The following is a 144,179-nucleotide window of genomic DNA, read 5'->3' as shown; positions in this document are numbered from 1 at the left end:
GGGAGGGTGTCCCCAGTCAAAAAGGGGCTTCTGATGGAGGCACCCCTCACCTTCCTGCCTGAGATCGAACTTACTTTTGCGTTTGCTCCCACTGAGCTGTCAACCGCCCTGCAGCCTAAACATTGAGTCTGGGCAGGAAAAGGCCCATAAGTAGCCATTTAAGGGCCTTAATTGAGGCAAGAGTGGGATTCCCACCCGAGGCCCTGCCCACCCCAGCATGAAATCGCTACCAGATTGGGGTGGGCAAGAACCTGGAGTGAATCCCACCCACACAATTTCATGATCTCCCCCATACCCCAGCCTTAAAATCCAATGTGGGTTGGGGGGTGGGGAGGGGGGTGTAAAATTATGGCCAAGGTGTTTCACAGGAACATTGTAAAGCAAATTTAAATACCAAGCCACATAAGGTCACTGAAAGCTAGCATGCAGGTGCAGCAAACAATTAGGAAGGCAAATTGCATGTTGGTTTTTATCGCAAGAGGATTTGAGTACTGGAGTAAAGCTGTCTTGCTGCAATTATATAGAGCCTTGGTGAGACCATACCTGGAGTATTGTATACAGTTTTGGTCTCCTTACCTAAGGAAAGATAAACTTGCCATAGAGGAAGTGAAATGGAAGTTCACCAGACTGATTCCTGGGACAGTCAGATTGTCCAATGACAAGAGATTGAGGAGACGGGGCCAGTATTCTCTACAGTTTAGAAGAATGAGAGGTGGTCTCATTGAAGTGTAAAAAATTCTTACAGGGCTTAACAAGGTAGATGCAGGAAGGATGTTTCACCTGGCTGGGGAGCCTAGAATCAGGGGACACTGTCTCGGAATAAAAGGTGGACCATTTAGAAATGAGAGTGGTGAATCTTTGGAACTCTCTACCCCAGAAGGCTGTGGAGGCTCAGTCACTGAGTATGCTCAAGACAGAGATGGACAGGTTTCTAGATATTAAGAACACCAAGGGATATGGGATAGTGCAGGAAAATGGCATTGAGGTAGAAGATTGGCCATGATTTAGTTGAATGGCGGGGCAGGCTCGAGGAGCTGAATGGTCTACTGTTCCTTTTTCCTATGTTCCTATATATCAGGGCAAATAGTCAAGGGCTTGATCAAAGAGATAAGTTTCAGGAGCATTGTAGAGGGAAGCAGAGAGATATAAGGACAGAATTCCACATGGGGGGGAATTCGAGAGCTTTGAGCTCAGGCAGTTGAAGAGTAATGTAGGAATTAAAATCAGAGATGATCAAGAGGCCAGAATTAGATGAGCACTAATTTCTCAGAGGAATGTAGAGACAGAGGAGATGACAGAGATAGGGACAGGTAAGGCCATGGAGGAACTGAAAAGAAACAAAGACAAGGCGTTGCTTGACTGAGAGCTAACATAGGTCTGAGGAAAAGAATAATAAGTGAAAGGAACTTGGTGAAAGTAAGGACACTTGCAGCAAAATTTTGGATCACCTCAAGTTTATGGAGGATAGAATGTCACATCTAGCAATAAAGGCATTGATGAGGGTTTCAGCAGCAGATGAGATGAGGCAAAGTTATTGTTATGGAGGTCGAAATAGTCAGTCTTAGCATGGATATTTGTTCATAAGTTTATCTCAGGGTCAAATATAGAATCACAGAATGGTTACAGAATAGAAGGAAGCCATTTGGCCCATCATGTTCATGCCAGCCCTCTGTGAGAGCAATTCAGCTAGTCCCACTACCCTGTCTTTTTCCCATAGCCCTGCAAATCTTTTCTCTTCAAATAATCATCCAATGCCCTTTTGAAAGTTAAAAATGGATCCGTCTCCACAGGCAGTGCATTGCAGATCCTAACCTCAAGTAAAAAAGTTTTCCTCATGTCATCACTGTTTCTTTTGCCAATCACTTTAAATCTCTGTCCTCTGGTTCTTGATCTTTCCACCAATGAGAACAGTTTCTCCCTATCTACTCTGCCCAGACCACTCAATTTTGAACACCTCTATCAAATCTCTTCTCAATGTTCTCTTCAGAGAACAACCCCAGTTTCTCCAATCGATCGACATAGCTGAAGTCCCTCATCCCTGGAACCATTACAGTTAAAAGCTAACCTATGTTTAACTTACAAGGTCAGAGGGAGGTGTAAACACTTGAACACTGGATGATGTATCACTAAGCCTGTGGTAGAGCCTTAAGGTCTCCTCTTACTTCAATAAAAGATTTAAATTATGTGTGTAATTTCCAGATGAAAAAAAGCTGGAAGCAGCTTTGTAAACATGAGGGTTTTTTGGAGACCCAGGGAGTCTGGAGAGAGGGCAATCACACCCATTAGCAATATAAATAATTCATATGGGTTACAGAATCAAACAGTAGCATAGAAGGTAAAATAATTAATTTACATTTCTGTTTGACGTCATCCCAAAGTATTCCACATTGTCATAGAGATGGGCTGTGGGAGTTAGAACATTTAATTTAGCTGGGTTTTGCTTAAAGAAGGCTGTTACAGTTTTGGTCTGATGCAGACTACCTATTACTGAGAGCAAAGAGCCAAGAGGAGATGCTTGTTACTCAGGCCTGCACTTAAGCAGAGAAAGTACTAACTTTATAATTCACTGTGTGGCAGGTGGATTGGAGCTCAATCTCAGTTTGAAATTCGAGAGGAGGAAAGAAGCTAGAAGATTTGCCAAGCTTGAAACTAGAGGAAGAAAACTACAGTGGTCCTCACAGAGCCTTGCGATAGAAAGCAGTCAGCAGAATTAGCTTGAAACACTGTGAGAAGACAGTCGGGTATCTGCTGGCAAACAGAACAAAGGGCTAAGGCATACATAGTCATGAGAAATTAAAGAATAGCTGAAGGGGCGCTTAACCAGAAAGCTGGTGGAAGGATCCCAATAAAAGTCTCACTTTGGAGAGTAGCAGGACCACTGAAGAAAATTAAGGTGAATTCCAGAAAGCCGTGGCATATTTTTGGGTTGATCCCTATGGAAGTGAATGAACCTCTAAGGTTGTTGTAATATGTAAGGGAGATGTAAGAGATAGAACTGAGTTCACAGTACACATAGGGCAGAATTTTGAGTTCGGCAGGCAGGCGCGGTTGGCTGGCTCACGATTGGCCGGGGAATGGGCCGCAGCCCGCGATCAGCCCCCAACCACGATTTCATGCTGGCGGAAAAAGTAAGGCCCGCCCAGCATGAAACGCAGCTCCCCACTGATCAAGAAGGGCAGAGTGGGAGCATGGGCTTGTTGGCCGCTAGGTCCAATGGTGACATGGCGGCTGGTTTAAAAGCAGCACAGACAGCCCCTGGAACATTGCCATGGAAGAATGTCTATTCTGCATAAGCAAACTCAAGTGATGGAGTTGAGTGCGGCTGGGGTTGCCAAGTGGGAGGACAGGTTGGGTGGGCACTCGGCCGCCTGTGCATTTTGGATCAGTGCCACGCGGTCCTCCTGGAGGAGGTGGCCGCCAAGAGAGACACCCGTGTCCCCAGAAATGGGAGGAGGAGGCCACTGCACCTCACAAAGAGGGCGTGAGAGGAGGTTGCAGTGCTGGTTAGCAGCCATGTCTTGGTGCAGCACACGTGGGTGTAGTGCTGGAAAAGGTTCAATGACCTTCTGCATTCAGGAAGGTCGAGTACCGTGTTGGCATGGATCAGTGTGCAGAAGTGCTAAGGTGTGGCCATGCCCACCCTGGACTTCAGGGGTGCTAGAGCCTGAATGCCAACCTTCAATGACGCTGGAGCTGGCCAAGGGGGTGAGCCCTGGCAGTTTGGACTGAGCCCTGAAGAAGGGTCATATGGACTTGAAATGTTTACTTTGTTTTTCTTTCTCTACAGATGCTGTCAGACCTGCTGAGTTTTTACAGCATTTTATGTTTTTGTTTCAGATTCCCAGCATCCGCAGTATTTTGCTTTTAGCTTGGACTAAGTGCCTTGTGGCTTGAGGGCCATGACTCGGATGTGCCCTGCGAGGTGTTCTTCAGCTGGCATTAGCCAGGCTACAATGGCGCTGGTAGAGAGTGAACTAGTCAATGCTCCTCTGTCCTTTCAGGGGAAGAGGAGCCATAACCAGTCAGAGAGTACATATACAGGTGGAGGCCCACCCAACCAGCTGCTGCTCACTAGGTTCGAGCAGGATGCTCTTGAGCTGCAGAGCCGGCACCTTTCACGTGCAAACGGGTGTGGAGAGGCAAGGGTGCCAGACAAAGGTAAGAGCGCAGTACACAGAGGTGAGAGTTTTGGATTGTGCAAACATTCGTGTGTGGTCTCTTCATTGATGGAAGTCTCAAACCTGGAGTCCACATTGATCGTTGAAAGATGATGGCACCATGATGCAGATCTCCATTGTCTCAGCAGGGTGCCTGGCACGCACAGTGACAGCATGATGACTTTAACTAATGACATATCTTTGTTCTCCCTTTTAGATTCGCCAGCACACACTGGCTCTCTGGACCCTGAAGGGCCATCCCTGATGCCGGAGGATCACTGGACTTCATTTGTACCTGTGTCACACCTGCTCTTTGAACCAGTCACCAGTGCAGATACCAGCACCTCAGTGGGCACATTGATGAGGGCACTTCACACTTGCTTGAGGTGCAGGCGGAGGCAGCGAGTGCCCAGGGCTCCAGCAGTCGGAGGACTGCTGGGGAACGCGACAATGCTCAGTTGAAGGCAGATGATGAGACTCTGGAGTCACCTATTAGGCAGCAGATGCTGGATGTCTAGCAAGATGTGTGCGAGGATCTGGTGGAGATCCATGAGATTCTGCGTGCCATAGTCTCCACTGTGGAGGAGTCCTTGTGGAGCATGAGCACTGCATTGACCCTCATGGCCGAGCGCTCTGCCTCCTCCATTGAGAGAGTGGCGACTCCAGTGGAGAGGCAGCTTCAAGGACAGAATCAGGGGTTCCTGGGGTTGTGCTTGGACCTGCAAGCCCTCACACAGGCAATGACCTCTGGTGCTCAGTGCAGCCTGGGAGATGGATGAGGCACCCAGTATCGCAGCTAGGTGCCCATCCATCATTGGTAAGCAGGGAGGTCCAGAGTGACCTTAATTGGCGCACAAGCTGCTTGTCATCTCTGCAGGCTCCTCTCAGTGTGCTCTGGATGATGACAGCAGCTCCTCCACCCCTCTGCCAGTGACCATCGCACCTAATGAGGCTGCGACGACTGGGGTGATGCCATCCATGGCCCTGGCTGTTACCTCCCAGGCGGGGCCAGCACAGGCTCCACTGGCCAGAGGATGACTGCCAAGGTCATTAAGGCCAACAAGACAGCAGGGTCTCCAATGCTGGCGCCAGCAGGGGCGGTGGAGAGAGTGAGGGGGTGTGGGGGCATAAACAGCACTCAGAAACATATGTTAAAGGCACCATGAGCACCAGAGGGACAGTTCACAGGTGATTTTCTGTTAATTTATGTTTGGCTTATATGTCTGCTGGTGTGGACATCAATACCAGTAATGGTAATGTCATTATGCATTCCATGGGACAATAACATTAAATTTGCTTTGGTTCTGATGGCCTGAGTATGCTTCACCATTTTTCTTTCTGGTGCAGGGTACACCAGTATTTACTGCTGGATGTGAGTAGCTGTGTACTTTATTGCACAGGCATTGAGTGGACTTTGGGTGCAAATGAAAGGGTCATTCCAGACATCCAGGATGGAGGTGGCAGCCCTGGCTTGAGGTGGAAGCAGATCTTTGGTAGCCTAGCTGAAGCAGCGTTGGATCAAGGCGTCCCTGCCTCCCTGACGGTTACCAAGATCTGCCTCTACGCCCTCAGCATTCTCCTCACTGTGCTCCTCTTCTGACTCACTACTGGATTCATCATCTGTGGCCTGTGCAGCTGCATCAAGATGCTCTTCCTCCAGTGGGTATCCCCTTGCCAGTGCCAGATTTTGGAGAGCGCAGCATGCAACCACTATCAATGACATCTGCTCTGGGACATATTGTAGCGCACCCTGTGAACAGTCCAGGCATCGGGAGTGCATCTTGAGAGGACCAATGGTCGTCGCTACCACTGCCCTTGTGGCGGCATGATTCCTATTGTAAAGCTGCTCTGCCTTTGTTCTTGGGTGGCAGAGAGGTGTCATAAGCCACCTTTTCAACGGATAGCCCTTGTCACCCAGCAGCCATCCATCCAGTCAGACTGGAGCACTGAAGAGCCCCGGCACCTGGGAGTGTCTCAGGATGGAAATGTCATTGGAGCTGCCAGAGTACCTTGCACAGACTTGCAGAATATGCATCCTGTGGTCACACATTTTCTGCACGTTCGTGGAGGGGAATCCCTTCCTGTTGACGAAGACACCCAGCTGATCCACTGGTGCCTTGATAGCCACACGTTGCAGTCAATGGCATCCTGGACGCGGGGGATCCCAGCAATCGCTGCAAAGCCAGGCTGGCCTCGTCTGTACGGTAAAGAATAAAGGTCAGCACTCACCTAAATAGAGCTGCTGTCACCAGCTTCATGCAACTGTAGACAGCTGATTGGGAGACACCACAAAGATTGACCCCTGGAAAGAGCCGGAGGCGTAGCAGTTGAGGGCCACTGTGACCTTCAGAGCCACTGGCATTGGCTGCCCACCCACACAGTCGGAGCTGATCTCAGGCCCAATCATCTGACAAATGGAGGTTGCGATCTCCCTTGAGAGGCAGACATATTGAGGTAGCGCATCGTTATCTGTAAACGCCGGCAGCAGGATAGTGGTGTCTTCTGCGACCTTCTGCCTTGGACGTTCTGCTGGCCCTGCACCCCTTGCGCCTGCACCTCTCCTCCCATGGGTCCCTCCCCTGGAAGCTGCATTGAGACACCTGGCCTCCTCTTCCCTTCTGCCCCTCTCTTCCTCCTCGGAGACCACAATCCCCATTAGCTGGGTGATAGAAGGCTGTCTGATACCTGGAATGGTCCACATGGTCTGAATCCTCTGAGGGCCTTGGAGACACCAAAAAGTCCTGAAGTGAAGCCTGGAAATGCTAACAATTAAGTCCCGAACATTGATGAAGCTGCCAAGTACCAATAAGCAACCAGCAACAAACAATATCCAAAATGCTTCATTACTCATACTGGCAATGCTGCTGACTTTTTTTATCCCACCCTCGGATGAGGCTTCTGAAATTTCCAGCTGCCCGCCTGCCCATTTTGCCCATGCGACGAGTGCAAAATCACACAGGCAGCATAAAATCCAGCTTAAGTGCCTTTATAATGGACTTAACTGGCCTTGTAATTGATGGTGGGCATGGCTTGACTCCCGCCTGTGCCTGCTGACCAAAATATTGCATGATTGTGCGATGACATCGGGACGCTCACCCGGCGTCATCATGCACTATTTTACACTCAAGCGGGTCAGGCGTATGCCTGCCCGCTCAGCAAAAAATTCTGCCCATAGTGTTAAATTAATAGTGCTTGCTTTGTTTAATTCTTTTATAGACAATAAATGTTTTTGTTTAGAAATGTGAAATTTTGTCTTCTTTCGATTAATCACAGAGTAGTTAGGTTTCTCTTTAAATGTTACTAGTCCCAAACAGAATTGAAACAACTCATTTTCTTTTTCTTCTTTTCGTCCTTTATTTTCTTCTATTTTGGGATTACCACAATGCTGGAAGATCATCCTGGTCCATCTCCTGCAGTCAGTCACCCATTCCTTTTGCAATTCTGCTGTATTTAAGTCTCTCACCACCGCATCTTTCCATCTAATCTTAGGCCTCCCTCATCACCTTCTTCCTTGCAGTCCCATCTCAATCATTCGCACATTTCCTCTCTCTCCACAACAGATGACCATACCATTTCAACCTCTTCTAGTTAATTTCTTCAATGCTGCCACAATCTTCACTGATGCTCTGATGTGCTGGTTCCTGATTTTGTCCTTTCTCGTTACTCCACATATCGATCTCAGCATCCACATCTAATTAGCATTCAGTTGCTGTTCCTCTCTTCTTGATATTGCCCAAGTTTCTTCACTGCGATACTTTTCTATCACATGACACTCCTATGCACTTCTGCCAGAACTAATCCATTGCTCAGTTTCCATTCCCATACTTCCACCTTCTGCCTCCATTGACCCCAGGTACTTGACACTACCCACTTTCTCCAAGTCTTCACCCAGAATCCTTACACCTTCACTCCGATCCTCTTTCCGAGGCTCAATTAGACAGTCCATAAATTGGGTCTTTGGTCTATTGATCTTCATACCCTTGTCTTCTAGTGCTTTTCCCCAGTCCACCATGTACTCGGTCATGTTCTCATCATCCCCACCACATAACTCAATCACATCTGCAAACATCATTGGCCATGGCACTGTTGTCTCACTCATTCAGGTGGAATATCCATGACAATCAGGAAGTGGAAGGAGTTCAGTTTCAATCCTTGGTGCAATCCAACTTTGGCTTTGAAACTCCCACTCTCCCCAACCGCGCACCCCCCTTACACCTATCTATGTCCTCATGAAGACTACCCCTATTCTGCTCACAGTTCACAATGCTTCCAAATTTTGTGGCACCTGCAAATTTTGTCCTGCACACCTGACTTTAGGTCATTAACAGAGGTCAAGTAAAGAAGTGTTCCTAATATCAACCCCTGGGGAACCCCACTATATACCATCCTCTGGTCCAAAAATCAACCATTCACCACTACTCTCTGTTTGTCACTCAGTTAACGTCATATTCATGGTGCAACTGATCCTTTTATTCTGTGGCCTTCAAGACTGTTAAGCATTTGATCAAACACATTTTGGAAGTCCACATACACAAGATCAACCCTCATCAACCATCTCTGTTACTTCATCAAAAAACTCAATCAAATTAATTACACATAACAAATGTGGGTTGCCTTTCCATAATTAATCTACATTTGTCCAAGTGACTGTTAAATTTGTCCCAGATCATCGTTTTTAAAAGTTTCCCCACTACCAAGGTTAAACTGACAATACAAAAACAGAATTACCTGGAAAAACTCAGCAGGTCGGTGGAGAAGAAAAGAGTTGACGTTTTGAGTCCTCATGACCCTTCGACAGAACTTGAGTGAATCCAAGAAAGGGGTGAAATATAAGCTGGTTTAAGGTGTGTAGGGGGGGTGGTGTTTGGGTGGGGGGAGAGAAGTGGAGGGGGTTGGTGTGGTTGTAGGGACAAACAAGCAGTAATAGAAGCAGATCATCAAAAGATGTCACAGACAACAGAACAAAAGAACACATAGGTGTTAAAGTTGGTGATATTATCTAAACGAATGTGCTAATTAAGAATGGATGGTAAGGCACTCAAGGTACAGCTCTAGTGGGGGTGGGGGGAGCATAAAAGATTTAAAAAATTTAAAAATAATGGAAATAGGTGGGAAAGGAAAAGTCTATATAATTTATTGGACAAAACAAAAGGAAGGGGGAAGAAACAGAAAGGGGGTGGGGATGGAGGAGGGAGGTCAAGACCTAAAGTTGTTGAATTCAATATTCAGTGCAGAAGGCTGTAAAGTGCTTAGTCGGAAGATGAGGTGTTGTTCCTCCAGTTTGCATTGGGCTTCACTGGAACAATGCAGCAAGCCAAGGACAGACATATGGGCAAGAGAGCAGGGTGGAGTAAATTGACAATATGTAGTTGCTAGGCATTTTCTTAGACCCTCTTCTGAACAAGGGTGTGGCGCTTGCAATTTGACAGTCCTCTGGCACCAACCAGCTCTGTGTATAAGGGGGGTTGGAAGATTATGGCCAGTGCCTCTTCAATTTACACCCTTACTTCCTTCAGTATCCTCAGATACATCTCCTCTGTTCCTGGTGACTTACCAATTTTTAAATATAGCCAATCATTCTCGTATCTCCTCTTTATCAATTTTTAGCTCGGTTAATATTCTTTCTATCTCCACTTTCACTACAACTTTGGTAGCATCCTCTTCCTTGATAAATAAGGATGCAAACCATTCATTTAATACTTCAGCCGTGTCCTCTGCTCCATGTATAAATCCCTTTTCTGATTCCTAATTAGCCCTGCACCTCTTTTTACCGCCCTTTTACTGTTTATATGTCTATAGAAGACTTTTGGATTTCTTTCTATGTTGATTGTCAGTCTCTCCTCATACTCTCTCTTTGTTGTTCCTGTTTCTTTTTTCACTTCTTTGAGCTTTCTATGTTGAGTCTGGTTTTCACTTATATTATCCACCTAGCGTCCATTGTAGACTCCCTTTTTCTGCTTTATCTCATTCCCTATCTCTATCATCATCTAGGGAGCTCCAACTTATTTTGTCCTACCTTTCACACATGTGAGAATGTACCTTGACTGTACTTGAACTGTCTTCCCTTCAAAGGCAGTTTTGCCTGACAATCTTTGATTCCAATTTATCTGGGTCAGATCCATTCTCATCCAAATGAAATTGGCCCACCCCCAATTCATTATTTTTACTCTGGATTACTCATTGTTGTTTTTGGTGGCTAGGGAATGTTGATGAGAAGTAGGAGGGGGGACAAGGATAGATCCTTGGTGGAGATGGGTTAGAGGGCGGGGGGTGGGGGGTGGGTGGCAGGGACCAGAGATAATGGGTGGAACCTAAATTTAATGATACTATGATCATTGTGCTTTAAATGTTTCACTACTGACACTTGATCCACTTATCCCATCTCATTCCCCAGAACCAGATCCAGCAGTGCCTTCTTCATTGTTGAACCTGAAATCTAAAGTTCTAGAAAATTCTTCGCACACTTCAGAAACTTTCCCCCTTCTCTGTCCTTTCTAGTGTTACTATCCCAGTTTATATTACAATAATTAAAGTCCTTCCTCATTGTAACTACTCTTTAATTTTTGCATTTTTTCTGTAACTTCCTTAAAATTTGTTTCTCTATATATTTCCTAATGATTGGTGCTTCATAGTGTCATGATACCTCTATCATTTCTTAACTCTAACCAAATAGATTCTGTCCTGGACGCCTCTAGAAAATCCTCTCTCTCTCCAGCACTGTGATATTAACCTTAATCAACACTGCCACCCCTCTTCCTTTCTTTCCTTTCCTATCTTTCTTGAACACCTTGTATTCAGGAATATTTAGGACCCAGTCATGCCCTTTTATGAGCCAGATTTCTGTTATTGCCACAAAACCAGAAAATGCTGGAAAAACTCAGCAAGTCTAACAGCATCTGTGGAGAGAAAGGCAGAGTTAATGTTTTGAGTCCATATGACTTCTTCAGAGCGAAAGAGAAGTAAAAATGTGATGAAATTTATACTGTTTAAGGGGGGTGTAACAGGTGAAGCTGGATAGAAGGCCAATGATAGATGGAGGCAAAGGAGAGATTGTCAAAGATCTCATGAACAAAAGGACAAAGGAGTGTTAATAGCAGTGGTACTGGCTAAAGGAGGTGCTGATAGTGGCGTTAAGGTCAGAAAGCAGAGTTTGGTAATAGCAGGACAAGGGTAAGCACTCTGGAAAGAACAACATGAACAAGTGACAGATGGCCCTAGTGGGGGCAGGGTGGGGGGAGAGGACAGTGGTGGGACAAAACATGAAAAATTGATAAAAGGTGGAGATAAAATAATGAATAAAAATGAGAATAAATAAAAATTAAAATAGGTGGATAAAAAATAAAAATTTTAAAATAAAAATTAATATTGAAAAAAGGGGATAAAAAAGGGATGAGGATGGAGGAGAGAGTTCATGGTCTGAAGCTGTTGAGCTCAATGTTAAGTCCGGAAGGCTGTAAAGTGCCTAATCAGAAGACGAAGTGCTGTTCCTCCAGCCTGCTTCTATCTCCTCCCCAAAATCCACAAACAAGACTGTCCTGGTAGACCGATCGTGTCAGTCTGTTCCTGCCCCACGGAAATCATTTCTTCCTATCTTGACTCCGTTCTGTCTCCCCTTGTCCAGTCTCTTCCTACCTACACCCACGATTCCTCTGGTGCCCTACATCATATCAACAATTTCCAGTTTCCTGGCCCTAAATGCCTCCTCTTCACCATGGACATCCAATCCTTCTACACTTCCATCCCCCACCAGGACGGTCTGAGGGCTCTCCGCTTCTTCCTTGAACAGAGGCCCAAACAATCTCCGTCCACCACCACTCTCCTCCGTCTGGCTGAACTTGCTCTCTCACTGAACAATTTCTCCTTAAACTTGTCTCACTTCTTCCAAATAAAAGGTGTAGCTATGGGTATCTGCATGGGCCCCAGTTATGCCTGTCTCTTCATGGGGTATGTGGAACATTCCTTGTTCCAGTCCCACTCAGGCCCCCTCCCACAACTCTTTTTTCGGTACATCAATGACTGTTTCAGTGCCACTTCGTGCTCTCATCTGGATCTGGAAAAAATTATCAACTTTGCTTCCAATTTCCACCTTCACATGGTCCATCTCCAACACTTTCCTTATTTCCTTGACCTTTCTGTCTCAATTTCTGGTGATAGACTGTCCACCAATATTCATTACAAGCCCACTGACTCCCACAGCTACCTCGACTAGAGCTCCTCAAACCCTGCTTCCTGTAAGGACTCCATCCCATTCTCTCAGTTCCTTCGCCTCCGTCGCATCTGTTCCGATGATGCCACTTTCCGAAACGGCACTTCTGACATATTTTCCTTCTTCCTTAACCAAGGTTTCCCACCCACTGTGGTTGACAGGGCCCTCAACTGTGTCAGACCCATCTTCCATGCCTCTGCCCTCACACCTTCCTTTCCCTCCCAGAACCATGATAGGATCATCCTCTGCCATTTCCGTCAACTCCAGCATGGTGCCATCACCAAACACATCTTTGCTCAACCCCCTATCGGCATTCCATAGGGACCGTTCCCTCCGGAACACCCTGGTCCACTCCTCCATCATCCCCAACACCTCATCCCCCTCCCACGACACCTTCCCATGCAATCCCTGCCCCTTTACCTCCTCCCTCCTCATTGTCCAAGGGCTCAAACACTCCTTTCAGGTGAAGCAGTGCATCACTTGCACCTCCTTCAATTTGGTCTACTGCATTTGCTGCTCCCAATGCCGTTTCCTCTACATTGGAGAGACCAAACGCAGACTGGGTGACCGCTTTGCGGAACACCTTCAGTCTGTCTGCAAGCATGACCCAGAACTTCCTGTTGCTAGCCATTTCAACACACCATCCTGCTCTCATGCCCACATGTATGACCTTGGCCTGCTGCAATGTTACAGTGAAGCACAATGCAAACTGGAGGAACAGCACCTCATCTTCCGACTAGGCACTTTACAGCCTTCGGACTTAACATTGAGTTCAACAACTTCAGACCATGAACTCTCTCCTTTTTATCTCCTTTTTTCAATATTCATTTTTTTTTAAATCTTTATTTTTTGATTACTTGTTTCTATTTTTATTTATTCTCATTTTAATTTTTTTTAAAAATTCATTGTTTTATCCCCACATTTTATCCTACTTTCGATCTTTTTACCCCCCACCATCCCCTTCCCCCACTCCACCCCTGCTAGGGTCATCTGTCACTTGTTCATGTTATTCTTTCTAGAGTGTTTACCCTTGACCTGCTATTACCACATTCTGCTTTCTGATCTTAATTACCATCAGCAACTCCTTTAGCCAGTACCACTACCATTAACACCTCTTTGTCCTTTTATTCATGAGATCTTTGACAATCTCTCCTTTGCCTCCATCTATCACTGGCCTTCTATCCAGCTTCACCTGTTCCAGCCCCCCTTAAACAGTACAAATTTCATCACATTTTTACTTCTCTTTAGCTCTGAAGAACAGTCATAAGGACTCGAAACCTTAACTCTGTCTTCCTTTTCACCGATGCTGTTGGATCTGCTGAGTTTTTCCAGCATTTTCTGTTTTTGTTTCAGATTTCCAGCATTCACTGTATTTTGCTTTTATATTTCTGTTATTGACAAATGGCTACCTGTGCCTTCAGCTCACCAAACATATTTACCTCAATTTGTGTGTTCATATATATGTACAGTGAACCTAACTTAGGCTTCATTGCATTTCCTCTTACCCTCACCCCACCTAATACTTTACTATTTATTGCGCTTGTTCTATCTGTCCCTCCCAATTCTTTGCGCACCTTGTTTTTCTTCTCTAATGCTACCTTCTGGTCTCCTTCCCCCTGCCAAGTTCATTTAAATCCCATTGCACCTGCCCACCCACCATAGCACTAGCAAACTGCCTTGCAAAAAAATTGGTCCCAGATCTATTCAGGTGAAACCCATCCAGCCTGTAAATGTCCCATCCCCAGAACTGATCCCAATGTCCATGGAATCTAAAGCTCCTGCACTATCTCTCCTTCCACACATTCAACTGCTTTATCCTCCTGTTTCTATACTCACCAGAAATAATCAGAGATACTACCATGGAGTTCCTGCCAGCTCATTTCTTTCCTAGGTCCCTTAAACTGCCTGCAGTTCTGTCGAAGGGTCATGAGGACTCGAAACGTCAACTCTTTTCTTCTCCGCCGATGCTGCCAGACCTGCTGAGTTTTTCCAGGTAATTCTGTTTTTGTTTTGGATTTCCAGCATCCGCAGTTTTTTTGTTTTTTTGCTGGTAAATGGAATTAGGTAGGTAGGTCAGATGTTTCTCACATGTCGGTGCAGACTCAATGGGCCGAAGGGCCTCTTCTGCACTGTGTGATTCTGTAATTCTGGTGTTCAAGCCCAATTGTAACTGCATGAGTACATAGGCCAGAGTACAAAGGAAGAGAAAATGGGAGCTTCTCGGAAAGGTATGGCAATAATCATGGGGGTTTTAAATCTACATATAGACTGGAAAAAAACAGAAGGGAAAAGGTAGCCTAGATAGGAATTCATTGAATGTTTTTTTTATTATTCATTCATAGGATGTGGGCTTCGCTGGCTGGGCCAATATTTATTGCTCATCACTAGTTGCCCTTGAGAAGGTGGTGGTGAGCTGCCTTCTTGAACTGCTGCAGTCTATGTGGTGTAGTTACACCCACAGTGCTGTTAGGAAGGGAGTTCAGGATTTTGACACAGTAACAGTGAAGGAATGGTAATATATTTCCAAGTCAGGATGGTGAGTGGCTTGGAGGGGAACCTCCAGGTGGTGATGTTCCCATGTGTCTGCTGCCCTTGTCCTTCCAGGTGATAGTGGTCATGGGTTTGGAAGGTGCTGTCAAAGGAGCCTTGGTGAATTCCTGCAGTACTCACTGTAGATGGTACTGTGTGTCGGTGGTGGAGGGAGTGAATGTTTGTGGATGTGGTGCCAATCAAGCGGGCTGTTCTGTCCTGGACGTTATCAAGCTTCTTCACTGTTGTAGTATCTGCACTCATCCGGGCAAGTGGGGAGTATGCCATCACACTCCTGACTTGTGCCTTGTAGATGATGGACAGGCTTTGGGGAGTCAGGAGGTGAGTTATTCATCACACAATTCCTAGCCTCTGTTCTGCTCTTGTAGCCACAGTATTCATATGGCTAGTCCAGTTCAGTTTCTGGTCAATGGTAAGCCCCAGGATGTTGATAGTGGGGGATTCAGTGATGGTAATGCCATTGAACATCAAAGGGTTAGATTCTCTCTTGTTGGAGTTCATCATTGTGTGTTGCAAATGTTACTTGCCACTTGTCAGCCCAAGCCTGGATATTGTCCAGATCTTGCTGCATTTGGACGTGGACTGCTTCAGTATCTGAGAAGTCACAAGTGGTGCTGAACATTGTGCAATCATCATTGAACATCATTGAAATTCTGACCTTATGATGGAAGGAAGGTCATCGATGAAGCAGCTGAAGATGGTTGGGCTGAAGAAACTGCCCTGAGGAACTCCTGGAGGTGAGATGACTGACCTCCAACAACCAGAACCATCTTAGAACAGCACATTCTGGTACCAACCAGAGTGCAGGCTATTATAGACCTGGTATTGTGCAACAAGATCGGATTAATTAATGACCTCATAGTGAAGGTGTCCCTCAGTAGCAGTGATCATATTTGAATTTTATGTTCTGTTTGCGGGAGAAAAGAGTGGCACCAAACTAGCATTTTCAATTTAAATAAGGGTAGTTGTGAGACCACAAAAGCGGAGCTAGCTGAAGTGAACTGGCAAATGAGGTTAAGGGATAGGCCAATAGAAATGCAATGGCAGACATTTAAAGGGCTATTTCAGAATACACAGAATAGATATATTACAATGAGAAAGAAAAATTCCAAGGGGAGGACCCATCATCTGTGGTTAACTTACACAGCTGAAGGCAGTATCAAACTTCAAGAGAAAGTATTTATTTGCGCAAAGACGAGTGGTAGGTTAGAAGGTTGGACAGAATATAAAGAACAGCAAAGAATGACTAAAAGATTAATAAGGAAGGAAAGATTGTAGTTAGGAGTATAAAGATAACTGTTTCTATAGACATTTAAATAAGAAGAGATTAAATAAAGTGATTCTGGGAAATTAACAGTGGGAAATAAGGAAATGGCAGATTAATTGAGCAGATGTTTTGCATCAGTTTTCACTGAAAAGAAAATCACGGGCAGAATTTTGCCCTCATTGTACAGGCTCGGCGGTCTGGAAGCTGACAATCGGGCCTGCGATTTCACGCTGGCGGGCCAATTAAGGTCCACCCAACTTGAAACATGTGCTGCAGCGCTAGCATTGCCTGTGTGGGTGGAGGTTGGGGAGGCGGAGGGCAAACGTGCAAGTTCGCGCAATGAAAACTCCCTGGGGCACAGAACTGCCTCAGGGAGCTGAAGATTTAAAATATGAAAAATAAAGAATTTTAAAATGTTAAAAAACATGTCCCCCTGTGTGGCTCTGTCATATGAGCAGGGACATGTCATGAATGAAATGTTAAAATTCTTATTTAATTTTTAATTGCCTAAAAAATGTAAAGGCCGCTTGGCCTTTTTGCCTGCCTGCTAACCATAAGGTTGGATGGGCAATGTTAAATTGATTTTAATTAGCTTGTTAATGGCCTTAATAGGCCTTTCAATTATCAACGGACACGCAGCCGATTCCGGCGTGCGCCCGCCGAACAAAATATCGTATGAGCGCCCGATGTCATTGCGCATCATATTACACTCGGGCGTGTCGAGTGCACACCCGCACGCCGAACATAAAATTCTGGCCTATGTTCCTAGTCCTAGGGATAGCCAGGCAGGAAGGCTTCATTTATGGGAAAGGTGTCATCAACCTTCAACCATGTTTCTGTTCAGACCATAATGTCATTGAGTCATCCACAATAAGTTCGTGGATAGCAAGGATCTTGTTCACAGTGAACAGACATTATCAAGGGAGATGCAGACAGTGGTAATGTGAGGTGATGCACTGGTGGAGTCTACAGGGTCAGAAGTGGAGAGAGAGGTTTGATGGGAAGGAGATTAGCCCCAGTGAATGCATTAGGTGGAAAGTTCGGTGACAAAGTAAGATAAGGAAATAAGGCTCACTGTTCAATGAGTCCTTCAGAAAATGCTAAGGTAGGCACAAAGGGAGGCTGTAGGCTTATATAAAAGGGCCTCAAGCCTGGAATAGCGGCAAAGAACAGAAAAGTCAAGGACTGTTGAAGGGTTGGGATAGGGAATTGGGAAAACAGAGCACCTGAAAGGTGAAATGTGGAAGGAGGCATGATGATAGCAGACAGGTCTCCTGGACGGGTAATGAGAGAAGTTAAAATTAAGAGAAAATTGTGGCAATAGAGTGATGGACTCAGGCCTGAAGCAGCAGGCAAGATGTACATGTAATTCGACACAGGGAAACTCAAGTTGTAAATGTCTAGTTACATAAAAATTAGGATACATAGAAACCTGATAGTAAATGGGAAATAGATAGGAGATAATTAGAAGGAGCTCAGAGCTAACAGTATGATAATGATGATGTAGATAGGCAAAGTCAGTATGGAGAATCGACGAACTGTTGTCTAAGTTTGGAAACAGGTGTAGTGAGTGAAGTTCAAAAGCTATTTGAGAGTAGAGGATTGGAGGTAGCATCGATTGAGTCATTTTCGTGGAAATGATTCAAGAGATAGTTTCAGGGCCAGAAAGCTAATGGAGGACACCACAAAATTCAGATGCAGCAGAGATTTGTACTTTGGCACAGGAAAATGAAAAACAGTGAAGCCAAAGCTGAAAGACAACCATAAGCAGTTGCCAGCCACAGGTTCAGCAGGGAGACTGAAGTCAGTCGCAGCAGTGGTGGGGGAAGGGTTGTAAACTGATCAAAGTTAGTTTCAAACATTATAAAAGAATAGCAGATCCGTCAGTATGGAGTGGCCATATAGTCCAGAGCTGAAGTGTGGCCCCAAAGTTTCATGGAGTTAGGCACACAGTGAAAGAAGAAGCAGCAAATCAGAGCAGAGTCTTACATTGCAGTGCAGTCCCTTGCAGAAAAATTGTCTTGATTCTAGAGAAGTCCATGAATTTGAAGTCAAGTTTCAGAGAAAATAAAGATAAAGGACTTTTCCAGATCCTTTCACATGATTACATAGGATATACAGCACAGAAACAGATCACTTGGCCCAACCAATCCATGCCAATATTTAGAGTCATAGGGGAGAATTTTATGCTTTTGGATGGGCTGTGGGAGGCCAACCCGGAACTGTGCAGTCCACCGACATCTGTCCCCACTCTTTATACATGCCGAATAAAGCATTTTGCAGCCACTTAGCAGCCACCCAGCAGGAAGCCAACTACTAGGTGAGGGAAAGTTGGGCAGCATACCCAATTGGGCTTTTAGGGAGGGTTGTCCAGTGGGAGGGGGTCAGGGTATGAACCAAATGCTGGTCACAGCTACCCATTAAAGGCACCATGACATGGGCTGGTGACAGCTGTAGGAGAAATACCCTTATGGAAGAAGAACTTCATAGACAGAAGACTGTTCAGAAGCCTGAATAGATTGAAGTATTGGAAAAGCAAGAGGTAGATTGTTTTTTCATTTTAGTGACTATTGTGCCAGCAGTGTTTCATTCAGGACCCTTGCCATGAAGAAAAGAACATCTGAGCACACTTGTCCCATTTCTCTTCTAAATAACAAGTGTTACAAAAAAAACTCAAAATCTATCCTGTAACTCTGTTTGTGTCTCCACAAAGGAGGAAATTCAACTGGTGCCTTATCCTTTCCAGGTTTGCCAAAAATAATGGAGGAAAGGCAGATAGATTGGCCCAGACCAAGGACGGCCCCACGGTTTGACGATGACACCCTGAGATTACTTCTCCTGGCTGTGAAGGATTGGTGGCAGGTTCTCATGTCAACTGATGTGAAGAGGAGACCTCCCCACCAGGCCAAAGAAGCCTGAATGGAGGTTGCAGAGGAGATCAGCTGCTATGGAGTCAATTGAAGGACGTAGTTATAATGTAAGGAGCTCAATGACCTTTTAGATCTGTAAGGGTGAGTATGCAACCATTTCACAGATGGACCTATATAGAAGGATATGAGGATGTCAAGTGTGAGATTGCCTAGTCTCTTGGCCAAGTGCACAAGGCAGCATGAAACAAAGATGGCACTGTGTATGCCATCGGGGAATTCTGGGAATGGAGGGCCAGGGTCTGAAGTGCAAGAACTGTTAGTTAGCGAGGATCCTTGAGAAGTTTTGTCCACTGACAATGGACATGTTGGGCAAACAAATGAAAGCATGAGAAGAATGCACATAGCACCCGCGAGAGGTCAAGGAAGGGAGGAAAGTGCCTAACCTTGCAATTTTCACTAATTTAGAAGAGGTGGTGATATTGGCATCAAACCAATGGAGTTGCACCACTGACCATGGCAAGGTCAAAGGATGGTCCCGGGGTGGTGAGATTTCAAGGACACAAAGCTCTCTTCCCAAAGATAGTGCCGAGGGTTTGGTGGGTCAGTGGGGGACATTGGGGAAAGTGACAGTGAGGAAGCATTAATGAGTTGTTTTTTATTCATTCACAGGATGTGGGTTCCACTGGCTGGGTCAGCATTTATTGCCCATCCCTAGTTGTTCTTGAGAAGGTGTGTTGGAGATAGGCCAAACTCACCATGAAGGGTGCTGGCAGGATAGTGCCTTTGCCTGCTGCTGCCGATACCTCTCCCCTGCAGGCCCTTGCTCAGCAGCAGGCTCCTTGCCTAGCTGGACCAGTGTGCACATTTCCCTAGCCAGCTGCCCTCTTCCTTCTCCTTCTCCTCCCAACTGGAGGTGCAGCCTCCTTCCGGGTCCAATTGCTGTCATCTACAAACTTCAGTTTGACCCTGTCTGCAGGCCTCCATCCCTGACAATGTCTCCTATTACAGGCTGAAAAAACAGCTGCTAAAGGAATTTAAAGCACTGAGAAACTCTCCCACCTCCTTGAGTAGACTCTTCTGCTGAATGCAGCCATAATCCCGCTTGCAGCCTTCCTATTCACCTTTAAAACACCTCCTCATACCTGGCATAAAACACTCCAAACATTTTTCATGTGCACCCACCGAAAAATGGTGTGGGCAACGTAAAATAGCAGTCTACTGGGTTGCTAACAAGTTTAATAGCTTGTTACAAAAGCAGAAAATGCAGGAAAAATGCAGCAGGTCTGACAGCATCTTCATGTGGACTTGAAACGTTTCAAGTCCACATGAAGATGCTGTCAGACCTGCTGAGTTTTTCCAGCATTTTCTGTTTTTATTTCAGTTTTCTAGCATCCGCAATATTTTGCTTTTATATTAATAGGTTGTTCAATAGTATTTTTTTCAAAATGGCAGAAGGGAGCAGAGATCAGCAGACCACCCGACTTCTGTATTATCACAGGCTGGCCTGATGATGTCAGGTTGCTGACTCAGTGTCAACATGCCGGATTTTACATAAGCGTGGAGCGGCAGCAGGCCTAATTTATGACTGCAAAATTCACCCCACAGAGTTATTTATGGCACAGAAGAAGGCTATTTAGCCCATCAAGTTCATGTCAGTTCTTCATGAAGCAAACCAGTCAATCCCAGCTCCATCCCCATAGCCCTGCTATTTCCTTCAAGTGCCCATACAATTTTCTTTTGAAATTATTGATTGTTTCCACTTCCATTCCCCTCATGGGTAATTCCAGGTCATTGCCACTCACTTGTAAAAAAGTTCTTCCTCATATGCCCCCTGCATCTCTTGTCCAAAAAACTTTAATTATGAACATATGAGTATATAAATTAGAAGCAGGAGCAGGCTAATCAGCCCTTTGAGCATGCTCTGCCCTTCAATAAGATCATGGCTGATTTGATTGTAGCCTCAACTCCACATTCTGGCCTACCCTTGATAACCTTTGACTCCCTCTTAGTCAAGAATCTATCTCCTTCTGCCTTAAAAATATTCAATGACTGTGCCTCTACCTCTCTCTGGGGAAGAGAGTTCCAAAGACTCACGACCTTCTGAGAGCAAGAAATTCTCCTCATCTCCACCTTAAATGGGAGGCAACTTATTTTTAAACTGTGACCCCTAGTTCTAGTGTCCCCCACAAGGGGAAACATCCTTTCAGTATCCGCCCTGTCAAATCCCCTCAGGATCTTACATGTTTCAATAAGATAATCTCTCATTCTTCTAAACTCCAGTGGATACAGGCCCAGCCTGTCCAACCTTGCCTCATAAAATAACTCCCTCATCCCAGGTATCAGTCAAGTGAACCGTTTCTGAACTGCTTCTAACACATTGACATCCTTTCTTAAATAAGGAGACAAAAACTATACACAGTACTTCAAATGTGGTTTCACTAACACCCTATACAACAAAGCAAAACATGCTTAATTAACATATCTATATCCCTTTTCAGGCTCCTTATGTCCTCTTCACAACTTACTTCCCCACCTATCTTTGTGTCATCAGCAATTTAAGTGACCATTCATTCAGCCCCTTCATTCAAGTAATTGATATAAGTTGCAAATAGTTGAAGTAGTACTCCACTAGCTACATCTTGCCAACCCAAAAATGACCCATTTATGCCTACTCTGTTTCCTATTAGATAACCAATCTGCTATCCATGCTAACTGTTACTTGATTGAAGTTTATAAGACTCTGAATGGTCTTGACAAGATGGACATGGAAATGATGTTTCCTCTTGTGGGTGAGTTCAGAACTAGAAGGCACTGTTTTAAAATTTGGGGGTGTAATTTTAGGACAAAGATTAGGAGAAATTATTTCTCTTTAAGGGCTTTGGAACTCTGCCTCAGAAGGCAGTGGAGGCGGGGGTCATTGAATCTTTTATTTATTTCTTTTTAATCCATTCATGTTATGTGGGCTTTGCTGGCTAGGCCAGCATTTATTGCTCATCCCTAGTTGCCCTTGAGAAGATAGTGATGCGCTGCCTTCTTGAACCGTTGCAGTATGTGTGGTGTAGGTACACCCGCAGTGCTGTTAGGAAGGGAGTTTTAGGATTTTGACCCAGCGACAGTGAAGGAACGGCAATATGTTTCCAAGTCAGGATGGTGAGTGACGTGGATGGGAACCTCCAGATGGTGGTGTTCCCATGTATCTGCTGCCTTTGTCCTTCTAGATGGTAGTGGTTGTGGGTTTGGAAGGTGCTGTCGAAGAAGCCTTGATGAGTTCCTGCAATGCATCTCATAGATGTTACACACTGCTGCCACTGTACTTCGGTGGTGGAGGGAGTGAATGTTTGTGGATGTGGTGCCAATCAAGTGGGCTGCTTTGTCCTGGACAGTGTTAAGCTTCTTGAGTGTTGTGCAAGCTGCACTCACCCAGGAAAGTGGGGAGTATTCCATCACACTCCTGACTTCTGCCTTGTAGATGGTGAACAGGCTTTGGGAGTCAGGAGGTGAGTTACTCGCCACAGGATTCCTATCCTCTGACCTGCTCTTGTAGCCACAGTATTTATATGGCTGGTTCAGTTCAGTTTCTGGTCAATGGTAACCCCCAGTATGTTGATCGTGGGGGATTCAGCAATGGCATTGAACGTCAAGGGACGATGATTAGATTCACCGTTGTTGGAGATGGTCATTGCCTGACACTGGTATGGTATGAATGTTACTTGCTACTTGTCAGCCGAAACCTGGATATTGTCCAGGTTTTGCTGCATTTGGACATGGACTGCTTCAGTATCTAAGGAGTCGTGAATGGTGCTGAACATAGTGCAATCATCAGCAAACATCCCCACTTCTGACCTTATGATGGAAGGAAGGTCATTGATGAAGCAGCTGAAGATGGCTGGGCTGAGGACACTACCCTGAGGAACTCCTGCAGTGATGTCCTGGAGCTGAGATGACTGACCTCCAACAACCACAACTATCTTCCTTTATGCTAAGCATGACTCTAACCAGTGGAGAGTTTTGCCCCTGATTCCCATTGACTCCAGTTTTGCTCGGGCTCCTTGCTGCCACACTCGGTCAAATGCGGCCTTGATGTCAAGAGCAGTTACTCTCACCTCAGCTCAGGGGTTCAGCTCTTTTGTCCATGTTTGAACCAAGGCTGTAATTAGGTCAGGAGCTGAGTGTCCCTGGTGGAACCCAAACTGGGCATCAGTGAGCAGGTCATTGCTAAGCAAGTCCCACTGGATAACAATGTTGATGACTCCTTCCATTACTCTATTGATGATCGCGAGTAGACTGATAGGGCAGTAATTGGAATACCTTTAAGATGGGGGTAGATAGATTCTTGTTAGGCAAGGGAATCAAAGGTTATTGGGAGTAGATGGGAATGTGGAATTAGTAATACAAACAGATCAGCCATGATCTTATTGAATGGTGGGGCAGACTCAACAGACCGACTGGTCTACTTCTGCTCCTATTTCATTTGTTCGTATGTTACTCCTTATACCATGAGCTCTTATTTTGCGTAGTAACCTTTGATGTATCACCTTCTCAAATGCCTTCTGGAAATGTTTTGTCCACATTGCTTGTTACTTCCTCAAAGAACTCCAATAAATTAGTGAAACATGATTTCCCTGTCACAAAACCACTTTGACTTTGCCTGATTGCATTGAAATTTTCTGAGTGCCCCACTATAACCTGCTTAATAATAGATTCCAGCATTTTCTCCATGACAGAAGTTAAGCTAACTGGTCTGTAGTTTTCTATTTTCTGTCTCCCTCCTTTCTTGAATAGAAGAGTCACATTTGCTATTTTCGAATATGATGGGACCATTCTAAAATCTAAGAAATTCTGGAAAATTAATACCAATGCATCCATTATTTCAGCAGTTGCTTCTTTTAAGACCCTAGGATGAAGTCCATCAGGACATGGGAACTTGTCAGATTTTAATTCTAATAATTTTCTCAGTACCCTTTCCCTGGTGACTGTCATTGTTTTAAATCCCTCCCTCTCTTTCACCTCCTGATTAACATTTTTTCTGGGTTTTTATTTTCGTATCCTCTATAGTGAAGACAGATGCAAAACATTTGTTCAATTCAGCCACCATTTCCTTATTTTCCATTATTAATTACCCATTCTCACTCTCTAGAAGAGCAATGCTCCCTTTACTTGTTTCTTTTTTAAATACTTGTAGGAACTCTGACTACCTGTTTTTATATTTCTGGTGAGTTTTCTCTCATACTCTAATTTCTTCCTCCTTATTAATCTTTTAATATTCTTTGCTGTTCTTTAATATTCTGTCCAATCTTACGACCTGCGACTCATCTTTGCAGAACTATATGCTTTTTTTTTTCAATTTGACACCATCTTTAACTTCCTTAGTTAGCCACAGATGGTGCATCCTTCCCTTAGAGTCATTCTTTCTCAGCGTAACGGCTGTCAGATCATACATATTTATTTCTATCTGCACTGTCAATTCATCTGTTTTGTAATAAATTCTATGTGCATTTAGTTCTGCCTTTTTACTATTTTTATAACCTCTGGCCTTTTGTGCCAGTGCACTCTTAGGTTTCTACAATCTGTCCCTTCCTGCCATGCTCTGATCATCCTTTCCCTTATTGCTAACTTGCTGTCTTGCCTTGTCTTCCTTATTTATCGCAGCTTCCCAAAATTGATCCCTCACCCCCACTATTTAGTTTAAAGCCCTCTATACTGCCTAATTATGTGACTCACCAGAGCACTGGTCCCAACATGATTCAGGTGAAGATCATCCAAATGGTATAGCTCCCACTTTCCCTAGTACTGGTGCCAGTGTCCCATGAATCAAAACCCATTTCTCCCACACCAATCTTTGAGCCATGCATTTAACTCCCTAATCTCTGTTACCCCACTCCAACTTGCTCAAGGCTGAGGGAGTAATCCAGAGATTATTACCTTTGAACTTCTGCTTTTTAATTTAGCCCCTAGCTGCTCATACTCCCTCAGCAGAACCTCTTTCCTAGTTCTACCTATGTCATTGGTACCTACATGGACCACAACTCTGGATCCTCCCTTTCCAACTGCAAGTGTCTCTCTAGCCCGGAAAAAATGTCCCAAACCCTGACACCAGACAAGTAACACAGCCATCTGGACTTTCGCTCTTGTCTGCAGAGAACTGTGTCTATCCCCCTGACTCTTCTGTCTCCTACTACAGTACATTCCTAATTAATGCCACTACATGCCTATTATCTCCCCTGCTTTAATAGCTTCCTGTACCATGGTACCATGGTCAGTTTGCTCATCCACCCTGCAGCTGCCGCTTTCATCCAAAGAGGATGCAAGAACCTCAAACCTGCTGGACAATTGCGAAGTCTCAGGCTCTTCTACTTCTACCTTCTTGATCCCCTAACCTGCCTCACTCACAGTCATACCCTCCTGAGCCTGACTATGGACCAAATCAGGAGACCCTATCCTAAGGAGTGTGACTGCCTCCTGAAAAAATGTGTCCAGGTAACTTTTACCCTCCCTGATGGATTGCAGTGCCTGCAACTCAGCCTCCAGTTCAATTACTCTGAGCTGAAGCTGCTCAAGCCGCAGACACTTACTGCAAACATGTTTGCCTTGGATCACACTGGTGTCCAGGAGCTGCCACATTCTGCAATCGCAACACATCACCTGCCCTGTCATCTTTAATATGTGTTAATTAATTTAATTTTCTTAATTAATTTATAATCAATAAACTCTTCTCCCCACAATAAGTTTTATTAATGCTGGCAAACTTTATTAATACTTATAAACCCATACAGTTACTGATAAATTCACAAGTTTCGAAAGATAAATGAGCAAAATAGTCACCAACCAATCTCTTACCTGTTTCCCTATGATGTCATTCTTTTTATCTTTCTCTGAATGCAGTCAATCCACAAACTGAACTGAATAACTCTTTTAGCCTCTCACTGGGTCTTTGGGTTTCTCCCTCTTATGCCGTCTTAGCCTCTCATTGGGCCTCTCCCTCTCACTACTTTGCATTCTTTTAGTCTCTCTGTGCCCCTTAGTCCTTGTACAATCAGCTAATGGAAGCAGTTTTCCTCACTTACATTATCCATATACCTATAATCTCGTATACCTATATCAAATCCCCCCCAATCTCCTTTGCTCCAAGGAGAATATCCCCAGCTTCTCCAACCTAGCCTTGTAACTAAAATCCCCCATCTTAGGAACCATTCTGGTAAATCTCTTCTGCACCATCTCAAGGACCATCACATCCTTCCTAATTCTGCAGGGAGAATTCTGCAGAGGAGTACCAAAGTGCACAAAATACTGGGAGAGATACATAGCACCCGATTAGAAAATAGTAAGTTATTGGGAGTGTTTATAGTATGGGAGAAAGTAATAAAGTGCAATTACATTGCTCGATGTAATCTAGAGGCTACCAATTATTGGGAAAGATGGAGAAAAACAAATTGCAAGGAAATTACAGAGAGGTGTAAGAATTATAGACTAGGGTAGTTATTATGAGGGACTTTAACTGTCCAAATATAAACTGGGGTAGTAGTGTAAAAGGCAAACAAATCCATAGTTCCCTGATAAGAAAAGAGATAGAGGTGAAGATGAAAAAGAAAAAGTGTGCTTATGACAGATGTCAGGTGGATAATACAACAGAGAACCTAGCTGAATTTAGAAAGTTAAGAGGGGAAGCAAAGAGAGAATACGAAGAGAGACTGACAAGCAACATAAAAGGGAATCCCAAAGCCTTCTAAAAACATAAAAGTATAAGGATGGTAAAAGGAGAAGCAGGGCCAACTGGGGACCAAAAAGGGGATTTACGCATGGAGGTAGAGGGCATAACTGAGGTATTAAATGAATACTTTGCATCTGTTTTACCAAGGAAGAAGGTGCTACCCAGGCCATGGAGAAAGCAAAAGTAATTCAGACACTAGAAGGTTTAACATTGATAAGGAGGAAGTATTGGATAGGCTATCAGTGCTGTGACGACTGAAATGGAAGGAGTACACTGTCTCTAGTTTTACTACTCCACGGGCCACAACATATACTTATATGATTTTTTCAGCTAGCTATATAGCCAAATATGTGCTTTACCTATTAATCTCAGAATGACCATTCATAGAAACTGGGAGCAGGAGTAGGCCATTTGGCCCTTCAAGCCTGCTCCGTCATTCATTATGATTATGGCTGATCGTCCAACTCAACAGCCTGCTCTCGCTTTCTCCCCATATCCTTTGATCCCTTTTGCCCCAAGAGTTATATCCAATGCCCAGGTTTCTTCAATAAATAATAAAATGATTAGTTTATTATAAAACCTGTCCTGTCAAATAGAAAGGCAAAGCTTATTAACATACAGTCTGAAATATGAAAGTATAATAATTATTCTTTCCAAATGCCCTAATGTACTCACTCACATGCACACACCAAAAAAATAATAAAATAAAACAGAGGAATTCTGCCATGGTTAAAAATCAATTGGTTCAGGCAAGAGGATAGATGGTGGAGTCCTTGAAATGCATCCAGATTATATGGTTGGTTTCTCAGCACTGGCCTGTGAAACAATTGATGACTCTTGCACTACTTCGCAGGCAGACTCAAGGAAAACTTGTAGACACTCAATTTAAGAATGTAGAGCAACTTAAGAGCAGCTTCTATTCATAGAAACATAAGAGTAGGCCATTTGGCCCTTTGAGCCTGCTCCACCATTCAATATGATCATGGCTGATCCTCTATCTCAATGCCATATTCCTGCTTTCTCTCCATACCCCTTGATGCCTCTAATATCCAAAAATGTATCAATTTCTTTCTTGAATATACCCAATGACCCAGCCACCACAGCCTTATGTGGTAGAGAATTCCACAGGTTGACCTCATCTCAGTCCTAAATGGCCTGACCCATATCCTGAGACTGTGGCCCCTGGTTCTAGACTCCCCAACTAGGGGAAATGTCCGCCCTGCATCCAGTCTGTCATTTCAATCAGATCCTCCCTCATTCTTTGAAACTCTAGTAAATACAGGCACAGTCGAACCAATATCTCCTCATATGACAGTCTTGCCATCTCCAGTATCAGCCTAGTGAACCTTCACTGCACTCCCTCTATGGCAAGTATGTCCTTTCTTAGGTAGGGAGACCAAAACTACATGCAATACTCCAGGTGTGGTCTCACCAAGGTCCTGTACAACTGCAGTAAGACATGATAAAAACAAAAAACTGCGGATGCTGGAAATGCAAAATAAAAACAGAATTACCTGGAAAAACTCAGCAGGTCTGGCAGCATCGGCGGAGAAGAAAAGAGTTGACGTTTCGAGTCCTCATGACCCTTCGACAGAACTAAGTAGAAATAGGAAAGGAGTGAAATATAAGCTGGTTTAAGGTGTGTGTGTGTGTGTGTGTGTGTGTGGGGGGGGGGGGGGGGGGGGGGGGGGGGCGGGGGGGGGGTGCGGTGGTGGTGGTGGGTTGGGTAGGGGGAGAGAAGTGGAGGGGGGTTGTGGTTGTAGGGACAAGCAAGCAGAGATAGAAGCAGATCATCAAAAGATGTCACAGACAACAGAACAAAAGAACACATAGGTGTTGAAGTTGGTGATATTATCTAAATGAATGTGCTAATTAAGAATGGATGGTAGGGCACTCAAGGTATAGCTCTAGTGGGGGTGGGGGGAGCATAAAATATTTAAAAATAATGGAAATAGGTGGGAAAAAGAAAAATCTATATAATTTATTGGAAAAAACAAAAGGAAGGGGGAAGGAGCAGAAAGGGGGTGGGGATGGAGGAGGGAAGTCAAGACCTAAAGTTGTTGAATTCAATATTCAGTCCGGAAGGCTGTAAGGTGCCTAGTCGGAAGATGAGGTGTTGTTCCTCCAGTTTGCATTGGGCTTCACTGGAACAATGCGGTCTGTCTGCAAGAATGACCCAAACCTCCCTGTCGCTTGCCATTTTAACACTCCACCCTGCTCTCTTGCCCACATGTCTGTCCTTGGCTTGCTGCATTGTTCCAGTGAAGCCCAATGCAAACTGGAGGAACAACACGTCATCTTCCGACTAGGCACTTTACAGCCTTCCGGACTGAATATTGAATTCAACAACTTTAGGTCTTGACCCCCCTCCTCCATCCCCACCCCCTTTCTGTTTCTTCCCCCTTCTTTTTGTTTTTTTCCAATAAATTATGTAGATTTTTCTTTTTCCCACATATTTCCATTATTTTAAAATATTTTTATATATTTTATGCTCCCCCCACTAGAGCTATACCTTGAGTGCCCTACCATCCATTCTTAATTAGCACATTCATTTAGATATATATCACCAACTTCAACACCTATGTGTTCTTTTGTTCTGTTGTCTGTGACATCTTTTGATAGTCTGCTTCTATCACTGCTTGCTTGTCCCTACAACCATACCCGCCCTCCACTTCTCTCCCCCAACCCAACACCCCCCCGCCCCACCCCCCCCCCCCCCACACACACACACACACACACACCTTAAACCAGCTTATATTTCACTCCTTTCCTATTTCTACTTATTTCTGTTGAAGGGTCATGAGGACTCGAAACGTCAACTCTTTTCTTCTCCGCCGATGCTGCCAGACCTGCTGAGTTTTTCCAGGTAACTCTGTTTTTGTTTTGCAGTAAGACATCCTTACTTCTGAACTCAAGTCCTCTTGCAATGAAGGTCAACATACCATTTGCTTTCCTAATTGCTTGCTGCACCTGCCTGTTTACTTTCATTGACTGGTGTACAAGGACAACCAAGTCCCTTTGTACATCCATATTTCCCAATATATCACCATTTAAGTAATACTCTGCCTTTCTGTTTTTCACACCAAAGCGTATAACTTCACATTTATCCACATTATACTGCATCTGCCATGTGTTTGCCCCCACACACACAACTTGTCTAAATTGCCCTGAAGGGTCCTTGCACCCGCCTCACAACTCACAACTCTGCCCTGTTTTGTGTCATTAGCAAACTTGGAAATGTTGCATTTGGTTCTCTCATCCAAGTCATTTATATATATCGTGAATAGCTGGGGCCCAAGCACTGATCCCTGCGGTATATCACGAGTCACCGCCCAACACCCGAAAAGACCCATTTATTGCCACTCTCTGTCAACCAATTCTCAGTCCATGCCAATCCTGTGTGCTTTAATTTTGCCCACTAGCCTCTTATGTGGGACCTTATCAAAAGCCTTCTTGAAATTCAAATACACCACATCCACTGGTTCTTTTTTATCTATTCCACTGGGTACATCCTCGAAAAACTCCAGTAGGTTAGCTAAGCATGATTTCCCTTTCATAAATCCTTGCTGACTTTGTCTAATCCTGTTATTGTTTTCCAAGTGTTCTGTTAATATGTCTTTTATAATAGACTCTAGCATTTTCCCCAACACTGATGTTAGGCTTACAGGTCTGTAATTCTTTGTTTTTTCTCTCCTTTTTTAAATAGTGGGGTTACATTTGCCACCCTCCAATTTGTAGGAACTGCCCCAGAGTCTATAAAATTTGGAAGATGATCACCAATATTTCCAGGGCCTCTTCCTCTAATACTCTGGGATGTAGATTATCAGGCCCTAGGGATTTTTCAGCCTTTAACCCCATTAATTTCTCCAGCACCATTTTTTTGCTAATACTGATTTTCTTCAATTCCTCCCTCTCATTAGACCATTGGTTCCCTAACATTTCTGGGAAATTATTTGTGCCCTCTTTTGTGAAGACAGAACCAAAATATGTGTTCAATTCTTCTGCCATTTCTTCATTCCCTATTATAATTTCCCCCATTTCTGACTGTAAGGGACCTACGTTTGTCTTCGCTAACCTTTTTCTCTTCACATATTTATAGAAACTTTTACAGTCAGTTTTTATGCTCTTTGCAAGTTTACTCCCATGCCCCATTTCCCCCTTCGTGATCAATCTTTTTGTCCAATTTTTCTGTATTCTAAACTGTTCCCAATCCTCAGGCTTGCTGCTTATTCTGGCAATTTTATATGTCTCCTCTTTGGATCTAATACTATCCCTAATTTCTTTTGTAAACCTTGGCTGAGTCACCTTTCCTGTTTTTTTTGTGCCTGACTACCCTTTGTCCAGACCCCCATGATTTTGAATACTCTATCAAATTCCCTCTTAGACTTATTTTCTCTAAGGAAAACGGCCTTAACTTCTCCATTCTATCTTCTTAACTGAAGTTCCTGCCCTTTGGAACCATTCTCATGAATCTTTTCAGCATTCTCTCTAAAGCCTTCATATCCTTCCTAACGTGTGCCGCCCAGAACTGGATGCAATATTCTAGCTGAGGCCGAACTAGTCACTAATAAAAATTCAAAATAACCCCCATGCACTTGTTTTCTATGCTGCTTTTAAGAAAGCCCAGGATACTGTATGCTTTAATTAACCACTCCCTCAGGCTGCTCTGTCACCTTTAATGACTTATGTACATATACACCCAGGTTCCTCTGCTCCTGCACCCCCTTTAGAGTTGTGGCCTTTATTTTATATTGAGGAGCATATTCCCCCATTTGGCGGGGGGGGGGGGGTGGTTATGCAGGGGCGGGCAGGAAGGGGCGCAAACTCAATTGGCGCACCTGATTGGGTCCATGCCGCCATTTTACATGGGCGGGCCAATTAAAGCCTGCCCAGCGTGACACGTGCCTGGAAGCGCTTAGTGCTCCCTGTGCAGGTGGGGCCGGGGTGGGGGGGTGGGGGGGGAGTTCCCTAAGTTGGGGCCTGCGCTCTTTCGCACATGCACGTGAAAGAGTACAGAAATCTTCCTGAGGCAGATTAGTTTAAGTTTTAAAAAGCTAAAAAAAAAGAAAATTTTTTAAGACATGTCCCCTCATGTGACACTGTCACATGAGTTGGGATATGTCAATGAATTTTTTTTAAATTTTTTTATTCGATTTATAAACACTTTATGAAACTTCATCCCGCCCATGGATGAAGTTGCATGATAAATGCGAAGGCCATCTGTGCTCTTCGCCTGCTTGCCAACCTTAAGGTTGGATGGGCACTCGAACTCAAGTTCTGTCGAAGGGTCATGAGGACTCGAAACGTCAACTCTTTTCTTCTCCGCCGATGCTGCCAGACCTGCTGAGTTTTTCCAGGTAATTTGTTTTTGTTTTGGATTTCCAGCATCCGCAGTTTTTTTGTTTTTAGCTCAGTTATTGGTTTAATTTGTTTTTAAACGGCCAGTCGGCTGCGCACCCGCCGAACTGAAAATCTAAATGACGCGCAGTGACGTTGGGACGCACACCTGACATCACCCTGCATCATTTTGCGCCTTGGTGAGTGGGCCCCACTCCTGCTCATCGAGCCGAAAATTCCGGCCATTGTCTCTCTGTGTCCTTTCTATCAAAATCTATCACTTCATATTTCTTTCCATTGAACTTCATCTGCCACCTATCCACCCATTTCACCAACTTGTCAATGTCCCTTTGAAATTCTACACTCTCCTTCTCACAGTTCATAATGCTTGCAAGTTGTATATCATTCACAAAGTTTTAAATTGTATCCTGTACACCAAAGCCTAGTTCACTAATACATATCAGGTAAAGCAAGGGTCCCAACACTGTCTACTGGGGAACTCCAGTACAACTCATCCGGAGCATGAAAAACATCCATTAGCTACTTTTCTTTGTTTCCTGTCATTCAGCAATTCTGTATCCATGGGCAGAATTTCGCCCATGTTGGTTGGGCTCGGCGGGGGCAGGCAGGGCCACCGGTAAACCAATTGGGGCTGGAAGGTGATTTCACACTGGTGGGCCAATTAAGGCCTGCCCAGCGTGAAACATGAGTGGCAGCACTGCCAATGTGGGCAGGAGGAGGATGGTGAGCGCGACCTTTGGGCATGCATATGAAAATGCGCTTCATTTTTCATGGAACCTCATGCATGGGCGGGATGAGGTTTCATGAAGGGTTTATAAATTAAATAAAGTTTTTCATTAAAGTCCATTGACATGTCCCAGCTCATGTGACACTGTCACATGAGTGGACATATCTTAAAATTTTTTCTTTTCTTTATTACAATTTTTCAAACTTAAAACTAATCTCCCTGAGGCACAGATTTTTCCACTCTTTCACGCGCATGTGTGAAAAAGCGCACTCCCGACTCAGGGAACCCTCCCACTCTAACCCCCCCACCCACCACCCACACAGGGAGTGCACAGAGCTTCTGGGTGCGTGTCATGCTGGACAGGCCTTAATTGGCCCCCCACGTAAAATGGCGGTGCGGACCCGATCGGGAGCGCTGATTGGGTCTGTGACCGCCTGCGCCTGCCCCCACACAATTCCCCCCCCAACAGGGGGAATATTCTCCCCATAATCTCCCTGAGGCACAGAGCTGCTTCAGGAAGATAAAGAGTAATAAAGAAAATAAAAATGTAATGAAACAAGACCCCTCATGACTTTGTCACATGAGCAGGGACATGTTATTAATTAAGTTTTAAAATTTCTATTTTATTTTTATTTGCTTTAGGAAACCTCAACCCGCCCGTGGATCAGATTTCCTAAAAAGTGCAAAGGCCACTTGGCCTTTACGTCTGCCCACCAGCCGTAATGTTGAACAAGCACCAAAAAATTCAACTTAATCGATAATTTAACAGCCTTAACAGGCCTTTTAATTGTTGGCGGGTGTGCTGCCGACTCCAGCGCATGCCCATTGAACGTAATATTGCGTGACTGCGTGTTGACATCAGGACGCTTGCCTGATGTCAACGCGTGTCATTTTATGCTCGAGCAGGTTGGGCGAATGCCTGCTGAGCTAAAATTTTTGCCCCATGTTGCTACTGTCTCTTTTATTCCATGAGCTATAACTTTGCTCACAAGTCTGTTGTGTGGCACTATATCAAACACTTTTTGGAAGTCCATGTATACCACATCAACTCTCTCTGTTACTTCTCCAAAATACTCCAGCAAGTTAGTTAAACACGATTTTCCCTTAACAAATCTATGCTGGCTTTCCTTAATTAACCCACTTTTGTCCATCTATTAATTTTGTCCCAAATTATTGTTTCTAGAAGTTTCCCCAACACCACAGTTAAACTGATTGGTCTGTAGTTGCTGGGATTATCCTTACACCCTTTTTTGAACAAGGGTATAATGTTTGCAATTCTCCAATCTTCCAGGATTATCCCTGAGTCTAAGTAAGACTGAAAAATTATGGCCCTTGCACCTGCAATTTCCACTCTTGCTTCCCTCAGTATCCTTGGCTGCATCTCATTTGGTCCCAGTACCTTATCAACTTTTAGTACAGATAACCTATCCAATACTTCCTCCTTCTCAATTTTAAACCCATCTAGTGTCTGAATTACCTTCTCTTTTACCCTAGCCTCATTAGCATCTTCTTTCTTGGTAAAGACAGGTACAAAGTATCCATTTAATACCTCAGCTATACCCCTCTGCCTTCATGTGTAAATCCCTTTTTGGTCCCTAATTGGCTCTATTCTTCCTTTTTCCACCCCTTTACTATTTATATGTTTATAGAAGACTTTGAAGTTCCCTTTTCTGTTCGCTACCAGACTGTTTTCATGCCCCCTCTTTGCTTCGCTTATTTGCTTCTTCACCTCTCCTCTGATCCTTCAATATACAACTTGGTTTTCAATTGTATTTTCTAGCTGACACCTGTTATAAGCATAATTTTTCTTCTTTATCTTAATTTTTATCTCTTTTATCACCAAGGAGCTCTGTATTTGTTTGTCCTATCTTTCCATTTCGAGGAAATGTACCTTGACTGTGCCCGAATTACCTTTTCTTTGAAGGTAGCCCATTGATCAACTACCATTTTTCCTGCCAACCTTTCCCCCAGTTAATTATTCTTACTCTGAATTGTTCTTTGTCCTTTTCTATAGTCAGACTAAACCTTATGATACAACAGTCACTGTCCCCTAAATTTTCTCCTGACACTTGCTCCACTTGGCCCACCTAATTTCCAAGAACAAGGTCTAGCAGTGCCTCCTTCCCCATTGGACTGGGAACATACTGTTGAAGCTGAGCCACTTGTGACCCCATGGACTTAGCTCTGGCTGCATTCCCCAGACGAACCATCACCCTCATCAGTATTCAAAACTGAATACTTGTTGCAGAGTGAGATGTTCTCAGGGGTCTCCTGCTCTACCTACCTGTACCTTTTTGATTGATGGTATTCCCAAAGGGTCAGTGCTGGGACCACTGCTTAGTTTGCTATAGATTAATGACTTGCATCTTGGAATACAAAATAAAATTTCAAAATTGGCTGATGATACCAAATTTGTAGGAGTGTCAAACAGTAAGGGGATGATACAAATCACCTGCAACAGGACATAGATAGGATTTCAGAATGGGCAGGCAAGTGGCAGATGGAATTTAATACAGAGAAGTGTGAGGTGATGCATTTTGGCAGAAGGGATAGAGAAATGCAACATAGAATTAATGGCACAATTCTGAAGAGTCTACAGGGACAAGTGATCTGGGGTGGATTTGCATCAATCTATGAAAGTGGCGGAGAATGTTTAGTGAAGCCTATGGGAAAGAAACTTACGGTGAGATCTTCTGGTCCCGCCCTTCGGCGAGATTTACTGGTGTCGCCAAAGTCAATGAACTTTTGGCTGGCTCACCATTTCCGCGGCGACAGGACCAGAAAATCCCAGCCACAGGAACATAAAAAATAGAAGCAAGAGAAGGGCATTTAGCCCCATTAGCTTGCTCCACAATTCAACTAGATCATAGCTGATCTTCTATCTCAACCCCATTTCCCCACATCCCTTGATGTCCTTACTATCTAAAAATCCATCAGTCTCTGTCTTGAACATACTCAATGATTGAGCCTCCATAGCCCTCTCACATACAGAATTCCAAAGATTTATCACCCTCTGAGTGAAGAAATCCCTCCTCCTCTCAATCCTAAATAGCCTACCCCTTATCCTGAGACCCTGTCCCCTAGATCTAGACCCGCCCAGCCAGCGGTAACATGCTTCTTGCATCTACCTTGTTGAGCCCTGTCAGAATTTTGTAAATTTCAGTGCGATCACCTCTCATTCTTCTAAACTCTACAGAATACAGGCCTAGTTTCCTCAATCGGCCCTCCTAAGACAATCCCACCATCCCAGGAATCAGTCTGGTGAACCTTCGATGCACTCCCTCCATAGTAAGTATATCCTTCTTTAGGTAATGTTATGAGCTGGATGGGAGGAATGTGCGAATTCTCAAGCCCCATTATTCCACAAGCTGTACCATTCATTTAAATGTTTAATTTTCTCACCGAAATGGTGAATTGTTTACCTCTACTTCTGGTACCCAGAAGAAAAAAGACTCTGACCAGGCTTCTTTCAAAAAAACTCAGAATGATTAATTTATTTTAAAATAAAACGTCTTTTAACAATTTGCAAGTGCTGGTTAACACACAATTGTATTAGGGAGGTATAACTATCTATCTCTTCCTAAAGAATTCTCCCAACCATGCACACAGACACACACGCACACACACACACACAGAAAGACAATCAGATAGAGCCTGTCTGCAGAGATGGGCTTTGAAGGATGAGTGTCATAAAATAAAGGATAAAGTCCGCAGAGTCCTGATGCTATCGACCTGGAGTTCTCTTGTGTGAAGATGGGCCACTGGTCTCGATGAATGTCTGGAAGTTCTCACCAACTGGTCTCAGTTTTGCAAGTCCAAATACAGACTAGTTACACTCAGATGAGAGTTATCCGGCTACAGGTTGATAGCCACACACAATTTTAGGCAAGACAGAGAGAGGGAGCCAGTTAGAATAACCTTCCTTCCTCAGCTTGTTCCTCAACAAGACGGCCTTCAAAACAGCAGGTTCACAACTTAAGTATTTTTTTCCTCTCTCCCAAGTGATCTCCAGCAAGTTACCAACCTTCCTTTCAATTTTTTCTCTGTCAATTAAAGTGATTGCAATTCAAAACAAACAGTCAGATCTTCCTCAAGCATCACAAAGATGAGGTTATTTCTTGGAAGGCGCCTGCTTGCTGACAGTTCCAAGGTGAACTTATGACCTTCTTTAAAAGAAATCCTAGGTTAGCATCCAAATGGCCAGATCATGCCATGTTCTTCCATTTTATAAAAGAAAAATTCAGTCTTGAGAGATATGATTCTAACAGTAAGGAGACCAAAACTGTACAACATATTCCAGGTGTGGCCTCACCAAGGCTCTGTACAGTTGCAACAAAATGTCTTTACTCCTATCCTCAAATCCTTTTGCAATAAAGGCTGTATGAACAGGCGAATTAGAAACACGAGTAGGCCCCTTGGCCCCTCGAGTCTGCTCTGCTAAGCAATAAGATCATGGCTGATCTGATTGTAACCTCAACTCCACATCCCTGCCTACCCCTGATAACCTTTCACCCCCTTGCTTATCAAGAATCTATCTACCTCTGCCTTAGAAATATTCAAAGACTCTGCTTCCATTGCCTTTTGAGGAAGAGAGTTCCAAACACTCGTGACCCTCTGAAAGAAAATAATTTTTCACATCTGTGTCTTAAATGAGCGACCCTTATTTTCAAAGTGACCCCCACATCTAGATTCCCCCACAAGAAGTGACATCCTTTCCACGTACACCCTGTCAAGACGCCTCAGGATCTGATACATCTCAATCAAGTCACCTCTCGCTGTTCTAAACTCCAGCAAATACAAACCGAGTCTGTCCAACCTTTCCTCATACAACAACCCACTCATTCCAGGTATTAGGCTAGTAAGCCTTCCCTGAACTGCTTCCAATGCATTTACACCCTTAAGTAAGGAGACAACTACTGTATACAGTACTGCAGGTGTGGTCTCACCAATGCCCATGTACCTGAAGCATAATCTCCCTACTTTTGTATTCAATTTCCCTTGCAATAAGTGATTCCATTAGCTTTCCTAATTCTTTGCTGTACCTGCATACTAACCTTTTGTGATTCATGCACTAGGACACCCAGATCTTTCTGCATCTCAGAACTCTGCAATCTCTCACCATTTAAATAATATGCTTCTTTTTTATTCTTCTTGTCAAAATGGACAATTTCACATTTTCAACATACTACTTATCTTCCTAATTGCATGCTGCACCTGCATGTAAGCTTTCAGTGACTCGTAAGCAAGGATACCCTGGTCCCTTTGGACATCAACACTTCCCAATCTCTCACCATTTAAGAAATACTCACTGTTTCTTTTTTTCCCGACCAAAGTGGATATCCCATCCCTTATATCTCATCTGCTATGTTCTTGCCCACTCAATCCCCTAAATCCCCTTGAAGCCTCTTTGTATCTTGCTCACAATTCACATTCCTATCTAGTTTTGTGTCATCAGCAAATTTGGAAATATTACATTTAGTTCCCACATTCAAATCATTGATATACATTGTGAACAGCTGAGCCCCAGGCATTGATCTTTGCAGTAGTTGCAGCTTGCCAACCTGAGAATGTCCCTTTTGTTCCTGCTTTCTATTTTCTGTCTGTTAACCAATTCTTAATCCATACCAATATATTACCCCCAATCCCATGTGCTCCAATTTTGTTTGCTAACCTCTTGTGTGGGACCTTATCGAAAATGTTCCGAAAATCCAAATACACCACATCCACTGGTTCCCCCTTTTCTAATCAGCTAGATACATCTGCAAAAATCACTAACAGGCTTGTCAAACATGATATGCCTTTCATAAATCCATGTTGACTCTGTCCAATCATATCATTGGTTTCTAAGTGTTCAGTTATCACATCCTTTATAATAGATTCTCACGTTTTCCCTACTACTGATGTCAGGCTAACAGACCTGTAGTTCTCGTGTTTTCTTTCTCCCCCTTTTCTTAAACAGTGCGGTTACATTTGCTACCTTCCAAACTGCAGGAACCATTCCAGAATCTATAGAATTTTGGAAGATGACCACCATCCACTATCTCTACAGCCAACTCTTTCAACACTCTGGAAATGTAGTTAATCAGGTCCAAGGAATTTAGCAACTTTCAGTCCCATTAATTTCTCCGGTACTACTTTTTTACTAATATTAATTTCTTTCAGTTCTTCATTCCCATTATTCCCCTGGCTCTCTAGTATTTCTGGGAGGTTTTTTGTTTCTTCCTCTGTGAAGACAGACACAAAGTATTTGATTACTTTCACTGCCATTTCCTTATCCCCCATTATAAATTCTCCTGTCTCTGCATATGATGGGCCCACATTTGTCTCTGCTTTTTTTTTTCCTTTTTACATACCTATAGAAGCTTTTATTGTCTATTTATATGTTCCTCACTTGTTTACTTCTTTTTCTATTTTCTCTTTCTTTACTAGTTTCTTGGTCCTCATTTGCTGAATTCTAAAAAGCTCCCAATCCTCAGGCTAACTACTTTTTGGCAACTTTATAAACCTCTTCCTTTGATCTAATACAATCTTTAACTTCTCTTGTTAGCCATGGTTGGATCACTTTTCCTGGTGGGTTTTTGTGCCTCAAAGAAATGTATATTTGTTGTAAACCTTGTATTAATTCATTAAATGCCAGCCATTGCCTGTCTACCTTCATACCTTTTAACCTAGTTTCCTAATCCACCATGGCCAACTTGCTCCTCATACCTTTGTAGTTTCTTTGTCACTTTCAAACTTAATGTAAAATTCTATCATATTATGGTCATCTTTCTTAATGGCTCCTTTAAAATATGACTGTTAATTAGCCCTTAACTCATTGCACAATACTAGATGTAAAATAACCCATTCCCTAGTTGGCTTCTCAACAAACTGTTCCAGAAGACCATCTTGTGTGCATTCAAAACTTCGTCCTCCACAGTATTAGTGCATTAATTTGGTTTACCCAGTCTATGTATATAGTGAAATCCTCTATGATTACTGTGTTATTCTTGTTACATGCACCTCTAACTTCCAGGTTTATACCATGCTCTACATTACTACTACTGTTTGGTGGCCTACAAATAACTCCCGCTAATATTTGCTGCCACTTGCTGTTTCTTAGCTCCACCCAAACTGATTCTCTGAGATACTCTCTCACTAATATATTGATTTCATCATTTATTAATAGTGCTACCCCACCTCCCTTTCCTTTTTCCCTATCCTTCCTAAATGTTGAATATCCTTGAACATTCAGTTCCCAGCCTTGGTCACCCTGCAGACATGACTCTGTAACGGGAATGAGATCGTACCGCTTTACTTCTATTTGTGCTGTCAATTCATCTACCTTGTTGCGATTGCTTCATGCATTCAGATACAGTGCCTTTAATTTTTTCATTTTTAACATTTTTCTGTAATTTGCCCCTGTTTGATGCTGGTCTTTGTTTCCACTGCCTTCCAGTTTCATTTATTACTGTTCTTCCTACCATTACCAGCTTTGTTTCTCTCCTATCTAAGTTTCCTTTCTGGTTCCCATCCCCCTGCCAAACTAGATTAATCCCTCCCCAACAGCACCAGCAACTCTCCCTGCAAGGACATTTATCCCCGTCCTGCTAGATGTAATCTGTCAGCCTTATACAGATCCCACCTGCCCCAGAAACAGTCCCAGTGCCTCATAAATCTAAAGCCCTCCCTCTTGCACCATCTCTCTGGCCATGCATTAATTTGTTCTTTTTTCCTATTGTTATGACCACAGCAGATGTTATTTGCTGAACAAGCCAGATCCCAGAGGAAAACCTGTCTTACTGATCATAAGCCCTTTTTTCGCATTTTGAAAATGAGGAAAAACTACTGATCCCAAAGCATAGAACTTCAGGAAGACCTTTAAGATTTTAAACATGAAAAGATTTATTAAAAATAAAAAATCTTAAACATATAAGATTAAAGTTACACAGTTAAAACAGTCTTACAGAACAAGCCCACCTCACCCAGCCACCCCACCACTCTCCATCCTGTGCCCCTACCCCACCCCAGACAAAAAAACACACATGGCCAAAACACACAAGTAAACTACCTTCTTGACAACAACTCCTTTATAGATTTTAACTATAAAAATCCAGTAATATTACCCAAGGCAAAGAGTTGTTGTCACTTTAATAAAGATATACAATGCTCTTCAAACACTTCCACGTAGATGTGGAAATCCAAAAGAAAGGTTCAGAAACAGACTGCTTTCTGAAAACAAAGATTTTTCTGGCTTGAAACTGGATGACTTTCTTCAATTCAAATCCTTCACATCTTTTCAGCACTTCAGCACACAGAAGCTGTCTTCAGTGGGCTTTCCCCCAATAGCCACCACACTCTAAACATCTTCCCTTAAATATCTCTTTCCCCTTTCATCTCAAATGCCATTTTCCTCAACACCTCTTTGAACTCAACTTCTCCAAATATAGAAATCTGTCATGCTCTCATATTTACTCTACTTTTAGGTCAATAAAATTTAATATACCTTCCCCTGAAATCTTTGTAAGTTGTAAAAGTTCCTTGTCATTTCTAAACTTCCCTTTGAAATTCAACAGCTGAAAACCCAAGTCTCCACTTACTACATAAAGAAATTTTAAATCCAACCTATTTACTTGTAAATCCAATCTCATAATAACCTCTCATCACTAATGCAAGAACCTACCACCTTTCCCCTTTTATCTCTCAGATCTCACAGACAAGCTGTCTTTATTAACATTCCTCAGTTTAATTAATCAAGGACAGACACACACACATACACACACACACAGCTTCTTTATAGAATACCACCATATTCCCAAAAATATTTTAAAAAATAACATCCATCATCACATTGTTTCTCCTTCGCACGTTGCACTGGGACTAACCCTGAGGTTATTGCCTTTCAAATCCTACTTTTTAAATTTTTTTTTAGCTCTCTAAAATCAAGAACTCACCCCTCTTTCTGACTATGATGTTGGTACCAATGTGGATCATGACTGTGGCTGTTCGCCCTCCTCCATATGAATAACCCACATCTGCTCAGTGCCATCCTTGACCCTGGCACCAGGGAGGCATATAACACTGAGTCACATTTATAGCCGCAGAGACAGTTGTCTGTTCCCCTACCAATTGAATCCTCTACCGCTATTGCTCTTCGATTCTTCTTCCTCCCGTTCTGCGCAGCTGAGCCACCCATCATGCCATGGACTTGGCTCTGGCTGCACTCCTCCAAGGAACCATCACCCACACCATTATCCAAACAGAAAACTGGTTAGTGAGAGAGCTGTACTCAGGGGACTCCTATATTACCTGCCTAGTCCTCCTACAGTGTCTGGCGGTCACCCATTCCCTCTCTGCATGTACTCCCTTAACCTGCAGCATGACTATCTCCCTAAACACACTATCCACATAGTTCTCAGCCTCATGGATGCGCCACAGTGACTCCAGCCATCGATGAAGTTCCAAGACCTTGAATTCAGGTTTCTACAGCTGGTGACACTTCATGCACATGTGCTCATCTAGGCCACAGGAAATGTCACGACTTTCCTCATGTTACAGGATAGGCCAAGCTTCCCTGTCATGGCTTAACTTTACTTTAAAGACTACTTATTAGAAACCGGAGACCAGAAACCTGGATCATATTGCTCATAATAAGCTTTGCTTCCGCTGGTAAACCTTACTACTACGAATGAAATCTTAAAATTACAACTAAATCACCCAAGCTTTGAAAGACAAATAAGCAATATACTCACCAACCAATCACTTACCTGTTTCTCTGTGATGTCACACTTTGAATTTTGATCAGAACATGGCCGGTCCACAGACTGAGCCCTCTAGCTCTTTCAAACTGATCTGCCACTTTCCATGCTCTTTTAAACTCAAAGGTATCTACTAATGTGAATAGAGCCTCCTCCCTCACTGCACTAAATTCCCTCACCCACCAAATTCCTAAGCTGACACTCTGTGACCAGTTGTACTCAGTGATCAGCTGCTCTCTCTGTGTTTGCTCACTTTGACTTCATAAATAGAAGCATTGAGGACAAAAGTAGGGAAATTATGTTGAACTTGTATAATGCATTAGGAAGGATGTAAAGGTCCTTGAGAGGGTGCAGAAGTGATTTACCAGAATGGTTCAAGGATGGAGGATTTTACATACAATGTTAGGTTAGAAAAGTAGGGGTTGTTCTCATTGGAAGAAAGGAAATGAAGGAAAGTTTTGATAGAGGTGTACAAGATTATGACAGATTTGGACAAGGTAGGCAAAGAAAAACTGTTTCCATTAATTGCTGGTACAAGGAAGAGAGGACACAGATTTAAGATTTTGGGCAAGAGATGCAGGGGGAATATGAGAAAAACGTTTTATGCAGTGAATGGTAATGACCTGGAACTCACTGCCCACAAGGTTGGTGGAATCAATGATTTCAAAAGGAAATTGGATGAGCATTTGAAGGAAATCAACTTACAGGGCTGTGGGGATCAGGCGGGGGAGTGAAGCTGACTGGATTACTCCACAGGGATCCGCCACATCCAGTCGACGAATAATAAGAGTCCTGCAGTTACTTCATTTTTTTTATCCCCTTTACCTTCCTCTTCTGTTCAATTAATATCAGGGTAGCCTTCTTCTGCCTGAGGCCAGCTGCCCGCCTGCCTTACCACTGGTCTGGTAGGTAAAGACTTGTCTGTGACAACTCCCTGAAAGTGATGTATTGCTGCCTGCAAAGCCTGATGCTGATTCCTGCGAATGCTACGCGATGCAAGATAGGCAAACTAACCTCGAAGTGACGAGCAAAGTGCAAGTCACCAGGTGCATGTTGTTTATATACCATTGTGAAACACACCATTCTAATCGCACACCAGTGTGCCTGGATGATCCAGCATGGGGGGATCATTCCAGTGATGAGTTCTTATAATGAGGTGGAAATATTTTGAAATGATGTTCCCAATGTGCTGCGGCTGGAGCACACAATCATGACCTGGTTTTATGATGACATAAAGCCAATTTTTGGCCTTCTCATGATATTTTGCACTCCTGCCCGCCATGACACCCTTTGTGAATGGGAGCGGAAAATCCCAGCCTTCATGTCCCTGTTTCCTGGTTATTCCCCATGTCCTATTTCCTCAATTCTGTTCATTATGACCATCTCTAGATTTCAATTTTGTGGTTACCATCTGTGTCCCTAACCCATGTGTGTATTTCTTGGTCAATCTTCAGGCATAATTCCTGGTAATGATCCAAACCTATTTGTTAATTACTCTGTTATATAATCTTTTCCTGATTAATCTATGTGACTATTTCTTCCTTTCTTTCTAGTCGACTTTCTAGTTGATTGCAATTCATGCCCTGCTTACTTGCCATATACTTTTTTGCTGGTTACTCTCTATGTCCTTATTTTCTGGTTACCCTCCTGTCAATATTTCCTGGTTACAATTCATGTAACTATTACATGGTTACTCTCCATGTTTCTATTTCAATATTGCTCTCCATGCAACTTTATTGTGGTTACTCTCACAGTGCCTACTTCCTGACTAGGCTCCACGTGCCTACTACCTGGTTACCCTCCATTTGCCTATTTACTGGTTTCTCGCCATATGCCTTTTTTAATGTTAATTCTTAATGTGAGTATATTCTGGTTACTCTCCAAGCATCTAAGTCATAGATGTTCTCCATGTGTTCTCAACCTGGTTACCTTTGTTTATCCACCTCCTCCCCTCCCCTAATATCATTATTTTCTGGTTACCCTCCATGTGACTCATTCCCAATTATTTGATAGTTTTTTGTGCTGTAAGCTTGAGATTAGGTGATGGACACCATCATTTATGTCAGTCAGACTGTGCCTTATTGTAGAGCTGCACTTTATTGTTTGATACGAAAATTTTCTTGAAGCCAAAATGTTTTTGCTGTACAATAGTAATCAACCGAAGCTGCACAAAATAAAAATCAAAAATGGTTGTTTTGTTACTGAAAAGTCCCAATATCTAATTAGGAAGCTGAGGCCTCTTCACTATCTGAGTTACAGGTTAGAGTACCTGAGACAGACATCAGGAAATTTTATCCACCTGCAGTTCCGATAAGCTGATGGTGTCTGGTTGTGCAGATGTCATTGGCTACTCCCATTCTACCTTACAACAGCTAATTACCAGTGATTAGCGCAGCAATTCAGGGACTGATAGCTGCTCTGCTTCCATCACAGAAGAGCCTAATGTGCTGAAAGACCTGCACAGTAGGCATTTCTTTTGTCCTGTGTGATCAATGCATGATACATCTTGGCACAGATATGCCAAAGATAGCATTGGTTATGATTGAAAGCTTGTGTTGAATGCTTGTGATGACACTATGACTAATGATGGGGGCTGACTGTGCATGACTGATGGCAAGTGATGTGGCAAGTCAATGTCTGATGGCAAGAGACATGGGAACTCAGTATTTGATGGCAGGAGACACGGGAAGTCCATGACTGATGGCAGGGATGTGGGAAGTCCATGACTGATAGCAGGAGATGTGGGGAGTCTATGAGTGATGGTAGGAGATGTGGGAAATCCATGACTGATAGCAGGAGATGTGGTGAGTCTATGAGTGATGGTAGGAGATGTGGGGAGTCCATGACTGATAGCAGGAGATGTGGGGAGTCCATGACTGATGGCAGGAGATGTGGGGAGTCCATGACTGATAGCAGGAGATGTGGGGAGTCTATGAGTGATGGTAAGAGATGTGGGGAGTCCATGACTGATAGCAGGAGATGTGGGGAGTCCATGACTGATGGCAGGAGATGTGGGGAGTCCATGACTGATAGCACGAGATGTGGGGAGTCCATGACTAATAGCACGAGATGTGGGGAGTCTATGAGTGATGGTATGAGATGTGGGGAGTCCATGAGTGATGGCAGGAAGTGTGGGGAGTTCATAACTGGTAGCAGAAGATGTAGGGAGTCGGTAAATGATGACAGGAGTTGTGGGGAGTCCATGAGTGATAGCGGGAATTGTGGGGAGTCCATGAGTGGTAGTAGGAGATGTGGGAGTTCGTGACTGATGGCGGTAGATATGAAAATCTGTGATTGGTGGCGGGAGATGTGGGGATTCCACGACTGATGATGGGAGATGTTGGGATTCCAGGCCTGATGGTGGGAGATGTAGGCCGTACGTGATTGATGACTGGAGATATAGGGAGTCCGTGACTGGTGTTGGGGAATGTGGAGAGTCCGTGCCTGATGATGAGAGATGTGGAGATTCCATGACTGATGATGGGAAAAGTAGGGAGTCCGTGACTGATGACGAGAGACTGGGGGAGTCCCAGAGAAATAGAGAGAGATGAGGCAAGTCAGTGTCTAATTGCTGTGGACTTTGATGGTCAGCTTCTGATGATAGTGAACTCTGAGTGTCAGTATCTGATTGCCATGGACTTTGAGAGTCAGTGTCTGATGATGGTGAACTCTGAGGGTCAATGTCTGGTGGCCATGAACTCTGAGAGTCAGTGTCTGATGATGGTGAACTCTGAGTGTCAATAGCTGGTGGCTGCGGCCTCTGAAGGTCAGTAACCGATGATGGTGAACTCTGGCGGTCAGTAGCTGGTGGCCATGGACTCTGAAAATCAGTATCCGATGATGGTAAACTCTGAGGGTCAGTGTCTAGTTGCTGAAGTTCAGTTTCTGATGGCAAGAGACATGGGGAGTCCATGATTAACGGCAAAGGATGTGGAGAGTCAGTGTCTTGTGGCTGTGAACGTTGACAGTATATTTCTGGTGGCTGTGCAATTAGGTTGTTGATCACTGACGACGACACATAGGGAATCTCCATGCCTGAGGTTTTTCCATGCAGATGGACCAAGTCATCTGTTAGTGAAGTCGTTCTCCTGGTCATAACTGGTACATTTTGAAAGCCTGCAAATGAAATGCTTTTCTGTAATTTACACAGTGGTTTGGTGATCAGATGCTGTGGAGGTTTATATTCCACATTTTCCTCGAGCTCCATAACGGGAACCTCTATCGAAAGCAGAGACACTGCCAATTCCTCCATACCCCCCTCAACAGAGCTGTCTGATGCTGTGATAGGCAGGAAATTTGCCTCGGATTTTGCCTCCTTGACACCACGTGGTAAACAGCAGTCTGTTGAACAGAAAAGATAAGCCAGCATTGTTTGTACCACTGAGAAACTGTGACTGACACCTGACAAGTTTATAAAGCAGTTAGTGTAACAACTGGTAGAAATGCAAAGTGCCGTATGGACCAAAGTATTCCAGGCTTATTCCAGATGTAAACACTAGAGACAAGAACAGGAGCCTGCTCCACCATTCAATACAATCGTGGTTGATCTTGACTTCATGCTACTTTCCTGCCCTTCCCCATTTCCTTGATTCCTTGAAAGAGTAAAAATCTGCCTATCCCAGTCTTAAATACAATCAGAGATGGATCATCCACAAACCTCTGGGATAGAGAATTCCAGAGATTCACAACCCTTTAAATGAAGATATTTTCCCTCATCTCAATCCCAAATGATCAGCCCCTTATCCTGACACTGTGTCTCCGTGTTCTAGATTCCCCAGTGAACGGAAACAATCTCTCAGTGTCTATCCTGTCAAGCTCCCTCAGAATCCTGTATGTTTCAATGAGATCACCTCTCAACCTTACAAACCCCCGAGAACACAGACCCAATTTGCTCAGCCTCTCATTATAAGTCAACCCCCTCATCCCTGGGGCCAACTTAGTGACCCTTCACTGCCTTCAATGCATTGTTAATATTTCCTTAGCAACAGGTACCAGCACTTTCCCGACAGCTGATGTCAGGCTAACTGGCCTGTAGTTTCCTGTTTTCTCTCTCCCTCCTTTCTTGAATAGTGGTGTTACATTTGCCAACTTCCAATCTGCTGGGACCATTCCAAAATCTAGGGAATTTTGGGAAATCATCTCCAGAGCATTCACTATCTCTGCAGACATTTCTTTTAGAACCCTAGGATGTAGGCCATCAGCTCCTGGGCATTTGTCAGATTTTATTCTCTTAGGTTTCTCCAGTATTTTTTCTCTGATCTTAACCTCCTTAATATGCTCTTTTTAACACCTAGATTGCTGTCTATTTCTGGTATGAAACATAGGTCTTCTACTGTGAAGACAGACACACAATATTTGTTCAATGACTTTGCCATTTCCTCATTCCCCATGATAATTTCTCCTGTCTCTGATTCTAACGGACCAATGTTATTTTAGCTACACTCTTCCTTTTTGTAGTTTTTTTTAATTCATTCATGGGACGTGGGCATCACTGCCTAGGCCAGTATTAATTGCTCATCCCTAATTGCCCTTGAGAAGGTGATGGTGAGCTGCCTTCTTGAACCGCTGAAGTCCAGGTGGTGTAGGTATATCACTGCGCTGTAAGGGATAGAGTTCCAGGATTTTGACCCAGTGGCAATGAAGGAATGGCGAAGTAATTCCAGGTCATGATGGTGTGTGGTTTGATGGGGAACTTCCAGGTGGTGGTGTTTCCATGCATCTGCTGCCCTTATCCTTCTAGATGGGGGAGGTCATAAGTTTGGAAGGTGCTGTCTAAGGAGCATTGGTGAGTTGCTGCAGTGCATCTTGTAGATGATGAACACTGCTGCCACAGTGCATCTGTGATGGAGGGAGTGGATGTTGGAAGTGGTGTATGGGGTGCCAATCAAGTGGCTGCTTTGTCCTGGATGGTTTGAACTTCTTGAGTGTTGTGGGAGCTACATTCATCCAGGCAAGTGGAGGGTATTCCATCACACTCCTGACTTGTGCCATATAGATGGTGGACAGGCTTTGGGGAGTCAGGAGGTGAGTTACTCTCTGCAGAATTCCCAGCCTCTGACCTACTCTTGTGGTTACAGTATTCATATGACTCGTCCAGGTCAGTTTCTGGTCACAGTGGTAAATCCCAGGATGTTGATGGTGCAGGATTCAGTGATGGTAATGCCATTGAATGTCAAGAGAAGATGGTTGGATTCTCACCTGTTGGAACTGATCATTACCTGGCACTTGTGTGACACAGATGTTACTTGCCACTTATCAGCCCAAGACTGAATGCTGTTTTATATACTGGGGAAGCGGTGGTGTAGTAGTATTGTCACTGGACTGGTAATCCAGGGTAACTCTGGAGACATGGGTACAAATGGTGAAATTTGAATTCAATAAAAATCTGGAATTAAAAGTCTGGTAATGACCGTGAAGCCATTGTTGATTGCTGTAAAAACCCATTCTTCTTCTTTACCCGTTCTGGCTTACATGTGACCCCAGGCCCACAGCAATGTGGTTGACTCTTAAATGACATGGCCAGTGAGTTGTATCAAACTGCTACAAAGCCAACAAGAATATACGGACCACCTGTATATTGACCTGGGCACTAGAAATGACAACGGCAAAGTATTGACCCTGTGAGTCTCACAGACTAGTCAAGCAGCAGCCTGATATAGTCACATTCATGGAATTACCTTACAGATAAGGTCCCAGACACCACCATCACCATCCCTGGGTATGTCCTGTCCACCCTGCAGAGGTGGTGGCACAGTGGTATACAGTCGGGAAGGAGTTGCCCTGGGAGTTCTCAACATCGACTCTGGACGCCATAGTCATCAGGACAAACATGAGCAAGGAAACCACCTGCTGATTACCATGTACTGTGCCCTTCAGCTGACAAAGCAATACTCCTCTATGTGGAACACCAGTTAGAGAAAGCACTGAGGGTGGCAAGGGTACAGAATATGCAGTTTGGTAACAGCATTACAGACTGAGCTGGCAGAGTCCAGATGGTAAGGGAACCATACTTGACATCATCCTCACCAATTTGCCTGCCGCAGATGCATTTGTCCATGACAGTACCGGTAGGAGTGACAGCCGTATGGCCCTTATGGAGATGAAGTCCCATCTTCCTGATGAGGATATCCTCCATGTTGTTGTGTGGCACTACCACCGTGCTAAATGGGGTAGATTTTGAACAGATCTAGCAGCTCAAGACTGGGTAACCATGAGGTGCTGTGGGCCACCAGCAGCAGCAGAATTGTGTTCAACCACAACCTGTAACCTCATGGCCCAGCATATCCCCCAATCTATCATTATTATCAAGCCAGGGGATCAGCTCTGGTTCAATGAAGAGTGTAGGAGGGCATGCCAGGAGCAGCACCAGGCATCCCTAAAAATGAGGTGTCAATCTGGTGAAGCTACAACACAGGACTACAGCATAAGCAAAAAATGATAGATAGGGCTAAGTGAATCCACAACCAACAGATCAGATCTAAGCTCTGCAGTCCTGCCACATCCAGTCCTAAATGTTGATGGATGATTAAACAACTCACTGGAGAGGGAGGCTCCACAAATATCCCCATCCCCAATGATGGAGGAGCCCAACACATCAGTGCAAAAGATAAGGCTGAAGCATTCGCAATAATTTCCAGCCAGAAATGCCGAGTGGATGTTTCGTCTCGGCCTCCTCCGGAGGCCCACAGCATCATAGATGCCAGTCTTCACCCAATTCGATTCACTCCATATGATATCAAGAAATAGCTGAAGAGACTGGAACAAAAACAAAAACATAGACAAAAGGACAAAGAGGTGTTGACAGTGGTGATATTTTGGCAATCACCACCATCAACATCTCTTTGTCCTTTTATCTATGACATCTTTTGGCAATCTCCACCTATCACTGGCCCTCTATCCAGCTCTATCTGTCCCACCCGCCCTTTAAACCAGCTTATATTTCACCTCTTTTCTATTTTTCCTTGGTTCTGATGAAGAGTCATTCCGACTCAAAATGTTAACTGTATCCCTCTCCGCAGATGCTGTCAGACCTGCTGAGTTTTTCCAGGAATTTTTGTTTTTGTTCTAGATCTCCAGCATCAGCAGTATTTTGCTTTTATCTGAAGATACTGGATACTGCAAAGGCTATGGGCTCTGACAATATTCTGCCAATAGTACTGAAAACTTGAGCTCCTGAATTTGTTGCACTCCTAGCCAAGCTGTTGCAGTACAGCTACAATACTGGCATCCACCCAGCAGTGTGGAAAATTGCACAGGTATGTCCTGTCAACAAAAAGCAGGACAAATCCAACCAGGCCAATTATCACCTTATCAATCTACTCTCGATCATCAGCAAAGTGATGGAAGGAGTCATCAACAGTGCTATCAAGCAGCACTTGCTTAATAATAGCCTGCTAATTGACACTCAGTTTGGATTCTGCCAGGGTCACTTAGCTTCTGACCTTATTACAGCCTTGGTTCAAACATGGACAAAAGAGCTGAACTCCAGCGGCGAGGTGAGAGTGACTGCCCTTGACATCAAGTCGGCATTTGACTGAGTGTGGCATCAAGAAGCCCTAGCAAAACAGGAGTCAAAAGGAATCAGGGGGAAAACTCTCCACTGGTTGGAGTCATACCTAACACAAAGGAGGATGGTTGTGGTTGTTGAAGCTCAGTCATCTCACCTCCAAGACATTACTGTAGGAGTTCCTCAGGGTAGCGTCCTCAGCCCAACCATCTTCAGGTGCTTCATCAATGACCTTCCTTCCATCATGAGGTCAGAAGTGGGATGTTCGTTGATGATTGCACAATGTTCAACACCATTCGCGGCTCCTCAGATACTGAAGCAATCCATGTCCAAATGCAGCAAGAGCTGGACAATATCCTGGCTTGGGCTGACAAGTGGCAAGTAACGTTCATACCACACAAGTGTCAGGCAACTCCAACAAGAGAAAATCCAACCATCGCCGCTTGATGTTCAATGACATTGCTATCAATGAATCCCCTACTATCAACATCCTGGGGATTACCATTGACCAGAAACTGAACTGGACTAGCTATAGAAATACTGTGACTACAAGAGCAGGTCAGGGGCTAGGAATCGTGTGATGTGCAACTCACTTCCTGACTTCCTAAAGCCTGTCCATCATCTACAAGGCACAAGTCAGGAGTGTGATGAAATACTTCCCATTTGCCTGGATGGGTGCAGCTCCCACAATACTCAAGAAGCTTGACATCATCAAGGACAAAGCAGCCCACTTGATTGGCACCCCATCTACAAACGTTCACATCTTTCACCACCGATGCACAGTGGCAGCAGTGTGTACCATCTACAAGATACATTGCAGGAATTCACCAAGGGTCTTTCGACAGCACCTTCTATACCCACAACCACTATCATCTAGAAGGACAATGGCAGCAGACACATGGGAACACCACTGCCTGCAAGTTCCCCTCCAAGTCGCTCACCATCCTGACTTGGAAATATGTTGCCATTCCTTCACTGTCACTGAGTCAAAACCCTGGAACTCTCTAACAGCACAGTGGGTGTACCTACGCCACATGGACTGCAGTGGTTCAAGAAGACAGATCACCTTGATTTTCTCAAAGGCAACTAGGGATGAGCAATAAATGCTGGCCCAGCCAGCGAAGTCCACATCCTGTGAATGAATTTTTTAAAACTGTCTTTTAAAATGTGTTTTTATATTCCTGGTTAGTTTGCTTTTGTATTTTTTATTTTATCTTTTCATCAACTTTTTAGTGGCCTTTTGCTTGTTTCTAAAACAATCCCATCTCAGCTTTACTCTTATTCTTTGCAACGTTTGTTGTAGAATGGCCTGTAGTATTAATGATGGAGTTGCTCTGCAGATACTTCTTGGGTGGAAACATTGAGTTTATTTAAAATGTACACAGCACGTGTGCTTTCAACTCCAACTCTATCTCTGCACTGACTCTGAGGTAGCCCATGCTACTCTCCTATTGGTTACTACAAATCATGTGATCTATCCTAACAAGTAATATTCTTAAAGGTACATTATATACGAAATAAAACCATAATTACTACCTTCCTACCCCTTTAACTCAGCTATACATATTATATTTACAATTACATATTTTTCAAGACAACATAATATTTACACTGGGTAAGGAATTTCCAAGTTCAGTCTTTCAGGTGGCTTCCTGGTACATGTGGAACTTCACAGCTCCAAAACTTCAGATTCTTTGTCAGGAACCTCCTTTTCTGGAGTTGCCTGAACATCAGTGCTTCGGCGGGAACTTGCAGTTCTGTATCCTCAACTCTTACAGGAACATCAGACATGTCAGTCCTGGGTTGAGTATCCTCAACAGGAAATGCAGACCTGGTCATGATCACTGGTGGAACCAAATAAGACCATAAGACATAGGAGCAGAAATTAGGCCATTCGGCCCATCGAGTCTGCTCCGCCATTCAATCATGGCTGATAAGTTTCTCAACCCCATTCTCCCGCCTTCTCCCCATAAACTTTGATCCCCTTACCGATCAGGAACCTATCTATCTCGGTCTTAAATACACTCAGATAAATCTGTGATTTATCTCTCTCTTCCTTAAATGGTCCACATGTTTAGAGATGATCCGGCCTTCCACCTCCATGTGGTCTAATAGAGGTCCAGTTATTTCACCCAGTAACCACTTTGGTCTTTCCCTGAAGTTCTTCATGTATATCGGTTCTCCTACGGTAAATTTCCTTTCGTGACTATCCAGTCATGCCTAGTTTTCTGGGCTCCCCTGACTCCTATTCACCTTCCCCTCTAAATTCGGCATTATTAAGCTCAAACTCATCCCGAAGTGGCGTTACAACAATAACTCCACAGGTGTGACACCTCATGTTGTGTGAGAGACAGTCCTGTAATGAAAAAGTATGCTAGCTTGGTTGCCAGTCAGCTTTTCATACCTGCCTTGAACGCTTGAACCACCCTTTCGGTCAGACCGTTTGAGGAAGGGTGGTACGGTGCAGTTTTCACATGAGTGATACCGTTAAGGCTGATAAACCCTTGAAACTCAGCACTTGTAAATTCTGTGCCGTTATCAGAAACAACTACTTCTGGTAGTCCATGAATGGTAAAACTCTGATGTCATTTCTCAACTGTAGCAGCCGACATTGGTGACTTCACCTCATATCTGTCCAACCATTTTGAATGGGCATTGACAATGAGCAGAAACAATGTTCCTAGGAAAGGTACAATGTGGTCAATGTGTAACCACACCCAGGGGCTACCTGGCCACTCCTGTGGGTGTAATAGAGCTGTCACAGGTAACTTTTGCAGTTGCTGACATTGCACACAGTGCTTTACTAGACTCTCTGGGCAGAATTTTAAGACAGCGGGATTTAATGTTCCCGCTGGCGTCAATGGGATTTATAATGGCCTGCCGCATTTTACGGCCCAGTCCCTGCCAAAACAGGGCCATAAAATTCTGCCCTCTATTTCACTATCCATTCCTGTCCACCATAGATAGCTGCGTGCTATGGTTTTCATTCAGGAAATTCCTGGATGGGCACTGTGTAATTCAACTAATAATGGCTCCTTTACCTTTGGAGGAACTATCGCTTGTGCTTCCCACAATAAGATGCCATCCTGACTGGTTGTTTCATGTCTTCCATTGAAGTATGGTTCATTTTGTCAGATACGAGCTCCCTGACCAACCGTGTAGCACTTGATCTCATACTTGAGGTAGGACTGGGTCCCGACTTGTCCAGTCTCTGATCTGTCGAGTACGTACCAGCGAGGAATCTAAGAAATGTAACAGTAACACAAGTTCCTGTGGAGCTGGGACGTGCTCGTCATTTTCTTGTAAACGCAAATAACTAAGGGCATCGGCACTTACAATTTGATTGCCAGGCCTATGTACAAGTGTATTTGTATGCTGCCAGAATTGTATTCTTGCTGAGGCTATGGGTGGTATAGCGTTTTCCTCATTAAGCAATCCTAGTAATGATTTGTGATTTGAAACAATTGTAAAATTGTGTACGTATTGGTGAAATTTCTTGACACCAAAGATGATGGACAGGCCTTCTTTTTCTATCTGTGAGCATTCCTTTTCTACTGTGGTGAGTGTTCTTGATATGTAACCTATTGGCCGTTCCGGGCCATTGTCCATCCGATGAGAGAGCGCTCCCACTCTGTAGGGAGATACATCACATGTCAGCACCAATTCTTTCGGCTGGTCATAACTGGTTATAATGTACTAACAGATTGGATAAAGCAACAATTGTTTCACCTTTATGAAAGCTTTTTTCTGGGGTGCCTCCCAAGACCAATGTTGGTTCTTTTTGAGTAGAGAATGCAAGGGGGCCAGCACTGTAGACAAATTGGGTAAGAACTGCCCATAATAGTTGATCATCCCTAAGAATAATTTGAGCTCTGAAGCGTTCTTTGGCACAGGTGCATCTCTTATGGCTCCCAGTATCTCCTCAATCGGGTGGAGGCCCTGTGAATCTGCCCGGTGACCCAAATAGATTACCTCCCTCGCTCGGAACGTGCACTTTTATTTTTTCTAGCACAGACTTTAATCTCTTCCTTCTTTTTGGCTTCACTATTGGCCAACTTCTCTCAGGTGCAAGCTCAACTTGTCTGAGCTAGTGGCTGTGTCTCCCAAAATTTCATTATCTGTCTGCTTCTTGGAAAATTCTACGACTTTAGCTTCCAAAGCCTCTTTGACTTCATTTAGCTGATTCTTCAGCTCTTTGCTAGGCAGCTAGCTTCATTGAGCTGACACTGCCTTGGAGTTTATCCGAACTCCTGTCTCCTGGCTGCATCCAGCTATACACGACTCATGGGCTTCTTGTGAGCGTTCTCTGATTACCAGGGCTTCCCCTGACCCCTCTCCAAATACCAGGGTTTCCCCTGAGCCCTCTTCGGTTTTCTTCTACTGTGCTTCCATTCTACAGTTTAAGACAGTCTTCATGTCTTCATGTTGCTGAACAGTGACACATTCCTTTTGCATTTGATCTTGAAGGACAATCTAATTTATTTCAACTCTTTAATTTCTTGTTGCCCTCCCTCTGGGGTCTCCTATTGCATTTGACGGAGTTGTCCTCTCTCTGGGGTCTCTTATTCCCTTCGTCAGAATTGCCCTCTCTCTGGGGTCTCTTGTTGCCTTCCGCAGAGTTGCCCTCACTCTGGGGTTTCTGGTAGCCATCCGTAGAGTTGTCCCCTCTCTGGGGTCTCTTCTAATTTTCTGCCCATAGCCATTTTTCTTGTATTTATCACTTTAAATGTATTGCCACTTTAAGAGAAGTCACTGTCTTTTTTACTCAGGCTGTCTGCAGCTGTCGGCTTTTCTGTGCTGTGTTTCCCGTGCTTTTTGGGTTTTGGTGGGATCCCTGTGATCGTGGGCCTTCTTCTCTTTTAACTTTATAAAACTTCATTCCTGTTCAGAAAAAACACAGCAGCGATTTCTTCACCCTTTTCTATGCAATTCTGCAGTGTTTTCCCCTTTTACTATGCAGATTCTTATGATGTTGGACATCCGGCACTTCGGGAGACCCAGTGGTCCAATTGGGCCTTTTCTAAAACAATTTAAAATGGAGTGCTGCTTTCTTCCCTGAGTGACCCCCTTTTCAACTTGCAAGCTGTGTGCCAGATTCTCTAACCTACTGAGCCTGCGGGGCTGCCACCCATCCTACAGTTAAGTGCAGATTCTCTTCCTTTTCCCAATTTGCTCAGCAGCCTTGTGGATTCTCACGCACGGGTCTTGCAGCTTTGTTTTTTTTTAATCTTGGGAGTGCTCCGGGAAGTTTCTCAGCCATTTGTAATGGGGCCCATTTCTTCTTTAAGTTAAAGCGACAGCATACCTGGTGAGTACATTTCCCTCCTTTTAACTTGATTTCTTCTGTTCAATCCTGTTTCATCCTCATTACCAGTTTGTAGTAGGGTGGCCAAGTTGTACAATTAATGATGGAGTAGATCTGCAGACACTTCTTGGGTGGAAACATCAAGTTTATTTACAATATGCTCAGCAGCAACTAAACACAAATTACTCTAAATAAACCATAATTACTAGAACATTATAATGCTCTTTTAATCTGATACTATCCTTAATTTCTTGATGGATGAATCTTTCTCACTGAAGTTTTGCTTTGCCATGGAACGTATTTTTGTTGAACATTTTGATTGTTTCTTTAAATGTTTCCCACTGTTTATTTACCTCCATACCTTAAATCTATTTACCCAATCAACCTTAGCCAATTCTCTCCTCATACCGATGTTTTTTTAATTCATTTCTGGGATGTGGTCATTGCTGGCAAGGTCAGTATTGCCCATCCTTAATTGCCCTTGAGGAGGTGATGGTCAGCTGCTTTCTTGAACCGCTGCAGTTCATGTGGTATGGGTACACCCACAATGCTGTTAGGGAGCGAGTCACAGGATTTTGACCCAGCAACAGTGAAGGAACGGCAATATATTTCCAAGTCAGGATGGTGAGTGACTTGGAGGGGAACTTCCAGATGGTGGTGTTCCCATCTATCTGCTGCCCTTGTCCTTCTAGATGGTAGTGGTCGTGGATTTGGAAGGTGCTGTCTAAGCAGCTTTGGTGAGTTCCTGCAGTGCATCCTGTTGATGGTACACACTGCTGCTACTGTGTGTCGGTGGTGGAGGGAATGAATGTTTATGGATGTGGTGCCAATAAGCAAGCTGCTTTGTCCTTGACAGTGTCAAGTTTCTTGAATGTTGTGGGAGCTTCACGCATCCAGGCAAGTGGGGAGTATTCCATCACAATCCTGATTTATGCCTTATAGATGGTGGACAGGCTTTGGGGAGTCAGGTGGTGAGTTACTCATTGCAAGATTCCTAGCCTCTGACCTGCTCTTGTAGTCACAGTATTTATATGGCTAGTCCTGTTCAGTTTCTGGTCAATGATAATCTCCAAGATGTTGACAGTGGGGGATTTAGTGATGGAATGCCATTGAACATCAAGGGGTTGGATTCTCTCTTGTTGGAGACGGTCATTGCCTGACACTTATGTGGTGTGAATGTACTTGCCACTTGTCTGCTCAATCTTGGATATTGTCCAGGCCTTGCTGCACTTGGACATGGGCTGCTTCAGTATCTGAGGAGTCGCAAATGGTGCTGAACATTGTGCAATCATCAGCGAACATCCCCACTTCTGACCTCATGATGGAAGGAAGGTCATTGATGAAGCAGCTGAAGATGGTTGGGCTGAGGACACTACCCTGAGGAACTCCTAAAGTAATGTCCTGGAGCTGAGATGACTGACCTCCAACAACCACAACCATCTTCCTTTGTGCTGGGTATGACTCCAACCAGCAGAGAGTTTTCCCCCTGATTCCCATTGACTCCAGTTTTGCTAGGGCTTCTTGATGTCAAGGGCAGTCACTCTCACCTCAAAGAGTTCAGCTCTTTTCTCCATGTTTGAATCAAGGCTGTATTGATGTCAGGAGCTGAGTGGCCCTGGCAGAATCCAAACTGGGTGTCAGTGAGCAGGTTATTGCAAAGCAAGTGCCACTTGATAGCACTGTTGATGACTCCTTCCTTTATATTACTGATGATTGACAGTATTCTGATGGGGTGGTAATTGACTGGGTTGGATTTGTCCTACTTTTTGTGTACAGGACATACCTGGGCAATTTTCCACGTAGCCGGGTGGATGCCAGTGTTGTAGCTGTACTGGAACAACTTGGCTCTGGGCGGGGGTGGAAAGTTCTGGAGCACAAGTCTTTAGCACTATTGCCGGAATATTGTCAGGACTGGTAGCCTTTGCAGTATCCAGTGCCTTCAGCCATTTCTTGATCTCATGTGGAGTGAATTGAATTGGGTGAAGACTGGCATCTGTGATGCTGGGAACCTCCGGAGGAGACCAAGATGGATCATCCACTCAGTACTTCTGGCTGAAGATTGTTGCAAATGATTCAGCCTTATCTTTTGCACTGATGTGCTGAGCACCTCCATCATTGTGGATGAGGATATTTGTGGAGACTTCTCCTCCAGTGAGTTGTTCAATTGTCATCACCATTCACGACTGGATATGGCAGGACTGCAGAGTTTAGACCTGGCCCATTGGTTGTGGGATCGCATAACCTTGTCTATCACTTGCTGCGTATGCTATTTGGCACAAAAGTAGTCCTGTGTTATAGCTTAACTGGGTTGGCACCTCATTTTTAGATATGCCTGATGCTACTCCTGGCATGCCCTACTGTGCTCTTCATTAAACCTTGATTGATCCCCTGGCTTGATGGTAATGGTAGTTTGGGGATATGCCATGAGGTTACTGATTGTGTTCGAGTACAATTCAGCTGCTGGTGATGGCCCACAGCACCTCATGGATGCCCAGTCTTGAGTTGCCAGATCTATTCGAAACCTATCCCATTTAGCACAGTGGCACTGCCACACAACACAGTGGAGGGTATCCTAAATGTGGAAGGCGGGTCATCACCACCACAACGATTGCGCAGTGGTCATACTCCTACTAACGTTGTCCTGGATAGATGCATCTGCGGCAGGCAGGTTGGTGAGGATGAGGTCAAGTATGTTTTTCCCTCTTGTTGGTACCCTCACCACCTGCCGCAGGCCCAGTATAGCAGCTATGTCCTTTAGGACTCAACCAGCTCGGTCAGTAGTGGTGCTGGACATTGAAGTCTCCCACTCCGAATACATCCTGCGTCCTTACCATCCTCAGTGCTTCCTCCAAATGGTGTTCAACATGGGGGTGCACTGATTCATCACTTGAGGGAGGGCGGTGCATGATAATCAGCAGGAATTTTCCTTGCCCATGTTTGACCTGATGCCATGAGACTTCTTGATGACATAGTCATAGCCTGGCACTTGTGTGGCGTGAACATTACTTGCCACATGTTAACCCAAGCCTTGGTATTGTCTAGGTTTTGCTGCATTTGGACATGAACTCCTTCAGTATCTGAGGAGTCATGAATGGTGCTGAACATTGTGCAATCATCAGTGAACATCCCACTTCTGAGCTTATGATGGAAGGAGGGTTTTTGATGAAGCAGCTGAAGATGGCTGGGCCGAGGACACTACCCTGAGGAACTCCTGCAGTGATGTCCTGGAGCTGAGATGACTGACCTCCAACAACCACAACCATCTTTCTTTGTGCTAGGTATGACTCCAACTAGCAAAACTCTTCAGTTTTTCCCCCGATTCCCATTGACTCCGGTTTTGCTAGGGCTCCTTGATGCCACACTCTGTCAAATGCTGCCTTGATACCAAGGGAAGTCACTATTATCTCACTTTGGGTTTGTTTAAGATTAATTTTTGTGATTGGAGTACGTTGCTAACAAACTTGACATAGGCAGAATATTTTGAATGGTCGGGTTTCCCACCCTGCCACCTTAAGATTCAGGGAATGCATACCTGCTGATCACAGCAGCTCCATGGGCATTTAAGACTCTGAAGGATATTAATTGGCTGGAGAACAGACTTCCGCCCCTCATTCTTGGGTAAGTCCCACCTCAGACACCTGCCAGTGAATCTGATTGGCTGACAGCTCTCTAGTCCCAGCAGAGCTAATGGCAGCAGAAACCAGGACTGGGACTATAACAGACCCCAGATTCTAAATCTTGGAGTCCAGGACCAGGTATGTGCGAAGGGGTCTCATGGTGGGATGGGGTGTCAAAGCCGGGCTAGGGGTAGTGGGGAAAGGGATGTTGTCTTTATGAAGAGGCCGGGCCGGTAGAGGGGGTGGAGTGCTGTCCGATATGGACAGTGGGCTTGTAAGGGAGGCAAATCCTCCATCCTGCCCAAGGCACAAGCAGGAAGACCCACTGTGCGTCCCCGCTGCCATCCCTGACCTCCTCCCGCCAGCCTCAAAATTAAGACAGTAGGAAGCAGCCCTTAAGTTGGGGCAAGTGAGGGGATGGCAGGAAGGCCACCTGGAGTATTTTACAAGCACCCCTGCCTGAAAACCCACTGGCAGAGGAACATAAAATTCTGCCCCTGGAATTATATTATGTTATGATCATAGTTCCCAGCGGATCTTTTACTATAAGATCACTAATTAACCCTGCCACACACACAGAATTAAAATGACTTTATCCCTAGTTTGTTCCACAAAATAGCGCTCCAGGAAACTGTCAGGAAAACATTCTACAAACTCATTTTCTGGACTAGCCTTGCTAATTTGATTGGTCCAGTCTTCTACATGAAGATTAAAGTCCCTCATAGTCATTACACTGCCTTTGTTACACAAGCCAATAATTTGTTTAATGCTCTGTCCAACAGTATAACTACTGTTAGGGGGCCTATAAACTTCCGCTAGTGTTTTCTGACTCTTGTTATTCCTAATCTCCACTCATACTGATACTACTTTTTGATTTTCTAAGCCAAAATCCTTCCTCTTGTCCTATGTCATCTTTTACTATCAGGGCTACCCCTCCTCCTTTGACATTCTGTTTGTCTTTTCGAAATATTGTGTATCCCGTAAGAGTTATTACCCAACTTTGGCCACCATGTCACAGTAATGTTGAGTAGATCTAAACCATTTATTTCTAATTGTGCCACTAGTTCATCTATCTTATTGCAGGTGTTTTGCTCATTCAAATAAAGAGCCTTTAATTTAATGTGCTTACTGCCATTCCCTGTATGGACATGAGTTAACTGTGTCTCAGCCCATTAGAGGGGAAGAAAATCTATTAGGGTTCCTATTCAACAATCATGTGTGTGTGTATGTAAGGTGTTTGTAGAGTCATGGAGAATCCACACTTATCCAGAATGATGCTGGGGAAGTCCTATCTCCATGTCTGACAGATCCTGGGATGGGATGGGATACATACATGGAGAAAACTAAAACCCAACACGACCATTTGAACTCAGTGCTGAGTTCAAACAGACACAAATTTCACTGGACCAAGGCCCATTTCCTGCAGTGTGTGATTTATGATTTTTAAGAATAGTCAGAAATGTTTGTAGAAGGTGAATAAGGTCTGTGGAACTGCCAAGCTGTCAAGTCATTTAAATCCCCTGCCCTTTAAATATTGAAAGAAATCAGCCTGCTGTTCTTCAGAGTTTAAAAAAAATGCTTGCAGTTTCAATAGTGTTGCCTGTTTCCATATCTATATCACAGTGGAGGGTGGGGGGGGGGGGGGGTGGGGTGGTGGCGGCTGCATGTCCACAGTTTGATTGACAGCTCCAAGAGGTTATTAAGGAATTAGCTTTCTTTGATATGGGGCTTTGAAAGCAAAAAAATGTTTTTATAAGGGATTAAGTAAATGAGTGAATTTAGATGTATTAAATGGGCTTCTATGAATGTGTTTCTTTTCTATAATGAAGTCTATAGTAGATACTTGGAACTTTATTTTATTTCATCTCAGCGTGGTTCCTGAGGTCTGCCCATGGTGAATAACTGGTGAGTTGACATGGAGGGTGCAACAAAGTGTGGTGGGTGGAGGCATGGGTTGGCACCAAATTGGCATCAGGTTATATGGGGCTATGGTAATGAGTGGGGGTCATGCATTAGAAAGAGCTGACACTAAATTTGTATAGAGCTATGAGGAGCCATGGGGATGCAGTGTGGGCATGTGTTGGCAAAGAGGCTATGAGGGTCTGTAGGGTTGGGTCAAGGAGCATGGGTTGTCTTGGAGGGTATAAGGGACCATTGGGAGTGAGGGGAGGGGCATGGGTTGGAATGGAGGGGATGAGGGGCCATTAGCGATGGGTGGAAGGGCATGGATTGGCATAAGTTGGCATGGGAAGTGGGTGGGGGCTGAGGAACTATGGGGCTTAATATTAAATGAAACAACTGGGACAAAGTCACAGGGCACCCAAGCTGGTCCTTTAAGCAGCCTGCCTCAGACCACCTCAAATGGCTGCATCCTAACTATTTCTGGGAATGACAGATCTTACTCCAGCATGCTCGCGCTCCCCTTGGAATGAAGGTCACATTATTTGGGGCAGTTTCTCCTGAGGTGGGTCCGGCAAGTTGGGAAATTTCTTGACTCTGCGCACCAGGTGTGAAAATCCAGGCCTGTGTGTACATTTGTGTGTGCAGATCAGATGAAACCTGAATTTTCTCTTTCTTAACACTGAGGGCACCCTGGGATCCTGAGAATAGACTTAAAATGCAGCCTGGCACCTCCTGTCAGAGAGTGATATATGTATCTAAGAAGTCTGAATTACAACTGCCAATTTGCATCCCAGTGTAAGTTTACATTTAACCTAATTTGCCAGCAGGAAAGCCACAGGATTGAGTGAAACATCTTTTTTGCATCCCACTGTTATTACTGCCCTCTGACTTCAATGGAAAATAAAATTGAATAGTGTGTAAAATCAGCTTTTCACCCGATCTCCTTAATTTCCCAATGTGTGGGCTGAAAATTGCCCAGCAGCAACATGGCAGAAGAGTTGCAAGTTAGCTAAGGTTTTATGCAAAACAAAGCCAGGTTGATTCCAGGTTGGATGTCCAGCAAATTTCCAACTCCTATTGAAAGCTAGGTGGGTAAATGCCAGTTCAGGTGCATTACTAAACAATGAAGCACGAAAAGAACTAATCAACTCCTGTTTGTATTGGGTTCTGCAAATTTCAGCCAGGGCAATGGCTAAAACATTCTAATTGTGCACAACAGCCAGAACCACTGATCCGTTTGCTACCCAATAACCCTAGCAAGAAAGTGCACATATTTGGATATTAAGCTCGGAAAGGTTTAGGCTTAGCTGTTGTTAGTCAGCATCTAGGCTCACACCTAAAGAATAACCACTTGGATGAAGTGCTGGGAAAAGTTGAAATAGATGGAAGGACACACCCTCGGGACGAGTCACTGCCTTCAGAAAAGAAGGACAGAAAGAAATTTGGAAAAGAGAATACAATGGAAATGAACCAAGGCTGCAATTACAGTTAAAAGACAGTGTAGAAAAACACTTATTGGTGTTACTTGCACACTCAGTAACACAGAACTCATATCTGCACATCTATAAAGTTTGCATGTAAGATCAATCACATGTTAGATGTCCCTCCATGAGGTGTCAAAAGCATTAAAGAGAAAGAGAGAGAAAGTCATTTTATCCTAGTTATTCCAATCTTGGTAACCCGGCCACTTGGAGAGCCATAGATTTACCAGTAACTATCAATCAGTTGAAACCTACCAATTCAACTACCTTCTTACTGACCCTCCATAAACTTGTACATCAACTGCTTCTGTACAGGGGGTACCTGAATGCCTGAAGTAAGCAAGCAAAATGACAGCAGCTTGTCATAGAGTGCAGCTTGGTACAGAATGTGAGTTTTGGAATTTGGTGAGTGAGAGAGTTCAGTGGGGGAGAGATGTTGTTCTGACATTTTACATAAAAGTTGCTGGATGACAGCAGGAGCAATCAGCGGGACGTGAGAGCTGAAGCCTGGAGGTGTTAATTATTTGAGCATATAGATGAGTAGTTGGTGAGTTTTAAGTTTCTTTTTTCTTTCTAAATGGGTGTTGGGGGGGGGGGGTGTGGTGGTGAGGGGAAGCTACTTGATATAGATACAGTTAATGGTTGTGTGATATTTCTAAACTTAGTTAAATAGACACAATAAAGTTGACAGGACAAGCATTGGGTTACATCTGTACCATGTGGATGCTGATGACCACTTGTGTGATGCACAGAAATCACATCTACAGTAAATGTCTGTAGCTTGAGAAACTTTGGCTCAGAGTTGATGAGCTGGTGAATAAGCTTTGTACACTGTGATGCATCAGGGATGGGGGAAGTTACTTGGACACTTTGTTCCAGGAGGCAGTCAGACCCCTTAGACTAGGGTTTTCTGATTTGGACTGTGGTCAAGGACAGGGAGTTGTGACCGTGAATGAAGCAAGTACGGGGATCAGGAAGGTAGAAGTGAAGGAGCCTCAGCCTTTGCACTTGTCCAACAGGTTCAAGATTCTTGAAGCTTGTATGGATGAGAGAGGGGGCTTCAGGGTGGATGAGTGAACTGACCGTGGCACCATGATGCAGGGGGTCATTCAAATGAGGGGAGTAAATAGAAATGTAGTGGCAGTGCGAACAGTATAATCAAGGGGATAGCCACAGTTCTCTGCAGCCCAGAGTGTGAGTCCAGAAGGCTGTGTTGTCTGCCCAGTGCCAGGCTTCAGTTCATCTGCTTGGTCCTGAAGAGAAACCTGCAATGGGAAGGGGTTGGAGAGGAACTTGCAGTGGGTGAAAGAGGATCCAATTTCATGGTCCACATAGATACCAATGACATAGATAAGTCTAAGAAAGAGGCTTTCCTTAGGGATTGTGATCAGCAAGGGGCTAAATTAAAAAGCAGAACCACAAAAGTAATAATCTATGGATTGCTCCTGAGCCACAAGCAAATTGGTGTAGGGTAAATAAGATTAGAGAGTTGAATGTGTGGCTCAAAGGTTGGTGTGGGAGAAATGGGTTTTGATTCATGGTCACCGGCACCAATGCTGGGGAAAGTGGGAGCTGTACTGTTGGGGCCAGTGTTCATGTGAATTGTATAACTGGAATGGTACTAAAAAGTGGTGTGGTGGGTGTGAGAGGATTGGCTGATGGTGGTGGAGGGATCACATGAGGGAACATGTGGTAAATTAAAGAGAAAGGACAAGATAATAGAGCCGGTTAGCAATATAGGTAATGATAAGCAGAGTGTGGCAAGATGGAACAAAGTATGCAAACTTAAGAGTGCACCAGCAGATAAGATCAGAGTTTGCAATAGTAAAAAGACAGAATTAAAAGCTCTGAATCTGAACTCATGCAGCATTCATAACAAAATGGATGAATTGATAGCACAAATAAAACTAAATATGTATGACTTGGTAGCCATTTCAGAGCCATGATTGCAAGATGACAAAGGATCTAAATATTCAAGGGTAGTTTACATTTAGGAGGGACAGAAAGCTAGGAAAAGGTGGTTGAGTAGCTTGTTAATTAAGGATGACATTAATATGGTAATGAGAGATGACCTTAGTTCAGAAGGTCAAGATATAGAATCTGGATAGAGAAAAGAACTGGCAAAGAAGTCACTTACCGTAGTAGTTTATAGGCCCCCTAACAGAAACCAGACTATAGGTTTTATGATCCCCTGCTGATGTTACCACTGGACAAGCCTGTAACCGTGCACATTGTTTCTATTTAGATAATCATCCAATACCTTCTTGAATGCCTCAATTGAACCTGCCTCCACCACGCTTCCAGGCAGTGCATTCCAAAGGCTAACTAATTGCTGTGTGAAAAAGTTTTTTCTCACCTTGCATTTGCTTCTTTTGCAAAACACCTTAAAACTGTGCCCTCTGGTTCTCGATCCATTTACGAGCAGGAACAGTTTCTCCCTATCTACTCTGTCCAGACCCCTCATGATTTTGAAAACTTCTATCAAGTCTCCTCTTAGCCTTCTCCCCTCCAAGGAAAACAGTCCCAACTTCTCCAATCTTTCCTCATAGCTGAAGTGTCTCATCCCTGGAACCATTCTCGTAAACATCTTCGGCACTCTATCCAATGCTTTCACATCCTTCCTATAGTGTGGTGCCCAGAACTGTACACAATACTCCAGCTGAGGTCTAACCATTGTCTTATATAAGTTAATCAGGCTTTGTTGTCACGATCTGAGGATATGGGGTGGACCATTTAGGACTGAGATGAGGAGAAATTTCTTCACCCAGGGAGTGGTGAGCCTGTGGAATTCGTTACCACAGAAAGTAGTTGAGACCAAAACATTGTATGTTTTCAAGAAGGAGCCAGATATAGCTCTTCGGGCGAAAGGGATCAAAGGATATGGGGAGAAAGCGGGAGCAGGCTATTGAGTTGGATGATCTGCCATGATCATAATGAATGGCGGAGCAGGCTTGAAGGGCCGAAAGGCCTACTCCTGCTCCTAGTTTCTATGTTTCTTTGTTTCTATTACTTCCCTGCTCTTGTACTCTATGCCCCTATTAATGAAGCCTAGAATGCTGAATGCTTTAGATACAGCTCTCTCTAGCTGTCCTACCACCTTTAAGGACTTATGTACATATGCACCCAGGTCTCTCTGCTCCTGCACTCCCTTTAGAATAGTATCCTTTCTTTTATACTGTCTCTCCATGTTCTTTGTACCGAAGTGTATCACCTCACACTTCTCCACATTAAACTTCATCTGCCACCTATCTGCCCACTCCACCAATGTGTCAATGTCCTTTTGAAGTCTACATTGTCCTCCTCACAATTCTCCCAAGTATTGTGTTATCCATAAACTTTGAAATTGTCCCCTGCACACCAAGATCTAGATCATTTATATATATATCAGGAAAAGCAATATACCGACCCCTGGGGAACTCCACTGCAAACCTTCTTCCGGCCCTGAAAAATACCCCTTAACCATTACTCTCTGTTTCCCATCCCTCAGCCAATTTTGTATCCACGTTGCTACTGTCTCTTTTGTTCCATGACCTATAACTTTCCTCATAAGTCTGTTGTGAGGCACTGCATCGAATGCCTTTTGGAAGTCCATATACACCACATCAATGGCTTGCCCTCATCAACCATCTCTGTAACTCTCCAAAAAACTCCAGCAAGTTAGCTAGACATGATTTTCCTTTAACAAATCCATGCTGACTCTTCCGAATCAATCCACATTTTTCCATGTGACCATTAATTCTATCCCGAATAATTGTTTCTCAAAGTTTCTCCACCATCAAAGTTAAACTGACTGGTCTATAATTGCAGGGCAGATCTTTACAACCTTCATTGACTAAGGGAGTAACTTTTGCAAATCTCCAGTCTTCCGGCACCTCCCCCAAATCCAGGGAACATTGAAAAGTTATTGCCAGTGCTTCTGCAAGTTCCACTCTTACTTCCTTCAAAATTCTTGGATGCATCTCATCCAGTCCCAGTGCCTTATCAACTTTAAGTACCAGCAGCTTATCCAATATCTCCTCCTTATTAATTTTAAATCCTTCTAGTGACTGAGTTTCTTCCACTGTCACCATGGCCTGGGCAGCATCTGCCTCGTAGGTAGGCAGATGCAAAGTATTCATTTAACACCTCCGCCATGCCTCTTGCCTCTGTGTATAAATCTCCTTTTGGTCCTTAATCAGACCTACTCCTCCTTTTATATGTGTTTATAGAATACTTTGGGATTTCCTTTTATGTTAGTTGCCACTCTTTTTTCATAATTCCTCTTTGCTTCTCTTTTTTGCTTTTTTACATCCCTCTGAACCTCTGTAATCGGATTGATTCTCGATTGTATTTGCTACCTGACATCTGTCATAAGCACAGTTTTCCTTCTTTAACCCAATTTCTATCTCCTTTGTCATCCAGGTAGCTGTGGATTTGTTTGACCTTGACTGTGCCCAAACCATCTCCTCTTTGAAGGTAGCCCATTGCTCAGCTACTGTTTTTCCTGCCAACATTTGGTTCCAGTCTATCTGGCCCAGCTCCGTTCTTGCCTCATTGAAGTCCGCTCTCTGCCAGTGGATTATTCTTACTCTAGATTGACCAATTTCATTTTCCATGGTCATCCTAAACCTTATGATACTGTCCCCTAAATGTTCCCCCAATGTCATTTGATCTACTTAGCCCACCTCATTCCCAAGAACCAGGTATAGCAGTGCCTTCTTTTTTGTTGGATTGGACACATACTGCTATAGAAAATGCTCCTGAACACAATCTAGGAACATATGTCCCTCACTGCCTCTTACACTACCACTGTCCCAGTCTATATATGGGAAATTCAAATCCCCCATTATAACTACTCTATGATGTTTACACCTCTCTGTAATTTCCTTGCAGATTTGTTCCTCTATATTCTTCCCACTAGCTGGTGGTCGATATATTACATCGAGCAATGTAATTGCACCCCTCTTATTCCTTAGCTCTAACCAAACTGATTCTGTCCTTGAATCCTCTGACACATCCTCCTTCTCCAGCACTGCACTGCTCTCTTTAACCAAAAACGCCACACTCCTTTTTTCCCTTTCTATATTTTCTGAACCCTTGTAACCAGGAATATTTAACACCCAGATCTGCCCTTTCTTGAGCCAGGTCTCCGTTATCGCCACAATATCATAATCCCACAAGGTAATCTGTGCCTGTAACTCCCAATTTTATTAACCATATTTTGTGCATTCACATACATGCACTATAACCCTGATTTAGACTTCATTACTTGCTCCCTTACTCCAACTCCATCTATTAACTTATTATTCTCTATTTTAGTGCTATCTGCCTCCCCCAGCATTCTGTGCACCCTGGTATTAATTTCTAATATTCTTTCCTGGTTCACACGCCCCTGCTGAGTTAGCAAAATGACCCACAAGGAACTCAGTACCGGTTCTGTTTAGATACAACCCGTCAGGCTTGTACAGGTGTCAACTCCCCTGAGAGTAATCCAGAGATTACTACTTCAGAGGTCCTGTTTGCTAATTTTCTACCTAGCTCCCTAAATTCTGATTGCAGGACCACATCCCCCTTCCTACCTATGTCATTAGTACCAATGTGGAACACAACCTTTGGCTGTTTTCCCTCCCCCACAAGAATGTCCTGCAGCCATTCTGTGACATCCTTGACCCTAGCATCTTTGACAACTATCCTGGAGCCACATTGATTGGCCACAGAAACGCCTGTCTGCTCCCCTAACTAAAGAATCCCCTATCAGTACTGCCCTTCCACTCTTCATCCTCCCCTCCTGTACAGCTGGGTCACTTATGCTGCAATGGATTTGGCTCTTGCTGCACTCCTCCAAGGATCCACCGATATCCAGAATGGAAAAACGGTTAGTGAGTGGGACTCCTGGGGACTCCTGCACTACCTGCCTGTTTCTCCTGGACTGCCTGGTGGTCACCCATTCCCTATCTGCCTGCTTGCCCCTAATTTGCAGTGTGACCACCTCTCTGAACACGCTATCCACATAGTTCTCTGCCTCTCGGATGCACCTCAGTGACTTCAGCCGCTGCTCAAGCTCTGAAACATGGAGCTCGAGCTTGTGCAGCCAGTGACACTTCCTGCACATGGGCTTGTCTGGGCCACGAGTAGTGTTCACGACTTCCCACATGCCACAGGATGGGCATTCGGCTTGGCTGAGCTATCCTGCCATGCCTTAACCTTAAACTTTTAAATAACTTTTTTACTTAAACATTAGTTACTTTTACTTAATTTAACTTACTTTAACCTTACTCTTGTACTATTAACTATAAACTGGAGATTAGTAGAAAGTAGAAATTCTTTGCCCTTACTCACAAATCAACTCCCTCTCCTGTGCCTTTAAATTCTTACTTTCCATGTGCTTGTTTAGAAACTTAATTTCTGTAATCACACTGTTTTCAACCTCCACTGTCTCTCCACTCACATTGTTTTATCTCCTTAACTCTTGCTGTTTTATTCCCTGAACTCTCGCTGTTTTATCCCCTGAACTCTCGCTGTTTTATCCTCTGAACTCTCGCTGTTTTATCTCCTGAACTCCCAAACGCTCGCTATTTTGTCTCCCAAACTCTCACTGGTTTACCTCCTGAACTCTCACTGCTTTATCCCCTGAACTCTCACTGCTTTATCCCCTGAACTCTCACTGCTTTATCCCCTGAACTCTCATTGTTTTATCCCTTGAACTCCCACCATATTATCTCCTGAACTCTTACTATTTTATCCCGTGAACCCTCACTGTTTTATCCCCTGAACTCTTGTTGTTTTATCCCTTGAATTCCCGCTGTTTTATCTCCTGAACTCTCGCTGTTTTATCTCCTGAACTCTTGCTGTTTTATCTCTCAAATTCTCACTGCTTTATCCCCTGAACTCTCACTGTTTTAGCTCCTGAACTCTCACTGTTTTATCCCCTGAACTCTCACTGTTTTACCTCTCAAACTCTCGCTGTTTTATCTCCCGAACTCTCACTGTTTTACCTCCTGAACTCTCGCTTTTTTTACTCCCGAACTCTCACTGTTTTACCTCCCGTACTCTCAGTGCTTTATCCCCTGAACTCTTGTTGTTTTATCCCATGAACTCCCGCTGTTTTATCTTCTGAACTCTCACTGTTTTATCTCCTGAACTCTTGCTGTTTTATTTCCCGAATTCTCACTGCTTTATTTCCTGAACTCTCGCTGTTTTACCTCCCAAACTCTCGCTGTTTTATCTCCTGAGCTCTCGCTGTTTTATCCCCTAAACTTTCTCTGTTTTACCTCCTGAACTCTCACTGCTTTATCCCCTGAACTCTTGTTGTTTTAACCCTTGAACTCCCACTGTTTTATCTCCTGAACTCTCGCTGTTTTATTTCCTGAGCTCTTGCTGTTTTATTTCCTGAACTCTCACTGTTTATCTCCTGAACTCTTGCTCTACAATTGATGTGGCTGGTGGTGGGGGGTGGGCAAGGACAGCCCTGCCATTGAATATAGCACACAAGCATTCGGGGTGGAGGGTAGGGTGGGTGAGGGAAGTGGCCACACATTCGGGACACCTGTATAAAGTGACCTCTGTAACTGAGACAGTTCAAGTGCAGCCACAATGATATGATTGGGGTCGAGCTCCTAGCTTAATCTGCCCACTCAAGTAGCCAGAGGCACCAAAATGCCACCACATGTTCCAGAACTTCCCCGCATCACCTCTCCACCCACTACCCCAGCACAGACTGCAAACTTATGAGCGTTTTGGCGGACTGCAGAACAGTTGGACAACTGCACACGTTGAACAATCTCCTCACTGAAGCTAGCCATGGAGCAGTCACTGCTGGAGGTGTTCACAGCCCCTTACAATGTCAACATCCCAGTTTGGTCCAGTGTCCCCCATGGTTCAAGCTAACAGGGCAGCCATGCAGTGCACTAATCTCTGGCCATTCAAGCGGTGGCCAGCACTTTCCAGGAGGCATTAAGGGGCTGTCACAATTAACTAGGACGGGTTCTTATTACATACATGCTAACCATGTGTCTCTCTCCCTTTCATCCTGCAGCAGGAGTACATCAGGATCATGGAGCCTGGTGAGCTAGCTGCACGCCTGATGGCCGACAGAGAGTGAAGACGACGGAGGAGAGATCAACTGAGGCTCCTAGCTGCACAGATGAAGGAGCAGCAAGCATAGGAAGGAGGGGCAGCTGGCGCTCCCACACATCCGCCCAAGAGCAACAGTGAACCATCGCAGGCTGGTGCCTAGCGACACCCAGGGTCTATAGAATCCACCTTTCATTCCTGTAGATGACTGAGAACCAGTGTCACCAAAGACTGCACATGTCTAGGTAACTGGTCAATCACATCTGCCAGCTTGGGATTTGGAGCCTTGAAGGCGTGGAGGGTATCCACTGCCAGTAGCCGTGAAAGTGACCACGGCACTCAATTTCTACGCCAGTGGCTCCTTCCAGGGCCCCACATGTGACCTCTGTGGGTTATCACAAGCCTCCACCCACAAATGCACCCATGAGGTCACAAATGCTACCTTCCTGAGGGCACACAACTTTGTGCATTTCGTCTAGGACCAGGACAGCCAGGATGCAAGACCAATTGGATCCGCTCAAATCTCGTGTCTTCCACAGGTGCAGGGTGCAATCGACTGCACTCATGTGGTGCTCAGATCTCCATCGTAACTTACGGAGGACTACACCAACTGCAAGGGGTTCCATTCACTGAATGTACCGCTGGTGTGCGACCACCAGAAATGCATCCTGCAGGTGTATGCATGGTTTCCAGGGAGTGTGCACAACGCCTACATCCTCAGTTGGACACAGGTCCCTGGAGTGTTCCAGGGTCTGCAGAAGCTGCAGGGATGGCTCTTCAGGGACAAGGGCTACCTGCAGAGGCCGTGGCTGATGACACCCATGTGGCAGCCTCAGTCTACAACAGAGTGATGGTATAATAAGGCTCATGCTGCAGCTTGCACCTTGGTGGAGGAGACCATCGGGATGCTGAAGGTGATGTTCTGGTGCCTTGACCGGTCTGGTGGAGCCCTGCAATACCGTCTGCAGAGGGTATCACGCATCATTGTTATCTGCTGCACCCTTTACAACCTGGCACTCCAATACGGAGATGAGCTGGCTGAGGAGGAGTTGGAGGAGCCTCACATCTCTTCCAATGAGGAGGACGCCGATGGGGATGAGGGTGTGGAGGTCCTCAGAGGCAATGCTGATGGGGATGAGGCCCTTGCTCTGGATGGATGAGGCAGGCGTGCTCAGGAGGCCCTCATAGCTGCTAGATTTGTGGAGCACGATGATGACATGCAGTGAGGTGGCCCCATGGATCCTCATAGTTTACCTGTGAACGTTTGATTCCAGTCTGGCTTATGGCAGCACGAATAGCCTCTGTGAGAATGCTCCTGTCAAGGAGACGCAGTGGAGATCCTAATAGTTGCTCGATTGCAGGAGGATGATGACGACATGAATGAGGACACTCCATAATTCTTCACACAGCCTCTGAGAATGTCTGACTCCTGTCTGGTCGAGGGCAGATCACTTGTACTCTGTGATCAGGGTCATATCATAGAGAAGCAGCATGAAACTTTAGAAGCAACTGATTCTTTGTCCGCCATCAGCACCTGAGCCCTTCAGGAGCACAGCATCAGTGGGCACAGATGCTGAAGAGATGGGGGTCAGCCCTTCCTTAAAAGTGTTGTGAGTACACCAAGAGAATGAGAGAACTCTGTGGCACTTGCCCACTACGATCTGGCAGCAATGACAAGCATCATCGATGTGCAGGCATCAATAGTGTTTTCAGGAAGTGTGAGGCCAGGCCATCATAGAGTCATGGAGTCCTGGAGTCATAGAGGTCTACCGCACAGAAAAAGGCCCTTCAGTCCATTGAATAGGCGCCAGTCAAACAAGTACCTAACTATTCTAATCCCATTTTCCAGCACTAGGCCCATAGCATTGTATGCCATGGCATCGCAAGTGCGCATCCAAATACTTCTTGAATGTTATGAGGGTTTCTGCCTCTACCACCCTTTCAGGCAGTGAGTTCCAGATTCCCACCACCCTTTGGGTGAAAAAATTCTTCCTCTATTCCTGTCTAAACCTCCTGCCCCTTACCTTAAATCTATGTCCCCTGGTTATTGATCCCTCCACCAAGGGGAAAAGTTCCTTCCTGTCTACCCTGTCTATGCCCCTCATAACTTTATACACCTCAATCATGTCCCCCCTCAATCTCCTCTGCTCCAGGGAAAATAACAGCAGTCTATCCAATCTCTCCTCATAACTAAAACTCTCCAGCCCAGGCAACATCCTGGTAAATCTCCTCTGCACTCTCTCTAGTGCAATCACATCCTTCCTAGAATGTGGATTCCAGAACTGCACGCAATACTCTAGCTGTGGCCTAACCAGCGTTTTATACAGTTCCAGCATAACCCCCCTGCCCTTATATTCTATGCCTTGACTAATAAAGCCAAGTATTCCGTATACCTTCTTAACCACCTTACTTACCTGTCCCACTACCTTAAGGGACTGATGGACATGTACACCAAGGTCCCTCTGATCCTCGGTACTTCCTAGGGTCCTACCCTCCATCGTGTATTCCCGGGCCTTATTTGTCCTGCCCAAGTGCATCACCTGACACTTTAGTTCACTGGTTGAGAACTTGCTTTGCAATGTCTCTAGCAGTGGTTTTCCCCTTTTCCTTTTTATAGGGGTTTCCTCAGAGAGACAGCAGGTTATAGAGATATGAGGAAGAGAAATTTGAGATGTATACATCATGTATTCCTATGCCTTGTTTGTCCTGCCCAAGTGCATCACTTTGGGCTGAAGGCTGCACAGAGCACAGGAAAGAAGCCCTGGACTGAGACACCTGCCTTTATCTTGTTGTAAGGAACATATCTTTTTATTTCTGCTGGAATATTGTAAAGAACATATCTTTTCATTTTCTGCTGGACTGTGGATTAGAACTACAATGGCTGCACGTTGAAAGACATGTCCACTGGAACAGGATGAGAGATATATACAATTTTGCAGTCCTGGAACAGAATATACCATGAAAGACAGGATGGTGCTGGAAAGGAATCCTGGACCAAGGGAGCTGCCTGACAACAGCATTTTAATTGGCTCTTGACCAGGTGACCAAGGTTTTGTGTGAAGAGAAGGGCAGCAGAAAGCTCCTGGCTTGCAAAGGGAAAACACCTAAAATCTCTCTTCCTGATATCTCTATAACTTGCTCTCTCTCTGAGGAAACCCCTGTAAAAAGGAAGAGGGAAAAACCACTGTTAGAGACATTGAAAAGCAAGTTCTCAACCAGTGAACCAAATTCTGAAAGTGCTGGAAGACCACCTTGTGTCATCAACAAGAATTGAAAGGAATTTGGAAGACATTGATCAAAATCAACCCATTGAATCCTGTATTTTGGATTGGTGCTATTGAACTGTTTTATCTCACCCTTAAAATCCATGTTTTGTTTGTCTTATGTGTCTTGCGTGTGTGTGTGTGTATAGGGATTTAAGAAGGGGGTAGAGTTTAAGTTATAGTGTTAAAAGTTAGCAGTTCATATTTATTTCTTTTGCCATTTATATAAATGACTTGGATGAAGAGACTGAAGGAATGGTGGCTAAATTTGTGGATGACACAAAGGTAGGTAGGAAAGTAAATTGTGAAGAGGATGTAAGGAGGCTACAAAGTGACATAGATAGGTTAAGTGAGTGGGCAAACATCTGGCAAATGGAGTATAATGTCAGCAAATGTTCATTTTGGCAGGAAAAATAATAAAGAAGTTTTTTATCTAAATGGTGAGAGATTACAGAGATCTGAGATTCAAAGGGATCTGGGTGTCCTAATCCATGAATCAAAAAGGGCTAGTATGCAGGTACAGTGGGTAATTAGGAAAGCTAATAGAATGTTATCATTTATTGTGAGGGGAATTGGTTACAAAAGTAGGGAGGTTATGCATCAGTTGTATAGGGCATTAGTGAGACCACATCTAGAGTATTATGTGCAGTACTGGTTTCCTTACTTAAAGAAGGATGTAAACATGCTAGAAGCAGTTCAGAGAGGGTTTACTAGACTAATACCAGAAATGGGCAGGTTTTCTTATGAGGAAAGGCTGGACAGGTTAGGCTTGTATCCTCTGGAATTTACAATTGTAAGAGGTGACTTAATTGAAACCTTTAAGATCCTGAGGGGCTTTGACAGGTGGATGTGGAGAGGATGTTTCCTTTTGTGGGAGAGTCTAGAGCCAAGGGTCACTGTTTAAAAATAAGGGGTCGCCCATTTAAGACCGAGGTGAGGAGAAAGTTTTCTCTCAGAGGGCTGTGAGTCTTTAAAACTCTCATCCTCAAAAGGCAATGAAAGAAGAGTCTTTGAATATTTTTAAGGCAGAGCTAGATATATTCTTGATCAACACGGGGGTGAAAGGTAGGCAGGAATGTGGGGTTGAGGTTACATTCAGATCAGCCATGATCTTATTGAATGGCGGAGCAGGCTTGAGGGGCCGAGTGGCTTACTCCTGTTCCTAATTCGTGTGTTTTTATGTTCATATGATTGGAAAATTGCAAATGCAACACCTCTATTCAAGAAAGGAGGGAGACAGAAAGCAGGAAACTATAGGCCAGTTAGCCTAACATCTGTCCCTAACATAGGGAAAATGCTATAATCCAATATTAGGAAGGTTATAGTTGGACATTTAAAAAATCATAATACAATCAAGCTGGGTCAACATGATCGTGTGAAGTGAAGTGAAGTGAAGTGAAATTATCTTTGACTAATTTCTTAGAGTTCTCTGAGGAACTAACAAGCAAAGTGGATTAGGTGAAACGGTAGATGTGGTGTACTTGGATTTCCAAAAGGCATTCCAAAAGGTCCCACATCAAAGGATATTTCACAAAATAAGAGCTCATTTTGTAGGAGGTAACCTATTAGCATGAGTAAAGGGTTAGTTAGCTAACAGGGAGGTGAGAGTAAGGAAAAATTGATCATTTTTGGGCTGGCAAGTTGTAACTAGTGGAGTGCCACAGGGATTAGTGCCATTTTTACCATCTACAAGCAGCAGTACAGAGAAGGGGCACTGTTCAGATTTGAATGCCTGGCCCATCTGCACTCTTTTGACTGGAACTTCTGTACTATTGCCTACAAGACTGATCTGTGTGCCTATCTCATCATGGAAGTCAACTCTGCTGCAAAAATGAATTATCCAGCATCAGTTCAGCCTGCGACCTCTGTGAAGGAATACATCATTGGACTTTGATTCTGGACTCTGGACACACCTAAAACAATAATTCTTTTCTCTATGGTCTTTGCCCTGTAAATCTTTCTTTCTCTATCTCTCTTTTACTGTATGAGTGCACAGGGGGCTATGTAACAAACTTGCTCCCGCATTTTGAGTGTGTGCAAAATAAACTAACCCTCTGAGTTCATCCTATCTCATGTTTGCAGTGGAGTTATTAATAGAAAATTGGACCTCCACTTATAAAGGGGGAAGCAAATCAAAACACCTTTCTGCTTACAGGCATGTGGTGAAAGAAGAAACCATGGCTGTTTAAATTAAACCCTCTCCTGTCCATAAAATTACTTAAGAAAGGATATAATTGAATTAGAAGCAGTTCAGAGAAGGTTGGCTCGACTGATTCCTGGGTTGAAGAAGTTGGCTTATGAGGAAAGGTTGAGCAGGTTGGACCTACGCCATTAGTTTATAAGAATGAGGGGTGATCTTATTGAAACAGATAAGATCATGAGGGAACTTGTCAGGATGAGATCATGAGGGAACTTGACAGGATGGATGCTGCAAGGATGTTTCCCCTTGTGGGAGGGCCTAGAACTAGGGCATGCAGTTTTAAAATTAGGGGGCTCCCATTTAAGTCTGAGATAAGGGGATTTTTTTTCTCTTAGAGGGTGGTTAGTCTGTGGAATTCTCTTCCCCAGAAAGCAGTGAAAGCTGGGTCATTGAATATATTCAAAACTAAGTTAGATAGATTTTTGATCAACAAGGGAACAAAACATTACAGGGCGCAGGCAGAAAAGTGGAGTTGAGGCCACAATCAGATCAGCCATGACGTTATTGAACGGCAGAGCAGGCTTGAAGGGCTGAACAGTCTCCTCCTGCTCCTAATTCATATGTTTGTAAGTTTGTATGTATCAATGACCTTCCCTCCAGCATAAGATCAGAAGTGGAGATATTCACTGATAATTGCACAATGTACAGCACCATTTGCGACTCCTCAGAAACTGAAGCAGTCCATGTGTAATGCAGCAAGGCTGAGGCAATATTCAGGTTTGGGCTAAGCGGTAAGTAACATTCATGTCATTCATGTGCCAGGAAATGACCATCACCAACAGCAGCAAATCTAACCAACTGTCCTTGATTTTCAACTTCATTACCATTGCTGAATTCTCCACTATCAACTTTCTGGGGGTTACCATTGACCAGAAACTGAGCTGGACCAGCCATATAAATACTGTGACTACAAGAGCAGGACAGAGGCTAGAAATTTGCAAACAATTTACCTTCTGACTCCCCAAAGCCTATCGACCATCTACAAGGCACAAATCAGGATTGTGATGGCTTTCCACTTGCCTGGATGAGCGCAACTCCAACAACAGTCAGGAAGTTCGACACCATCCAGGAAAAAACAGCCCGCTTCATCTACACCCCATCTAGCACCTTAAACATTCACTTCCTCAGAGCAATGTGTACAATCGAGAAAATGCACTTCAGCAACTTCCAAAGCTTCATCCACAGCACCTTCCAAATCCATAATCTCTACCACCTAGAAGGACGAGGGTAGCAGACATGTGGGAACACGACCACCTGAAAGTTCACCTCTAAGTCATACACCATCCTGACCTGGAACTACATCACTGTCCCTTCATTTTCTCTGGGTCAAAATTCTGCAACTACCAGCAGCTGCCCCCCACCCCCTGGCCCCATTGACAGCTCTATGGGTGTAACTTCACCTCACCAACTACAACCATTCAAAAAGGCAGCTCACCACCACCTTCCCAAGAGCAATTAGAGATTGGCAATAAATTCTGGTTTTGTCAATGGCATCTGCATCCCTTGAAAGAATAGATGTAAAAAAGATAAAGGCTAACATCCAGTTATTCTTTTTAATTTAGAGCTAGTTCTGTTGAAGGGTCATGAGGACTCGAAACGTCAACTCTTTTCTTCTCCGCTGATGCTGCCAGACCTGCTGAGTTTTTCCAGGTAATTCTGTTTTTGTTTTGGATTTCCAGCATCTGCAGTTTTTTGTTTCTATTCTTTTTGATTACTTTTTGTATTGCACACCAGCTTTAAGTCATTTGTGTATTTGTTTTGTTGGACTGGATACATTATATTACAATAGTTTGTGCTGCTTGAGCAGTCTTCAAAGTTTGGGAGGTCCTGCTAAGTGCCAACCTTCCATCTTGCCCATCTTCCGTGACAGCTGCAATTACGCCAAAGCAAAGGCAGGCTGAGGTACCAGTCATGTAACTTTGAGCTCTCACTTCAAGAAAGACTCCTGAAGCACAACCTCCAATGAAATAATTCAATGGATCATTTTCTGTTTCTCAGATTTGCACAATTAGACAAGTGGCCACTCCAAAGATTTCACCAAGAGCAACGAGACTGGCCCCAGCCCAAGTGGTCTCCCAGGTTTCGCTGAGACACTCCTCGCCATCTGCCGAGTGCCAGTAACCCATTATCGAATGGCTCAAGGACACGGACATACATTGCTCCTCCACAGCTACTAGTATCTCAGCATTAAGAAAATATTGTGATTTATCTTTCTCAGATGCAAAGTTGATAACTTTGTACTTTCCCACATTGAATTCCATCTAACTTGGTTTTGCCCAATCATCAAGCCTGTTGATAGCCCTTTGTAACTTCCTGCTGCCATCTACACAACTTACTGTGCCTTTTAATGTAGTGGCATCTGCAAACTTAGATAGCTAGCTTCTATTCCTTCATGTATTTTTGATATATGCTATGGAAAGTTGATCCCCCAGTATGGATGGATCCCCTGGGAACAATACTTGTCACATTTCACTATACAGAGAGCATTCCTTTTACGTGCCTCTATTCTCTCAAGTTTCAAAGGATGAGAAGATTTCGAAGGAAATGTCTAAAATACCGAGTCAGTTTGACAGGTAGATACTGAGAGGCTGTTTTCCCTAGCTGGAGAGTCCAAAACTAGAGTCATAGAGTCATACAGCACAGAAACAGGCCCTTCAGCCCAACATGTCCATGCTGGCCATCAAGCACCTATCTATTCTAATTCCATTTTCCAGCATTTGGCTTGCTGCCCTGTATGCTGTGAGGGTTCCTGCCTCTACCATCCCCCGCGCCCCCAAGGCAGTGTGTTCTAGATTCCAACTACCCTCTGGATGAAAAAAAGTTTCCTGAAATCCCCTCTAAACCTCCTGCCCCTTACTCTAGAGGTCATGGTCTAAGGATAAGAATAATTGGTTGACCAATTATTCCCAGAGGATAGCAGAGCTTTGGAATAGATACTGAGTCATTCAGTATAACCAAGGCTGAGATCACTATATTTTTGAACACCAAGTTAATCAAGGGAACTGGGGATAGGTGCCAACGTGTCTTTGACAACAGGGACCTTTGCAAGTCAACAAAGGTTTATAAGGCCATTGTGTTGACCACCCTCCTCTACTGTAACGAAACATGGACTGTCTACCAATGCCACATTAAGATCCTTGACAGCTTCCATCAGCGAAACTTGCAGTGAATCCTTGAGATCAAATGAGAGGGCCATTGGACTAACACGAGTATCCTCCATGAAACTGTGTCTGTCGGCATTGAAGCCTTGTTCCTGTGGAACCAACTCCGATTGACGGGCCATTGCGTCCAGATGCCTGAAAATCGCCTTTCAGCGGGTTCTCTTCTCACAGCCCTTCATTGGCCAATGCTCCAAGGGTAGCCAAAGGAAAAGGTATAAGGATACGCCCAAGGTCGTCCTAAAGCACGGAGGCATGAACACCGCTGACTGGGAGGAGAATGCTGCCGATCGCTCGGCATGGCACCACCTGGTCCATCAAAGCATAAGCCACTTTGAGGCTCAGTGGCTCGACAGCGAGGTGGAATGGTGGTGGCAGAGGAAGGAGAAGGAAGCCAACCTGGGGCTGCAATTTCCACTCCCCTGCACAACAACATGCCCCACTGTGGAAGAACATGTGGATCCAGAATTGGGCTTCTCAGTCATCTGAAGCTTCATCAGGCCTGTCAGATGTCATGTTCGATTCAGAGGGACCGCCAATGATGACAACAATGATTTTTGAACACCAGGTTAATCAAGGGGAATGGAAATAGGCTTGGGACAGTGAAGTTGAGGTAAAAACTCATCTTCTTCCTTGGTAAAGACAAATGCAAAATACTCACTTAGGATCTCAGCTATGCCCTCTGTCTCCATGTGTAAATTCCTATTTTGGTCTCTAATCAGCGCCACCCATGCTCTTACTACCCTTTTACTATTTATATCCCTATTGAAAACTTTTCGATTCCCTTTTATATGAGCTACATTTTGTTCTCATACTTTCCCTTTGCCTATCCTATTTCCTATTCTGTTCCCCTCTGAAATTTCTATAATCAGCTTGGTTCTCACTTGTATTATCAACTTGACATATGTAAAAAGCAACTTCTTCTTCTGTTTTATCTTACTCACTATCTCATTTGTCATCCAGGGCTTTGGTTACTCTTCCTTTCATCCCTCATGGCTTTGACTGTACCTGAATCATTTCCTCTTTAAAAGCAATCCATTGTTCCGTTATAGTTTTGGTAATTTTGATTCCCATTCATGCCATTGAGATTGACCCTCCTCCAATAAGTACTTTTACTCTGAATTGCTTCTTGCCCTTTTCCATAGCTAACCTAAACCTAAGATACTATGATGGCTGTACTCTAAATGTTCCACTCCTGACAATATACACTGGACAAATTAGATTAGCAAAGGTAGAATGGAAGATGAGTTCATAGAGTGTATTCAGGACAATTTCTTACAGAAACATGCTCTAGTGCCAACCAGGGAGTTGGCTATTTTAGACCTGGTAATTTGCAATGAAACAGGATTGATTAGTGATCTCATAGTAGAGGAACCTGCAGGCAACAGGGATCATAACATGATAGAATTTCACATTCAGTTTGAGGGTGAGAAGTGTAAGTGTAAGCCTAGTGCCTTAAATTTAAATAAGGGCAATTACAAGGGTATGGAGACAGAGCTGGCTAAAGTGAGCTAGGAAAAATAAGTTCAAAGGTAGGACATTAGAGGAACAGTGGCAGACATTTAGGGAGAAATTTCACAACTCTGAGCAGATATATGTTCCATTAAGGAAGAAAGCCTCTATAGAAGGATGCACCAACCATGGCTAACTAAGGAAGTTAAGGATTGTATCAAATGGAAAGAAAAATACTGCAAAGATTAGTGGTAGGTCAGAAGACTGGACAGATTTTAGAAACCAGCAAAGAACAACTAAAAAAAAATTAGGGAGAAATTAGAGTTTGAGAGAAAGCTAATAAGTAAAATAAAAACAGATAGTAAGAGTTTCTATAAGTTTTACATAGGAACGGAGCAACTAATGTGAATGTTGGTTCCTTAGAGGAGCCACCTCATTTCCCAAAACCAGATCCACCAGTTCCTCTGTTCCGTTATGAAGAAGAGTCATATTGGAGCCGAAACCTGAACTCTGTTTCTGTCTTTCTGTTTTTACTACAGAAGTTTCTCCTTCCTCATTAGGCCAAAAATATACTAATCAAGAAGATTCTCCTGAATGTACTTCAGGAACTCTTCCCCCCCTCTGCCTTTGAAAATATTACTATCCCAGTCTATATTAGGATAGTTAAAGTGTCCTAGTATCACTATTCTTTGGTTCCTGCAAATTTGATCCTCTATATTTTTCCACTATTTGATGGACCATTGAATATACCAGTAGTCAAATGGTATCTCTATTGTTCCTTAACTCTAACCAAATAGATTCTATCCTTGAGCTCTCCAGGATATCCTCTGGCACTATAATATTCTCCTTACTCAATGCTGTCATCACTCCCCCTTTTTTCCCTTTCCTATCTTTCCTGAACACCCTGTATCCAGGAATATTTAGTACCCAGTTCTGCCTTTTTTTCAGCCTGGTCTCCATTATCGCCACATCATGTTTTCATGTGGTGTTGCACCTGCAGCTCATCAATCTTATTTACTTTGCTTTGTGTGTTTACATACATACACCGTAAATGTAACCTAGACCTCATTGCATTCTCTCTTAGTCTGACATCATCTAAAAACTTTATTATTTCTTACTGTAGTGCTGTCAATCTCTCCCAATCATCTGCTCTATCCTACTTCTATACTCATAGCATGTGGTGCTTGGAGTAATGCGGAGGTTACTATCTTTGAGGTCTTGCTCTTTTCGAGCTTCCTAAAATCTCCCTGCAGGATCTCATTTCTCTTTCTACGTATGTCCTTAATACTAACATGGACCACAATGATATGATCCACAATGATACGAATCACTCCTCAGAATGCTCACAATCGCTCAGTGACATTCTTTACTCTGGCACCAGGAAGACAACATACTATCTTGGAGTCATGTCTTCAGCTGCTGAAACACCTGTCTGTTGCCCTACTAGAATTGCTTTCCCAATCTTCCCCCTGTACGGCTGAGCCACTCATAGTGCCATGGGCCTGGTTCTGTCTGCACTTTCAAGAGGAACCATCACCCTTACCAGAATTCAGAACTGAAGACCAGTTGGACAGCAAGATACACTCAGAGGATCCTTGCACTACCTGTCAATTCCTGCTTGACTATCTGATGGTCACCCATTCCTTCTCTGCTTGCACACCTTTATGCTGCGGGATGACCATCTCCAGAAAGGTGCTATCCGTAAAACTCTCAGCCTTGCATATGCGCCATAATGATTCCAGCTACCACTCAAGATACGAAATATGGAGCTTGAGCTTCTCCGGCTGACAACACTTCTTGCACATATGTTTGCCAGGATGTGGGAAGACTCTTGGAGTTCCCACACAGAACAGGATGTACATTCAACCAACTGAGAGGCCCTGCCATGCCTCTATATATTGGACTACTAGCTAAATTTATCAGAAATAAAACTTAGAACTGTAAAAACAAACTTAAGATGTAAAAACATGATTTAATTATTATAGTTCCTGGTCTTAGATCTTGGATCCTTATATCAAGTTTACCCTCCAATGAGTTGGTGGCATAGTGGTAATGTCATTGGGCTATTAATCCAGAAGCCCAGGCTACTGCTGTGGAGACATGGGTCAAATCCCACCATGGTAGCCAGTGGAATTGAAATTCAATTAATAAAGTCTGGAATTGAAAGCTAGTCTCAGTAACTGTTACTACGAAATTGTAATCAATTATCATAAAAACCCACCTGATTCACGAATTCCCTTTGGGGAAGGAAATCTGCCATCCTTACCTGGCCTGGCCTACATGTGACTCCAGATCGACAGCAGTGTGGTTGACTCTTAACTGCCCTCTGAAATGGCCTTATAAGCCACTCAATTCAAGGGCAATTAGGGATGGGCAACAAATGCTGGCCTAGACAGCGATGCCCACATCCCATGAAAGAATAAATATTTTAAAAACCCTGATCTTAGTTCCTGTAGGTTTTGCTGCTCTTTCCTATCTGCACTTTAAATACTTGATTTTTTTTTTTGCTCAATCATTTTAGTCTTATTAATTAATTTATCTTGTTTAAATTATAAGGACTTAAGAACATGGAGCAGGATTAGACCAAACCTAAGTTGCTCCACCATTCTATATGATCATGGCCAATCTTCTACCTTAATTCCTCACGTCCCTTGATTCTTTGAGACCAAAGATCTGTCTATTTCAGCTGCAAATATACTCAACAACTAAGCATTCACAGTCCTCTGGGGTAGACAATTCCCAAGAATCACAACCCACTGAGTGATGAAATTTGAACTCATCTCGGTCCTAAATGATTGACACTTTATCCTGAGGCTGTGCCTTAGTGTTCTAAATTTGCCAGCCAGGGAATATAACCTTTCAGTGCCTACCCTGTCAAGCCCATTCAGAATTTTGTACGTTTCAATGAGACCATGTCTTATATTTTAGACATGAGAGTGTATAGGCCTAGTTTACTCAGATTCTCATCATAGGACAACCCTCTCACCCCAGGAGCCAACCAACTGAACCTTGGTTCTACTGCTTCCAAAAGAAACATATCCTTTCTTAGATAAGGAGAGTGGCTTCACTCTATACAATTATAGCAATACTTCCTTTTTCTTGTACTCCAATCCCCTTGCGGTAAAACAAAAGAACATAAGAAATAGGAGCAGGAGTAGGCCATTCAATAAGATCATGGCTGACCAGCCCCAGGCCTCAATTCCTCTTTCGTGCCAGCTCCTCATAACCCTCAGCTCCCTGATGCTTCAAAACCCATTTACCTCCCCTTTAATACCTTCAGTGATCTAGCCTCCACAACTCTCTCGAGTAGAGAATTCCAGACATTCACTACCCTCTGAGAGAAGAAATTTCTTCACACCTCAGTTTTAAATGAATGCCCCCTTATTCTGTAGCTATGTCCCTTAGTTCGAGATTCCCCCACTAGTGGAAACATCTTCTCAACATCTACCCTGTCAAGCCCCCTTAGAATCTTTCAATAAGATCACCCCTCATTCTTCTAAACTCTAATGAATAAAGGCCTAACCTGTTTAGGCCAATATGCCATTTGCCTTCCTAATTGCTTGCTGTACCTTTATGCTAACATTCTGCATTTTGGATTCTGAAACACTCCTGGCAAATTGGAGGGTGGCAAACATAACCCCACTATTTAAAAAAGGAGGGAGGGAGGAAACTTGACATTACCAATTGGTCAGCCTAACATCAGTAGTATGGAAAATGCTAGAGGATATTATAGAGGATGTGATAACAGGACACTTAGAAAATATCAACAGCATTAGACAAAGTCAACATGAATTTATGAAAGGGAAATCATGTTTGACAAACCTATTGGAGTTTTTTAGGACATAACTAGCAGAATAGATAAGGAAGAACCAGTGGATGTGGTGCATTTGGATTTTCAAAAGCTTTTGATAAGTCCCACATAAGAGGTTAGTGTGCACAATTAAAGTGCATGGGATTAGGGGCAATATATTGGCATGGACTGACAATTGGTTAGCAGACAGGAAATGGAGAGTAGGAATAAATGGGTCCTTTTTTGGGGTGGCAGGCAATGATTAGTGGGGTACCGCAGGGATAAATGGTTTGCATGAGGGAACCAAATGTGATATTTCCAAGCTTGCTGAGGACACAAGGTGGGAATGTGAGTGGTGAGGAGAATGTTAAAAGGTTTCAAGGTGATATAGACAAGTTGAGTGAGTGGGCAAATACATGGCAGATGCAGAATTACGTGGTCTCACCAATGCTCTGTGCAGCTGAAGCATAACCTCCCTACTTTTGTAATCAATTCCCCTCACAATAAATGATAATTCTATTAGCTTTCTTAATTACCTGCTGTACCTGCATTCTAACCTTTTGTGACTCCTTTGATTTTGCCTTGTGTTCTTCTTTTTGGCCAATGACATATCAGGGGAGAAGAAGAGGTGAGCAGTCCTCTTATCGGCATGTGGCAGCACAACATACAGACCAATTTGTAGTCTAATGGCACCCAATGCCCCAGATTCCAAGAGCTTTGGTGAGTTGGTAAATCTTGTGAAAAGCTACTTTCAGCCAAAGCCCTCAATAACAATGCAGCGTTTTAAATTTAATTCGAGGTGTCGCATCGCTGGAGAGATAGTCGCTTGCTATGTAGCAGCCTTAAAACAACTGGCAGAGCACTGAGGGTTCGGGACCTTGAATAATGACATGTTAATAGACCAATTAGTATGTGGGATTAATGAAGACGCCATTCAAAAAAGGTTGTTGTCAGAAACGAGTTTAGACTTCAGCAAGGGGCTGAGGTTGGCGCTCACAATGGAGAGCACAGTCAGGGATTCAGAATTACAGAATTGTTACAGTGCAGAAGGAGGCCATTTGGCCTATTGGGTTTGCACTGGCTCTCTGAGCATTTTAACTTAATGCCATTCTCCTGCCATTTTCTTGTAACCCTGCACATTGTTTCTTTTTAAATAATCATCCAATGCACTCTTGAATGCCTCAGTTGAACTTTCTTTCATCACACTTCCAGGCAGCGCATACCAAAGGCTAACTACTGGCTTTGTGAAAAAGTTATTTCTCACCTCGCATTTGCTTCTTTTGCAAAACACTTTAAAACTGTGGCCTCTGGTTTTCAATCCATTTATGAGCAGGAAGTTTCTCCCTGTCTACTCTGTCCAGGCCCCTCATTATTTTGAAAACTTCTATCAAGTCTCCTCTTAGCCTTCTCCTCTCCAAGGAAAACAGTACCAACTTCACCAATCTTTCCTCATAGCTGAAGTGTTTCATCCCTGGAACCATTCTCATAAATCTCTTCTGCACTGTCTCTAATGCATTCGCATCTTTCCTATAGTGTGGCACCCAGAACTATACATAATACTCCAGCTGAGGTTTAACTAGTGCCTTATACAAGTTCATCATAGCCTCCCTGCTCTTGTACTCTATGACCCTATTAATGAAGCCTAGAATACTGAATGCTTTAGATACAGCTCTCTCTACCTGTCCTGCCACCTTTAATGACTCATGAGGCATAGACTAATTTCTAAATGGGGAGAGAATTCAGAAATCTGGAGTGCAAAGGGACTTGGGAGTCCTAGTCCAGGATTCTCTTAAGGTTAACTTGCAGGTTGAGTTGGTAGTTAGGAAGGCAAATGCAATGTTGGCATTTATTCCGAGAGGACTAGAATATAAAAGCAGGGATGTGCTGCTGAGGCTTTATAAGGCTCTGGTCAGACCACATTTAGAATATTGTGAGCAGTTTTGGACCCCTTACCTCAGGAAGGATGTGCTGGACCTGGAGAGGGTCCAGAGGAGGTTCACGAGAATGATCCCAGGAATGAAAGACTTAACATATGAGGAACCTTTGAGGATTCTGGGTCTATACTCAATGGAGTTTAGAAGGATGAGTGGGGATCTGATTGAAACTTACAGAATACTGAAAGGCCTGGTTAGAGTGGATGTGGGGAAGATGTTTCCATTAGTAGGAGAGACTAGGACCTGAAGGCACAGCCTCAGGGTAAAGGGATGACCTTTTAGAACAGAGATGAGGAGAACCTTCTTTAGCCAGAGAGTGGTGAATCTATGGAACTCATTGCCACAGAGTACTGTGGAGGCCAGGTCATTGAGTGTATTTAAGACCGAGATAGATAGGTTCTTGATTGGTAAGGGGATCAAAGGTTACAGGGAGAAGGAAGGAAAGTGGGGTTGAGAAACTTATCAGCCATGATTGAATGTCGGAGCAGACTCGATGGGCCAAATGGCCTAATTTCTGCTCCTAAGTCTAATGGTCTTATGGTCTTAAGTATATATACACCCTGGTCTCTCTACTCCTGCACACCCTTTGGAATAGTATCCTTTCATTTATACTGTCACTCCATGTTCTTTGTACCAAAGTGTATCACCTCACACTTCTCCACACTGAACTTCATCTGCCACCTATCTGCCCACTCCACCAATGTGTAAATGTCCTTTTGAAATTCTACACTGTCCTCCTCACAGTTTACAATTCTCCCAAGTTTTGTGTCATCTGCAAACTTTGAAATTGTCCCCTGCACACCAAGATCTAGATCATTTATATACATCAGGAAAAGCAAAGGGCCCAATACTGACCCATGGGGGACTCCAGTACAAACCTTCTTCCAGCCTGAAAAATGCCCATTAACCATTACTCTTGGATTCCTGTCCCTCAGCCAATTTTGTATCCACGTTACTACTGTCCCTTTTATTCCATTACCTATAACTTTCCTCACAAGTCTGTTGTGTGGCACTGTATTGAATGCCTTCTGGAAGTCCATATACACCACATCAACTGCCTTGCCCTCATCAACCATCTCTGCTACCTCTTCAAAAAACTCCAGCAAGATAGCTTGACATGATTTTCCTTTAACAAATCCATGCTGACTCTTCCAAATCAAGCCACATTTTTCCATGTGACTATTAACTCTATCCTGAATAATTGTTGCCAATGTTAATTGCTGTGCAAACCAAATCCTAGGGGGAAGCTTGGATTACGAGCATACATTTTTTTCTGAAAACAAGAAGAAAACGTACTGATTTCAGCAGCAAGAAGTCCAGTAACACTTTTGGGATTGTAAAAATTAAAAGTACAAGTTTTATTAACAAAAATAAAAGAGAACTGAAGCACACAAGATTACAATTGGACAGTTACAATTAGTCTTCCAAAAAATTCCCTCAAAAAAGACTTCCTACTTGGTCAGACCCACACATAAACACCTTTCAGGCAACTCTCCCTTATGAATATTTAACTATAAAAATCCAGTAATATTACCCAAGGCAGCTGCTGCCACTCTGCTGTGGAAATCCAAGAACAAGGCTGGTTTTTGCAGCACAAGAATTTTCTGGCTTGACTGGATGGCTGAATCAAACTGCATCTTCTCCCAGTCTGGAGCTGTTTCCAAGAGATCTTCCTCACACAGCCAATAGCCCACAGCTCCAGTTAACAGCTAACAGCTCCATCTAACAGCTGAACAGCTACCAGTACCTTAAGCTTTCCACAGTAACTTTAAAATACCTTTCCCCCTTTCATCTCATGTTCCATTGCTCTCACACTTCTTTGAAACTCCAATCCTTCCAAACAAAAAATCTTTCATTCTATCTCTGCTTTCAGGTCAATAAAATGTAATATACCCTCTTCTATTTATCAATATAACTCCTACAAGATGCAAACATGTTTCTTGCCACCTCTGACCTATACTTATCAAAAAATGCAACTATTAGATCCAACATATTCACTTGTAACTCAAACCTAATGCCTCTATTCTTTCATGTTTTAAACCTCCCAGACAACCTGTCTTCTAGTAACCTTTCCCCAGCTTAACTAAATCATTTAAATACACACACACACACACACACAGCCATCTTTTCAGAATAACACAATATTCCCCAAAAATATTTAAAAACATAACATCCATTCTCACAGTTGTTAAATTTGCTGATGGCACAAGGATAGTTAGGAAAGTAAGTTGTGAAGAGGGCATAAGGAGGCTACAAACGGACATAGCTAAGCTAAGTGACTGGGAAAAGATCTGAAAAATGGAATATAATGTGGGAAAATGTGAAATGGTCCCATTTTGGAAGAATAAAAAAGAAGCATATTATCTAAAAGGTGAGAGATTGCAGGGTTCTGATATGGAAAGAGCTCTGGGTATTATAGTGTATGAATCACAAAAGGTTAGTCTGCAGGTAATTTAGAAAGTTAATAGAAGGCTATCTTTTATTGCAAGGGGAATTGAATATAAAAGTAGTGAGGTAATGCTTCAGTTATACAGAGTATTGATGAGATCACATCTGGAGAACTATGTATAGTATTGGTTTCCTTATTTAAGTGCATTGGAAGCAGTTCATGGAAGGTTTACTAGAATAATACTGAGAATGGGAAGGTTGTCTTATGAGGTAAGGTTGGACAGACTAGGCTTATATCCATTACAGTTTAGAAAAGTAAGGGGTGACTTGATTGAAACATATAAGATCCTGAGGGGTCTTGACAGGGTGAATGTGGAAAGGATGTTTCCTCTTATGGGAGAATCTAAAACTAGAGGTCACTGTTTACAAATAAGGGGTCGCCCATTTACAATGAAGATGTGAAGAAAGTCTAACTCTCAGAGGGTCATGAGTCTTTGGAACTCTCTTCCTCAAGAGACAGTGGAAGCAGAGTTTTTGAATATTTTTTAAGGCAGAGCTAGATAGATTCTTGATTAACAAGGGGATGAAAGGTTATTGGGGATAGGCAGGAATGTGGAGTTGAGACCACAATCCGATCAGCTATGATCTTATTGAATGGTGGAGCAGGCTCAAAGGGCTGAGTGGCCTCCTCCTGCTCCTGACTCGTATGTTCGTGTGCCTGTTCCTTGTAAGTAGAACTAGTGTGGGCTACCTTGTGTCGCTGACAGTAATTAGCAGCCATTCAGTGATCCTGTGTAGCCCACATTTCAAAGATGTGCATCAAATCCACCAGAATGGCTGCTTGAAATAACGATCTGCCAATGACAAGAGCAAGTGGAGTAAGTCTGGCAGCCCTGGCAGCATGGGACACCTTGCTCGCTGTGCTGGAATAACGGAGCATACATTTTGTGAGTTTGGTGCTTCAGTCGCATCAACTCCAGAGAAGCTTGTCCTTCTTCTTCTTCTTTCAGCTTCTCCCATCTTGCTTGGAGTTACACGATACTAGTTGATCACCTTTCTCCATCACCACCTGTCAGTCACCTTCCAATCCCACTGTATTTAAATATTTTGTCACCACATCTTTCCATCTGGTCTTAGGTCTTCCTCTTTTCCTTCTTCCTGGCTGTCCCATCTCCATAGCTCAGCTCAGCACATTTCAACTCTCTTCACAACAGAAGACCATGCCATCATAATGGGGGGTGGGAAGATGGTGGCATAGTGGTAATGTCACTGAGCTAGATGCCCAGAGGTCCAAACCAATGCTCTGGAGCAATGGGTTCAAATCCCACCATGGCAGCTGGTGGAATTTGAATTCAGTTAATAAATCTGGAATATAAAGCTAGTCTCAGTAATGGTGACCAAGAAAACCTTCATTGATTGTTGTAAAAACCCACAGAATTACATAGTTATTACAGTGCAGAAAGAGGCCATTTGGCCCTTGGTGTCTGCACCAGCTCTCCAAAATGGGCAATTCGCTTTGCACTATTTTCGCACCTTTTCCCTGTAGTCCTGCGCATTCTTTCTTTTCAGGTAACAGACTAATGCCCTTTTGAAAGCTTCGATTGAACCAGCCTCCACCACACTCTCAGACAGTGCATTCCAGACCTTAACCACTCGCTGCATAAAAAAGTTTTTTCCCCCATGTTGCTTTTGCTTCTTTTGCCAATTATTTTAAATGTGCCCTCTCATCCTCAATGCTTTCACAAGTGGGAACAGGTTTCCTCTATCTGCTCTGCCCAGACCCATCATGATTTTGAACACCTTTATCACCTCTCAGCCTTCTCTTCTTCAAGGAAAAAGCAGTCCTAATTTCTCTGATCTATTTTCATAATTGAAGTTCGTCATCCCTGGAACCATTCTCGTGAACCTTTTCTACACAATCTCCAATGCCTTCACAAACCATCTGGTTCACCATTGTCCATTCCGGGAGGAAATCTGCCATCCTTACCTGGTCTGGCCTACATGTAACTTCAGACCTACAGCAATGTGGTTATCTGAAATGGCCTAACAAGCCACCCAGTTTAAAGGGCAATTAGCAGCCTTGCTGGTGACACCCACATCCCACACAGGAATTTTTTAAAAATCTCTTCTTGGCTACTTTTGTTATGATATGGCCCATGGCATTTCCAAAGTGAAACTTGGTCAGGCTATCACAGCAACTTTGGCAATTTATATTTACTACGAGAAGGTATGTGCACCACATGTGATTCCAGACCACAGCAGACTTTGAAATGCCTTCTGAACTAGGGCAACTAGGTATGGGTAATAAATGTTGGCTGGTTCAGACACGATGGACCGAATGGCATCTCTTTGTGCCGTTAAAATTCTGTGAGCAGGATTTTCTGCACCCGCCTGCCACCGGGATCTTCCAGTCCCACCGCAAGACTTCTGGCTGGGGCACAGCCTCTCCCACGGCAGGGCTGGAGAATCCTGGCCTGTGATTCTGTGATTCTGTGACCAAGCTCACATTTTATACAGTTCTAGTGTAAGCTAAAGTAAAAACAAAGCACTGCAGTTGTTGGAAATCTGAAATAAAAACAGAAAGTGCTGGAAATACTCAGCAAGTCTGAAAGCATCTGTGGAGAGAGAAATAGAGTTAATGTTTCAAGACAAATTTCTGCCCACCTGACCAGTCCATTGATATATTCCCCCTCACTATCAGCCACACTGCTGAGTTTCATACAATTAGCAAAACTTCTTAATCATTGCCCCTACAGTTAAGTCTAATCATTGACGTAAGGCACAAACCACAAGGGAACCATTATAAGCAGGACAACCCTGTGGAACCTCAGTGGAAACAACCTTCCAGTAACAACAGCACCCATCCACCATTACCCTTTGCTTCCTAGCTCTGAGCCAATTTTGGATCCAACTTGCCACTTTCCCTTGGATCCCATGAGTTTTTAATTTTTAGACCAGTCTGCCATATGGTACCTTATCAAAAGCTTTGCTAAATCCTTATAGACTACATCAAATGCACCACCGCATTGACCCTGTTACCTCCTCAAAAAATTCAATCAAGTTAGTCAGACACAGGCTGGGATTGAGTGGGCTTTGGGTGCAAATGAAAGGGTCATTTCAGACATCCGGCAGCCCTGGCATGAGGTTTAAGCTGATCTTAAGTAGCCTAGCTGAAGGAGCATTGGATCAAGGCATCCCTGGTGTCTCTGCCTCCCTGGAGGTTACGGAGATCTGCCTCCAAGCACTCAGTGTTCTCCACACCATGCTCCTCTTCTGACTCACTACTGGATCCATCCTCTGTGGCCTGTGGAGCTGCATCAGGACCCTCTCCCTCCAGTGGGTTCCCGCTTGCCAGTGCCAGATTGTGGAGAATGCAGCATGGAACCACTTTCAGTGACCCCAGTACCCACTCTGGGAGGGTATTGTAGTACTCCCCCTGAACGGCCCAGGCAACGGAAGCGCACGTTCAGAAGACCTATGGTTCTCGCTATCACTGCCCTCATGGAGGCATGGCTCCTATTATATCACTGCTCTGCCTCTGTTCTTGGGAGGAGTCATGAGCCACCTTTACGATGGATAGCTCTTATCACCCAGCATCCGTCCATCCAGTCGGGCTGGAGCACTGAAGAGTCTCAGCACCTGGGAGTGTCTCAGGATGTAAGCGCCACGGGAGCTGCCTGGATACCTTGCACAGACTTACAGAACCTGCACCCTGTGGTCACACACTATCTGCAGGTTCATGGAGTGGAATCCCTTCCTGTTGATGAAGACACCCGGCTGACTCACTGGCACCTTGATGGCCACATGTGTGCAGTCGATTGCACCCTGTACACTGGGGAACCCAGCAATCGCTGCAAAGTCTCTGGCTCACTCAGCCTGGCTGGTTTCATCCATACGGTAAAGAATAAAGGTCAGTACCTGCCTGAACAGAGCTTCTGTCACCAGCTGTGGACAGCTGATTGGGAGACTCCAAACAGATCCCCCACTGACCCCTGGAAAGAGCTGGAGGCTTAGAAGTTGAAGGCCACTGTGACCTTCAGAGCCACTGGCATAGAGTGTCCACCCACACAGTCAGAGCTGATCTCAGACCCAATCATCTGGCAAATGGAGGTCACTGTCTCCAGGGAGTCAGAGCCTCCTTCGGCATTGCACCTCAGACATATTGAGGTAGCTGCATTGCTGCCTGTAATCCCTGGCAGCAGGATAGTGGCATCTTCTGTGGACCCTTCTGCCCTGGGCTACCTGCTGGCCCTGCACCCCTTGTGCCTGAGCCTCTCCTCCCACAGGACCCTCCTCTAGAAGCTGCATTGGGACACCCGAGCTCCTCTCCCTTCTGCCCCTCTCTTCCTCCTCAGAGGAGGTGCCTACAGCAGAGACCACAATCCCCATTACCAGGGTAAGGGAAGGCTGCCTGATACCTGGAAGGATCCACATAGTCTGAATTCTCTGGGGGCCTTGCACGCACCAATGAGATCTGAAATGAAGCCTGGAAATGCTGAGAATGAAGCTCAGAGCAGAGACGAAGCTGCCAAGTACCAAAAGGTTACCAGCAGCAAACTATCTCCTAAGCTCCTCACTACTCACACTGGCAATGATGCTGACCATTTTTATTCTGCCCTTGGATGAGGTTTTTGAATTTGTCGCCTGCCCGCCTGCCCGTTTTGCCCGTGTGATGAGTGTGAAATTGCAGGGCAACATAAAATCCAGCTTAAGTGCCTTTTTAAAGGTTTTAACTGGCCTCGTAATTGATGGTGAGTGCAGCTCCGATTCCCACTCGTGCCCACCGAGCGAAATAACGCACAGTTGCACAATGACATCAGGACTCTCACCCAACATCATCGCAAGCTATTTTATACTCAAAAGTGTTGGGCGCACGCCTGCATGCCGAGCAAAAAATTCTGGCTGTAGAAACAGAAACTTGGAGCAGGAGTAGGTCATTCAGTCCTTCGAGCCTACTCCACCATTCAATATGATCATAGCTGATCCTCTTATCTCAACGCCATATTCACGCTTTCTCCCCATACCCCTTGATACCTTTAGAGTCCAGAAATCTATCCATTTCCTTCTTAAATACATTCAGTGACTTGGTCTCCACGGCCTCTGTGTAGAGAATTCCACAGGTTCACCACCCTCTGAGTGAAGAAGTTTCTCCTCATCTCAGTCCTAAATAGCCCACCCTGTATCCTGAGACTGTGACCCCTTGTTCTAGACACCCCCCCAGCCAGAGGAAACATAATCTGTGTCCAGTCTGTCCAGCCCTGTCAGAATTTTATACGTTTCAACGTGATCCCCTCTCATCTTCTAAATTCTAGTGAATACAGGCCTAGTCAGCCCAATCTCTCCTCATACGACAATCCTGCCATCACAGGAATCAGTCTGGTGAACCTGTACTGCATTCTCTCTATGGCAAGTATATTCTTTCTTGGATAAGGAGACCAAAATGCACACAATACTCCAGGTGTGGTCTCACCAAGGCCCTGTACAGCTGCAGTAAGACATCCTTGCTCCTGTTCTCAAGTCCTCTCACAATAAAGGCCAACATTGTATTTGCCTTCTTAACTGCTTGCTGCACCTGCACTTCAGTGATTGGTGTACAAGGACACCCAGGTCCTTTTGTACTTCAACATTTCCCAATCTATCACCATTTAAATAATAGTCTGCCATTCTGTTTTTCCTACCAAAGTGGATAACTTCACATTTATCCTCGTTATACTGCATCTGCCATGTATTTGCCCACTCACTCAACCTGTCAAAATAGCCTTGAAGCCTCTTAACATTCTCCTCACACTCACATTCCCACCAAGTTCCGTGTTGTCAACTTGGAAGTAGTAAATTTGGTTTCCTCGTCCAAATCATTATCACTGCAGTACCCCACTAATCACTGCCTGCCATTCCGAAAAAGACCCATTTATTCCTACTTTCTGTTTCCTGTCTGCTAACCAATTCACAATCCATGCCAATGCATTACCCTCAATCCCATGTGATTGAATTTTATGCACTAACCTCTCATTCAGGACTTTAACAAAAACTTTCTGAAAATCCAAATACACCACAGGACACTTGCCCGACATCATCACGCATCATTTGACATTTGTTCAGGTCAGGCACACGCCCACCTGACAAGCAGAAAATTCTGGCCCTGAGATTAGGCTAACCAGTCTGTAATTCCCTGTTTTTCTCCCTCCCTCCTTTTTTAAATAATGGGGTAACGTTTGCCTCCCTCCAATCTGCTGGGACTGAATCTACAGAATTTTGGAAGATGACAACCAATACATCCACTATTTCCACGGCCAACTCCTTTAGTACCCTGGGATGTAAATTATCGGGCCCTGGGGATTTATTGGCTTTCAGTCCCATTAATTTCTCCAGCACTATTTTTTTAATAATACTAATTTCCTTCGATTCCTCCTTCACACTAGACTCTTGGTTCCCGAATATTTCTGGGAAGTTATTTGTGTCTTCCTCCGTATGGAAAGCCTTTTAGAAACCCAGGTACACTATATCTGCTGGTTTCCCTGTATCTATCCAACTAGTGACATCCTCAAAATACTCTAATAAATTTGTTAAATAGGATTTCCCTCTAGTAAAACCATGTTGACTACTTCTAATTATACTGTGTTTTTTTAAGTGCATTGTTAATATTTCCTTAATAATAGATTCCAGCATTTTCCCAACAACTGATATTATGCTAACTTCCTGTAGTTTCCTGTTTTCTCTCTCCCTCCTTTCTTGAAAAGCAAAGTAACATTTGCCAACTTCCAATCTGATAGGGCCATTCCCCAATCCAATGAATTCGGGAAAATCACGGCCAGCACATCTACTATCTCTGCAGCTTTCTCCTATCTCCTAGGCCCCGGGGATTTATTGCATTTTAGTCCCTTAAGTTTCTCCAATACTTTTTCTCTGTTGATATTAATTTCTCTATCATAAAAACAAAAAAACTGCGGATGCTGGAAATCCAAAACAAAAACAAAAACAGAATTACCTGGAAAAACTCAGCAGGTCTGGCAGCATCGGTGGAGAAGAAAAGAGTTGACGTTTCGAGTCCTCATGACCCTTCGACAGAACTTGAGTTCGAGTCCAAGAAAGAGTTGAAATATAAGCTGGTTTAAGGTGTGTGTGTGGGGGGCGGAGAGAGAGAGAGAGAGAGGTGGAGTGGGGGTGTGCTTGTAGGGACAAACAAGCAGTGATAGAAGCAGATCATCAAAAGATGTCAACAACAATAGTACAAAAGAACACATAAGTGTTAAAGTTAAAGTTGGTGATATTATCTAAACGAATGTGCTGATTAAGAATGGATGGTAGGGCACTCAAGGTATAGGTATATATTTTTTTTACATCTTTTATGCTCTCCCCACCCCCACTAGAGCTATACCTTGAGTGCCCTACCATCCATTCTTAATTAGCACATTTGTTTAGATAATATCACCAACTTTAACTTTAACACCTATGTGTTCTTTTGTATTATTGTTGTTGACATCTTTTGATGATCTGCTTCTATCACTGCTTGTTTGTCCCTACAACCACACCCCCACTCCACCTCTCTCTCTCTCTCTCTCTCCACCCCCCACACACAAACCTTAAACCAGCTTATATTTCAACTCTTTCTTGGACTCGAACTCAAGTTCTGTCGAAGGGTCATGAGGACTCGAAACGTCAACTCTTTTCTTCTCCGCCAATGCTGCCAGACCTGCTGAGTTTTTCCAGGTAATTCTGCTTTTGTTTTTGTTTTTAATTTCTCTATTTCCTCACTCCTTTTAAACCCTAATTTACCATCTATTTCTGGAATGAAACTTGTGTCTTCTACTGTGAAGACAGACACAAAATATTTGTTCAATGACTCTGCCATTTCCTCATTCCCCACGATAATTTCTCTCATCTCTGCTTCTAACAGATGTGATGACATGTGTACATTTTTGTACTCTGCGTGTATGTATACATTCCGTGTAGGTAAGGGTGAGCTGTGTCTGTGTCTGTGTGTGTCGAAGGTTAATCAAGGTGAGATTGTTGGAGTCAAGAGTGTCTGTAGAATCTATGGGATGAAAGACTAAGGGCAGAATTTCACCCATATCGGGTGGGCTTGACAAGGGCGGGCGGAGAGGGTTGGGAACCCGACTATGGCTCGTGATCGGGGCCAGAGGTGACTTCATGCTGGTGAGCCAATTCAGTCCGGCCCAGCGTGAAATGTGAGTGGCAGTGCTCAGCATGTGTGGGGGTCAGATGGGGGTGGGAGTGCGAGCTGGGCGAGCATGTGTGCCAGTGCGTGCTTCATAATCTCACAGAGCTGCTGGAGTGTTATAAAAAAAATAAAGAAAATAAAAATGTAATGAAACATGTCCCCTCATGTGACTTTGTCGCATGAGCAGGGACATGTTATTAATTAAGTATTAAAATTTTTATTTTATCTTTATTTGTTTTAGGAAACCTCATCCCGCCCATGGATGAAATTTCCTAAAAAGTGCAAAGGCTGCTTGGTCTTTTCGCCAGCCGTAAGGTTGGACGGGCAGTGAAACATTCAACTTAATTGATCATTTAATGGCCTTAACAGGCCTTTCAATTGTCGGCGGGCGCACTGCCAATTCCAGTGTGCGCCTGCCGAACGAAATATCGTGTGACTGCGCGTTGGCGTTGGGACGATCGCCCATGTCAACGGGTCTCATTTTATGCTCAAGCAGGTCGGGCACACGACCGCCCGCCTACCGAGCTAAAAATTTTATCCTAAAGGTGTTATCTTCTTGAATTTTGTAATGAGGCCGTATGGTGGGTGTAAACTTACAAGGGCCAGAATTTTCCCATTGGCGTGCGGGGGCATGCCCTGCACACTGATATGTAAAATGACGCGCGGTAATGTCGGGTGAGCATCCCAACATCACCACGTGCCATCGCAATATTTAGGTGGGCAGAGGTGCGATGATATCTGATGCCCACCAGTAATTAATCTCCCAGTTAAGGCCCTTGAGGCAGCAATTGTCTGCAATTTTTTGGAGACCGTGTGATCTTCAAGATATCGCACGGGCGCAACAGGCAGGCAGGTAGGAGACATTTGTATAAACCTCATCCACGGGCAGGATAAGAAGGGTGAGTGGGGTCACAAATGTTACCTTTCAGATATTTAAGTGTGAAAGTTATTGTTTCTTGCCTGTGTGAGCAGGAATACTTCAAAACTCATACCAGCTGCTTGGACAGGAGTAAAAGCCTTTGCCAGGACTCTACAGTAAAGATAATTTCTGGGGCCTGCTGCTTTCAGGAAGCCTTCCATTAGCTTGGGAATGGGAGTTGTGCTCTCCACTGGAGGCACCTCCTCTGAGGAGGAAGGGAAAGCCAGAAGGGGCAGGAGGCCAGGAGCCCACATTCAGCCTCCATGGGAGCCACCTTTGGGAGGAGAGGTGCAAGCACAAGGGTTGTAGGGCCAACAGGAAGTCCAAGGCGGAAGGGGTCACAGAGGACACCACTATCCTGCTGCCAGGGTATACAGGTGGCAAAGCAGCTACCTCAATATGTCCGAGGTGCAGTGTCGAAGGAGGCTCTGTGTCTCGAGGGAGACAGTCACCTCCATTTGTCAGATGATAGGCCCTGAGATCTCTGCAAACTGTGTGGGTTGACACCCCATTCCAATGGCTATAAAGATCACAGCTGTCCTCAACTTCTATGCCTCCGGCTCATTCCAGGGTTCGGTGGGTGATCTTTGCGGATTCTCGGAATCAGCTGTCCACACTTGTGTCAAGCAGCTAACAGATGCTCTGTTCAGGAGTGCATTGACTTTCATCCACTTCCGTTGGGATGAGGCCAGCCAGACACAGGGAGCCAGAGGCTTTGCAGCTATTTCTGGCTTCCCCAGTGTCCAAGGTGCCATCGACTGCACACGTGTAGCCATCAAGTTGCCAGCAGGTGAGCTCGGTGCCTTCATCAACAGGAAGGGCTTCCACTCCATGAACGTGCAGATAGTGTGTGATCACAGGATGCTGATTGTACAAGTCTGTGCAAGGTACCCAGGCAGCTCCCACGACGCCTACATCCTCAGACACTCCCAGATGCCGAGGCTCTTCAGTGCTGCAGCCCGGCTGGATGGATGGCTGCTGGGTGACAAGGGCTATCCCCTCAGAAGAGGCTCATGACGCCTCTCCTCCATCCAAGAACAGAAGCTGAGCAGCGGTACAATAGGAGCCACGGCACCACAAGGTCTGTGGTGGAGAGAACCATTGGTCTTCTCAAGATGTGCTTCCAATGCCTGGACCGTTCAGGGGGCGCACTCCTGTACCCCCCAGATCATGTGTTGCTGAGAGTGGTTGCATGCTGCGCTCTCCACAATCTAGCACTGGAAAGAGGTGATGCAGTGGATGAAAAAGGCATAGATGCAGTTGTTCTGGCTGCACACGATGAGTTCAGCAGTGAGTCCGAGGATGAGCAGGCACAGGGAAATACTGAGCGGGTAGACACTGACCCAGGCATCCTCCAGGGAGGTAGGGACACCCGGGAGGCTTTAATCCAATGAACCTTCAGCTAGAACACCACATATGGACCTTCAACACAAGCCAGGACTGCAGGCTCCATTCTCGATACCTGAGAGCAACATTTGCCTGGCTAGGAACATTAACTAAGGCCCTTGTCAATAAAGCTCAATGTCAAACAATGCACTCATAACATCATGGGTTCCTGTCCACTTGCACCCTGTGGCTAGGCAACATATCAAAATATATTGAGAGAAAAAATGTAACTTCATAAACCAAAAAAAAAGTTTTACACATCACACCAAGTCTTCAATAAACTACTACGGGTCAACAGAAAAGCACCAGTGAGAAACCCATGGTGTGCCTAAGGTGCCTTAAATTTACGCTTGCGGGTGCTATGTCGAGGTGCTGTCCCCTCACTGGCACTGGCATTGGAGACAGTCTGCTCACTGTGCTGTCCTGTTGGCCTCAACGAACTAGGCAGACGTCCTCTGGCCTGATGGCCCCTCCATCAGACTAGAAGCAGCCAGTTCCACAGCTGGCTTCTCTCCAGTCGCTGCAGCCTCATCAGATGCCACGGTCACTGGCAGAGGGGCAGAGGACCTGCTGCCATCATCCGGAGTGCCCTGAGAGGAGCCTGCAGAGATGACAGGCAGCTGCTGCGCCAATGTGAGGTCGCTTTGGGCCTCCCTGCTCACTGTTAATGGATGGGCACCGAGCTGGGACACTTGGTGCCCAAACCATCTCCCACACTGGCACTGACCAGCTGAGGCCAATGCCGCTGTGAGGGGTTGCTGGTCTGAGCACATCCCAGGAGCCCCTGATTGGTGTCCTAGAGGAGCCTCTCCACGGGAGTCAACACTCTCCATGGAGGAAGCATGGCACTCAGCCATGAGGCTCATTGCATCGATGATGCTCCATGTGGATTCCTCCAGCATGGGCACCATGCCACGCATAGCCTCATGTATCTCCGCCTCATGTATTTCAGCCAGATCGTCCTGCATACCCCGGGACACTAGCCGGAGATCTAATTCCCACCAAGGTGCTAGTATCTGCGCTGATGCCTGCCTGGCAGAGATGGTGTGACGCTGGTGAGTGGATTTCCTCTGGGCCCTCAGGTATGAGAGGTGGGTCCTCTGCCTCCTCCTCCTGGCCCTGCTCTGGTGATGCTGAAAGGAAGAACAAGGACATTTGATTAGTTACAGTGCGGACAATGTCAATGTGCATCGCTGTCCCCCAGATCATTATGCACTCATCCTTCCATAATCAATGGTCAACCCATGTTGCAAACTTCAATCACTGAGCATTCAGCAGTGCCATGGCTTCTGTGACACACATGGTGACCTGAGTGCTCATCAAATATACCTTCCCATGGCACCCCAGCCTCACCGCTACTGGTACACCAATGGGCATGGCGCCTCTCCAGATTCATGGCCTGCTATTCGTAAGGCATTAGGATCGCCAACTGGACCTGGCCTCCTCCAGTCTGTATCCCCTCTGTGGAATTGTGCACATTCTCCTGGAAAGGAGAGAAGAGCATTGATTACTCCAGCCTGCAGCTGAATTACTATCGCATCCCTGCCAACCCAGCCAGAGTGGGACATTGCAGAACTCCAGTTCTTCATTAACCCGCAACTGCTGCACACTCACCCAAACAAGCCAGGGTTGAACCCCCCCTCCCCGCCCTTGCTCAAATGTTGCCTCCTTCACATGTGGCATCACAAGGTGTAACTTTGCTAAGCAAGGAGGCACAAGCAGGTGGAGCGCACAAGCCAGCAGATGGATTGGTGCCCCGCCACCTGGAAGCTCCCCTCCCAGAATGTTAACAACCTGACTTTGACATGTTTCCCAGTTCTAGCATTCTGCCTAGATGCAGATCCTTGACTTTCACCCCCATTCTATACTCTGGGCATCAGTGTCACACATACTGTGGATGCAGAACCCATTCTAGCTCAACCCTCTCAGGGTGAATTAAGCATGGACAAAATCTGCTGGCCCACCCAGCGAGGGATCCATGCCATGGAGGACTCAATGCCGTTACTGTACTCAGAGTTGGTGGGGGGTGCTGCTGGGGGCAAAGGGGGGCTGCATTAAGTGACCTGAGCCAACATGGTACTCACCCTTCCTGAGTGCAGGAGATCATTGAATCCTTTGTGGCACTGGACCCATGTGCGCCGCACCACATCATGGGAGCTCACACTCTCGGCCACCTCCTCCCTCGCACGTTTGGTCAGGTGGGGAGGCCTCTGCCTCTCGTCCCTCAGAAGCAGGACCTCCCGATGTGCTGGCACCTCCTCCAGAAGGCAGCTAAGCACTCATAGGAGAAACAAGGGTAACACTGCCCCGCTGCCCTACCCTCCGGACTTGCATGATGCACAGTAGCCATCTGCTGTGCTCTTCTTCCGACCATTGTGAGCAGCCTTGTAAAGGCTGCCAGGCCTTCATTTAGAACCATAGAGTCATAGTCATAAAGTCTACAGCATTGAAAAAGGCCCATCGAGTCTATGTCAGTCAAACAAGTACCTACCTATTCTAATCCCATTTTCCAGCACTTGGCCCATAGCCTTTATGCCATGGCATCGCAAGTGCACATCCAAATACTTCTTAAATGTTATGAGGGTTTCTGCATCTACCACCCTTTCAGGCAGTGAGTTCCAGATTCCCATCACCCTCTGCGTGAAAAAATTCTTCCTCACATCCCCTCTAAACCTCCTGCCCCTTACCTTAAATCTATGTACCCTGGTTATTGATCTCTCCACCAAGGGGAAAAATTCCTTCCTGTCTACCCTATCTATTCTCCTCATAATTTTATACAGTTCAATCATGTCCCGCCTCAATCTCCTCTGCTCCAAGGAAAATAACCCCAGTCTATCCAATCTCTCCAGTCCAGGCAACATCCTGGTAAATCTCCTCTGCACTCTCTCTAGTGCAATCACATCCTTCCTATAATGCGGATTCCAGAACTGTACGCAATACTCTAGCTGTGGCCTAACCAGCGTTTTATACAGTTCCAGCATAACCTCCCTGCTCTTATATTCTATGCCTCGGTTAATAAAAGCAAGTGTCCCATATGCCTTCTTAACCACCTTATCAACCTGTCCCACTACCTTAAGGGACCCGTGGACATGCACACCAAGGTCCTTCTGATCCTCGGTACTTCCCATGGTCCTAGCATTCATTGTGTATTCCTGTGCCTTGTTTGTCCTGCCCAAGTGCATCACCTCACACTTATCTGGATTATATTCCATTTGCCACTGATCAGCCCATCTGACCGGCCCATCTATATCCTCCTGTAATCTAAGGCTATCCTCCTCACTATATACCATCTCACCAATTTTCGTGTCATCCATGAACTTACTGATCAACCCTCCTACATTCAAATCTAAATCGTTTATATACACCACAAACAGCAAGGGACCCAACATCGATCCCTGTGGAACCCCACTGGACACAGGCATCCAGTCACAAAAACACCCCTCGACTATCACCCTCTGCTTCCTGCCACTCAGCCAATTCTGGATCCAATTTGCCAACTTGCCTTGGATCCCATGGGCTCTTACCTTTGTTATCAGTCTCCCAAGTGGGACCTTATCAAAAGCCTTGCTGAAGTCCAAGTAGACTATGTCAAATGCATTGCCCTCATCTACACACCTGGCCACCTCTTCGAAAAATTCAATCAAATTGGTCAGACATGACCTTCCCTTAACAAAACCATGCTGACTGTCCTTGATTAATCCCTGCCTCTCCAAGTGTGGATTAATTCTGTCCCTCAGAATTACTTCCAATAGTTTCCCCACCAGTGAGTTTAGACTGACTGGCCTGTAGTTCCCTGGTTTATTCCTTCCTCCCTTCTTGAATAACGGTACCACATTGGCTGTTCTATAGTCCTCTGGCACCTCTCCTGTGGCCAGGGAGGTATTGAAAATTATTGCCAGCGCCCCTGCTATCTCCTCCCTTGCCTCACTCAACAGCCTGGGATACATTTCATCCAGGCCTGGAGATTTATCTACTTTTAAGCCTGCCAGACCACTTGGAACCTCCTCCTTTTCTATGCTCATTCTTTTAATTATATCACAGTCCTTCTGCCTGATTTCCACACCCATGACGTCCCCTTCACTTGTGAACAACACAAAGTATTCATTTAGAACCCTACCAACGTCTTCTGGCTCCACACACAAATTACCACTATGGTCTTTAATGGGCCCTACTCTTTCCCTAGTTATCCTCTTACTCTTAATGTACTTGTAAAATAACTTTGGATTTTCCTTTATTTTACCTGCCAATGTTTTTCCCCCTTTTGCCCTCCTAATTTCCTTTTTAAGTTCCCCTCTGTACATTCTATCCTCCTCTAGGGCTTCTGCTGTTTTGAGCTCTTGGTATCTGCCATAAGCTTCCCTTTTTCTCTTTATCCAATCCTGTATATCCCTCGACATCCAGGGTTCCCTGGATATGTTGGTTCCACCCTTTGTCTTTACTGGAATATGTTGGCCCTGTACTCTCGCTATTCCATTCTTGAATGAGTCCCACTGCTCTGACGCAGTTTTACCTAAAAGTAGCTGCTCCTGGCCAAATCATATCTGATCTTATTAAAATTGACTTTCCCACAATTTAGAACTCTGATTTCTGGTCCATCCTTATCCTTTTCCATAACAACCTTGAATCTAACGAAGTTATGATCACTATCTGCAAAATGCTCCCCCACTGATACCTCTACCACTTGCCCGGCTTCGTTCCCTAAAATTAAGTCCAGGACCACCCCCTTTCTTGTAAGACCTTCTACATACTGGCTTAAAAAGCCCTCCTGGATACATTTTAAGGATTCCATTCCCTGTAAACCCATCATACTATGACTAACCCAGTTAATGTTGGGGAAGTTATTTAAACAGGCCGCTGGGTTCCCATTGGACCCGGCAGTCTGTGAACGCCCACTGCCGCCCGCCCACTCCCGCTATCTTCGGGAATTGAGAAATATGCTGGGCGGGCCTTAATTGGCCTGCCCATGTAAACTGTCGGCGCGGACCCGATCGCGGGTGTCGATCGGGTCTGTACCGGGCTGCGCCTGCTCCCACGCAGCCTGCCTGACATGACAAAAATTCTCCCCAAGGAAACAGTGTAGAGCTGAAATTAGCATTTTGAGGATAATTTTTTAAATTGATTTGTAGCTGTTGTATTTCAAAGGAGTCTCAAAGTAAAATAATATTTACATTTTACAGGTGTTATGACCGATGCAGTTGGCAAAGCTGAGTTATTTAAAATCCCAGAGAGAAACTTAAACAACTGTCATAAACTATAAGTTTAAGTGTTATGTTTGAGATGCGACTCTAAATTCAGGAATCAGACCATCAGTTCTTTAGGTTTCACATTAAACTAAATGAAACATTTTATTCATTTACACAGGTTAAAATATATATATACATGGCTACAAGTTACTGCTATCATAGCCTTTAACAAATTCCCAAACTAATCTCCATTAAGACAGCAGCAACACATAGACTTAACCAGACATTAGGCAAAGCATTTTCACCATACAAATTCAAAATGAGGTTCCTTTCACTGTGGAGCCAGCTGGAGGTTTGCAGCTGTCTTTTGATCTCACATTGCCTCTGCTCTGTACACCCGAAAACTACTGAAGTTATACCTACCACCACTGATTGAATTCCAATTCTCATTGTCTCATCAGCCTCTTTGAACTTTGCCTTTTAACAATGAAAACCCCTTTCACCGTACCAATTTTAATAGTAATATAAACATATTGCTTGGTGGCCGCTAGAAAGGCGTCAAGTTTTCTCCCCACTTCTTAAATCTCTATTCAAAAAATGTAAATGCAGCCAACTCTCTTACATATCAAACTAGTACGTATCAAAGCACCCAGACGAGCTGCCTTTAATCCAATTAAGACACACCCGCAGACTATACCTCTATTTTAAAAGAAAAATATTTTCCAAAATATTATATACATTAATAGCTTCATGACACAGGAGATTTGTGAGCAAACAGACAGGCATTTTGAAAACTTAGGCTCCCAAATATTAAAACATTTCAGGTGTTTCTGAGCTTACCTCTATTTCAGCTCAATAAAATTTAAAGAAATATTTAAAGACAATGAAGAACTGAGATGAAGAGGGTGAAAAAGTATTTGTGAAAACGGGTTTTCAGCTGTAGTGAGTTCCTGTTGGAGAGAAGTCCCACTGAAAGCCAACACTGCTGTTATGGAGTGTGCTGAAAAGCTGTGAACATCTTTTAATTGAAGAAAACTACTCAGTTTTGGGCCAGGAGAATATTTGTCCTGAGAAACAATTTGCTTTAAATCTCCCTGTGGCAAACCCACATCAGCATGGATTTGTTCTGGGAAGTCGTGGATTGTACTTCTGTTTAAAGTGAAAGCAATTCCCAGCTTGGGTAATATTTCCTGGATTATATAGTTCAGAATCTATCAGGGCTGTTGCCAAAAAGTTAGTTTTATTGTGTGAAACAAAAACAGAATTACCTGGAAAAACTCAGCAGGTCTGGCAGCATCGGCGGAAAAGAAAAGAGTTGACATTTCGAGTCCTCATGACCCTTCGACAGAACTCAAATGTCGAAGGGTCATGAGGACTCGAAACGTCAACTCTTTTCTTCTCCGCCGATGCTGCCAGACCTGCTGAGTTTTTCCAGGTAATTCTGTTTTTGTTTTGGATTTCCAGCATCCGCAGTTTTTTGTTTTTATCTCTCAGTTTTATTGTGTACCTTTGATAAAAGCATTTTGAGGGCTAGTTTGTAAGATTTTCTAACTGTGTACCTTTTATCTTGTATGTTTAAGATTTTTTTCCTTTTAGAACCATAGAAAAGTTACAGCACAGAAGGAGGCCATTTGGCCCATCTTGTCCATGCCAGCCCGAAGACACCCAGGTGCCCTTTCTAATCCCACCTTTCTGCACCCGGCCCATAGCCCTGCAGCTTACAGCATTTTAGGTGCAGATCCAGGTACTTTTTAAAAGAGTTTAATGTTTCTGTCTCTATCACCAACTTGGGCAGCAAATTCCAGATACCCACTACCCTCTGCGTAAAAAAGTTCTTCCTCATGTCCCCCCTACACCTTCTGCCATTTATCTTGAATCTATGTCCCCTGGTTCTAGAATTCTCCATCAAGGGAAACAATTTGATCCTGTCCACTCTATCGATTCCCCTCATAATTTTGTACAACTCAATCAAGTCACCTCTCAGCCTTCTTTGTTCTAAGGAAAATAACCCCAACCAATCCAATCTCTCCTCATAGCTACACTTTTCTAACCCTGGCAACATTCTTGTAAACCTCCTCTGCACTCTCTCCACAGCTATTATGTCCTTCCTGTAATGTGGTGACCAGAACTGCACACAATACTCCAGTTGTGGCCTCACAAGTGTTTTATACAATTCTAACATTATATCCTTACTTTTCTATTCTATACCTCTGCCAATGAAGGAGAGCATTCCATATGCCTTCTTTACAACCTTGTCTACATGAACTGCTGCCTTCAGGGATCTGTGTACTTGTACGCCAAGATCTCTCACTTCATCTACCCATCTTAGTATATTCCCATTTATTGTGTAATCCCTGTAACTGTTTGACCTCCCTAAATGTATGATCTCACACTTCTCTATGTTAAAATCCATCTGCCACTTTACCGCCCACTCCACCAACCCATCTATATTGTTTTGGAGATTATGGCTATCCTCTATACTATCCACTGTTCGGCCAATCTTTGTGTCATATGCAAATTTCCCAATCATGACCCCCACGTCCAAATCGTTAATATATAACACAAACCGCGAGGGTCCCAACTCTGAGCCATGTGGAACACCACTTGAGACAACTTTCTATTTGCAAGGGCATCCATCAACCATTACCCTTTGTTTTAAAGCCAACCTGTTATCCAGTTTGCCACATTACCCTGAATCCCATGGGCTTTTACTTTCCTGACCAATCTGCCATGTGGGACCTTGTCAAATGCCTTGCTAAAATCCATGTACACAACATCCACTGCACTACCTTCATCAACCCTTCTTGTCAATTCCTCAAAGAATTCAATCAAATTTGTGAGGCAAGACCTTCCTTTAACAAATCCATGCTGACCATCCCTGACTAGTCCATGCCTTTCCACATGACAGTTAATCCTCTCTCTCAGGATTGATTCTACTAATTTGCTCACCACCAATGTAAGACTAACTGGCCTATAAATTTTTGGCATTTCCTTTGATCCCTTTTTAAACAATGGAGCTATGTTTGCATTTCTCCAGTCCTCCAGTACCTCCCCTGTATCTAGTGAAGATTGGAAAATCATCCTCAGAGCATCTGCTATCTCCTCCCTGGCTTCCTTCAGCAGCCTCGCAAACAATCCATCTGGCCCCGGAGACTTATCAACTTTCAAGGATTTCAATCCTCCAAGTACTTCCTCTCTCTTTATAACTATCCCGTCCAATATCTCACAGTGTTCCTCCTGGACAACTATACCTACATCCTCCCTTTCTTTTGTAAACACGGAGACAAAATATTTATTCAAAATCCTTCCCACAGCCTTTGCATCTACACACAAGTTTTCATCTTCATCTTTGATAGGTCCCACTTTTTCCTGAACTAACCTTTTAGCATTAATGTATTGGTAAAACATCTTTGGGTTATCTTTAACTTTACTTGCTAATCTTTTTTCATGCCCTCTCTTTGATTTCCTTATTTCCTTTTTTACTTGGTCCCTGCACTTCCTATATTCGTCTAGGCTATCTGCAGTGCTTAGTTCTTTGTGCCTGTCATACGCTTTCTTTTTCTGTTTGATCTTCCCCTGTATCCCTCTAGACAACCAGGAGGGTCTAGATTTGGCAGTACCACTCTTATTTTTGTAGGGGACATGTCTACTTTGTACAATTAGGATCTCGTTTTTTAGTGCTTCCCACTGGTTTTCCACTGTTTTATCCTCCAGCAGTGCTGTCCAGTCCACCTCAGCCAAGTCCCTTCTCATTTCTGCAAAATTTGCCTTCCCCCAGTTCAAGGCTTTTACTCCTGTCTTATCTCTGTCCTTTTCCATGGTAATGCTAAATCTAACTGAATTGTGATCACTGTCCCTGAATCGGTCGCCAACTGTCACTTTACCCACTTGCCCTTCTTTGTTCCCCAAGACTAGTTCTAGAATTACATCTCCTGTCGTTGGGTTTGTCACTAATTAGTTGAAAAAATTTTCCAGGGCACACTGCATGAATTTTTCTCCCTCAGTGCCCCTTATATTGTTTGAATCCCAATAGATATTAGGATAGTTGAAGTCTCCTACTATTATTGCCCTCTTGTTCTTAAAAGCAGAAATTTGTCTACATATTTGTTCTTCTATCTCCCTTTCACTATTTGTGGGTCTGTAGTATACTCCCAATAGTGTGACTGCCCCTTTTTTATTTCTAAGCTCAATCCATAAAGCCTAGTTTGTTGACCCATTTAGTGTATCATCCCTTCTCACAAGTGGAATTGATTCTTTAACCATTAATGCTACCCCACCCGCCGCGGCCCCACCCCCCCCCACCCCCACCCCATCCTTTTTTATCTCCTACTCTATCATGTCTGAAGACTCTATAACCAGGGATATTAAGCTGCCAGTTTTGTCCCTCCTTTAGCCAGGTCTTTGTTACAGCAATGACATCCTGCTGCTATGTGTCTACCTGTGCCCTTAACTCATCTACCTTGTTTGTGATAAATATTTTAATTCTTCAACATTTAAAAGTTATCACTGGAGTCCTGTGTTTTTGTGTTTAGGAGCTTTCCCTCCACGTTCCTACAATACACAAAAAACAATTATGATCAGCCGATTTCAATCTGAGACCTGGCTTGCTCAGCATTAACATCAGCTGCAGTTGTAACACAGACCAACATTAACTTGAGCTACTCTCTTGCTTTTTAAATGCTCATAAAAGCTCTTACAATCTGTTTTTATATTTCTAGTTAATTTCAGAGGACCTCACCTCTCATGCCCGTAAATTAATTCAAAAGGGCTAAAACCAGTAGATTCATTCAGTGAATCTTGGGTAGCAAATAAAAGAAAATCCAGTCATTTTTCCCAATCATGCGGATATTCATGACAGCATGCTTTAATCATTGTTTTGAGAGTTTGGTGGTACCTCTCTAAAGCTCCCTGTGTTTGTGGATGATATGCTGTGGACCTTAACTGTTTTATACCCAAGCTACTGATTATGCTTTGAAGAATTTTGGACATAAAATTGGAACCTTGATCCGATTAGATCTCTACACGTAATACATATCGAGTAAAAAATTGGGTTAACTTTTCTACCACTACTTTAGCTGTAATCGTTCTTAAAGGGATGGCCTCTGGAAATTGAGTTGTCGAATCCATGATATTAAGGATATGCTGGTGTCCTGCTTTCGTTTTTGGTAATGGTCCCACACAGTCCACTACTACCCTACTGAATGGTTCCTCAGAAACTGGTATGGGAATTAAGGTGCCAGTTTAATTGTAGGTTGCAGCTTCCCCACCACCTGGCACAAATGGAATGTTTTACAAACTACATCATGTCCTTGTGAAGATCCGACAAGTAAAACTGTTGGGTTATCCATGCTTGAGTTTTCCGTATCCCTACATGTTCTGCAATTGGAATTACATGTCCTATCCATAATATCTCTTTACGATACCTGGGCAGTATCATTACCTGATGAACAAGCGTCTACTCCTCATCTGCAGATCTGTGAGGAGGTCTCCACTTCCTCATTAGAATTCCATTTCTAACATTCTGAAACTGCCTTAGCCTCATCTTCAGTTTGGGCTGATTGTGCTATTTTACTTAACCCTGGATTGGCAGAGATTGGTAACTGCTAAGTTTCAGTTAGCTAAATATCTGTCTGTCATATCACTTTGACTTCCGATAACAGACTTTGCTTAGCCATTGCTCGGGTCATCACACATGAAGGAAAAATTCCCAGAACCTTTTCTTGTAACTGCTCCAAATCTTTAACCTGATTTCCATAATTACAGGAAAAGCTACTACCTTCGCTCCAACTAAATAACTTCCCAGAAACAAGTCAACTCCATCTATGGATAACTTCTGAACAACCCCTACCAGCACAGTTCCAGACATTGGGTCACACTCCAAATGCACTCAGTACAAAGGTGTGGGTACATACTCCCCGCCAATACCATTTTTAAAACCTTTGGCTTTTAATGTGCTTTCTAGAGGAAAATTTAGGCCTTTCGCCAGAAAAAGTCTTGAGTGCCTCCCGTCCATATCTCTTAATATAATTACAGGTTTAGCTGTCGCATTTGAGGGATGATGGGTTACTTTTCCTTTCATTAAGAATTATTCATAACTCTCATGGATCTCATTCACCTCTCCTGAGCTCACATCAGCGTTCACACTCAGTTTCACAGCTGCAGTTAACACTACAAGTTGATCTGTTGTACTTTCAGTCAGGGCTCCATTTCCTGGATCACCCTTACGTACCCCAATAAGTCCCATGGATTTCCCGCAGAACTTCCAACAACCTGCTCGGTCGTGTCCCACCTTGTTACAATGGAAATACTTAGGCCTTCGAATCTCACTTCCACCTTCAGCACCTTCCTTTCTGATATCAGCAGGAATTTCCAGGGAATTCCCAGCTGTCCCTCCTCTTCTCTGGTTACTTACCTCTCTTTCACCTTCCCACCTTCCATTCTTCTTGGTCTGTGGGGGTGGCTGAAAAAGGGGTTTAGATTTATGGACCAGTTCAAAACCATCAGCCTTCTCTGCTGCCTGTCCAGCTGTTTTAACCCTCTGATCTTCAACATGGTTTCTAACTACTGGAGAAAGTGATTTTTTAAATTCTTCCAGGAGAATTACTTCCCTAAGAACTTCATACATTGTCTCTACCTTTAATGCCCATATCCAATGGTCAAAATTACTCTGCTTTACCCTCTCAAACTCAATGTAGGTCTGCCTAGGCTGTTTTCTTATGTTACAAAATTTCTGCCTGTATGCCTCAGGGACCAATTTAAATGCACTAAGAATAGTCTTTTTCACTGCATCATAATCCACAGAAAGTTTTTCTGAAAGTGATGCATAAACCTCATGAGCTCTACCCACCGATCTAGGCTGTAAGAACTATGTCCAGACTTCTTTTGGCCTTTCATTTGCTTAGCTACCTTCTCAAACGAAATAAAGAATGCCTCTTCGTCCCTTTCCTCAAACTTGGGGAGGGTTTGTACAAATTTAAACATCTCCCCACTGGGCTTTGGGTTGGAGGTGTTTTTTTTCATCATCAGAACCTCCCTCCGCATCTGAGGCCTCTTGCTTTAATACCAGCCTTTTGAGCTGGTATTCCCTTTCTCGTTCTTTCTCTTTGACCTTGCCTCTTGTTTCTGCTCTTTTTCCTCCCTTGCTAACTGATCTTTCTGGAGGTCATGTTTTCACATTTCCATTTCTCTTTCTTTCTCCAATTCAAGTTTATTTCATTACCTTTTCATGTTCAAGCTGCTTCATTTGCCGCTGAATCCTAGCTAACTCAATTGACTCACCGTTTGGAGAACATGGTCTCTCTTGTACCCCTTCCAGTTTCAAATGCTGCACTATTACCTCAATTATGTCCACAATCGTCACCTTTACAGTTAATTCTACCTCCAACTTATCCGCCAATTCCATTTGTTTAGCCTTGGTTAGTTTTCGTAAACCAGTCAGGATTAAATTTTCCATCTTTCGAAAAGTGTTGGCAACTTCCAAAGCCATTTTTGGTTTTACTGTTGTGTAAGAAACCTGGTCTCTGTTCTCCTATCCTTCCAATTATTATTATTCTGTGTCCAGTCACACGTTGTCCACATTTCAAATCCCGCAAAAGCCCCCAACCTATGTTACAACTGGGATGAATCTAACCCTGCTACACCACAGGTCATACCATTACTTTAAAAGTTTAATTTACTCATCAATGTGACCAATTAGTTACCTGCACTACTGTTACCCAGAATAAAAGTGACTTTAATTAGGCTTGTGTCAATAAACAACAGACTTATTAGTTTATTATAAAACCAGTCTTGTCAAATAGAAAGGCAAAGCTTATCGACATACGGTGTGGGATATGAAATTATAGTAGTTACTCTTTCGAGACACACACACACACAAACACACACACACACACACACACACACACACACACACACACACACACACACACACACACACACACACACACACACACACACACACACACACACACACACCCCAGCCAATCACTCTGCTACTTCTTCCAGGCAGACTCATGGAGTATTCAAGGGTGCTCTATTCCAGCATGTAGCAACTTAGGAGCAGCTTATATTCACATCCAGCTGGCACTTGGATAAGAAATGGGCTGAGTTTCAGGAAACAGAGAGTAGTGATAAATGGTTGTTTTTCCGATTGGAGAAAGGTTTGCAATGCAGTTCCCCAGGGGTCAGTGTTGGGACCCTTGCTCTTCCTGATAAATATTAATGACTTAGACTGTGGTGTTCAGGGCATGATTTTGAAATTTGCAGGTGATATGAACATTGGAAATGTTGTCAACTGTGATGGAGATAGGCTTGACCTTCAAGAGGACATAGACGTGTTGGTGAGTTGGGCAGACAAGTGGCAGATGAAGTTCAATGCAGAGAAGTGTGAAGTGATCCATTCTGGCAGGGCAATCTAGTGAGTCAGTATAAAATAAAGGGAGAGCATCCAAAGGAGGTGCAGGAACAGAAGGACCTTGGTGTATACACACATAGGTCATTGAAGATGGCAGGGCATGTTGAGAGAGCAGTTAATAAAGCATATAGGCCAGAATTTTTCCTTCGGCGAGTTGGGGGCAGGACCACGATGTCATCCCACCCCATTTAAATTTTCAGAAAGGTAGGGGGGCAGCGAAATCAGCTGTCCGCCCGCCGACCTGTCAACGGCCGATTGAAGCCTTTGACAGGATAATTAAGACAATTAAAGGCCCTGCCTGGCCAACCTTAAGGCTGGTGGGCAGGCCAGGAGCCCCAGCGGGATTCTGAAAAAACATCAAACCTCATCCACTGGCGGGATGAGGTTTCATGTCTGTTTTAAAAAACTTTAATAAACTTTATGTGATATTTATTAACATGTCCCATCTCCTGTGACATTGTCACATGAGGGGGACATGTTAATAATTTTTTTATTGTTCTATTTTTTAAGTTTATAAAACTTTCAGCGCTCTCCCTGAGACAGCACTTAGTCTCAGGGAGCTGTGTGCTCTTTTGTGCGCATGTGTGAAAGAGCACACTTTGACAGTTGGGGAATCACTCCTCCCCCAGCACAGGAATTACATAGCGCTTCCCATCAGGCAGCCCGCTGGACGGGCCTTAATTGGCCCGCCCACTCAAAATGGCGGCGGGGCCCATTTCGGCGGCGGGGTTCGGCTGCCCATCCGCAGCTGAGCTGGTGGGGCCCGCCCGCCCATCAAGGGCAAAACTCTGCCCATAGTATTAATAGGGGCATTGAGTACAAGAGTAAGGAGGTCATGTTGAATTTGTACAAGACACTATATAGCCCTCATCTGGAGTACTGTGTCCAGTTCTGGGCGCCATACTTGAGGAAGGATGTGAAGGCCTTGGAAAGAATACAGAGGAGATTCACAAGAATTATTCCAGGGATAAAGAACTATTGCTATGAGGATAAATTGGAGAGGTTGGGACTGTTTTCCTTGGAGAAAAGAAGGATGAGAAGAGACTTGATAGAGGAATTCAAGATCCTGAGGGGTATGGACATGGTAAATAGTGATAAATTGTTCCCACTCCAGGGAACATCAAGAACTAGAGGGCACAGATTCAAAATAATGGCTAAAGGAGTAAAAGTGATGAGGGGAAAAATGTTTTCACCTAGAGGGTGGTGGAGTCTGGAACAAATTTCCTGAAAGGGTGGTGGAGGCAGGTTCGGTCGAGGTATTCAAAAGGGAAATGGATTGCTACCTGAAAAGAGAGAATGTACAAGGTTATGGGGATAAGGCAGGGGAGTGGGACTAGGTGGAATGTTCTTTCAGAGAGCCAGTGCAGACTTGATGTGCCGAATAGTCTCCAATTCAGTGATTCTGTGATTTTGATTCTGTGGACTGGCTCTAGATTGCAAAAGATTGCTGTCTTGCTTCTCGAGCAGTTGGTTCTTCTCTCCCTTAAGCAAAACCGAAACCCACTTTTAAAACAGTTTTCCAGGCATGTTTTTTTTCAGACTCATAAAACCCATGTGGCTCCCATTGTACACAGTTCACCCAGATCAAGAGGTTGACAGTTGTTTTTTTCAACTGCTTAATTACCCTTTCTTGTAATAGGATGCTTTTTCCAGGAATAACAATCAGGATCCTGCATTAACCCTTTAAGGAACATTGTTCATTTACCTCCATACCTTTTAGTCTATTTACCCAATTAACCTTAGTCAGCTCTCTCCTCACCTATGTGATTGGATTTGTTTAAGTTTAAGATTCTTATTTGTGATTGGAGTATGTCACTTTCAATGGTGCTATGATCACTATTTCCCAGTGGATCTTTTCCTATGACATAACTAATTAAGCCTGCTTCAGTACGCAACCACCGCCTGGAAGTTCCCCTCCAAGTCACTCACCACTCTCACTTGGAAATATATCGCTGTTCCTTCACTGTAGCTGGGTCAAAATCCTGGAACTCCCTCCCTAACAGCACTGTGGGTGTTCCTACACCACATGGACTGCAGCGGTACAAGAAGGAAGCTCACTACCACCTTCTCAAGGACAATTAGGGATGGGCAATAAACGCTGGCCCAGCCAGCAACGCCCACATCCCATAAATGAATAAAAAGGTAGCCTCATCACTAGTCGGTTCCGTAACATACTGCTTCAAGAAAATGTCATGAAAACATTCCACAAACTCATCTTCCAGACCATTCTTGCCAATCTGACTGTCCCAGTCTATATGAAGATTAAAGTCCCCCACAATGATTACATTTCCTTCCAATGATTTCTAGTTTAATGCTCTATCCAACGGTATAACTACTGTTAGGGGGCCTCTCAGCTACTCACACCAGTGTTTTCTGACTCTTGCGATTCCTAATTTCCACCCATACTGATTCCACTAAATGATCTTCAGAGGCCAGATCCTTTCTCACTAATGTCCTTATGTCATCCTTTACTACCAGGGCTACCCTTCCTCTATTGCAATTCCATCTGTGTTTCTGGAATATTGTGTACCCTGGAATATTTATTTCAGCAACTTGATCACCTTGAAACCATGTTTCTGTAATAGCGATTAGATCGAAATCATTTACCTCTATTTGTGCCACTGGTTCATCTATGTTATTGCAGATGCTTCATACATTCAGATAAAGAACCTTTAATTTCATTTTTTATTTCTATTCCCTGCCAATGACATTCACCGATGTACATTTTTTGTTAAACACTCTGACCCTCCCTTTCCCATTCTGCTTCACTTTACCCACATCACTATACTGTTCCGATACCTATACCTCGACCTTTCTCTTTGGATTTCTAATTCTCCCTTCACCAGAACCTTCCCTTCCAGCCCCCATTAGTTTAAAGCCCTGTCCACAGCCCCAGTGATATGATTGGCCAGGACACTGGTCCCAGCCTAGCTCAGTTGGAGCCTATCCCAAAGTAATAGCTCACTCTTCCCTCAGTACTGATGCCAGTGACCCACGAAGCGAATCCCCTTCTTCCCACATCACTCTGAGCCAAGTGTTTAATTCTGTAATCTGCTTGACCCTTTGATAATTGTTGCATGAATAAGGTTGATGTTAGTTTTAATTTGGACCGTAACTCTTCAAATTCTCTGAACTAAACATCATTCCTGATTCTAACTATGTTGTTTATTCCCACCACATTAACAACCACCACCACCACCAGAGGCATCAGCATCATCAACACCAGCAACACAACCACCATCACCACCACCACCACAACCACCACCACCACCATCACAACCACCATCACAACCACCACAACCACCATCACCACCTCCATTACCACCACCACCACCATCACCTCTATCACCACCTCCATCACCACCACAGCCACCACAACCACCACCATCACCATCACTGCTATCTCCACCACTGCTGCCACCACCGCCACCCCCAGCACCACCACCACCACTCCCAGCAATACCAGCACCACCCCAGCACCACCACCGTCACCCCCAGCATCACCATCACCACCCCCAGTGACACCACCACCATCACCACCACGACCATCACCACGATCACTACCATGACCACCATCACCACCACCGCCACCACCATCACCACCCCCAGCACCATCACTGCCACCGCCATCACCACCATCATCATCACCAGCACCACCGTCACCACCACCATCACCACCGCCACCACCCCAATCACCACCATTACCACCACCATTACCACCAGCACCACCATCACTACCACCATCACCACCACTACCATCACCACCACCGCCACCACCAAGTCCAGCACTACCACCACCATCAGCATCACTACCACCACCATCACCACAATCACCACCACCACCATCGCCACCCCTAGCACCACCACCACTCCCTGCACAACCATCACCACCCCAGCACCACCACCACCACCATCACCACCCCCAGCACCACCACCACCATCACCACCATCCCATCATCATCACTGCCACCACCATCACCACAATCACCATCACCACCACCACATCCAGCAACACCACCACCACCATCACCACCATCACTATCACCACCACCACCAACACCACCATCACTGCCACCATCACCACAATCACTACCACCACCATCACTACCACCACCCTTAGCAACATCACCATCACTACCACCATCACCACCATACCATCACTGCCACCACCATCACCACAATCATTGCCACCACCATCACCACAATCACTGCCACCACCATCACCACCACCACTACCAGCATCACCACCACCACCACCACTCCCAGCACCACCTTCACCGCCACCATCACCACCACCATTGCCACCCCCAGCATCACCACCATCACCACCACCCCCAGCATCACCACCATCACCACCACCAACACTATCACCACCACCACCATCACTACCACTACCACCACCAACCCCACCATCACCACCATCGCCACCACCGCCCCCACCAGATCCAGCACTACCGCCACCATCACCACCAGCAACATCACCACAATCACCAACACCACCATCACCACCGCCACCACCTCCACCAACACCATCACCACCACCGCCACCACCATCACCACTACCACCATCGCCAGCTCACCACCACCACCACCACCCCCAGCATCACCATAAACATCTCCACCACCCCCAGCACCACCACCACCATCACCACCGCCACCATCACCACTATCACCATACCATATCCACCATCACCACCATTACCCCAATCACCACCACCACCACCACCACCACCAACACTGCCACCACCCCCACCACCACCACCATCAACACCACCACCCCCAGCACCACCACCACCATCACCACCACCACCCCCAGTACCACAATCACCACCAGCACCACCATTACCACCCCACCGCCACCATCACCACCCCCAGCACCATCATCACCATCACCACCCCCAGCACCACCACCATCACCACCACCATCACCACCACCATCACCACTATCACCATCACCACCATCGCCACCACCACCCTCAGCACCACCACCACCATCACCACCTCCAGGACCATCAACACCACCATCACCACCACCACCATCATTAGCACCACCACCACCACCACCACCACCATCACCACCACCACCCCCACCAGCATCCCCAGCACCATCATCACCACCACCACCACCACCACTATCACCACCACCACCAGCACCACAATCACCACCACCACCACTACCCCCAGCACCATCACCACCACCATCACCATGACCACCATCATTAGTACCACCATCACAGGCACCACCACCACCACTAACACCACCATCACCAGCGCCATCACCACCACCACCAGCGCCATCACCACCACCACCACTGCCATCACCTCCACCATCACCACCACCCCCAGCAACACCACCACCACCACTACCAGCACGCCCACATCACCATCACCACCATCACTACCACCACCATCACCACCACCACCATCATTAGCACCACCACCACCATCACTGCCATCACCATCATCACTACCACCACCATCACCACCACCATCACCACCAGCACCCCCAGCACCACCATCACCACCACCACCATCAGGTCCAGCACTACAGCCACCATCATCACTACCACCATCACCACTATCACCACCACCACCATCATCACCACCATCACCACCACTACCACCCCCACCAGCACCATCACTGCCACCGCCATCACCACCATCATCATCACCAGCACCACCGTCACCACCACCATCACCACCACCACCACCCCAATCACCACCACCACCACCCCCATCACCACCACCATCACTACCACCATCACCACCACTACCATCACCACCATCACCACCACCGCCACCACCAGGTCCAGCACTACCACCACCATCAGCATCACTACCACCACCATCACCACAATCACCACCACCACCATCGCCACCCCTAGCACCACCACCACTCCCTGCACAACCATCACCACCCCAGCACCACCACCACCACCATCACCACCCCCAGCACCACCACCACCATCACCACCATCCCATCATCATCACTGCCACCACCATCACCACAATCACCATCACCACCACCACATCCAGCAACACCACCACCACCATCACCACCATCACTATCACCGCCACCACCAACACCACCATCACTGCCACCATCACCACAATCACTACCACCACCATCACTACCACCACCCTTAGCAACATCACCATCACTACCACCATACCATCACTGCCACCACCATCACCACAATCATTGCCACCACCATCACCACAATCACTGTCACCACCATCACCACCACCACTACCAGCATCACCACCACCACCACCACCCCCAGCACCACCTTCACCGCCACCATCACCACCACCATTGCCACCCCCAGCATCACCACCACCCCCAGCATCACCACCATCACCACCACCAACACTATCACCACCACCACCATCACTACCACTACCACCACCAACCCCACCATCACCGCCATCGCCACCACCGCCCCCACCAGATCCAGCACTACCGCCACCATCACCACCAGCAACATCACCACAATCACCATCACCACCACCACATCCAGCAACACCACCACCACCACCATCACCACCATCACTATCACCGCCACCACCAACACCACCATCACCATCACTGCCACCATCACAATCACTACCACCACTATCACTACCACCACCCTTAGCAACATCACCATCACTACCACCTTCACCACCATACCATCACTGCCACCACCATCACCACAATCACTGCCACCACCATCACCACCACCACTACCAGCATCACCACCACCACCATCACCACCGCCACCACCCCCAGCACCACCTTCACCGCCACCATCACCACCACTATCGCCACCATCACCATCACCACCACCATTGCCATCCCCAGCATCACCACCACCCCCAGCGTCACCACCAACATCACCACCAACAACACTATCACCACCACCATCATCACCACCACTACCACCACCAACCCCACCATCACCACCATTGCCACCACCGCCCCCACCAGATCCAGCACTACCGCCACCATCACCACCAGCAGCATCACCACAATCACCACCAACACCATCAACACCGCCATCACCTCCACCACCACCATCACCACCACCGCCGCCACCATCACCACTACCACCATCGCCAGCTCACCACCACCACCACCACCCCCAGCATCACCATAAACATCTCCACCATCACCACCCCCAGCACCACCACCACCATCACCACCGCCACCATCACCACTATCACCATACCATATCCACCATCACCACCATTACCCCAATCACCACCACCATCACCACCATCACCATCACTGCCACCACTATCACCACCACCACCACCACTATCACCACCAACACCAGCACCATCACCACCATCACTACCAGCACCACCACCAACACCAGCGCCACCAGCACCACCATCACCACCATCACCAGCGCCACCATCACCACCATCACCAGCACCACCATCACCACCACCATCATCACCACTGCCACCCCCAGCACCACCACCACCACCCCAGCACCATCACCAACCCAGCACCACCACCACCACGACCCCCAGCACCATCACCATCACCACCATCACCACCCCCAGCACCATCATCACCACCACCATCACCACCTCCAGCACCCCATCATCAGCATCACCACCACCATCACCACCACCACCACCACCAGCATCCCCAGCACTACCATCACCACCACCACCACCACCATCACTACTGGCACCATCACCACCACCATCACCACTATTACCATCACCCACCGTCATCAACACCACCACCACCACCACCACCACCAGCATCCCCAGCACCACCATCACCATCACCGCCACCACCAGGTCCAGCACTACTGTCACCATCACCACCACCACCACCACTATCACCACCACCACCACCACTATCACCACCAACACCAGCACCATCACCACCATCACTACCAGCACCACCACCAACACCAGCGCCACCAGCACCACCATCACCACCATCACCAGCGCCACCATCACCACCATCACCAGCACCACCATCACTACCACACTCAAAAGTCTCCAGGTCTGCTCTCAGCATCATGCCTTCTCAAGCTCTTTGAAGTCTCTTGTTCCAGTCTCAGGCCTCAAGAGGCTTCATGGGGATTTAGGCCGGCTAAGTGAGTGAGCAAGAACATGAAAGATGGAATATAACATGGAAAAATGTGAAGCTATGCAGTTTGGTAGGAAAAGCAGAAATTCAGAGCAATCCTTGAATGGTGAGAAATTGGGAAATGTTGATGTCCAAAGGCCCCCGGATTTTCTGTTCATGAGTCACTGAAAGCTAACGCTCAGGTGCAGCAAGCAAATAGGAAGGCAAATGGTATGTTGGCCTTGATCACAAGGGGATTTGAGTTCAGGAGTAAAGAAGTCTTGCTGCAGTTGTATAGAGGTGTGATGAGACTGCACCTGGAGTATTGTACACAGTTTTGGTCTCCTTCCCTAAGGAAGGAAATATCTGCCATTGAGGGAGTACAGCGGAGGTTCACCAAACTAATCCATGGGATGTCTTATGAGGGGAGATTGAGGGGTGATCTCATTGAAGCATACAAAGTTCTTACAGGGCTTGACAGGGTAGATGCAGGAATGATGTTTGCCCTGGCTGGCAGAAGGGCCTAGAACCAGGGGACACAGTCTCAGAATAAGGGGCAGGCCATTTAGGACTGAGATCGGGCGGAATTCCTTCACTCAGAGGGTGGTCAATTTTTGGAATTCTCTCCCCTACACAGCAGTGGAGGCTCAGTCATTGAATATGTTCACGAGATTAATAAGTTTCTATATAGCAAAAATGATAAGGGATGTGGGGAGAGTGGGGAAAATGGCGCTGAGATTGAAGAGCAGCCATGATCTAACTGAATGGCGGAGCAGGCTCAAGGGGCTGAATGGCTACTCCAGCTCCTAATTCCTATGTTCCTATGATTTGTTTTACCCATTGCCACTGAGTATTTTTGCAATAGCTTCAATTCATTGTCAATCAGGACCCCTAGATGTCTTTCATTCTCACAAACATTATTTTCTTTCCATTTTAGCAATAGTCCAATTCCCAAGTATATTTACATTTTCTTGTAGCTTATCGTGTTCAGCCTCGGCACTTACCAGCATTATTAGCTTTGTATCATATGCAAATTTAGCCCCTGTGGTAACTGCATGTATTTACCTCCCTCCTGTCAATCACGGGTCATGTGATATAATGTGCGGGCTTTGACCCGTGAGCTCTTAGCACGGGCAATATGGAGGGGGGGGGGGTGGGTGCGGAGCCTTTCAGACGAGAGATTGGGTCTAGTGTGCAAGCACTCCCAGATGTCTCCATAATGTTTCTTTAGGAAACCAGTCTGCCCCATCGAGTCATCACATTTGGCAACGAGGATAAAATCAATTTCAACTGTGCACCTCGCCCTGTTACTGTGAGTAAATCGTATTTTAAAAAGTACTCATGCCGCTGTTTGGAAGAATCGATCCATATGATGCAAATATTGAAGATTGGAGCCGGTATGTTGAGCGCCTCGGATTTTACTTTGTAGAAAATGAAATAACCACCAAAGAAAAATGGAAAGCGATCCTCTTAAGTGCATGTGGCAGTAAAAGAAAGCCGGATTCATAACCTGACTTCCCCGATCGCGCCCGATTCCAAGTCATACAGTGAGTTAGTGAACCTAGTGAAAGCTCACTCCCAGCCGAAGCCACTTTAAGTTCGTGCCCCAGGAGAGTCTGTTGTAACCTATGTAGCGAACTTCAAGCATTTAACAGAACACTGCGACTCTGGGGACACATTAAGCAATTTGCTGAGGGACCGATTAGTATGCAGAGTCAAGGACGATGCCACACGGCGTCGCTTGCTTTCTGAAATTGATATCAACTTAAGTGTGCCCTAGAAATCTCCCTCGCCATGGAAAGTGCTGCAAAAGACTCACAGGCAAGGGAGATGGGCCGGACACGGTTGAGGACCCTGTCAACCACCATGGGTGGAAAACCTCGGTTAAGGAAGAAGGAAGACATGTCAGGGGAACTGTTTTTGAATGTAGCATCATCAGAACAGATGCGACGGAGACGAAGGAACTGAGAGAATGGGATGGAGTCCTTACAGGAAGCGGGGTGTGAGGAGCTGTAGTCGAGATAGCTGTGGGAGTCGGTGGGTTTGTAATAGATATTGGTGGACAGTCTATCACCAGAGATTGAGACAGAGAGGTCAAGGAAGGGAAGGGAAGTGTCAGAGATGGACCATGTGAAAATGATAGAGGGGTGGAAATTGGAAGCAAAATTAATAAATTTTTCCAGGTCCAGACTATCGAGGACCTGCCTCACTGTCTCAGCATACATGGCCGACCTGAAATTGTCGGTTCTGATAATGGTACAGCCTTTACCAGCACTGAGTGTCAGAAATTTATGGACCTGAATGGAAAGACATGTAAAGACAGCCCCTTGGCACCCCTCATCAAATGGTCTGGCTGAGAGGGCTGTACAAACTTTTAAGTCTGGTATGAAAAAGTTATTGGAAGGATCTCTGCAATCTCGATTTTTCCAGTTTCTCTTAAATTATCGTACAACATCACATTCGGCTACAGGTTCAACACCATCAGAGTTATCAATGAAACACCGTCTGCGTACATGCGACCCATTTCCCACGCCTCTGCCCTCACTCCTTCCCCTCCCTCCCAGAAACATGATAGGGTCCCCCTTGTCCTCACTTTTCACCCCACCAGCCTCCGCATTCAAAGCCTCCGCCATTTCTGCCAACTCCAACATGATGCCGCCACCTTCGGGGGTCTGTCCACAAGCATGACCCAGACCTCCCTGTCGCTTGCCATTTCAACACTGCACCCTGCTCTCATGCCCACATGTCCATCCTTGGCCTGCTGCAATGTTCCAGTGAAGCTCAACGCAAACTGGAGGAACAGCACCTCATCTTCCGACTAGGCATTTTACAGCCTTCCTGACTGAATATTGAGTTCAACAACTTCAGATCATGAACTCTCTCCTCCATCAACACCCCCTTTTTTATCCCTTTTTTTCTAATATTATTATTTTTTTATATATTTTTTTCTTTTCTCACCTATTTCTATTAGTTTTACCATTTATTTCCATGTTGTTTTACCCCCACTTTTTAGCCTATTTCGATCCCCTCCTCCCACCCCACCCCCACTAGAGCTATCTGTCGCTTGCTCATCCTGCTTTCTACCTTAATGTCACCATTAGCACCTCCTTTAGCCAGTATCACCACCATCAACATCCTTCAACCTTTTATTTGACATTTTTGGCAATCTCTCCTTTGCCTCCACCTATCACTGGCCCTCTATCCAGCTTCATCTGTCCCAACCCCCTCTTAAACAGCTTATACTTCACCATGTTTCTATTTCTCTTTAGTTCTGATGAAGAGTCATATGGGCTCAAAACGTTAAGCTGGTCTTCCTCTCCCCAGATGCTGTCAGACCTGAGTTTTTCCAGCAAATTTTGTTTTTGTTTCAGATTTCCAGCATCCGCAGTATTTTGCTTTTATTTTACACATTTACACTTGATGTTTCCGAATTTAGAGGGGAAGGTAGCGCAGAACCAGAGTAATCAGAAATGTAACCATGACATACACAGTAAGGCTCACACATTCAGTGTAGGTGACATGGTATACATGCAAAATTTCAGCAGTGGTCCCTGCTAGGCTGTGGGAGCCATTGTTTCAGAGACTGGCCCGTTATCTTTCCAAGTACAAGTGAGAGATAGAATCATCTGTAAACACGTAGATCACATCAATACCAGAGAGACATTCCAACAATTAATTGATCAACCTGTGATTAACATTGAACAGTCGACTTCTGAGGTGCTTCATGATCAACCTAGAACAGAGGAGTTGCCAAATCCTGAACTGCCCAGTTCCAAGGATGTGTCTCATAGTGCAGCTCCAGATCCTGTGAATCCTGTTCAGGAACCTCAGCGGTAGAGCTACATCGCTCTCGCCGTATACGAGGAGCACCTCAGAGACTTGAGGATGATACGAAGCTTGGGAGTGTTGTGAACTGCGAGGAAGACAGTGTAGAACTTCAAAATGACATGGGCAAGTTGGTGCAGTGGCAGATAGGTGGCAGGTGAAGCTCAATGCAGAGAAGTGTGAGGTGATGCATTTTGATAGGAAAAACATGGACTGACAATATAAAATAAGGGGTGGAATTTTGAAGGGGTGCAGGAGCAGAAAAAATTGGGTGTATATGTGTATAGATGATTGAAGGTGGCAGGGCAGGTGGGGAGTGCAGTTAATAAAGCATATAGTATCCTGGGCTTTATTAATAGGAGCATAGAGTACAAGAGCAGGGAGGTTATGCTGAATTTATATAAGATACTCGTTAGACCTCAGCTGGAATATTGTGTACAGTTCTGGGAGCCACACTATAGGAAAGATGTGAATGCATTGGAGTAAGTACAGAAGAGGTTTACAAGAATAGTTCCAGGGATGAGAAACTTCAGCTATGAAGATAGATTGGAGAGGTTGGGACTGTTCCCCTTGGAGAGAAGAAGGCTAAGAGGAGATTTGATAGAGATGTTCAAAATCATGAAGAGGCTGGACAGAGTAGATAGGGAGAAACTGTTCCTGCTCGTAAAGGGATCAAGAACGAGAGGGCACAGGTTTAAACTGATTTGCAAAAGAAGCAAATGTGATGTGAGAAAAAACTTTTTCACACAGTAAGTGGTTCGGGTCTGGAATGCACGGCCTGGAAGCGTGGTGGAGGCTGGTTCAATCGAGGCATTCAAGAGGGCATTGGATGATTATTTGGATAGAAACAAGGTGCAAGAGTACAGGGAAAAGGCAGGGCAATGGTACTAGGTCATAATGTTCATTTGGAGAGCTGGTTCAGACAAGATGGGCTGAATGGTCTCTTTCTGTTTGTTAAAATTCTGTGACTTGATTTATTATAACCTGAAATTGTACATATGTTTGCTGGATGTTCAAATGTGTTTTGTTAAAGAGTAATTATAAAAGAACTAAAGAGGAAGGAAATGTGGTAACTGCATGTATTGTCCCTCCTTCCTGTCAATCATGGGTTATGTGATATACTGTGGGGGTTTCGACCAGTGAGCTCTTAGCGTGGGCAATCCGGGGAGTGGAGTTCTTTCAGACGAGGGCATTCCCAGATGTCTCCGTAATAAAGTTTTACTGTTTCTTTACAAAGTCTGTCTGCTCCATCGAGTCATCAAAGCCACTGTGCTTGTGACTCTGAGCTTCAAATCATTTATAAAGATATTGAACAAAAGAGTTCTTGAACAGGTCTCGGTGGGCCTTCACTAGTGACTTAGACAGAATTTTCTGGACCCTCCAGACGGTGGGATTTTCTGGTCCCACTGAACTGAATGGAATTTTGAACGGCTCGCTACAATTTACGACCCCACTACTCCACCACCCCTCCCCACAACAGGATCATAAAATTCTGTCCATTCTCTGAGGTTGGCAACAGTCCCTGAACTGTGTTCCATTGGTTAACTAAAAGACCACACTGAGATTCAAGTACACCACTATTTTTTTATTCCTTCATAGGATGTGGGTCTCAGTGGCTCGGCCAGCATTTGTTGCCCATCCCTAATTGCCCTTGTTCAGGGGCATTTGAGAGTCAACCACATTGTTGTGGGTTTGGAGTCACATATAAGCCAGACCAGGTAAGGACGGCAGATTTCCTTCCCTGAAGGACATTAGTGAACCAGATGGGTTTTTACGATCATCAGCAATGGTTTCCTGGTTATCATCGAACTCTCAATTCCAGATTTTTATTGAATTCAAATTCCACCATCTGCCATGGCAGGATTTGAACCCAGGTCCCCAGAGCATTACCCTGAGTCTCTGGATTACCACTACGCCATCACCTCCTCAATGTGGCTCAATCCTATCACACTGCTTTGTCAAAGCTTCAAAGAAAACCAGTAAATTGGATTGGCAAGAGCTCCCCTTGTTGAACCTACATTGGCTGCCTTTCGCGATGTTTACCTTAAGTTTGCACAGTGGTTCTGTAACCATGTTAGTAGAAATGTCAATAGTGTCACAACGTACCTCTGGAACACCTTCTAGTTCCCTTTTCAGACCAATGAATAATCCATCTCCTTGGTAAATACTGAGATAGAAAATTAATTTTCCAGCCAATGTAGTTTCACTTGTTATGTCTTCATCAGGATCTCACTTCCGCTCGCTCCACACCAAACCATGTTTTTCCCATCCCCTTTTGATAACTATAATTTTTTCATTATTATCTTTCACTTCACTTGTCATATTGATTCTTGAAATTTTTCTTTGCAAATCTGATGCTCTTTTTACACTCTAAGGGGTGAAGGAGGGAGGAGGCCAGGAGGGTGGAGAGAACCAGGCTGAAATACCTCAATCAGATTCCCAGCTTCAGGAAAACGGCCCCCAATTAAGTTGGGAGTGGGAAGGGTCTGATGTGGGAATCTTGGCTGACAAAGGCATGATGTCAGTTAGGCTCATTAATTATCCCTGAGCCCACCAGAGATTAGCTTAGGCTCTGAGGTTTAATGGGCCTCACACAGCTCTCCCGTGCCTCCAGCTGTGACCTTGTTGGGTTCTTGGGGTGGGGGCAGATCCTTCTTGTCATTCAATGCCCAATTGAGGGACCCAGCATTAATTAGGGGGGTGCAGCTGAAACTCTTCATCCTGCCTTTGCCTCCCAACCCCACTGCCCCTCCCTCCCCGGCAACCCCCCTCCCCGCAACTCCCAGCCCGCCCCACTCACCTGCATCCAGGGATCCAGTGGCAATCCTTGGGCTGGGCTTTGGAATATTGCTGTGCTGGCAGTTGAGAGCTGCTGGCCTCTGATTGGCCAATGGTATTTCCATCCCTGGGGTCCTAAATGGGGTCCTAAAGTTATATAGGGTGGGCCTCCCCCACGGAACCCTACCAGTTCCCCAAGTAGTGCGGAGTCTCCCCATCAAAGGAATAAAACCCTGGCTGAGATGTGCTTTTTGATGTTGAATCTGTCCTAATCTGGGCTGCTTCCCTTCACAGAATCATTTTCTCTTCTTAATGAGTTGCATGGTAGTCCCATTGAACCAGACAAGTGTGCCTTAAATTTAGTACCTTTGCTTTGCTTGCATAGACATTGGTCTAGGAATCACCTCTTTGAAGAAATTCTATAATTTCTCCATACACCTTGTCATATTCAAACCTGCTCTGTCCACTCTGACAAGATTCCTTAAGCCCATGAAGTTAGACCCTTTAAAACTGCCAACTTTCATTAGCTTTTTCTAACCTCTGCAATCCTTGTAATGTCAAATGCGATCATTTTATGGTACTTAAATCCTCACCCACCTTCGTGTTGAGGTTTTGATTGTCCCTATTACTCAATCAAATTCAGGATGCTTTCTCCCTATGCTGATTCCTTGATAAACCCCGAGTCTGAAATCAGTCTTCCATTAACTCTAGAAACGCCTTTGCTGTCCTGCCGATAGGGCCACGACTGTCCCAGTCAATTTCCAGTAAGTTCAAATCTCTAATGACAATTGTTAGCTCCTTAGCTGACTCCTTCCTTATCTCATCCCACAGTCCCAATCAAGGCTTTCACCTGGGCTTGGGGGTCTATCACATTAATAGTTTTACCTCCTTTGCCATCTATTCATTCCATCCAAACAATTCTGCACCAATCTCAGTTTACAAGTTTTTTCCTGTATCTTGATGGGATTTAGGCTTTGTAAAGAATAACTATAGAAAAGAAGAGCTTGGGACAAAGTGTAAACGTGTTTATCTGTAGCTTAAGCATTGGAGGAAAAATCGGAGACCCATTGATGATGAGAGGAAATAGTAAAGTCAAGAGAGTCAACAGATAGAGCAACAATGCGGACTAAGACTTAATATTTGGCATGTGTTATGAAACCTGCACTGATCACTGAACTTGCCAAATAAACCCTCAATGCTCACACAAAATCCACCAACATTAATTCCCTCCGCCTTCCACAACCCATTATGTTCTCTCTAAATCATTTACCTGGCAATATAGATCGGAAAAAGCTGGAGGATTTGTTACTTTTCTGAGTGGTTTGATGATAACTGGGTGTCCTGAAGTACTTGCCAACCATTGCCTCATAGTTGTAGGATGAGGTGTTCACAAAATTTCCTTTGACTGGAGATTTCTTCAAAGGCACCTCAATTCCAATTATGCCTTCTGAGTTCATCTTGAACTTCTTGCATAGAAACCCAATTGGAATTCGGCTTTTGGATTTAAATTGCTGAGTCAGTTTACTGTCTGACACCAGGAGCTGAATATTGGTGGTGTAGAAAACTTCATAGATGATGTAGACATTCCTAACAGAATACATCCAGGGAAGAATTTGCGAGACCTTCAGAGACCCAGGATTGACAAAGAATAGTGAGACCTCCTTGTTGACACCTTTCACAATCAACTTGATGGATTTTAAAACTCCTTCATCAATGACCACTTCCTCATAATTAAAGTCAGTTGTATTTATAGGTTTCCTTTCGACATCCTGCTCCATCATATCCAAGCTGTCATGGTCAATATTGACCACTATTTCTTTCAGCGGCCCCAAGGGTAAGAAGCTCTTGCGTTCGAATAAGCTTCCTGACTGTTTCAAGAGCACATTCAGCAAATCATACCGTTCAGCATCTACCAGATAAGGAACAGGGACTACATGCACACCAAGGTATGTGGCACATACCTAAAAGACAATCAGAAACACATGAGTGCATATCAGACAGTGCTTTAGTAATGAATTGCATCAGAGTCTTACAGTGAGATGTATCCCATATGTGAAAGTGCTACTGCGGGTGAAACTCCATGTTTGATTCCCTCCAATCAGGTTTCTGCCCCTGTCACAGTACTGAAATGGCTCTTATCAAAGTCACAAATGGCCCCCTCTGTGACTGTGACAGAGGTAAACTTTCCCTCCTCATCCTTCTGGACCCGTACACAGCCTTTGACATGGCTGACCACACCATCTTCCTCCAGTACCTCTCTGCAGTCTGTTCACACCCTTGATGTCACATTTGGTTCTGAAATGAGCTTCCAACCCCATGTTTGTACCATTTGTATCACTAAGAATGCATATTTCCATCTCTGTAACATTAAGCCATGTCTCAGCTCATCTGCTGCTGAAACTTTCACACCTGCCTTTGTTACCTCTAACCTCGACTATTTCAACGCACTCCTGGCTAGTCTGCCACATTCTACCCTCCGTAAACTCGAGGACATCCAAAACTCTGCTGCCCACATCTTAACTTGCAGCAAGTCCCATTCACCCACCACCCCTGTGCTCGCTGACCTACACTGATTCCCAGGCAAGCAACATCTTGATTTTAAAATTCTCTTCCTTGAGTTCAAATCCCTCCTCGGACCTACCTCTCTGTAATCTCCTCCAACCCCAAAATCCTCTGAAATCTCTACACTTTTCTAAATCTGGCCTGTTGTGCATTCCCAATTATAATTGCTCCAATAATGGTGGCCATGCCTTCAGTTGCCTGGGCCCCAAGCTCTGGAATTACCCTGCTAAACCTCTCCACCTCTCTACCTCCCTCTCTTCCTTTAAGATGATCCTTAAAACCTATCAGTCTTTACTATAGAGGATACAAGTAACATCCCAGAAACAGCTATAAATCAGGAAATGGAAGGGAGGGAGGAACTCAGGAAAATTACAATCACCAGAGATGTGGTACTGAGTAAATTGTTGGAGCTGCGGGCTGACAACTGCACAGGTCCTGATGGACTTCATCCTAGGGGCTTAAGAGAAGTACAGGGATAGTTGATAAATTGGTTTTAATTTTCTGAAACTCCCCAGATTAGGGAAGACCCATTAGATTGGAAGATAGCAAATTATTCAATTTATTCAAAAAGGGACGGAGACAGAAAGCGGGAAATTACAGGCCAGTTAGCCTAACATCTGTCACAGGGAAAATGTTAGAAGCTATTATTAAAGAAGCTATAGCAGGACACGTGGATAAGTTCGAGGTAATCAGGCAGAGTCAACATGGTTTTGTGAAAGGGAAATCACGTTTAACCAATTTATTGGAGTTCTTTGAGGAAGTAACATGTGCTGTGGACAAAGGGGAACCGGTGAATGTACTGTACTTGGATTTCCAGAAGGCATTTAATAAAGTGCCACATCAAAGGTTATTGCAGGAAATAAAAGCTCATGTTATAAGGGTTAACACATTGGCATGGATAGAAGATTGGCTAGCTAACAGGAAGCAGAGAGCAGGAATAAATGGGTCTTTTTCAGGTTGGCAAGATGTAATGAGTGGTGTGTCACAGGGATCAGCGCTGGGACATCAACTCTTTACAAATTATATAAATGACTTGGATGAAGGGATGGATGGGATGGTTGCCAAATTTGCTGATGACACAAAGATAGGGAGGAAAGTAAGTTGTGAAGAGGACCTGAGGAGGCTACAAAAACATAAAGATAGGTTAAGTGAATGGGCAAGGATCTGCCAAATGGAGTAAAATGTGGGCAAATGTGAAATTGTCTATTTTGGCAGGAAAAATAAAAGAGAAATATATTATCTAATTGGTGAGAGATTGCAGAGCTCTGAGATGCAGAGGGATATGGGTGTCCTAGTGCATGAATCGCAAAAGGTTAGAATGCAGGTACAGCAAGTAATTAGGAAAGCTAATAGAATGTTATCGCTTATTGTGAGGGGAACTGAATACAAAAGTAGGGAGGTTATGCTTCAGTTGTACAGGGCACTGGTGAGACCACATCTGGAGTGCAGTGTACAGTACTGATCTCCTTATTTAAGGAAGGATGTAAATGTGTTGGAAGCAGTTCAGAGAAGGTTTATCAGACTAATACCTGGAATGAATTGTCTTATGAGGAAAGGTTGGGCAGACTAGGCTTGTATCCGCTAGGGCTTAGAAGAGTAAGAGGTGACTTAATTAAAACATAAGATCCTGAGAGGTCTTGACAGGGTGGATGTTTCCTCTTGTGGGAGAATCTAGAACAAGGGGTCACTGTTTAAATATAAGGGGTCGCTCATTTAAAACGGAGATGAGGAGAAATTATTTCTCTCAGTGGGTCATGAGTCTTTGGAACTCTCTTCCTGAAAAGGTCGCGGAAGCAGAGTCTTTGAACATTTTTAAGGCAGAGGTGGGTAAATTCTTGGTAAGCAAGGGGGTGAAGTGTTATCGGTGGTAGGCAGGGTGCAGATTTCAGGTTACTATCAGATCAACCATGATCTTATTTAATGGCGCAGCAGGCTCAAGACTCCTGCTCCTTATTCATATATTTGTATGTTCATATGTGTCACTTTGACCAAGCTTTTGGTCATATGATCTAATGTCTCCTCACCTGGCTCAGCACCATAATGTTTCATTGTGTTAACAGCGTTATAAAAATATAGGCTGTTGTAGTAGTATAGATGTCTTTAAGGGGAAACTAGGTAAATGGTTGAGAGAGAAGGGAATAGATGGTTACAATGGCAGATTTAAATGGGGAAAGGAGGCTCAAGTGAAACAGAACCACGGACTGGTTGGGCTGAATGGTCTGTTTCTGTGCTAGATATCTAATGTAATCCTGTGTGATAAGGGACATTTTGGTACTGTGGAAAACATGGAGTTCAGGAAAAGATGGGCACATATTTGGGAGCCAACAACACGTTGAAAGACTTTGGAGGTGAGAGGGAGATTGGAGTTGGGGTGGTAGTTTGCAAAGGTTGTTTTTTTGAGTAGAGGGGTATTCCGCACTATCCCCAAATCCCTTAATATGCATAAAAGCTATGGACCCTGTCTTGAATATTCTCAGCAACTGAGCATCTACGTATCCCAGGGATAGAAAATTCCAATGATTCACAGCGCTTTGTGTAAAGAAATTTCTCCTCACCTCAGTCCTAAATGATTGACTCCTTATTCTGAGACTGTGACCCTATGTTCCAGATTCCCCAGCCAGGGAATCATTTTCTCTACATCTACTCTATGAAGCCCTCTCAAGGGCAATAATTTTAGCTCGGCAGGTGGGTGTGTGCCTGGCCCACTTGAGCGTAAAATGACGCATGTTGACATCGGGCAATCATCCCAACGTCAATGTGCTCTCGCACGATATTTCGGTCGGCAGGCACACTCCAGAGTCGGCAGCGCGCCCAACCACAATTAAAAGGCCAGTTAAGGCCATTAAAGTATCAACTGACTGACATTTTTCGCTGTCCATCCAACTCCACGGTTTACAGGCAGGCAAAAAGGCCAAGCAGCCTTTGCACTTTTTAGGAAATCTCATCCACAGGTGAGATAAGTTTTCCAACAGCAAATAAAAATAAAATATAAATTTTAAAATTTAATGAATAACATGTCCCTGCTCATGTGACAGAGTTACATGAGGGGACATGTTCTATAACACTTTGGCTGTCTCAGGGAGATTATGAAGCGCGCATTCGTGCACACGGGCGAAGGTTAAGCTTGCCCCACTTGCATTCTCCCCTCTGCCCGCATTGGCAGTGCTGAGCATTGCCACTCATGTTTCACGCGGGCCTTAATTGGCCCGCCAGTGTGAAATCACCTTCTGCCCTCGATTGGGGCAGTGGGTGGCTTCCCAACCACCCCCGCCAAGTCTGCTCGACAAGGGCAAGATTCTGCCCTAAGAATTGTGCATGTTTCAATGAGATCACCTCTCATTCTTCCAAACTCCAGGTAAAATAGCTCCAGTCTACTCAATCTCTCTGCATAGAAAAATCTCCTTATCCCAGGAACCTTAGTTGCAATCCTCTGGGGTAAGCATATCCTTCCTTGGGTAAGGAGACCAAAACTGCACACAATATTTCAGGTGTGTGGCCTCACCGTAGCCCTCTACAATTGTAGTAAGACTTCTTTACTCATTTCCTCTAATCTTTTTGTAATAAAAGCTAACATACAATTTGCCTTTCTAATTGCTTGCTCTGTGTGCATGTTAACTTTATGTGATTCATGTACAAGTACACCCAGGACCCTCTGAATACAAACATTTCCCAAACTCCAGCCATTCAAAATATATTCTGCTTTGTTCCCACCAAACTGGATAATTTCACACTGTTACGATGTATTGTCCAAATGCCATGTTCTTGCCCACTCACCCAAACTGTCTGCATCCCTCTGCAGCCTCTTAGTGTTCTCTTCACCATTTATTTTCCTATCTAATTTTGCATCGTTGGGAAACTTGGAAAAGTTAGATGAGGAGACTAAGTGTAAGTCATAAACGTAGATTGTTAATAGTGATACCAAAGTACTGATCCCGCTAGTTACAGCCTGCCATCCAAAAATGTCCCATTTATTCCTACTCTGTTTTCTGTCCATTAACCAACCCTCAGTCCATGATAATTTATTATCCCAAGTCCCCCAGTCTAATTTTTGTAATAACTTATTGCGTAGCACCTTGTCAAATGCTTTTTGAAAACCCAAATACACTATATTTTCTTATTTCCCCCTTAATCATCCTACTAGTTACATCCTTAAAAAAAGTCTTCAGATTTGTCAAACACAATTTCCCATGTTGACTTGGGTTGACCATATTATGATTTTCTAAGTGCCCTAATAGCAGTATCCTAGCTCCAAACCTGTGTCCTTTCTCTAGTTTCTCTCCCATCTTATCCATGAGATAAATCTCCTATTCCTTTCACCTCATTCTCATTAGCCTGCTGCCCACTGAGCTTCCCGTCCAGGCCCTCAGCGAGAGTGAACTGCTTTATCTCCTCAGGCACTGTCCACATGAAAACTGCCACCACTATCCATCTCTTAAAAAACCTACTCACAACTCCGCTATCCTTGTGAACTTCAGCTTCATTTCCAATCTTTTGATCCTCGCCAAGGTACCTGAACGAGCTACTGCTTCCCATATTCATGTCCACCTTCCCTGAAACTCTCGTTGAATCTCTTGAATCACCTAGGACCTGGGCAGCAGATAAATGGGAACACCACCACCTGGAAGTTCCCCTCCAAGTCACTTACCATCCTGACTTGGAAATATATCACCGTTCCTTCACTGTCGCTGGGTCAAAATCCTGGAACTCCCTCCCTAACAGCACTGTGGGTGTACCTACACCACATGGACTGCAGCGGTTCAAGGAGGCAGCTCACCACCACCTTCTCAAGGGCAACTAGGGATGGGCAATAAATGCTGGCCCAGCCAGTGAAGCCCACATGCCATGAAAGAATAAACAAATAAAAAGAAAATAAGATCCCTGTCCATCGCAGCAGCAAAATAGCAAAAACAGAAGTCACAAATAACCTTCTCTAACCATTCACCGTTTACAATATCAGCTAATATAGCAACCAGGAGGAGAAGTTGGGTGATCAGCAGTTTAGTGGGAATAGGACTGAGGAACAGGAGGTGGGTCTCACGGACAAGATGAGGTCAGAGAGGGAATGAGGGGAAAAATTAGAGGAAGATGTGAGTTCAGGGCTAGGGCAGGGGAAACTATAGAGGAGATTTGGCCCGCGGTCTAGTGGAAGAAGGGAGGGACAGGGCAGAGATGGCAGATTGAATTGTCTCAGTCTTAGTGACAAAGAAGTCCATGAACTCCTTTCACTTGTGGTTGAAGGTGATGGGGAAGGGGACAGGAGAGGGAGGTTTCAGAAGCTGACTTGCAGTGGAATAGAGAAGCTGGGTGTTATCTTTGCATTCCAGGATTATCCTAGAATAATGACAGTTTTCACAGATGACCTGATAGTGTTTCAAGTGGTCCAGCCAGATCTCATAGAATTATAGAATGGCTACAGCACAGAAGGAGACCATTCGGCCCATCATGTCTGTGCTGGGTCTCTGAAGGAGCAATTCACCTCGTGCTACTCCCGTCCTTCTCCCTGCACCCGGTTTCCTTTTCCTTTCCAGATAATAATCCAATTCCCTCAAACAGTGTATTACAGATCCAAACCACTCGATTGAGCCTGTCTCCCCCACACTCTCAGACAGTGCATTCCAGATCCTAACCACTCGATTGACCCTGTCTCCCCCACACTCTCAGACAGTGCATTCCAGATCCTAACCACTCGATTGACCCTGTCTCCCCCACACTCACAGAAAGTGCATTCCAGATCCTAACCACTCAATTGACCCTGTCTCTAGCACACTCTCAGTGTATTCCAGGTCCTAACCACTCGATTGACCCTGTCTCCACCACACTCTCAGACAGTGCATTCCAGACCCTAACCACTTGATTGACCCTGTCTCCCCCGCATTCTCAGACAGTGCATTCCAGACCCTAACCACTCAATTGATCCTGTCTCCCCAACACTCTCACACAGTGCATTCCAGATCCTAACCACTCGAGTGACCCTGTCTTCACCAGATTCTCAGGCAGTGCATTCCAGATCCTAAACCCTCTATTCAAGAAGGAAGGGGGGCAAAAAATAGAAAACTATAGATTAGTTAGCTTGACGTCTGTCATGGGGAAGTTATTAGAATCGATCATTAAGGAGGTTATAGCTGGGCACTTAGAAGAGCTCAAGGCAATTGGGAAGAGTCAGCATGGTTTTGTGAAAGGCAATTTAGTTTAGCCAATTTATTGGAGTTTTTTGAAGGAGTGGATTTAACGGGAGCCTGAAGACCTACTGTACTTGGGTTTCCAGAAGGCATTTGATAAGGTGCCACATCAAACATTATTATGGAAAATAAAAACGCATGGTATAGTGGGTAACATTAACATGGATAGAAGATTGTCTGACTGGCAGAAAGGAGAGAGTATGCATAAATGGGTCTTTTTTGGATTGGCAGAATGTGACAAGTGGAGTCCCAAATGGGTCTGTACTGGGGCCTCAACTTTTTACAATTTACATCAATGACTTAGATGAGATGGAGTGAAGACATGGTAGCTAAACTTACAGATGACACAAAGATAGGTAGGAAAGTATGTTGTGAAGAAGATATAAGGAGGTTGCAGATGGATGGAGAAAAGTTGAATGAGTGGGCAAAGATCTGGCAAATGGAGTTTAATGTGGGAAACTGTGAAGTTGTTCACTTTGGCAAGAAGAACAAAAAAGCAGAGTATTACTTAAATGGAGAACGGCTGCATAATTCTGATGTACAGAGGGATCTAGGTGTTCTAATACATGAGTCATAAAAAGTTAGTATGCAGGTACAGCAAGTAATTAAGAAGGCTAATGGAATGTTATCCTTTATTACGAGAGGGATTGAACATAAAAGTAAGGATGTTATGCTTCAGTTATACAGCGCATTGGTGAGACTGCACCTCGAATACTGTGTGCAGTTTTGGTCTCCTTATTTAAGGAAGGATGTAAATACATTGGAGGTGGTTCAGAGGAGGTTTACTAGATTGATACCTGGAATGAGTGGGTTGTCTTATGAGGAAAGGTTGGACAGACTGGGCTTGTTTCCACTGGAGTTTAGAAGAGTGAGAGGTGATTTGATTGAAGTATACAAGATCCTGAACGGCCTTGACAAGGTGGGTGTGGAAAGGATGTTTCCTCTTGTGGGTGAGTCCAGAACTAGGGGGCACTGTTTTAAAATTAGGGGAGGCCCTTTTAGATCAGAGGTGAGGAGAAATTTTTTCTCTCAGAGGGTTGTGTGACTTTGGAATTCTCTGCCTCAGAAGGTGGTGGAGGTGGGGTCATTGAATATTTTTAAGGCAGAGGTAGATAGATCTCTTTTTAGGCAAGGGAATCAAAGGTTATCGAGGTTACATAGGAATGTGGAAATCGAAACCCAAGAAGATCAGCCATGATCTTATTGAATGGTGGAGCAGGCTCAAGGGGCCGAATGGACTACTCCTGTTCCTATTTCAAATGCTCTGTGTAAAAAAGTTTTTTTTTAATTCATTCACGGGACGTGGATGTTATTGGCTGGGCACAGCATTTATTGCCCATCCTTAGTTGCTCTTGAGAAGGTGGTGGTGAGTTGCCTTCTTGAACCGCTGCAGTCCCTGTGGTGTAGGTACACCCACAGTGCTGTTAGGGAGGGAGTTCCAGGATTTTGACCCAGTGTCAGTGAAGGAACAGCGATATGTTTCCAAGTCAGGATGACGAGTGGCTTGGAGGGGAACTTCCAGGTGTTAGTCTTCCCATCTATCTGCTGATCTTGCCCTTCTGCATGTTTGTGGTCGTGGGTTTGGAAGGTGCTGTCGAAGGAGCCTTGGTGAATTCCTGCAGTGCATCTTGTAGATGGTACACACTGCTGCTACTGTGCAATGGTGGTGGAGGAAGTGAATGTTTGTGCATGGGGTGCCAATCAAGTGGGCTGCTTTGTCCTGGATGGTGTTGAGCTTCTTGAGTATTGTTGGAGCTGCACTCATCCAGGCAAGTGGGGAGTATTCCATCACACTCCTTGTGCCTTGTAGATGGTGGGCAGGCTTTGGGGAGTCAGGAGGTGAGTTACTCGTCGCACAATTCCTAGCCTCTGACCTGCTCTTGTAGTCACAGTATTTATATGGCTAGTCCAGTTCAGTTTCTGGTCAATAGTAACCCACAGGATGTTGATAATGGGGGATTCAGTGATGCAATGCCATTGAACACTAAGGGACGATGGTTAGATTCTCGCTTGTTGGAGATGGTCATTGCCTGGCATTTGAGTGGCACGAATGTTACTTGCCACTTGTCAGCCCAAGCCTGGATATTGTCCAGGTCTTGCTGCATTTGGACATGGATTGCTTCAGTATCTGAGGAGTTGTGAATGGTGCTGGACATTGTGCAATCATCAGCGAACATCCCCACTTCTGACCTTATGATGGAAGGAAGGTCATTGATGAAGCAGCTGAAGATGGCTGGGCCGAGGACACTACCCTGAGGAACTCCTGCAGTGATGTCCTGGAACTGAGATGACTGACCTCCAACAACCACAATCATCTTCCTTTATGCTAGGTATGACTCCAGCCAGTGGAGAGTTCCCCCTGATCCCATTGCCTCCAGTTTTGCTAGGGTTCCTTGATGCCACACTCGGTCAAATGCTGCCTTGATGTCAAGGGCAGTCACTCTCACCTCACCTCGGGAGTTCAGCCCTTTTGTCCATGTTTGAACCAAGGCTGTAATGAGTTCTCTTCATGTCACCATTAGTTCTTTTGCCAATTACCTTAAATCTTTGCCCTCTCGTTTTCGATCCTTCCACCAATGGGAACAGTTTCTCCCTCTCTACTCTATCCAGCCCCCTCATGATTTTGAACACCTCTACCAAATCTCCTCTCAACCTTCTCTTCTCTAAGCAGAACAGTTCCAACTTCTCCAATCTATCTTCGTAACTGAAGTTCCTTATCCCTGGAACCATTCTCATAAATCTTTTCTGCACCCTCTCCACATCTTCACATCCTTCTGAAGCTGCGGTGCCCAGAACTGGACGCAATACTCTAGTTCAGGCTGAACCAGCGTTTTATACAAGTTTAACACAACTTTCTTGTTTTTGTGCTCTATGCCCCTATTAATAAAGCCCAGGATAGTGTATGTTTTATTAATCGTGCTCCCAACCTTCAACAATCTGTGAACTTATACACCCAGGTACCTCTGCTCCTGCACCCCCTTACCCCCTTTAGAGTTGTAGCCTTTAGCTTGTTATTGTCTCTCCATGTTCTTTCTATCATAATTAATCACATCACATTTCTCTGCATTAAATTTCATCTGCCACCTGTCTGCCCATTCTTGTCTACGTGCTTTTGAATTTCTACATTATCCTCCTCACAGTTCACAATGCTTCCGAGTATCATATCATCCGCAAATATAAGGAAAAGCAAGGGTCCCAACACTGACCTCTGGAGAACTCTACTACAAACTTTCCTCTAGTCTGAAAAACATCCATTAACCACTACTCTGTTTCCTATCACTCAGCCAATTCTGTATCCATATTGTTACTGTCCTTTTTACTCTATGAGCTATAACTTTAGTCACAAGTCTGTTGTCCACAGCACTTTATCAAATGCTTTTTGGATGCCACATCAACAGCATTGCCCTCATCAACCCTCTCTGTTACCTCGTCAAAAAACACCAGAAAGTTAGTTAAACACAATTTTCCTTTAACAAATCCATGTTGGCTTTCCTTAATCAACCCACATTTGTCCAAGCGACCATTAATTTTGTCCTGAATTATCATTTCTGGAATCTTCCACTGAGGTAAACTGACCAAGATTAAACCTGGTGGTGGATCACTAAAACCAGTTTTCTGCCATTTCCTTTCAAGTTTGTCCTTTGGACTGAAGAGAGTAGAGATGAGGGCTGTATGGGGGTGGATGGGGGGACTTGGTGAGAGAGGGGAATGGCTTTATTGGGGGTTAGGACATCAAAGGTGGAGGTGAGGGTGTGGTTGAGTAAATCAGGAGCTGCAGGAATATTGTGGCAGATGGAGGGCCAAATAGTTGGGATTTTGAGAGTGCAGTTGTAATTGAATTGGGGGTATTTTTATTCCAGGGCTGGATACAGGAGGAGGTAAAGGGTGGGGCATGGAAGGTGGATGTGGGTTGTGAGTGATACAAGGAAGTGACTGGAGAAGGTCTAATCTTTAATTCATATGATGGGACTATCAGACCACGTGAGACGGTAAGGTCAAGGGGAGATCATCAATCTGGGTTGGGGAGTTTACACGGAGGGAGAAATTTGGGGAGGATGAAAGGGCAGTGAACTGAGAGGAGAGAGAACATGATGAGTTGAGATGGAGATTGAGGGTGAGAAGTCACTCGGTGCAGAGGCTGAGGGAGGAAAGCAGTGAAGAAACCTCAGTGAGGACATTTTTATGGTACTTGGGACGCAGTACAGAACAATGAAAGCGAGGCGGGAGGGTAAAACAAGGTGAGATGCTCAAAAGGGGAGAAAGTACCGGAAGAGTAGGGGTTCAGGCTAAGATGTGACCTTGTTATAGGCACCACCCTGTCACTTTGACAGTCTCGATGGGGCGAGTGGTGGAAAATGTTGTCAGGTTTAAAAATGATATGAGGTCCCCCGAACACCAATGAAAAGTTGCTCGTATCATCTGAAAGCTCAAGGGACTTAAATCTTTAAAGCAACCCAAAGTTATCCTCACTGTGAAAGTTTCAAAAGTACTTGGGGGGTAAGAGAGATTCAGCACTTCTTAAACCAGTGATGGGCCAACCCCAGTTACTGTGACATAGCTGGTTCCAGGAATGTTCTCACCCTCTCTGCTCCATCATCAGACTGGGATCAGACCCCAGGAATGTTCTCACCCTCTCTGCTCCAGGGTCAGACTGGGATCAGACTCCAGGGATGTTCTCACCCTCTCTGCTCCAGGGTCAGACTGGGATCAGACCCCAGGAATGTTCTCACCCTCTCTGCTCCAGGGTCAGACTGGGATCTGACTCCAGGGATGTTCTCACCCTCTCTGCTCCAGGATCAGACTGGGATCAGGCCCCATGAATGTTCTCACCCTCTCTGCTCCAGGATCAGACCCCAGGAACGTTCTCACCCTCTCTACCCTGGGATCAGAGGTTTAGATTGGAAAGGTGAACAGCAGCAGCTAGAGATTTGTTTCTTTGCATTCTCAGCAAATTATCCCACCAATGCTTTAACTGACAACATAATTTATTTATATTTAACACTGACTGCTTACAACTCACATGGGAGTGATGAATAAATTAAAACTTCCCTGAATCTGAAGTTAAAACCTCTCTGTAAGTGCAGTGAATTGTTCAACATACAAAAGCAGCCAACTAGGATGAAAAGTTCCATCGAAAATCTCTGAGACACTGAATGTTGTGCATTTCCAGTACTTTATAAATTGCGCATGGATTTCAATTGTAAAATTAGTGTTTGTAAGCACAGTGCAGGCTTTTTCCAGCGGTCCATTAATTTGAATAATTTTGATTTTGGCTTTTGAATTAGAAAGGAAGCAACAGGGACTGTGAGAAGGAGGGTCAGTTACTCAGGTGAGAGTGCCGGACCCAGAAAAAAGCTACTTATAGTTTGTTGTATTTTGGGGAGGCAGGTCCCCTCCCATTTATCACTTCAATAGAGACCACAGGCTGATGGGGGAGGGGTCAGTCTGATTCCAAGGATTTTTAAAAAAGTTTCATTTTTCTTTCTGGAAGATTAAACCTTTTGTTTACGAGTAAAATTGTTTTGCAGAAATTGTTTCCAAAGGTTGCATGTGATATTAAATTGCTGCAACTTTCTTTTGATGATTTTCCATTTTCAAAGTCCAGAATAATAACCCTAACCTGAACCATTCCCAATGTCAAATCGCAATTATGAAAATCCTGAATATCAAGAGCAGGAATCAGAGGTCACAGAGATTCACGGGTTCACAGAATCACAGAATCACACAGTGTGGAAGAGGCCTTTCGGCCCATCGAGTCTGCACCAACACGTGAGAGACACCTGACCTACCTACCTAATCCCATTTACCTGCTCTTGGCCCATAGCCTTGAATATTATAAAAACATAGAAACTAGGAGCAGGAGGAGGCCATTCAGCCCTTCGAGCCTGCTCCGCCATTCATTATGATCATGGCTGATCATCCAACTTAATAGCCTGCTCCTGCTTTCTCCCCATATCCTTTGATCCCTTTCACCCCAAGAGCTATATCTAACTCCTTCTTGAAAACATACAATGTTTTGGTCTCAACTACTTTTTGTGGTAGTGAATTCCACAGGCTCACCGCTCTCTGGGTGAAGAAATTTCTCCTCATCTCAGTCCTAAATGGTCTACCCCATATCCTCAGACTGTGACCCCTGGTTCTGGACTCCCCCACCATCGGGAACATCCTTCCTGTATCTACCCTGTCTAGTTCCGTTAGAATTTTATAGGTTTCTATGAGATCCCCCCTCATTCTTCTGAACTCCAGCAAATATAATCCTAATCGACTCAAACTCTTCTCATATGTCAGTCCCGCCATTCCAGGAATCAGTCGGGTAAAATTCGCTGCGCTACCTCTATAGCAAGTACATCCTTCCTCAGATAAGGAGACCAAAACTGCACACAATATTCCAGGTGTGGTCTCACCAAGGCCCTGTACAAATGCAGCAAGACATCCCTGTTCCTGTACCCGAATCCTCTGGCTATGAAGGCCAACATACCATTTGCCTTCTTTACCGCCTGCTGCACCTGCATGCTTACCTTCAGCGACTGGTGTACAAGGACACCCAGGTCTCGTTGCACATTCCCCTCTCTCAATTTATAGCCATTCAGATAATAATCTTCCTTCCTGTTTTTGCTACCAAAATGGATAACCTCACATTTATCCACATTATACTGCATTTGCCATGCATTTGCCCACTCACTCAGCTTGTCTAAATCACACTGAAGCATCTCCGCATCCTCCTCACAGCTCACCCTCACACCCAGCTTTGTGTCATCTGCAAATTTAGAAATATTACATTTAATTCCCTCATCTAAATCATTAATATATATTGTGAATAACTGGGGTCCCAGCACCGATCCCTGCAGTACCCAACTAGTCACTGCCTGCCATTTGGAAAAAGAACCGTTTATTCGTATTCTTTGTTTCCTGTCTGCCAACCAGTTTTCTCTCCATCTCAGTACACTACCCCCAATCCCATGCGCTTTAATTTTACATGCCAATCTCTTATGTGGGACTTTGTCGAAAGCCTTCTGAAAGCCCAAATAATCCACATCCCCCTCATCAACT

This window comes from Carcharodon carcharias, chromosome 11 (genome assembly GCF_017639515.1).
Source record: "Carcharodon carcharias isolate sCarCar2 chromosome 11, sCarCar2.pri, whole genome shotgun sequence".
NCBI classification, from domain to species: domain Eukaryota; kingdom Metazoa; phylum Chordata; class Chondrichthyes; order Lamniformes; family Lamnidae; genus Carcharodon; species Carcharodon carcharias.
This window is presented reverse-complemented; position numbering follows the sequence as displayed.